Source organism: Manihot esculenta, chromosome 17 (assembly GCF_001659605.2).
Source record: "Manihot esculenta cultivar AM560-2 chromosome 17, M.esculenta_v8, whole genome shotgun sequence".
In the NCBI taxonomy this organism is placed as follows: Eukaryota; Viridiplantae; Streptophyta; class Magnoliopsida; order Malpighiales; family Euphorbiaceae; genus Manihot; species Manihot esculenta.
The window spans coordinates 19,911,305-20,055,483 of NC_035177.2; the positions used below are offsets into that span (position 1 = coordinate 19,911,305).

A 144,179-nucleotide genomic window follows, 5' to 3' on the forward strand; every position below is an offset into this window, starting at 1 on the left:
TCAGGCCCTGCCAAGGCCTTTTCTCCAACTTCTTCCCAGCAAACAGGTGACCTGCACTTCCTCCCGTACAAAGCTTCATATGGAGCCATCCCGATGCTAGCATGATGGCCGTTATTGTAGGCAAACTCCACCAAAGGTAGATGCTGCCTCCAAGAACCGCCAAAGTCCAGCACACACATTCTAAGCATATCCTCGATAGTCTGGATGGTCCTCTCCGACTGTCCGTCCGTCTGGGGGTGGAAGGCAGTGCTGAAATCCAACCTAGTACCCATGGCATTCTGCAGACTCCGCCAAAACCTGGAGGTGAACTGGGGCCCTCTATCTGACACTATAGAAACAGGAACCCCATGCAGTCTGACTATCTCATCTACATACACCTGCGCCAACTTGTCCACAGAGTAGCCACTCCTGACAGGGATGAAGTGAGCAGATTTGGTGAGTCTGTCCACAATCACCCATATGGAGTCCAATCTGTTGGACGCTGCCGGTAACCCCACTACGAAGTCCATAGCTATATTCTCCCATTTCCACTCTGGAATAGGTAGCGGGTTAAGCATTCCAGCCGGCTTCTGATGTTCCAGCTTCACCCTCTGACAAACTTCGCAGGCTGACACAAACTGTGCCACTTCTCTCTTCATAGCTGGCCACCAATAAACTTTCTTCAGATCCTGATACATTTTGGTGGCCCCGGGGTGAATGCTGTATCTTGCATTATGAGCCTCTTTCATAATGTCTCCTTTTAGCCCTATGTCATCTGGTACACACAATCGACTCCCATAGCGGAGGATCCCCTTATGGTCGAATCTGAACTCACTGTCCTTGCCTGACTGAACAGTCCTGGCAATCTTCACTAATTCTGGGTCCTCATGCTGTTTCTGAGCCACCTGCTCCAGAAACACGGGTGTCACTTTCATCTGAGCGACCAAGGCACCTGTACCAGACAACTCCAACTGTAGACCTTCCTCAATGAGCTTGTAAAACTCCTTCACCACTGGTCTCCTCTCTGCCGTGATGTGGGATAGACTGCCTAGTGACTTCCGGCTTAGGGCGTCTGCCACGACATTCGCCTTACCCGGATGATACTGAATCTTGCAATCATAGTCACTTAGCAGCTCCACCCATCTCCTCTGCCTCAAGTTCAAATCCCTCTGACTCAAGATGTACTGCAAGCTTTTATGATCTGTGAAGATCTCACATTTTACCCCATAGAGGTAGTGCCTCCACATCTTGAGTGCAAAAATCACTGCTGCCATCTCTAGGTCATGTGTGGGGTAATTCAACTCATGCTTCTTTAGCTGTCTAGAAGCATAAGCAATCACCCTCTCATTCTGCATCAGTACACAACCCAGTCCCACTCGGGACGCGTCACAAAAGACGGTAAAGTCCTCATCACTAGATGGCAGAGCTAAAACTGGTGCTGAAGTCAACCTCTTCTTAAGCTCTTCGAAACTCTCTTCGCACTAGTCGGTCCACACAAACTTCTGATTCTTCCTGGTCAGTCTGGTCAGAGGAGCTGCAATTTTCGAGAAGTCCTGAACGAACCTCCTGTAGTAACCTGCTAAACCCAAGAAACTCCTGATCTCCGTCACTGAAGTGGGTCTAGGCCAGTTAGCCACAGCTTCTACCTTCTTGGGGTCTACCTCTATTCCATTTTCTGACACCACATGCCCCAAGAATGAAATGCTCCTCAGCCAGAACTCACACTTAGAGAACTTGGCATACAAGCCATGTTCCCTCAAGGTCTGTAGAACCAACCTCAGATGATGGGCATGCTCCTCTGCATTCCTGGAATACACCAAGATATCATCTATAAAGACAATAACGAAGTGATCCAGGTACTGACTAAACACTCTGTTCATGAGGTCCATGAATGCTGCAGGGGCGTTGGTTAACCCGAACGGCATCACAAGGAACTCAAAATGCCCATATCTGGTCCTGAAAGCTGTCTTTGGCACATCTTCTTCTCTGATCCTCAGCTGATGGTACCCAGATCTCAGATCTATTTTGGAGAAACAACCCGCTCCTGCTAGCTGGTCGAACAGATCGTCGATCCTTGGCAATGGGTACTTGTTCTTGGTAGTGACTTTGTTCAACTGTCTGTAGTCGATACAAAGTCTAAGGGATCCATCCTTCTTTCTCACAAACAAAACGGGAGCACCCCAGGGTGAGGTACTCGGTCGAATGAAGCCCTTGTCTACCAGCTCCTGCAACTGCTCCTTCAACTCTTTCAATTCTGCTGGCGCCATCCTGTAGGGAGGGATAGAGATCGGTCGGGTTCCAGGCATCAGTTCTATCTCGAACTCTATCTCCCTAGCAGGTGGTAAACCTGGCAGTTCGTCTGGGAACACATCTAAGAACTCTCTCACCACTGGCACCGAGGCGGGCTCTCTAACCTGACTGCTAAGCTCTCTCACATGAGCCAAATACCCCTGACATCCCTTCCTAAGCAACCTACGAGCCTGAAGAGCTGATATCAGACCTCTAGGTGTACCCCTCCTGTCTCCTCTGAAGACAACCTCAGACCCATCCTGACCTCTGAACTTGACTACCTTGTCCCTGCAGTCCAAGGTAGCACCATGGGTAGATAACCAGTCCATCCCTAGAATGACGTCAAAATCTGTCAAATCTAGAACCACTAGGTCGGCGGACAAGCATCTTCCCTCAACAAACACAGGACTACACTGGCAGACTGACTCTGCCACTGATGGATCACACTTGGGTCCACTGACCCAGAGAGGACACTCTAACCCAGAAGTCATCAGACCTAACCTCCCCACGGCTCTCGGAGCAATAAAAGAATGAGATGCACCAGGGTCCATCAAGGCATACACATCTGAACAACCAATGATTAAGTTACCTGCCACCACGGTATTAGATGCATCTGCCTCCTGCTGAGTCATTGTGAAGATCCGTGCTGGAGCTGATGGACCTTCACCTCTGAAACCCGCTGAAGAAGAGGCTGCCCCTCTTCCTCTGCCTCTGCCACTGGCCTGAGTCATGGCTGGAGCTGCTGGTTGCGCTACACTGCCTGAAGCTGTCTGCTGGGACTGAGCCATCGGGACTGCTCTTGGACAATCTCGAGCCATATGCCCCTCTTGACCACATCTGAAACAGGTGTTCGTCCCAAACCGACATACTCCCCTGTGTGGCTTACCACACCTCGCACAAACTGCATTATCCGCACCAGAGCTTGAGCCACTCCCAAATCCCAGACTAGACTTGACTTTATTCCAGAACTTATTCTTCTTACCCTTGGGCTTACCCCATCTCTTACTGCCTGAAGCTGCTGCACTCAAGGTAGAGGGATCTAATCTTCCCCCACCCGGAGTTTTAGAACTGGAAGACTGTGCCACTGACTGCTTAACTGTCCCCTGAACAATGGCACTGGCCTCCATTTTCCTGGCCATATCTACTATGGCATGGAAGCTCTCCCTGTCCACTGACTGAATCAAGGAGGAATACCTGGAATGGAGTTTCATGACATACCTCCTTGACCTCTTTGAATCTGTGTCCAGAATCTGTCCAGAAAAAGGCAACAGCTCCATAAATCTGTCGGTGTACTCCTCTACACTCATTTCCTCCGTCTGCCTCAACTGCTCAAACTCTATCATCTTCAGCTCCCTTGAACTATCGGGAAAAGCCCATCCTGCAAACTCGTTTGCAAACTCTTCCCAAGTCATGCTGTCCACTCTCGGGTTCACATAATTCTTGAACCACTCTCGTGCCTTCTTGCACTTAAGCGTGAACCCAGCCATCTGAATGGCTCTACTGTCATCAGCCCCAATCTCCTCCGTGATCACTTTAACCCTTTCCAGATATACAAATGGGTCATCCCCTTTTTCATACTGGGGAGCACCCAATTTCATGTAGTCAGTCATCTTAACCTTGCTCCCACTGGCTGAGCTAGGTCTAGATGGCTGAGCAACTGGGGCTGCTGGTTCTGTAGGTGGTGGAGGTGGTGCAACATTTTCTGAGGTAGGGTTTGCTGGATTTGGATAGTAAGGTGGGGGTGGATACATTGGGTACTGTGAGTATGGTGGGTAGTATGGTGGGTATGGCATCTGTGTGGGATAAGGGGTAAAGCTAGGGTAATCCGATGTACCTCCCATCGAATACCCGGGGTGTTGTGAGAAGTGTGGGTAGTGAGGTGGCTGTACAAATCCCGAGGCCTGAGTGCCTCCTTGGGACTCTCCCATTCCCTCTTCTGACATGCCAACTCCCAGACTGCCATCCCTTCTCTGCTCTACATCCATATCATCCCCCATATCCTCTGACGCTCCTCCCTGAACTGTTCCTCTGACTGATCTACTTCTACCCAGATCCAGAGACCTTCTAGGGTCTCTTACTGTTCTTTCTCTGCTAGACCTACTAGACATTGCCCTCGGCAATGCTGGAGGACGGGCGCTCATGCCCTCATCCTCAGGTGGTACTCCAGTCAATCTTGCTGATCGACGAGTTCCCCTCATCCTGTTTTCTGAAAAACAGTACACATCACATCACAAGCAAACATTAGCATCATATGGTTCATGTGGGCACACATGAACCCGCATCACATACATCACATATCATAGCATATCATTAATGCACATGCATAAAATCATGGCATTTCACTTCATCATGCAAGACAGGACTCCACATCCTATCCTAGTGGACATGATCTTTCCTATTGTGCTTGACCTTCTATAACACCTATGAGCCCGACACTCTAGGTCCGACCATATGAACCTAGGGCTCTGATACCATTCTTAACGACCCGAAAATCGGACCGCTACCGGCGCTAGGATCCAGATCGGCTTAAGGCCGCCGGGACCCGTAGCAAGCCTGACATATAACCTGTAAACCTGTATAATCCCATACATGATCCACAACATACATAAAAAAATTAAAACTTTTCTTCCCATGAACACCAACCAAACTCAACCTGTGCATAAACATTAACATAACATTGATCCCTCTGTGGGATCTCATCAGTGCCCCCAAGGGGTGACATAACATACGTTGAGTTGGTTTACATAAACATCGTAAAAGTCTCTAAGATCATGTGTAAAAGGGATAACACAATCTATGGTCAAGCACACACTAACATCCATAAACCTTATTACATAACTATACTGTACATTTACATTACAATTTGATCATGTCCATAACTAGCTATTACATAAGCATGACTTCTTTACTTTATCCGGACTCCCGCACTATACCGTACCTGCAAGCCTGGGGGTAAAGGGAGAGGGGTGAGCTAAAAGCCCAGTGAGCTGAACTATAAAACATTTTAACACTATGCTTTAATGAAATGCATCATAACACAGACAATTCACATAAGGGTTGGGTGAACCTGTCACCAATTAGTCCAAGCTAACATTGTGCCAGGCCGTAGCATGGGGTCCTGGTCTTCCTGTCATAACATACATTACTTACCATTTGCCCCAGGGCCTCCTCTGGGCTCCTGGTCTTCGAGTCCCATAACCGTGCCAGGCCGTAGAATGGGGTCCTAGTCTTTCCTTACGTAGTGCCAGGCCGTAGAATGGGGTCCTGGTCTTCCTGTCATGGACTAATTGGGTCATCCAACATTCACCCACATCAACAACAATCGATGCAATGCGACATATTCGTGAAACTAATGCAATCATCCTATTGCATAATCATGATGCATGAAACATGATAAAACATTTAATTTAAAAGATTAAGTTTAGTTCCACTCACCTCTGGCTGACTCTGACAACACCGAAGCAGCTGACCTCACTGCTGGGGTCCTCGGTTCCTCGTGTCCGAACCTACACAGGTGGACTCAAATGAGGGACCAAACATACTAGAACATATCTCCAAACTACTCCCCAAAAACCCCCTAAAATATCATGAAAACATCACATAAAAACATGCAAGAAATGGCTGAACAGGGCACTTTCGGCGGCAGGTTCGGCGGCCGAAAGTCCCTCCAGAGCCGAAAGTCAGGCAGGTTCGGCGGCACCTTCGGCGGCCGAACCTCCCAGACAGATCCGAAAGTCTTCTTTCGGGGGCAAGCTTCGGCAGCCGAATGCTGCCTCCACAAGGGGGTTCGGCGGCCGAAACTCCCTTCGGCGGCCGAACCTGGTTTCTGCTAGAAGGGCAGAAACTTGGTTCACATGAACCCCTTGCCTCCCAAAACCTCAAATCATGCATAAACTTGTTCTAAAACATGCATACTTGTCATACATCACACCTAGGGGTCTCAAACTATCATATACCCCAACTACAACACTTCAAACACACACAATCAACACACATTGCTCAAAACATCAATATTAACCCATAACTCAACATATAACCTAACATGTCTTTCTACCCATAGATCTTGCATAAAACTTATTTAAAACACATAAGGAGCTTAAGATCGACTCTTACCTCTTGAAGATCGAGAGGGAGACGACCTAAACTTGGAGATCCACGAAAATGAGCTCCTGAGTTCCCAAAACTCCAAAACTTGGTTTAAATGCTCAAAACTTGCAATGTGAGTTTAAAACTCAAGAAAAATGGAAGAGATTTGGAGGAAGAACACAAGAGTTGCAAAGGGAAGGTCGGAAGCTTGCTGTGGCCGAAAATGGGAGAAAACTCGCCCATTTCGGCTAAGTGCCCCTTTTATAGGTGGCTGGCCAGGCCACGTTCGGGGGCCGAATGCGCTTCCGCATCCATGCAATGTTCGGCGGCCGAACTTGACTTTCGGCGGCCGAAACTGGACTTCCCTAACTCATGCTTTTGGGGGCCTAACGTGCCTCCAAAACGCATGCATGTTCGGCGGCCGAACTTGACTTTCGGCGGCCGAACCTGGGTTTTCCTCCAAGGACTTTTCATGCAAAAACTCATTTAATTTCATACTTAAAATCATAAAACACATTAAAACATTTTTATAAAACATGATTCTACCCTTCTAGAGGTCTCCGGCATCCGAGATTCCACCGGACGGTAGGAATTTCGATACCGGAGTCTAGCCGGGTATTACAAGTACCCTTTAAGTATCTCAGCACCCTCTTACCCACATCAAAATGCAATTGACTAGGAGAATGCATAAGTCTAGATAACAAGCTTGCTAAAGACATTAAGTTTAGTCTGGAAGCAGTCAAATATAGCAAACTACCAACCAAACTTCTGTACAGTGAAGCATCTGTTGGTTTAGCTCCATCATCCTTGCTAAGTTTCTCATTCACAACAAGAGGAACAACCATAGACTTGCAATGATCCAAAAACTTTTTCAGTATTTCAAGAGTATATTTCCTTTGACACAAAGATACTATCAGCACCTTGCTAAATTTTTAGCCTAAGAAAATAGCTCATAATTTCAAAATCTGACATTTCAAATTCAGATTGAATTCTCAACTTAAGATCATTCAATAACCGAGAATTTCCACCAGTCACTAACTTATCATCAACATAAAGTGACACAATCAGCTGAGATTCATCTCCAACACTATTCACATACAATGTTGGCTCATTTTCACTCCTCCTAAATCCATTTTTGATCAGATGTGAGTCAATCCTTGCATACTAAGCTTTTGGAGCTTGTTTTAGGCCATAAAGAGCCTTCTTAAACTTGTACACGTTGTCTTCTTGGCTCTCTACTTCAAACCCGTCAGGTTGCTGCACATAAATCTCCTCATTCAGCAAACTATTCAAGAATGCAGATTTGACATCCAAGTGAAACACTTACCATCTATTTTTGGTTGCTAAAGACAATAAAAATCTGATAGTGTCATACTTAGCAACTGGAGAAAAAGTATCTTCATAATCAACTCCTGGTTGCTGAGCATAACCCTTCACAACAAGCCTAGTTTTATACTTGAAGATATAGTTATCAGGATTTACTTTAACTCTGTAAATTCACTTCACACCAATTGCATTCCTTCCCTTTGGTTTGGAAGTCAATTCCCAAGTTCCATTCTTCTCAATATTCTTCTCAATTGCTGCAATTTCTTCTTTCATAGCATGCTGCCATTATTTAGCTTAATAAACTTCTTTATAGCATCTTGGTTCTGCTACTGCCACATTACACCTCTCATAAATCTTAGAAAAATACTTGAATTTAGGAGCAAGTGCTTCATTATCAAAATTAGACTCCTTTTAAGATTCTGAATCAGAATTAGAGTCGTTTCCAGATTCTGAATCAGAATTAGAGTCGTTTTCAGATTCTAAATCAGAATTAGACTCTTTTCCATATTCTAAATTTCCATTGCTAGAGCTTCCAAAAATAATTTTTGGCTACAGAGAGTTTGTTGCTCTAACAATTTGCTCTTTCTCAAAGTCCTAGTAGGCTCCTTCATCAAAATTCACATCTCTACTAACAACCACTTTCTTAGTCTTTATATTATAAATCTTATAGCCTTTTGATAAAGTTGCATAGCCTAGAAAAATACCCAAATCAGCTTTATCATCCAACTTCACCCTTCAAGCATGTAGCAAACTGATCCAAAAACCTTCAAGTGACTTGCAGAAGGCTTTGATCCAAACCATGCTTCAGCTAGAGTTTTTCCTTCCACTGCTCTAGTAGGAAGTCTATTCAACAAATACACAACTATATAAATAGCTTTAGCCCAAAACATCTTTGTTAGCTCTTTCTCTTTCAACATACATTTGGCCATCTCAACAACTATTCTATTCTTTCTCTAAAAAACGACAGGTGCACAAGAATCGAATTTCTCATATTATCCATTCTATTGAGATGAATAGGGGACTAAAAGTTGATGTTGAATACTAGCATCTTAACAAAACTTGTCAAATTCCTTTGAGGTATACTCTTTGTCATTATTAGACCTCAAAGTCTTAAGGACACATCCACTATGCTTTTCAACTAAAGTTGTAAATTTCTTAAACACATTGAAAACTTGACTCTTGTAGCTCAGAAAATACACCCAAGTCATTCTAGTCAAGTCATCTATAAATAAGATAAAATGTTTATTTTGGCTCAAGGATGGCACACTCATAGGCCCACACACATCAGTATGTACAATCTCCAATTTTTCATTAGCCCTCCTAACTTGATCTTTAGAAAATGAGTGTTTATGCAATTTACCAAATTGACAATTAGAACACACCTCATCACAAATAGAAACAGCAGGCATGTCTATAATCATATCATGAGATTGAATAAACTTCTAAGAATTCAAGTTATAATGCACATATCTTTTATGGCATAACTAAGACTCATCTACAGTAACTTTAAATGTAGATTCAACACCATTAGAAGACATTAGAGGAAAGCTATTATCAATCATTCTAACCTCTACTACTTCAGAATTATTTGAGTCATAAATATAGCATGAGGAGTCTTTGAAAGACAAGGAATATCCTTTTTTAATCATTTGAGTAACACTCATTAAATTCTGATCTAGATTAGGAATGTAGAGAACATTAGAAACATACTTGGTACTTTTCTTTGTTTGCACAGCAACAGTACCCTTGCCAACAACCTGAACTATCTCTCCATTTTTCATCTTCACAGTAGTTTTTACTAATTTGTCTATGTAGACAAATAAGCTTTCATCTCGAGCCATGTGATTTGTACAACCACTATCGACGAACCAAGTGAGTTTATCAGCAACTCTACATGACTGAGAAGCCATGAACAGATGATCTTCCTGGTATTTCGGTTGATCATCAATGAAATTAGCTTGCTGACTTTATTGCTAGTTTTGAGCTTTGATCTGTCTGATTCTGCAATCTTTGGAAATATGACCGTATTTCTTGCAGTAATAGCATTGCGCAGGTTTTACACCATTTTTCAGCTAGAAATCCTTCTCCAAGTGATTTATTTTTCTACAGGTTAGACAATGTAGAAATTTGCCGTTTTTTGCAGCACCACTTCTACTTTCGGGTTGCTTGCCCTGTTTTCCTTTCTTGGATTCCAACACTTGTTTTCATTTCTGTTTTGCAAAAAATGCCTCCTTAGAAGCATCTCCTTGTCTAAAAAATCTTCTTTGCTCAGTAGCTTGCAAAGAATTTATGAGCTCAGGTAGGGTGATCTTGCTAAGATCTTTAGAGTCCTCCAAAGATGAGATTTTAGACTCAAATCTCTCAGGCAGGCTCACAAGAACCTTCTCCATAACTCTTTTATCTGATAAATCTTCACCCAACAACCTTATTCTATTGTCCACAGACATCGATCTATCTGTGTACTCCTTCAAAGTTTCAGATTCTTTGACTTTTAGAACCTCAAACTCCCTTTTCAAGTTGAGAACAATCATCTGCCTCAAGCTTTCGCTTCCTTGGAACTCCTTCTTGAGTTTGTCCCAAGCTTCTTTTGCAGATTCACAAACCATTATTCTTGTGAAAATCACAATAGAGACAGAGGCATGAAGACATGACAGACCCTTGAATCTCTTAGTGCTCTTCACTATGAGCTTTAATCTGAGCAATAATAGGATTATCTCTCAAAGGAGCTGGTTCTCTACCAGTTTCGGTCACCTCCCATAGATCAAAAGCTTTGAGATAAACCTTCATCTTCACAGCTAGATCGCGTAGCTTTCTCTAGAAAATACAGGTGGTGAAGGAGCAGAATACTCACTAGAAGCCATCAATCTCCACTCTAGAGTTTAAAGGTTTTTTAGTGAAGGGGATTCTCAATTGTTTTCTCTCTTTTACAGGCCCTTAAAGAACATAAGGAGCTCTGTTGAGAGATGGAGCAGAGAATAGATAACTAAATACTAAAATTAGATATTTAGAACTGAAAATAGATATTTAAAATAAGTGACGAACTGAGAAAAAAAAAAAACAGAGTATCTCAGAACTTTTCTAACTCTCTCATTTTCTTACTGAGAGACGATGATTCATTGATTATATAGCCAAAATGAGGCTGATTACACATATTACAAGAAAGATTAGCAATTTTCAAAAATAAGAAAATATGGTTAAAATATGGTGAGTTATACTATAATCAACTACCTAGTCTTTATATCATTACATTTATAGCAAGTAAAAAATTAATTTTAAACAAAACATTAACTAAGATTTAAGTAACCTAAATATTTAGGAAAAATCTCATCAGTCAGTATGTTTATTCTTTGTTCTTGTTTATTCATATACATTATATGTATATATATATTTTCATAGCTGTTTGAAGCTGATTTGCGAAACCAGAGAATTTCTTCTCACATATATGCAGCTCAAGACAACAATCTACATTGAACTATGAAGAGAACGTACGTTACTGGCCTCCTTCTGTTTACTTCTTTTTCTTTTTCTTTTTCGCTTGGAACAAATGCCCCTTGAAGAAAATTACTGCTTTACCTCGTTAAAATTTAATAAATTCGGTTATTTATTATGGATTCTGCAATATGAAAAATTATATTTTTTTTATGTGCTATTGGATCCTTTCAATATAATATTATATAATCTTTTATATTATCAATAATAAATAATTGTATTTAATAAATCTTCACAAGTACATTAAAAAATTGTATGATTATATTTTTTAATAGTTGGCTTCAACCATTTGGGCTTCGGATTTGTTTCAAGATTGGGAAAAGGTAATCAAATTAATTAAGAATTTATCATTATTTTTTCATTGAATAAAATTATATACACAACAAAATTGAATATTTTTAATTCTAAAATATTTTATGATTTCAGAGAGGGATGTCAACTAGCTGAACATAAATGAAGTATTAAGCTGGTTGACTTAACTATATGTTATCAAATATATGTATGTGGACATAGTTGCTCGTGCAACCACGTTACTGCTTCTAGCACCGACGTCGTACTAATCAACTAAACTATAATAAGAAAATTTAGCCTCTAGATCGTGTATGCCACCTTCTTATGTTGTATATAATTTGTTGCTTGTTGCCCTCTTTCTTGTATCATCCACCAACATTAACCATGGCCTCCCTACCCTCTCTACACTTCCTTTCATATATTGTACTATGCTTGGCTTTATTCAGCTTTCAAGCTCATGCACTGGATTACAAACCCTTATCCATTTATCTTCCTAGCAAAACTAAGACGGTCTTAAACATCATAGATTCATGCTGGCGGACCAAATCCAACTGGGCCTCGAACCGCCGCGCCTTGGCTGATTGCGCGGTGGGTTTTGGCAATGGTGCGGTAGGAGGAAAATATGGGTCTATATACGTAGTTACCAGTTCATACGATGATCCTGTAAACCCCAAACCAGGAACACTTCGATATGGGGTTATCCAAACACAGCCTCTATGGATCATTTTTAGCAAGGACATGGTTATCACCCTTAAAAATGAGCTAATAATGAATAGTTTTAAGACTATAGATGGGAGAGGGAGCAAAGTAGAGATTGCATATGGAGCTTGCATAACAATTCAAGGTGTTAGTCATGTGATTATACATGGGATAAGTATTCATGACTGCAAGCCAGGGGGATCAGGCATGGTTAGGAGCAGTCCTACACATGTAGGGGAACGAAGAGGTTCTGATGGGGATGGAATTGCTATATTTGCTGCTTCAAATGTTTGGATTGACCATTGCTACGTTGCTCACTGCACAGATGGGCTAATTGATGTGATCCATGCTTCAACTGGAGTCACCATCTCAAATAATTACTTTGCCCAACATGACAAGGTGAAGTCTAGTGCTTTTCTTAATTACTAGTGAGAAAAATTCTGAATTTCAATTAAATTATGACTGCATTATCTAACAGGTGATGTTGCTTGGACACAATGATGGGTATTCTGCGGACAAAGTTATGAAAGTAACAATAGCCTTCAACCATTTTGGCACAGGACTAATTGAGAGGATGCCAAGGTAAAAGAAAAGCATGGATCTGTTGTTGATTTACAAATAGTTTTGAGCCTGAAATGCCATCGTCAATTTCAGGTTTTACACTTGAAATGGTAATTGATTCTGTATGTGTTAATTGTAGGGTGAGATTTGGGTATGCCCACGTTGCCAATAATAGATATGACGAATGGAGAATGTATGCAATTGGTGGTAGCGCTAATCCTACCATCTTTAGTGAAGGGAACTACTTTATAGCTCCTGATGATCCTTCTTCCAAGCAGGTATAAGTTTATTATATTATTACTATTGATACGATGAAGGTGGACCGAATTAAAATTGAAAAAAAAAAATCTAAAACTTATGCTCTGATGATTATGAACAACTTTTCCTTGAACTTTGGAATGGATTATTTTTCCTATATTAATTCTACAGAGGGGGTGTTTCTTGCGTGGCAGGTTACTAAGAGAGAGGGCAAAAGTGGTTGGAAGAATTGGAAATGGAGATCCTCCAAGGATGTATTCATGAATGGTGCTTACTTTGTGCAATCTGGATATGGAAGTATTGCTCCACCTTATTTTCGAACTCAGAGATTTCCAGTTGCTCCTGGATCCATGGTTCCTGCTTTAACATCCGATGCTGGTCCTTTACGTTGTTTCGTTGGTAAAGCATGCGGCTATAAATATTGAACATTATTAATATTTCTTTTTATTTTTCTCTTCTTCCGTTTTCCTGTGAAGTGCTACTTTCTGGAAAGCACATATCATCAAGATACCGATTCAGTGTTAGTTTTACTGAAATTAGCTTGTATAATATAAAAGTGAAGAATTTTGAAAAAATTTAGAGTATTTTTGTATTACACTCTTAAATTTTATAATTGGTCTACATAATTATTTATACACAAAGAAATAGGAAGTAAATAATCAAATAATAATTATAGAGATAATTAAGGATTCTAATTAAATCAAATCAAATCATATCCTTTGAATCCGCTAGATCAGCAAATAAGTCTACACTCCCCTCAAGTTGGTGCAAAAATGTCGCACATGCTGAACTAGCAAATTAGATTATGGTAAATCTTATTGTTGAACCTTTTAGTAAATACATCCGCAAGTTGTCCAGTAAAAATCACATGAACTAAGCTCAAGATACCGTCTGTTAATTTTTCTTTAATGAAGTATCAATCAATTTCAATGTACTTCGTCCGGTCATGTTGGACTGGATTTTGTGCTATAGTTATAGCAGTTTCATTGTCACAATACAAAATTATATTGTCTCTCTTGGTCAACCTCAACTTCTCCAATAACTTCTGCAACCATAAGAGTTCACACACACCTTGGGCTATTGCTCTGCATTCTTCTTTAGCACTTGACCGAGCAACAACACTTTGTTTTTTGCTCCTTCAAGTGAAAAGGTTCCCTCCCACAACTATACAGTAGCCGGAGATGGATCTCCTAGCATCGAGAGATCCTGTCCAATCTGCATCTGTAAAAGTTTCAACTCGGAGGTGACCATGTTTGGAGTAAAGAAGCCCTTTCCCTGGCATAGACTTTAGGTATCTTAAGATGCAAAGTACAGCCTGCATATGAGTTTCGCGAGGGTCATGCATAAATTGGCTGACTAAGCTAATAGCATAGGTATATTCGGTCGATTGTGCGAGAGATAAATCAACCTTCCTACCGATCTCTAATATCTTCCAATATCCACAGACTCACTAGTTCCTGCTTTCACCTTGTGATTACTTTCAATGGGAGATTCTGCTAGTTTACATCTGATCATATCAGTTTCTTCTAAAAGATCCAGAATGTACTTTATTTGGGAGATGAAAATTCCTTTTTCTAATCTAGCCACATCGATACCTAGGAAATATTGCAGTTTTTCTAGATCTTTGATTTCAAATTCCTTAGCCAACAATGTAACGACCCGGAAACCGGACCGCCACCGGCGCTAGGATCCAGATCGGCTTAAGGCCGCCGGGACCCGTAGCAAGCCAACATACATACTATTACCTGGTCAAATCCCATACATGATTAAAACTTAACCATAAAAACATGAAAAACTGAACATCTGTTGAACCCAAACCTGACCTGTGCATGTATCCTGACATGAAACATACATCATAAACTCATAAAACCTCCACTGGAGTCCTCATCATATACTCCAATGGGGTAACATTACATGCCTCAAGTTTGGTTCTCAACTCAACATATAACATAAACATAACCATGCATTAACAGGGATTAACCAATCTATAGGGCCAAGCACACTCTAACCCATAAACATTAACTCTACAATCAGTTACATACATTATCTCAATTTACATTACATCGACTTATATTACATGTCCACTTCTAAAACTACTAAACTGATACATAAACATAAACTATTACATAAAACACACGTCTCTTACTCTTTACCCTGCTGACTTCTGAGCTCTGACTTAAACCTGCAACACTGGGGTTAGGGGAGAGGGGTGAGCTAAAAAGCCCAGTGAGTAGAAACAGAGAAAACAGTTCATTTTAAACTAAAAACATTTGTTTTAATTCCTCCATTTTTAGGTATATTATTATTCATTTAACTTATTCTTATTCATGCTTTCATGAAATGCGTCACAACACAGAGAAATCACATAATCTTGTCCGTCTCGGGGGCTTATGCAAGATTTATTCCCCACGGACCCTGGTTTCTGAGAGTCTGACTTTTTGCATGCATCTTTCCTCTCAGAGGATGGACATGACATCAAAAATCCCTCTGTCGGTGCCCGGCTCCCCCATAGGAGCTCACAAAGGCCTGTAACATACCTGACATGGTGTCTGGTCCACAGAGAGCTCACATGGACTTTCCTACATGTACTTGTCCGGCTCTCAAAGGACTAAGACAAGACTCGTGACAGATATGGGCTATTGAAGTCGCCTCGGTCCACCCTACCTCAGCATCAACATGAAATAATGCAATGCAACATATTCGTGAACTAGTGCAATCAACCTACTATACATAATCATGATGCATGCTCATGCTTTAGGCATTAGATTTTGTGCATAAAAGATTAAGTTTAGTTCTACTCACCTCCTGGCAGACGCTGACTGACGCTGCAACTGCTAACACTGATGGCCTCCTCGGTCTCTCGGGTCCGATCCTACACAGGTGGACTCGAATGAGGTGCCAAACACATTCTAACAACTCATAAACAACTCCCCAAAAACCCCTCTAAGCATCACTTAAACATGCATGGAAAACACCCAAGAAACGGCTGGACAGGGCACTTTCGGCGGCACCTTCGGCGGCCGAAAGTCCCTTCCAGAGACGAAACTCGGGTAAGTTCGGCGGCAGGTTCGGCGGCCGAAACCCCTGGACAGAAACGAAAGTCCTTCCTTCGGGGGCACGTTCGGCAGCCTAAAGACTGCCTCCCATGCAGGTTCGGCGGCCGAAACTCCTTTCGGCGGCCGAACCTGGTCCCCTCTGGACGACAGGTCCGATTCTGCCAAGCCAAAAACCAAACTCAAAACACCCCAAATCCTCACATACTCTCTCCCAATCATGCATACTCACTCCCACAAGCATAAAGGAGCATAAACTACCATAAACTCCTCAACACAAACATCACATAACATACATTGGGTATAAAACCCACATAAACCTTAAACATGCATTTCTACCCAAACTCAACCATCAAACTTTATAAAACTTACTTAAAACTTCATTAAACATAAGGAAAAGCAAGGATCTACACTAACCTCTTGGAGATCGAGGGTTGGTGTGACCCGAACCTTGGAGATGTGGAGGAAACCAAGCTCCAAAAGCTCCAAGCTCCCAAAACTCCTTTTAAGCTTTAAATCTTCAAACACAAGGGTAGAAATCATGAAAAACTTGAGAGATGGGTAGAGAAAACACGTAAACGACCAAAGGAAGGCATAAACTCACCTGAGCTCGAGGATGGGGAGAAAACTCACCCATTTCCGATCTGAGGGCCCTTTATAGGTGGCCTGGTCGAAGACCTTCGGCAGCCTAACGTGCCCCCTAAACTCATGCATGTTCGGCGGCCGAACTTGACTTTCGGCGGCCGAACCTTGGCTCGTTTAAACAAGACTTTCGGAGGCCAAAGGCGCTCCCGAAGCCTTTCCATGTTCGGCGGCCGAACTTCACTTTCGGCGGCCGAACCTGGCAAACGCCTCCTTGGTCTTTTCTTTTCAAAACTCAATTCATTTTCATTTAAAACCATGAAATCATGTGAAAACATTTTAGAAAACACATTTTACCCCTTCTAGAGAGATCCAACACCCTAGATTCCGCCGGAAGGCAGGAATCCCGATGCCGGATTCTAGCCGGGTATTACAAACAACCTCTTTTTCTAGATCTTTGATTACTTTCAATGGGAGATTCTGCTAGTTTACATTCGATCATATCAGTTTCTTCTAAAAGATCCAGAATGTACTTTATTTGGGAGATGAAAATTCCTTTTTCTAATCTAGCCACATCGATACCTAGGAAATATTGCAGTTTTTCTAGATCTTTGATTTCAAATTCCTTAGCCAACAACCTCTTTAGTTGAACTATTTCCTCTTTGTCATCACTTATCACCACTATATCATCAACATACACAATAAGAAGGGTGATCTTACCCTTGTGATTTGGTAAATAGAGTGCGATCAGTATTACTTTGTTGGTAATCAAAGGACATCATAGCTCTGCTAAACCTGTCAAACTAAGCTCTAGGAGATTATTTTAGCCCATACAAAGCCTTTTTTAACCTGCACACCTTTTCTTGTATCTTCTCATCAGCGAACCTAAGAGGAATTTTCATGAACACTTCTTCCTCTAAATCTCCATGGAGGATGTAACAGCCCGGAAACCGAACTGCTACCGGCACTAGGATCCAGATCGACTTAAGGTCGTCGGGACCCGTAGTAAGCCTGCTATACTGTCTGTGTACCTGTGAAATCCCATACATGATCATACATTTTCTGTCACTCCCTTAAAACTTTTCTTTTCTCCAGGGCTTAACCTGTGCATGCACTATTTCTGATCTATCAACTCATAATGTTAAGCCTGGTTTTCTCATATTTATTAACAATAAAAGAAACATACATAAACTGATCATGTGTCTACAACAAGGGATTATAACTCTTATAAGTCAAGCACAACGCTATACACTATACATGATCTCGTTACATGTACATGTCCACACTAGCTATTACATAACTCTTCTTCTTGCAAACCCTGCTGGACTCCCTCTAAACTCTGAACCTGCAAACCTGGGGGATAGGGGAGAGGGATGAGCTACACAAGCCCAATGAGCAGAACTATATAAACCATAAGTTGAAAACATGATCTCATGGAATGCACTACATCACATCATCTCAGGGATAGACATGACCACCAACAATCCCACTCAAAGGATGCCTGGCCTAGCCAGGTCTTACAACCTCAATCTGCCTGGCCCGGCCAAGTCTTACCACTCTGCCTGCCTGGCCCAGCCAGGTCTTACTATCTCTGCTGCCTGATCTAGTCAGGTCTTACCTACAGATGGCTGCCTGGCCCGGCCAGGTCTTATAACAGAGTTTGGGCTATTAGAGTCGCCTTGGTCTATCCACAGCCTCATACACATCGTATTATGCAATGCGTCAACTTCGTGAAACTAATGCAAACACCCTACTATACGCTTATGATGCATGACATATGCTCAAAATAGTTTTTGTTCTGAAAAGAACCTTCCCACTCACCTCTGGCTGACTCGGCAGGTTCGGAAACAGTGCTCACTGCTGCTCTCTGGGGTTCCTCTGGTCCGTACCTACACAGCTGGACTCAAATGAGGGACCAAACGAACTCAAGAACATCTCTAAGAAACTCCCCAAAAACCCTCTAAACGATCCCCAAACAAGCACATAACACATGCAAAAGAAAGCTGGACAGGGCATTTTCGGCGGCAGGTTCGGCGGCCGAAACCCCTCTCCAGAGACGAAACGCATGCATGTTCGGCGGCACCTTCGGCGGCCGAAGGTCTCATCCAGAGACGAAACTCAACCTTCGGCGGCACTTTCGGCGGTCGAACCTTGCCTCCAGAGACGAAAGTTCCAAGTTTCGGGGGCAAGCTTTGGCAGCCGAAACTGCCTCCACAAGGGGTTCGGCGGCCGAACCTTCCTTCGGCGGCCGAACCTGGTTTTGCCCGCTGGGCAGAACCCTGCTCTGTTTCATGCAAAACTTTCCCCCAAACTTACTCAACATGCATATCAACTACTCCCAACTAGCACATACCATAAAACAGGCACAAAAGGGCCTATAACTCACTTATCACCCCAAGACACATACAAACAACACTTAAACAGGCTTCAACATAAAATCATGCAAAACCTCAACCAAAACCCTATGCATGTATACTATCCATACAACTCCCATAAAACCTTCAAAAATCAGTAAAAGAGGTTCTGGATCTTGACTTACATCTTCCAAACAAGAGATCAAGTGATCCTAACGTGGAGATATAAAGAAAACCTCTTCCAAAGCTCCAAACTTCCAAACTTGCTATTTTTGCTCAAAACCTTCAGAACACACCAAAACTCTTAAAACCCTTGAAAGATTTGGTGAAAAATATGAAAAACATGAAAGTCAACTTGGGAGAGGCTGGAACTCACCTCTGGCTGCAAGTAGAGGAGAAATATCCTCCTTCCACCGACCTTTGGCCCTTAAATAGGTGGTTGGCTAGACCACCTTCGGCAGCCGAACGTGAATCCGAAACCATGCAATGTTCGGCGGCCGAAAGTGACCTTCGGCGGCCGAACCTTTGCATTGTGCCCTTATTGCTTTTCTTTCAAAACTCATTTCCTTTCACACTTGAAAACATTCAAAACTCTTAAAACACACATGAAAACATATGTCTTACCCTTCTCGAGGGTTCCGACACCTGAGATTCCACCAGACAACAGGAATTCCGAGGCCGGACTCGAGCCGGGTATTACAGATGAAAGCATTCTTCACATCAAACTATTGCAAGTCCTAGTCCAAGTTGGTTGCGCAAGATAACAGAACCCTAATTGAGTTCATTTTTGCAATTGGGGCAAATGTCTCTTGGTAATCCACTCCATAGGTTTGGGTGAATCCTTTAGCAACCAATTTGGCCTTAAACTCTTCAATTGTGCCATTAGCTTTGTGTTTCACTCTGAACACTCACTTACATCCAACAAGTTTTTTCCCAGGTGGGAGAGCGACAAACTCCCAGGTCTCATTTTTAACCAATGATTTCATCTCTTTAATCATTGCTTCCTCTATTTAGGATCTGCAAGAGCTTTGTAATACCCGGTTAATCTCTAGCATCAGAATTCCAACATTCCAACGGAATTTTGGTCGAAATCTAGGATCTCAAAGCTGAAATATTTAGAAGGATAAAATAAGGTTTTCATAAAAAGAATTTGAAACTTTTATTGGTGTGTAAAAAAGAGAGAGAGAGAGAGAGAGTTAGAGAGTTTTAAGGTTCGGCCGTCGAAGGTGGCTTTTCCAGCCACCTATAAAAGGCATTTAGAGTGAAAACGTGAGAGCTCTTTCTCCATTTTCAAGCAGAGGTAAGTCCATACCCTTTTCTAGACATTTTTACTGAAATTACTTCAAATCTCTTGGAGAATTCATGAGTTTTTACTTCGTTTTGAATATTTGAGTTTGGATTTCAAGTTTTGACCTTTAGAGATCTCTAGAACTCGATTTTCCTCTTCTCCAAGTCTTGGTTGTTGTGTTTTTCATGTTCTTCAAGAGGTAAGTTCAATCCTTATTTTTCTTAAGTGTTCTGAAGGTTTTAGACAGTATTACAAGTCGTTAGGGCATACATGATTGAATATTCTAAAATTTTAAAGTTTGAGTTAGTTTTGATGATGGATGATTTTCTCTTGAGATTTTGTTGATACATGTTGAGTTTAGAACAAGTTTTTGAGGTCCCTTATGCGTGTTAAGTGTGTGCGGTAGTCTTTAGGCTATTGCATTTAAGTTTGGGTTTGTTTCTTGGCTGTGAGCATAGGGCAGACTCAGGTTCTGCCTTACTGGAGAATCCAGGTTCGGCCGTGAACCTGCCTGTGGAAGCAGCCATTTGGCCGCCTAACCTGTCCCCAAAGGTTTTAACTTTTGGATCTGTGAGGGACCTTTAGCCGCTGAACCTTCCGCCGAAAGTCCCATTATTCAGCCTTTTCTACTTGTTTCCTACGAGTGTTCTTGTGTGTTCTTAGGAGTTTCTTGGGGGGTTGTTTTAAGTATTTTAAAAGTTATATTTGGTCCCTCATTTAAGTCCATTTATGTAGGATCGGACTTGGGAGACTGTAGAGGCTTGCTGTAAGATAACTGTTTCAGTATTAAGCATGCGTTAGCCAGAGGTGAGAAGAACTAAACTGAATCATTATTTAAAGAAATTAAACTTTTTAAGCATGCTCATATATCACGAATGCCATGTATATGTAATTAGGTTATTTTGCATTACATTTCATGAATATGATGCATTGCATAATTTATTATTGTTGTGGATAGATGTTGGATGACTCACTAGCCCTCGAGTATGTTATGATGGATATGAAAGTCCAGGTCAAGACTCATTCTACACTCCTGGCAATATGTAAGAGAAAGTCCAGGTCGAGACCCATTCTATATCCCTAGCACTTTGGACATGTTATGCTATATTATGTTTAAGAGAATGTCCAGGTTGAGACTCATTCTATGCCCCTAGCAATATGGATATGTTATGTTATATTTAAGATGAAGTCCTGAGGAGCACCCGTCGTGGGTCGGACACTATTAGAATTTGTAGAGAGTTACTAGTGACAAGTCTATGGAGGAAGATCAGATCCTTAAGGGTAGAACTGGCAGTGGATGATGCAGGAGCATTGTTGAAAACTCTCAAAGTTTGACCAGTTTTGATAGAAAAAGTCAAAGAAGCCCAAAATCAAGATGAGCAGTTGAGTAAGATCAGTAATGAAGTAAGAGATGGCAACCGTGCCGACTTTTTCCTAAGGGAAGATAAGACTTTAATATTTGGTGATAAATTATGTGTACCCAAAGTGGAAAGCTTGAAGAGAGAGATTATGAAGGAAGCTGTAATACCCGGCTAGACTCCGGTATCGGAATTCCTACCGTCCGGTGGAATCTCGGATGTCGGAGACCTCTAGAAGGGTAAAATCATGTTTTCATGAAATGTTTTAATGTCTATTGATGATTATGTTTAACCAACTCAACTTATGATGTATCGCCCATTGGGGCATTGTTGAGATCCCACAGAGGGGTCGATGTATATAGTTATGTTTATGTTCAGTGCATGCACAGGTTGAGTTGGTGTATGAGAGAATGAATGAAAGAAAAGTTTTAATTTTTATGTATGATTGTTGATCATGTATGGGATTAAACAGGATGACAGGTTGCATGTCAGGCTTGCTACGGGTCCCGGCGGCCTTAAGCCGATCTGGATCCTAGCGCCGGTAGCGGTCCAATTTTCGGGTCGTTACAGAATGGTATCAGAGCCCTAGGTTCATATGATCGGACCTAGAGTGTCGGGCTCATAGATGTTATAGAAGGTCAAGCACAATAGGAAGGTCATGTCCACTAGGATAGGATGTGGAGTCCTGTCTTGCATGATGATGTGAAATGCCATGATTATATGCATGTGCATTAATGATATGATATGTATGTGATGAGGGTTCATGTGTGCCCACATGAACCATATGATGCTAATGTTTGCTTGTTATGTGCTGCCTTTCAGAAAACAGGATGAGGGGAACTCGTCGATCAGCAAGGTTGACTGGAGTACCACCTGAGGATGAGGGCACGAGCGCCCGTCCTCCTACATTGCCTAGGGCAATGTCTAGTAGGTCTAACAGAGAAAGAGCAGTAAGAGACCCTAGAAGGTCTCTGGATCTAGGTAGGAGCAGATCAGTGAGGGGAACAGTTCAGGGAGGAATGTCAGAAGACATGGGGGATGATATGGATGTAGAGCAGAGGAGGGATGGCAGTTTGGGAGTTAGCATATCAGAAGAGGGAATGGGAGAGTCCCAAGGAGGCACTCAGGCCTCGGGATTTGTTCAGCCACCCCACTACCCACACTTCTCACAAAATCCCGGGTATTCGATGGGAGGTACATCGGATTACCCTAGCTTCACCCCTTATCCCACACAGATGCCATACCCACCCTACTACCCACCATATTCACAATACCCAATGTATCCACCCCCACCTTACTATCCAAATCCAGCAAACCCTACCTCAGAAAATGTTGCACCACCTCCACCACCTACAGAACCAGCAGCCCCAGCTACCCAACCTTCTAGACCTAGCTCGGCCAGTGGGAGTAAGGTCAAGATGACCGACTACATGAAATTGGGTGCTCCTCAGTATGAAAAAGGGGATGACCCATTTGTGTATCTTGAAAGGGTTAAGGTGATCACAGATGAGATTGGGGCTGATGACAGTAGAGCCATTCAGATGGCTGGGTTCACTCTTAAGTGCAAGAAGGCACGAGAGTGGTTCAAGAATTATGTGAGCCCCAGAGTAGACAGCATGTCTTGGAAGGAGTTTGCAAACGAGTTTGCAGGATGGGCTTTCCTAGATAGTTCAAGGGAGCTGAAGATGATAGAGTTTGAGCAGTTGAGGCAGACCGATGATATGAGTGTAGAGGAGTTCACAGACAGATTCTTAGAACTGTTGCCATTTGCAGGGCAAAACCTTGACACGGACCAGAAAAGGTCAAGGAGGTATATCATGAAACTCCACTCCAGATATTCCTCCTTGATCCAGTCAGCAGATAGGGAGAGCTTCCATGCCATAGTGGATATGGCCCGGAAAATGGAGGCCAGTGCCATCGTTCAGGGGACAGTTAAGCAGTCAGTGGCACAGCCTTCTGGTTCCAAGACCCCAGGCTCTTCTTCTCTGAGTGCAGCAGCTTCAGGTAGCAAAAAGTGGAGTAACACCACTAGGAAGCCCAAGAAGAACAAGTTTTGGAACAAGGTCAAGTCCAGTCTGGGACTAGGGAGTGGCTCGAGCTCTGGTGCGGATAATGCAGTTTGTGCAAAGTGTGGTAGGCCACACAGGGGAGTTTGCCGGGCTGGGACAGCAGCCTGTTTCAAATGCGGGCAAGAGGGACACATGGCTCGGGAGTGTCCTAGGGCAGCTTTTGGAGCACAGTCTCAGCAGACGGCTTCAGGTAGTGTAGCGCAGCCAGCAGCTCCAGCCACGACTCAGGCCAGTGGCAGAGGCAGAGGGAGAGAGGCAACCTCTTCTTCAGCGGGTTTCAGAGGTGAAGGTCCATCAGCTCCAGCACGGATCTTCACAATGACTCAGCAGGAGGCAGATGCTTCTAACACCGTGGTGGCAGGTAATTTAGTCATTGGTTGTTCAGATGTGTATGCCTTGATGGACCCTGGTGCATCTCATTCTTTTATTGCTCTGAGAGCCGTCCAGAGGTTGGGGTTGATGATCTCTGAGTTAGAGTGTCCTCTCTGGGTCAGTGGACCCAAGTGTGATCCATCAGTGGCAGAGTCAGTCTGCCAGTGCAGTCCAGTCTTTGTTGAGGGAAGATGCATTTCCGTCGACCTTGTGGTTCTAGACTTGACAGATTTTGACGTCATTCTAGGGATGGACTGGTTATCTACCCATGGTGCTACCTTGGACTGCAGGGACAAGGTAGTCAGGTTCAGAGGTCAGGATGGATCAGAGGTCAGGATGGATCAGAGGTTGTCTTCAGGGGAGACAAGAGGGGTACACCTAGAGGTCTGATATCAGCTCTTCAGGCTCGTAGGTTGCTTAGGAAGGGATGTCAGGGGTATTTGGCTCATGTGAGAGAGCTTAGCAGTCAGGTTAGAGAGCCCGCCTCGGTGCCAGTGGTTAGAGAGTTTCTAGACGTCTTCCCAGACGAGCTGCCAGGTTTACCACCTGCTAGGGAGATAGAGTTCGAGATAGAACTGATGCCTGGAACCCGACCGATCTCTATCCCTCCCTACAGGATGGCTCCAGCCGAGTTGAAGGAATTGAAAGAGCAGTTGCAAGAGCTGGTAGAAAAGGACTTCATCCGACCGAGCACCTCACCTTGGGGTGCACCAGTCTTGTTTGTGAGAAAGAAGGATGGATCCCTTAGACTTTGTATCGACTACAGGCAGTTGAACAAAGTCACTACCAAGAATAAGTACCCGTTGCCTAGGATCGACGATCTATTTGACCAGCTAGCCGGAGCAGGTTGTTTCTCCAAAATAGATCTGAGATCGGGATACCATCAGCTAAGGATAAGGGAAGAAGATGTGCCAAAGACAGCCTTCAGGACCAGATATGAGTATTTTGAGTTCCTTGTAATGCCGTTCGGGTTAACCAACGCCCCTGCAGCATTCATGGATCTCATGAACAGAGTGTTTAGTCAATACCTGGATCACTTTGTTATTGTCTTCATAGATGATATCTTGGTGTATTCCAGGAATGCAGAGGAGCATGCCCATCATCTGCGGTTGGTTTTGCAGACCTTGAGGGAACATGGCTTGTATGCCAAGTTCTCTAAGTGTGAGTTCTGGCTGAAGAGCATTTCATTCTTGGGGCATGTGGTGTCAGAAAATGGGATAGAAGTGGACCCCAAGAAGACAGAAACTGTGGCTAACTGGCCTAGACCCACTTCAGTGACAGAAATCAGGAGTTTCTTGGGTTTGGCAGGTTACTACAGGAGGTTCGTCCAGGACTTCTCAAAAGTTGCAGCTCCTCTGACCAGGTTGACCAGGAAGAATCAGAAGTTTGTGTGGACCGACTAGTGCGAAGAGAGTTTTGAAGAGCTTAAGAAGAGGTTGACTTCAGCACCAGTTTTAGCTCTGCCATCTAGTGATGAGGAATTTACAGTCTTTTATGATGCGTCCCGTGTGGGACTGGGTTGTGTACTGATGCAGAATGAGAGGGTGATTGCTTATGCTTCTAGGCAGCTGAAGAAGCATGAGTTGAATTACCCCACACATGACCTTGAGATGGCAGCAGTAATCTTTGCACTCAAGATGTGGAGGCACTACCTCTATGGGGTAAAATGTGAGATCTTTACAGATCATAAGAGCCTGCAGTACATCCTGAGTCAAAGAGATTTGAATTTGAGACAGAGGAGATGGGTAGAGCTGCTGAGTGACTATGATTGCAAGATTCAGTATCATTTGGGTAAGGCGAATGTCGTGGCAGACGCCTTAAGCCGGAAGTCACTAGGCAGTCTGTCCCACATTACGGCAGAGAGGAGACCAGTGGTGAAGGAGATTTACAAGCTCATTGATGAAGGTCTACAGTTGGAGTTGTCTGGTACAGGTGCTTTAGTGGCCCAGATGAGAGTAACACCTGTGTTTCTGGAGCAGGTGGCTCAGAAACAGCATGAGGACCCAGAGTTAGTGAAGATTGCCAGGACTGTTCAGTCAGGCAAGGACAGTGAGTTCAGATTTGACAGTAAGGGGATCCTCCGCTATGGGAGCAGACTTTGTGTACCAGATGACATAGGGCTAAAAGGAGACATTATGAGGGAGGCTCATAATGCAAGGTACAACGTTCACCCCGGAGCCACCAAGATGTATCAAGATTTGAAGAAAGTTTATTGGTGGCCAGCGATGAAGAAAGAAGTGGCACAATTTGTGTCAGCCTGCGAAGTGTGTCAGAGGGTGAAGCTGGAACATCAGAAGCCGGCTGGAATGCTTAACCCGCTACCTATTCCAGAGTGGAAATGGGAGAATATAGCTATGGACTTCGTAGTGGGGTTACCGGTGACGTCCAACAGATTGGACTCCATATGGGTGATTGTGGACAGACTCACCAAATCTGCTCACTTCATCCCTGTCAGGAGTGGCTACTCTGTGGACAAGTTGGCGCAGGTGTATGTAGAAGAGATCGTCAGGCTGCATGGGGTTCCTGTTTCAATAGTGTCGGATAAAGGGCCCCAGTTCACCTCCAGGTTTTGGCGGAGTCTGCAGAATGCCATGGGTACTAGGTTGGATTTCAGTACTGCCTTCCACCCCCAGACGGACGGACAGTCCGAAAGGACCATCCAGACTATCGAGGATATGCTTAGAATGTGTGTGCTGGACTTTGGCGGTTCTTGGAGGCAGCATCTACCTTTGTTGGAGTTTGCCTACAATAACAGCCATCATGCTAGCATCGGGATGGCTCCATATGAAGCTTTGTACGGAAGGAAGTGCAGGTCACCTGTTTGCTGGGAGGAAGTTGGAGAGAAGGCCTTGGCAGGGCCTGAGCTAGTAGAGATTACCAGCAGGGTGGTACCCATAATCAGAGAGAGAATCAAGACTGCTGCAAGCAGACAGAAGAGTTATGCAGACGTCCGCAGAAGACAGGTAGAGTTTCAGGAGGGGGATCTGGTATTGCTCAAGGTGTCTCCAATGAAAGGAGTGGTTCGCTTTGGGAAGAAGGGTAAACTAGCCCCACGATACATCGGACCCTTTGAAGTCTTGCAGAAGATTGGGAATGTGTCGTACAAGCTAGATTTGCCTGCTTCAATGGAAAGAATCCATCCGGTTTTCCATGTTTCAATGTTGAGGAAATTCGTGTCAGATCCGGGCAAGGTTCTTAGTGAGCCTAATGTGGAGATCCAAGAGGATCTCACCTATGTTGAGCAGCCAGTGCGGATCATAGACACCTAGATCAGAAAGCTGAGAAACAAGGAAATCCCGATGGTGAAAGTCCTGTGGAACCACCACAATATGGAAGAGTGCACCTGGGAGACACGGGAGTCTATGCTCCGGCAATACCCTTATCTTTTCTAAGGTTAGTTCTTTGTGAGTTTTATGTGCTTTGTATGTATGATATGTGTATGCCATGCTATGTGCTAGTTGAGGAACATTCGGAGACGAATGTTCTTAAGGGGGGGAGAATATAATACCCGGCTAGACTCCGGTATCGGAATTCCTACCGTCCGATGGAATCTCGGATGTCGGAGACCTCTAGAAGGGTAAAATCATGTTTTCATGAAATGTTTTAATGTCTATTGATGATTATGTTTAACCAACTCAACTTATGATGTATCGCCCATTGGGGCATTGTTGAGATCCCACAGAGGGGTCGATGTATATAGTTATGTTTATGTTCAGTGCATGCACAGGTTGAGTTGGTGTATGAGAGAATGAATGAAAGAAAAGTTTTAATTTTTATGTATGATTGTTGATCATGTATGGGATTAAACAGGATGACAGGTTGCATGTCAGGGTTGCTACGGGTCCCGGCGGCCTTAAGCCGATCTGGATCCTAGCGCCGGTAGCGGTCCGGTTTTCGGGTCGTTACAGAATGGTATCAGAGCCCTAGTATGCCAACAGATTAAAGCAGAACATTAACATCCAACAGGAAAGTTACAACCGCTCTCATTCCAGAATGGAAGTGGGAACATATTACTATGGATTTTATTTCTAGGTTGCCTCGTACTTCGCATGGACATAATGCAGTATGGGTGATAGTTGATAGATTAACCAAGTCAGCACACTTTTTACCTGTTAGGATGGATTATTCTTTAAACAAATTAGCAGAGATCTATGTTAATGAGATTGTAAGACTTCATGGTGCTCTAGTTTCCATTGTTTCAGATAGAGATCCAAGATTCACTTCTCGATTTTGGCCTAGTTTGCAAAATTCTTTAGGCACCAAGTTGAAGTTTAGCACTTCCTTTCACCTTCAGATAGATGGTCAATCAGAAAGAACTATTCAAACCTTGGAGGATATGCTGAAGGCTTGTGTGATGGAGTTTAGAGGAAGTCGGGATAGGTATGTGCATTTAATGGAGTTTTCTTATAATAATAGTTATCATGTTAGTATCGGCATGAATCATTATGAAGTTTTATATAGGAGGAGATGCAAAACACCATTATGTTAGAATAAGGTAGGAGAAAGACAATTAGAAGGTCCAGAATTAGTGCAACACACTACAGATAAAATTCAGACAATCAGAAATAGATTAAAAGCAGTACAAGAGAGACAAAAGAGTTATGCAGATCTGAAGAGAATGGATATTGAATATAATGTTGGTGACAAGGTATTTCTAAAGATCTCTCCTTGAAAAGGGATTGTACGTTTTGGTAAACATGGAAAATTGAGTCCACGATTCATAGGACCACATGAAATTTTAGAGAGAATTGGACCAGTTGCTTATCGTTTAGCACTACCTCTAGAGCTATCACAGATTCATGATGTCTTTCATGTATCTATGTTAAGGAGATACAAAAGTGATGCTTCCCACATCCTCTAGAAACAACCTATCGAGTTGAGAGAAGATTTAACATATGAAGAAGAGCCGGTAGAGATCATTGCCAAAGAAGATAAGTTTCTAAGAAGCAAGATAATACCTCTAGTTAAAGTTGGATGGAATAACCACTCGACTAAAGAAGATACTTCGAAAAAAGAAGAAACTATGCGAATTCAATTCCCGCATTTATTCCCTTCACCAGGTATGTAAAATTTCGATGATGAAATTTCTCTTAGGAGGAGAGAATTATTATACCCAGCCCATAAAAAAATACATAAATTTATATATGTGAAAAAATTATTATTATTAAAATAAAATTAAAAATAATAATAATAATAAATAAATAAATAAAAATAAAAATAAAAAATAAAAAGCTCTGGTTTTGGGAAGGGTCCCGAAACCCAGAGCATGCACTTTCTTCAGAATGAAAAAAATAAACAAAGCAAGCTCTATTATTTTTTTAAAAAATTCCTTTTTTAATTCGAATATCCTACTTCTCAACCTAATCAATTCATAAATTTCCAAAATTCTCAGCTAGATCCTTATTTAAACTAATGTCCTGACTAGAAATTCAATAATTTCTTCCAAAGACTCCAATATTTAGATAGGCGAGTTTTATCCATTTTATTTAGATTATTATAATATAATTTATTTTTTCTACCATTAAATAGTGATTTTTGTAATTTAAGAATTAAAAGGGGATAAGTTTTAGTTAGACTCAATTAATGAGATTTTTTTTGTATTGCTAATTTTCATAGGTTGATCCAAATAATATTTGTAGTTTATTGTGTATTTTTGTTGAGTCTATGTAATTTTGGGATGTCTAGTTATGCCGAAATATTGCCGAATTTTTCTTAAAAATTTTATATATATATATATATATATATATATATATATTAAAAATTTGCATTTTGCATTTTATATTTTCATCCTATAATATTTGTTTATCACTTGATATATTATTTTTCTTCTTAATTTTACAGGAGGACCAGCTTCTAGTATAGATAATAGGGGTGCTACTGCGATCTAAGATTATTTTATCTCCAGTATTAATGAGTGGATAAATATATAATATTGATATTTTTCTTATACCATATATTTATATATATGCTATTTTATTTATTTAAAATGGGAATGGATAAAACGAATTCATATTTTTTAATTAATGAAAATTGAAATTTAAAGCACAGCTGAATAAATAGCCGAGTACATTTTGTATATGTACCGAACAGATAACACCCTGATTTATTTTCAACTTAGTATATATTTATACTGTCTTTGTCTTTGGGATAGCGCTGGATATACACACAGCCTTTGGGGCGTATGTCAGGTGGTCACCCTTTGGAGTAGCTCTGCACATGTATATGATCAGTATTTTATTAGCTCTTACGTCAATATTGTCATCATAGAGCCTAAAATGCCAGCATTGCTCTCAGACTGTCATTATTTTATTTTATCACACTTGAAATGCCAGCATTATCCACAGGGAGCATGTTACGAGTATGTGCGGATTTTATTTATCACATTTATAATTTTTAGATTCATTATCCAACAGTGATATCTTAGCAATTTATATTCAGCTTAATTTATATTAATTGAATTAAATTGTATTTATTCATCGGATCTATTTTAGTTAAATATTTGATACTATTAAGTACCTAAACTTTATCTTTTCCTCTTTATTATTTATTTATCCACTCATTGAGTAGATTTTACTCATCCTTTATACTTTTAATATTACAGATCTTTTTTGGTGATCCACTCCTAGCAGTCTACATCTTCTAGTTTTATCCTTTCTTCCACTTCGTCCGCTCAGAGTCTAGTGGAGATCGGGCCAATCCTAAGTCCTTTATAACTTTTTTATAATTTTGAAAGATAATATATAAATTGTATATTCAAGTGCTGGATGTATTTTGTTTAGTGCAAATATCGAAGAACTTGGATCATCCTCCAACATGTATAAGGCATCATGCAGCCTACCATTATCAATCCTCTTCCGTGTGTGAAGATCCTGAATAACACAATGATCAGGAAAAAATTTAATTTTACAGTTAAGGATATTGGTTATAGCACTGACAGATAAAAGGTTGATAGAAAACTGAGGAACATGAAGGACATATGCTAATTTAATGTTGGATGTGCAAATAACATAACCTGTTCCGGATATGGGAGTAAAAGAGCTATTAGCAATTCTGACACTATATTTTATTAGAGAAGGAAAATAATTGAGAAAGCTTTTAGAAGAGCCTGTCATGTGTCTATTCGCACCAGAATCGATAATCCATGGAACATTATTAAGAGAGAAAGCATTATCTAACTTTACAAAGTTGGATGTGGCACTAGAGGATGAAGAAGTGTCAATATGAAAGAGGAGGTGCTTGAGACTCTGAAGTTCATTAAGGGAAAGGAACTCAGTCGTTGTTGTCTCCTTAAAGGGCTTATCTAAAGTTTCTGCTAAATTAATTTAAGTTCTGGAGGTACCTCGTTTTCCTCCACGGCCTCTAGTGGGACGACCATGTAACCTCCAATAAGTCTCTTTTGGTATGCCTCGATTTCCAACAATAGTCACAGTGTAAGTGATCTTTCTCAGAAGTAGGAGGTTGTGGTGTGCTCAAACTAGTAGTCAACCCAGCTTTTTCAACTAGTGCAGTATAGAGCATAGCATGTCGATGACTTTCCTCTTGTTGAACATGGGCGTGGGCCTCTTCTAGAGAAGGAAAAAGATTTCTTCCCAATACTTGGACCCGAATTGGATCATATTTGTTATTCAACCCTGCAAGAAAATCATAGACCCGCTCCTTTTCAATCATTCTCTGAAATTTGACTGTATCTCCAGTGCAATCTGTCTGGAAGTCTTGATAGTAATCAAGTTCCTACCATAAGCCACATAACTCAAAATAAAATTGGGAGATAGTCATTTCTCCTTGCTTAGTACCATGAATCTTATTCCGAATATCATAAATTTACGCATCATTCCCAATCTTGGAATAAGTTAAGGACAAAACCTTCAATATTTTTGTAGTAGTATCAATTAACAAATAGGACATAGAAATATGAGTTTGCATAGAGTTAAGTAACCATATCATAACAAGACAATTATTGAGTCCCATTGAGGAAAATCTGGACCATTCTCATTCGATTGTTTTTTATTACCAGTGACATAGCCCTGCAGTCCTCTAACTTTGATAAACAATAAATAAGTCCTTGACCAAGCGAGATAATTCATTCCATCAAGTTTTATGGGACTAATTTGCAAGGAAGGATTATCAGAGTTAGGAATCGTGACTCTTTTACCTTCTGCCATGGTAAAGATTTATGAACCGTGAAAGAATAGGAGGTAACCAAGATTGTACACACAAGAGAGTCTAATCGATTCACCAAAAAAACCTGATAGCAGCATGGGAAGGCCGGAAAGATGGTCGGAAATCGTCGCCGGAATGATCAGAGCGGCGAAGCAGCATCAGGCGATGGGTCACGCGCCGGGAAGGGATGGGTCATGTGCCGGGAAGGGGAGGCGTGTGAGCCTCACACGCTGATTTTTTCAGCGTCGGAGCTGGGCAATCGGCTAGCAACAGTCTGACGATTCTCCTAGTGCTGGCAGTGAGAGGAGGAAAGGTTTCTAGATAGGTTAGTACTAAAAAAGGTAGATTTAGGTTTTAAAACCCTAAAAAAGAAAAAGGAAAAATTGAATTTGAACCCTGTATCATGAGAAATTTTGGAAAATTTTAAAGTATTCTCGTATTTCATTTTTAATTTTTACAATTGGTTTAATAAGTATTTATACACAAAATGTATTTAAATAGAAAGTAAATAATCAAATAATAATTACAAAAATAATTAAGAATTTTTATCAAATCAAATCTATGTTACTGAAATAAGTTGGTATTAGCGAATAAATAAGTAACCAAAAAGTCTTATGATTAATATATATATATATATATAGTAGATTATGCGAAACAAGGCGGAAATTGAGTACCATCAAAAAGCTGCTATTCCAATTAATGAAGAATAACTCCCATGGAGACTAATCTTGGGCTCTCCAATCAAGCATCGAATCAAGTTTAACGGAGGCTTGTTAAATTAACAGCAACAAAGCAATTCATAAAATGAGAAAGAAAAAGTATATGGTGTTTGCTTTAGTTATGGGTTTCATCAGAATAGCCTGTTCTCATTGCTCTGAACCCCACATGTTACTGGTGCTTTAGCTCTCACTTTTTTCCAAAACCATATGCCAGCCCCAACTCCCAAGGCCCCAGCAGCTGAAACTCCACTAACTGTCCCTGCAACAATAACACAACATCAAAGTTAAAGTTAAGCCTAAGACTTCAATCAATTACTACTAAAACGATGCCAAAAAAACTATCTGACCTGCAATAACTCCTGCCCTGCTATGCTGCCTAGAATTTTCATGATCTGCCAAGAAAATGTTCAAGATATTTAGTAGCATGGAAAGAAGTTCTCAAGACCATGTTGGTTTCTAAATGCCTTAAAATTAACATACCTTTACAATTAGTGGTAACATTTCTGTGGTTACATAGACACAAGAAACTCTGTGATTGTGTGTCAAATCCACAAATTCCTCCTCCTTTCATCATGTCTTGACACTCGAGGCAATGGGTAGTCATAGGTATATCAAAATCGATCCTAATCCCATACTCAGGGACTTGATCATAAGGAGAATTTCCACCATTTCTCCAATAAATGCTCGTGTAACCAGCACAATACTTGAGCATCATCCTCAAAGATTCGGTTGCTTTAGGGTAGTAAGCGCAGCAGGAACTGCTACCCAATGCAGAAGCACATCCAGGCAGGTGCCTGCAAAGATAACTTGCACTATCACATGTTGAATCACACTGATCAGGAAAGCGCTCGCAGAAGATAGGCTTGGGCTCAACAATCACATTCTCTTGGCTACAGTTGAAGAAAAGATAGTCATTTTGAGAGGAAAGTGTGAAACGTGTGCTTGTATCAAGGCTAAAAGGCCTAGTCGGTCTGAAGTGATTGCCGTCTTGACAATTCCACATGAATGGATCAGAGACTATGATATGGGGATCAGAGTAGCTGATGCTGTGTACTTGGTATCTCCCTGAAGGTGTTCGAAGCTGGAGGTTACCTGAATCGGAGCAAACAAGTATGTGTCTGTAATAAGGACTGCCACAGCCATCATCGATACCAAAAGGGTAGTTTATTGGAATAGCGCCACAGAAGTTTCTGCAATGGTTGGCGTGAACTGTTGTAAGGCTAAAATGTGGAAGAGTAAGCACAAGAATGAGAAAACAGAGGAAGTGAAGAAAACACGAACATGGGAAAAGCTTATGCTCAGATATGGATTTGAAGAGGTAAGCCATTAATTGTTGAGTTAGTGGGAGGTTTTGATGGAGAATTATTGCTTATTATTGTAGTGTGATGGTGGGTGGTTTAAGGATAGGAATAAGATGGAATGAATTGGAGAATACGCAAGTGAGTGAGGCAGAGAGAATCTCTAGGCTTTCTTTTTCCCCTTTTTGTGTTTTTATATTTAAACTTTAGTCTTCATGTTGCTTTTGCTTTATTTCTTTAGAAGGTTATAGGCAAGATAACATATTAAGCAGGTTGATCAATACAATACAATGATTAATGTCCATGTGAGTTCCATGATTATAATAACTGATCTGAATCTTGAAAATAAAGGTCAAGCCTGGAGTTTAATTAAAACCATTTGATATTGTAATGGCTCAAATTGATTGGAGAAGCGAGAACTGAAAGGGCCCGAAGTTAAGGCAATTTTGAAGGAAGGAATGGGCTCCACTCTTCAAACTATTCCAACAGAATTCAGACACAGCCAGTGCAGCTGCATGGAGAATTGGAAGCAAGCATAGTTGCAGTGTGGTCTCAATTTGTGAATAAAAGTCTTAATCCCATTAATACAACTTTGAAAAAGCATATCATATTCATATGGTTACATAAAAATTATAAACTAAGGGTCACCACCAATCACGTTTAACCCTTTAACTGCTACCTCCATGCCCCATCCCCATGAGGCCCAAGTGTGAAAGGTGAGTATTAAAGTCCATGGAAATTTGCCTTATTTCTTCTATGAATGATTTTGAATTCATCCAAATTTCAACTTTTTGCATGGCCGACGGAAGAGCCGTGCGCCTACTTAGGCACTTGAGTTAATGCCAGCTACTACTGAATTGATAGAAAGGACAAGCTAGCTAGCTAGGGCTGTTTGAGTTCAAAGTTCAAACCAGGAAAAATACTTGTTTGTTTTGTTTGACAATAATGAGTTCCTTTTCTAAATTAACGTTATTTTAATATCTGGCATACTACTAAAAAAATTATAATTTCATACTTTTAATGAGATAATTTGCATTTTCCATACAGTTGCTTAAAATAAGATAGAGATTATGTTTTTTTATTATTTTTTAATTAAAAAAATGAATGATGATTGGAAATTGATGTTTTAAGATTTAAAGAAAATAAAATTTATAAGGGTGTCATTAAATTTAGTTTTAGAAATTATGTATTATCTTGTTATTCTTTTTTTTATTATTTTTTAGTGATATATAATCGCCCCGTACTATAGTACTATTTATTTCTATCATGCAATTCTGTATGTATGGATGTATTTGTTAACCCATACTCGTCAACTAATTTCTTTTCGGCATGCATATTAGTATGGCTAGGGCGTAATCGAACATATTCTCCTTCAATCACTTCTCATTATATCATTAGTGTTAGAGTTTTTTTTGAGGGATTCAGACTTTGAGTCAGTTCGACCTGCTTCAATCATGAATTGAGTGACGTGCTGATGGATTAACCTATTTGGTGAGTTCTATCAGACTTTGAATCTGTTTTCCTTTTTTTGAATTCGACTTTCGTCCGAATGCTATAAGTCCGACTGTCATCAGAAATCAGAAATTAAAAAATAGTGGAAGAAGAAAAGTGAAGTATGGATGGGTGTGAAAGGCGATTCGGAGAGGGTGAGCACCAGCAGCCACCGTTATGGGTTTCCAATTTCTAAGATGGAAACCAAAATTTCTACGGCATGAAAGTAAGCCACGAGGAGTCCTGCCTATTTGGACAGTTGAAGAAGAATGCATGTGGTCTCGTTGATATTTTTCTACACGCTTTGTAATTTACATTATTACCAGCTGCATCAATTGTCCGCCCGCCCTCATTAATAATTTTTTTTTATTTTATTTTCATAGAGAAATTATTAGCCCTTCTGAAAAAGAAATTAAAATTTTGTATCAACATTTCAGAAATGAAAATTGAAAACTCATAAAAGAAAAGGTATTGATTCTTTTCTTTCACATTAATATTATGAAAAGAAATACTTTTTCCAAAAATGGTATGTCCAAAGAATGAAGAAGTAATTTGTTTATTTATTCAATTTTAATTAAAATTTAAAATTTAACAATTTTAGAGACGTGTTTAGGTATGAGACAAATCCATGGTAAGTTAAATAATTATTTACCTGCAGATAAGATTTTATTGCCTCACACATGCATTAAGAAAAGATGTATGCTAAAAAGTCAAAAGCAAGCGATTCGGTCACACGTCAACAAGGTTATCGGAGAGACTAAATCCAAAACGTGATGCTAGTGTATGTAGGCCCACCCATAGACTAGACTAGGCCAGGGCAGGCCAGGCCACTGCCCCACTCCCATCTCAAATTCACTGACTTGGCATGTTATTTTTAAATTATTTTAATCTTAAAAAACGGAGGAGGACAAAGGGCTCCTGGACCGCAACGGGTGATCCATTTGAGGACCCCTTTTTCACACACAAAAGAAAGAAACCTGCAAGTGTGGGACCAATTGCCAGCTGGAGAGCTGACGTACTGTCTGACGCGGCACTTGAAAATTCAGTAAATTTCTTCTACGTCCAAGATCCACGCCTTTTTATAGCCCACCCAATTGCACGGGTGAAACACTTCACAGATTTCTCTCTCCTTCTCTTTCTTCTTTATTTATGGACGGGATGGTGTCTCCCCTTCACTCTGATCCTCCTCCTATTTCCTTCTTTTCTAACGCCACCACCACCAAGCCTCCCTCTCTACCAGTAAGCCTCCACTCTTTCCTTGAGAATAAGAGAAACACCCCTGAATCTCTTCGGATGTTTCCCTTCCCTCTCAACCTTTCCCGCCGCGATGACCATGCAGAACTTTCTCCCGCTGATGACCACCGTGTGCTTGTTAGTGAAGTCGACTTCTTTTCGAAGAAGAAGATTAGAGCTGTTGCTCATAATTACAATGGCCATGATCATGATTCTAAAGCCACATGTATCGATGTTAAGAAGGAGATTTCTCCAAGGTCAAGCCTTGATGTAAACGTAAGAACAGTCTTTCATTTATATGATTTTAGTTTTTATACATCTTCAAGAAATAGGATTTGTTCATTTTTTGTTTTTCTTCTCCAAATTTAGACTGGGTTGCACCTCCTCACTGCTAATACTGCCAGTGATCAATCAACGGTGGATGATGGGGTATCATCGGACGTCGATGATAGACGATCCAAAAGTCAAGCTGTAAGCTTTAACTTAACGATGTTTAGAGTTATTTTTGAGTTTTTTGAAGACTTCCCTCTCAAGGATATGGCTTTGCCTTGTTTCAGCTAGTGCAACTACAATTAGAGCTCCAGATGATGAACGGAGAAAATCAAAGATTGAGAGAAGTGCTTAGTCAAGTAACCAAAAATTACAATGCTTTACAAATGCATCTTCTAGCTTTGATGCGACAGCAACAAAACCATGGAACTGAAGCTAACCAACAGCATGAGGTTTTCCAAGGGAAGCCCGAGGAAAAGAAACATGAGGTGGTGCCCAGACAATTTTTGGATCTTGGCTCTTCAGCTGAGACCGATGAAATGTCTCATTCATCGTCTGATGAAAGGACTCTTTCAGCCTCACCTCAGACTGATATGGAAACGGCATCCGTGAAAAATAATGGGAATCAGCAGGAGAATTCTATTGTCAAGGATGGCAAAAAAATTGGCAGAGAAAATTCAGAATCACAAGGTTGGAATTCTAGCAAGGTTCAACAATTGAATTCCCCCGGTAATAAGAGTCTTGATCAATCAACTGAGGCCACCATGAGAAAAACTCGTGTCTCAGTTCGAGCCCGATCAGAAGCTCCCATGGTGTGTAATTTATTTTATATATATCCTATTCTTGTTCAATTAATTAGATTGTGTTATATTACATCAAAAAGTTAAATAATATTTGATTTCATTGATTAATTGGCCAGATCACTGATGGATGCCAATGGAGAAAGTATGGACAAAAGATGGCTAAAGGAAACCCATGTCCTAGGGCTTACTATAGATGCACCATGGCAGTAGGTTGTCCAGTTCGTAAACAAGTACGCTATCTTCTTTATTTTTAAGATAAAAAAAAATTACAAATAATAATCAAAGTAAACTAATCATGCAATCACGTGTTCTGGTGAATTTCAGGTTCAACGTTGTGCAGATGATAGAACAATCTTGATTACAACTTATGAAGGTAACCACAATCACCCTTTGCCTCCAGCAGCCATGTCAATGGCTTCCACAACAACAGCGGCTGCAAGCATGCTACTGTCAGGATCAATGTCAAGTGGAGATGGGTTAATGAACCAAAATTTACTGACGAGAGCAATTCTTCCATGTTCATCAAGTGTGGCAACAATATCAGCTTCTGCTCCATTCCCAACCGTAACATTAGACCTTACCCACAACCCTAATCCATTACAAGTCCAAAGACCTCCCACCCTTTTCCAATTCCCCTTTCCAGGCCAATCCCAGCTTTTTGCCTCCGTCACCGCCCCACAATTGCCTCAGGTTTTTGGTCAAACACTTTATAATCAATCAAAATTCTCTGGCCTCCAGCTGTCTCATGAAATGGGGTCCTGGCATTTACACCAACAATTGCACCCAGAACAACAGCCCGCACTAGTTGACACTGTCAATGCTGCGACCACGGCCATCACCGCGGATCCCAACTTCACTGCAGCACTGGCAGCCGCCATCTCCTCCATTATCGGTGGTGCTAACGGCAACACCACCACTAGAAGTGGCAACAACACAAGCAACAGAAATTAGAAAAGGGTCTCAATTTTTATCCTTTTTTTGTTAGAGTTCCTCGATTGTTAATTCATTTTTTCTTTCTTCTTTTTTTTCTTGTTGGGGTAAAAGGGATTAGAACACAAAATTACATTCTTTGTGATTATTTCATAATGAGTAATTAACTTAGGTTATAATTGTTAGGAGAATTAATTCATTGAGCTGAATTATATGTGTTTGTGAACTAATTAAATACTACTCCTACGTTCAACCTTTGTTGCTTCCCATTTCCTAGTTTGAATATGAATCACGAAACTAGTAAGAAAAAGGAAAATAATAAAGGAAAGTTGACAAGAAAAGACAATGAATATGGTGTTCTTAGCAGTCAAGAAATCCGGCTAAAGCTATTTGACACGTAAATGGTTTGATTTGATTGTAGCCCTGACAACAACAAAAAAAACACTCCCATATCTTTTTCCTCAGAAAAGGGGGGAAAAAAGCACTGAATCATAACACAAACAGAAAATTTGATGGAGTTTGTTCCACTTTCTGAGCTATTAAGATGACGATGTTATAAATAAGATTAACTAAAATTCTATTGATTAAATTGATGTCAAATTAGATAAGAATTAGATTAAAAAAAAAACCAAAGAGGGGGGGAAGCAGGAAGAAGACTGAAGGAGGAGGGAGAGATCAAAGGTGGTACCGTACCACAAAGTACAATCATCCGTTTTCAGCATATGCTTTAATGTGATTGAGCATTGAGACAGTTTTGAACCTTTTCCTGGTTTTGTCCATTCATTTCCTTTAAAGATCTTGATTGTTAATATAGCACTAGATTTACTTGTCAATTTAGTATTGAAAATAAATAAAAAAATTATCAATTTAGAATCACTACTCAAATATTTATGAAAGTACAACTTGAGAAGCCAAGTCATTATTATTATGTTATTATTATTTTTTGAGAATGACATGCTGCACTGGTGCTGATTTAGTTTCTTTATTTTTTAATTATTAAAATATTATAATTATATTAATTAATTAATATATTATTTTTATATTATATTAATTTAATAATTTTATTTATATTATATTTTTATTATAATAAATTTTTTATAATATATTTTATTAATTTTAATATATTATAATAATATTATAATTAAATAATGCTAATCATAAATTTATTTACCAGTTATAAATTTATTGATATGTAATTATTATATTTTATATATTTTATTATTTTTAATATATAAAAATATTATAAAAATTAATAAAAAGAAAAATTGAAAAAATATGTAAAATTATAATATTATCCTATTATTAAATATATATAGAGGAGCCCTGAATTAAATAATTAATTAAAGAAAAATAGATTAATTAATTAATTAATTAATATGAATGTTTTTATGATACTGAAATTATATAAGATCAGTAATGTTTTTAATTTAAATATTAATAATAAAATATATTAAATATTAATATATAAAATATATTAATATTTAGAATTATAATTTTATAAATATTAATAATAAAATATATTAAATATTAATATATAAAATATATTAATATTTAAAATTATAAAATAAAATTATACTGTGATTAGATATTGTATACAATTATCCGATTGTATTTAATTTATCAAAAATAATTAATTTAATTAATTTATTCTATAATTAAACTAATTTATTTATTTATTTTTAATAAATTATAAATAATTTCATCTATAATATTTAATAGAAAGATAATATAATAATTTTAAATATTGTATGTAATTATTGGGTTGTTATAATTCATTAAAGAGAAAAAATAAATAATTTAAGTAATTAACTCAGAAGTCATCTTTTAAGGTTTAATAGCAAGATAATATTATAATTCTAAATATTTTTATGCATGGTTCTTTGTTTGCTTATATATTAAAAATATTTTTATAAAATATAATAATTATTTATAACTCGTCATAGTATTTTGTAGAATTATAAAATAATATTATTATGTGGTTAAACGTGCACAAGATTATTGATACTATTTAATTACAATATTAATATATTAATTTATTAAAATAATAAAAAATTTTATTACGGGATAAATATATACAATATGATGAAGTTATTTTCATACATCTAATTCAACTGATTTTTATACATTTGATGGCAATGTAATATTAATTTTATGACTTGAAATTATATAATACTAGTAATTTTTATTTAAATATTAATAATAAAATTTATTAAATATTAATATATTAAAATTATAAAAAATATTTATTATTATAAATAATATAATATAAATAATATTATTAAATTAATATAATATAATATATTATTATAATATATTATTAATAATAATAATGCCTTTTTATAAAGATGCCAAGGACCACTTTTATTGTCCGGACGGTCAAATTTTAAATTTATAAATATTTTATTTTTAACTTTAAATTCATAATTTAGATCGAAAATCCAAATTCACAAATATTTTATTTTTAACTCTAAATTGATAATTTTTTTATTTTTAACCTAAATTGACAAAAAAAAACCTAAATAATGCTAGAAGCTTGTTATTAGATTTGATACTTTGATGGCTGGTCTTCTCAAAAGTAAATACTATCCAACTATATTTTTTCTTTAATGCATTACAAAGCAATGGAGCTTCTTTGGAATGGTAGAGTCTGATGTGGAGTAAATAGATTGTGGAAACATGTTATAGGCGATACATTGGTAATGGTGAATTAGATATGTATAAAGAGAATAGAAGGATATCCACGTCTTTTTCTTGTCCTCCAGGAAAACTTCAGTATCATAGGTTACCGGTTTCACTTGTCTCTCATTTTATTGATAGCAATTCAAGAGCATGGAATGTACGAAAACTTAAAGAAAATTTCCTTTCAAAGAATGTTAACAACATTCATTCTATTCCGTTTTCTCTTTGTTTACACGAAGACATAATTGTTTGGTACTGTGGGAAAGGAGAGTATTTTGTCGAATCGAGATACTTTATGTAACGACCCGAAAACCGGACCGCTACCGGCGCTAGGATCCAGATCGACTTAAAGTCGTCGGGACCCGTAGCAAGCCTGCTCTACTCTCTGTGTACATGTAAAATCCCATACATGATCATACATTTACTGTAAAAACATAAAACTTTGCTCTGTACCAAGGCTCAACCTGTGCATGCACTATCTCTGTACTACAGAACCCCTTACTAGAGCTCTCATCATTACTCTAGACGGGTTAAAACTCTTACTATGTTAAGCCTGGTTTTCATACACAACAATAAAACATTGACATAAATAGACCATGTATACAAAAAAGGGATTTACAAACATATGGGTCAAGCACACTAAAACATCTCTTTACAATATTACATGTCCACACTATGCTATTACACAACTCTTTACTCTTCATGTACCCTGCTGAACTCCCCCTGTACTCTGATTCTGCAAGACTGGGGTTAAGGGAGAGGGGTGAGCTATACTAGCCCGGTGAGTAGAACAAAATAAACATGCTCACATGAAATGCATCACATCACAGGTAATCACATATCGGACGGACGGAAACAAAACTCTCTCAAACTGTGCCCGGCCCACGAAGGAGCTCCTCAGGTCATGATATGCCCGGCCCTCAATGGGGCTCCTCAGGTCTTGATATGCCCGGCCCTCGATGGGACTCCTCAGGACTTGATGGGAGGGCTAATGAATCCAAACTATGTCCGTCCGCAAGTACAATAAATAATGCAATGCACATATTAGTGAATTCTAATGCAATCAACCTATTGCATAATCATGATGCATGAAACATGCTTGATTTCTCAATTAAAAGGATTAAGTTTAGTTCCACTCACCTCTGGCTAACTCTGAACTGACTCTGAAAACTCTGAAGCAGTGCTCACTGCTGATCTCTTCGGTTTCTTTGGTCTGTTCCTACACAGGTGGACTCAAATGAGGGACCAAACTAACTCAAGAACAACTCTATAAAACTCCCCAAAAACCCCCCAAAAACATCCTAAAACAATCAAGGAAAACATGCAAAAGAAGGCTGGACAGGGCACTTTTGGTGGCAGGTTCGGCGGCCGAAAGTCCCTCCAGAGCTGAAACTCAGGCATTTTCGGCGGCACCTTTGGCTGCCGAAAGTCCTTTCTAGAGACAAAAGTCCCCAACCTTAGGCGGCACATTCGGCGGCCGAAACTCCCTCCAGAGCCGAAAGTCCAAACTTGTCTCTACAGTTCAAGGTAGCTCCATGTGTAGATAGCCAATCCATCCCTAGAATGACATCAAAATCCTTCAAATCTAGAATCACAAGGTCAGCTGGAAGGCATCTACCCTCTATGAACACTGGACTGAAACGACAGACTGACTCTGCCACTGATGGGTCACATTTGGGTCCACTGACCCAGAGAGGACACTCTAACTCAGAGACTATCAGACCCACTCTCTCCACGGCTCTCGAAGCAATAAAAGAGTGAGAAGCACCGGGGTCTATCAACGCATACACCTCAGAACACCCAATGATGAGATTACCTGACACCACTGTGTTCGACATGTCTGCCTCTTGCTGTGTCAGAGTGAAGATCCGTGCCGGAGCTGATGAACCTTCACCTCGGGAACCTACTCCTGAAGAAGAGGATGACCCTCTCCCTCTGCCTCTGCCACTGCTCTGAGTCATGGCTGGAGCTGCTAGCTGAGCCACACTACCTGAGGTCATCTGCTGGGATGGTGCTATAAAGGCTCCTCCAGGACATTCCCGTGCAAAATGTCCTTCTTGCCCACACTTAAAGCAGGCTGTAGATCCCAACCGACAAACTCCTCTGTGCTGCCTCCCACATCTCATACAAACTGAGTTGCCTGTGCCAGAGCTTGAGCCACTACCCATTCCCAGACCAGACTTGATCTTGTTCCAGAACTTGCCCTTCTTGGACTTAAACTTTTCTCCCTTTTTGCTGCCAGAAGCTGCTGCACTGGAGGTCTTAGAACCTGAAGACTGTGCCACTTGCTGTTTTACTGTTCCCTGAATGATGGCACTTGCCTCCATCTTTCTGGCCGCATCCACTATAGAATGGAAACTCTCTTTCTCTGCTGGAAGAATCAAGGAGGAATACCTGGGATGAAGTCTCATAGTATATCTCCTTGCCTTCTTCTGGTCAGTGTCAATAGCCTGACCCACATACTGTAGTAATTCCAAAAACTTATCAGTGTATTCATCAACACTCATCTCTTCAGTTTGTCTCAGCTGTTCAAATTCTATCACTTTCATCTCTCTGGAACTGTCAGGAAATGCCCACCCAGCAAATTCATTGGCGAACCCTTCCTATGACATGTTGTCCAACCTGGGATCCACATAATTCTTGAACCACTCTCAAGCTTTCTTGCATTTCAGTGTGAACCCGCCATCTCAATGGCTCTGCTATCATCAGCTCCTAACTCATCAGTTATCATCTTAACCGATCTGAGGTACTCAAAGGGATCATCTCCCGTTTTGAATTTGGGAGCATCCAACTTCAGATACTCTGTCATTTTCACTTTACTTCCCTCGGATGAGCTAGGTTGAGGTGCTTGGACAACAGGGGCTACTGGTTCTGGTGGTGGAGGAGGAGATGCTGTATCTCTGGGATCAGGGTGTGCTGTACTTGGATGGAAAGGTGAGGGTGGATACATGGGATATGGTGAGTAAAAAGGAGGATAAGGCATATAAGGCATGTAGGTAGGATATGGGGTAAAGCTAGAGTAATCTGACGTACTCCCTATCGGATATCTCGGGCCCTGTGGAAATGGTGGATAGTGGGGTGGATAACCAAACCCCGAGGTCTGAGCGCCTCCTTGAGACTCTCCCATACCCTCTTCAGACCTGTCCATACCCATGCTTTCCCCTCTTCTCTGATCAACATCCATAGCCTCCCTCACTTCATCTGACCGCCCTCCTCTATCTGTTCCTCTTCTGCTCTCGTCGAGAGACCTTCTAGGGTCCCTTGACGTACTGTAACAGCCCGGGAACCGGTACCCCTCTGTAACGGCTCCAAACTGCTCGGCGCTAGGATCCAGATCGGCTTAAGGCCGCCGGGACCCGTAGCAAGCCAAACATACATACTATTACCTGGTCAAATCCCATACATGATTAAAACTTAAACATAAAAACATGAAAACTGGAATCTGAACATACACCAAGCTTGACCTGTATGAAACATCATAACTGAAAACATAACTTTCCCATGCTAGAGCCCTCATCAAATGCTCTAGCTGGGTCAACATTACATACATCAAGCCTGGATCTCAACTTATCATTAAAGACATTACATAATCATGCAACAACAGGGATTATCCAGACTATAGGGCCAAGCACACTCTAATCCATAACACATGACTATACTTAACATTACAGTATCTCAAATTACAGTAATATACTTTACATTACATGTCCACTTCTAAAACTACTAAACTGCTACAAAACATAAACGATTACATACATAACTTAACTTAGCATTGACTTTACCCTGCCGCCTCTGAACTCTGACTCAACCTGCAACACTGGGGTTAGGGGAGAGGGGTGAGCTAAAAAAGCCCAGTGAGTAGAAACCGGAAAAACAGTTCATTAATTACATGCTTTCATGAAATGCGTCATAACACAAATAAATCACATAACTGGTCCGTCTCAGGGTTCATGCAAACCTCTATACCCTACGGACGTGTTTCTGAGAGTACCTTACTTTTTGCATGCATCCTTTTACTCTCAAGGATCGGACATGACCCCAAAAATACCCTCTGTCGGTGCCCGGCTCCCCCAAAGGAGCTCACATAGGCCTGAAACATACATGACCGGGTACCCAGTCCACAGAGAGCTCACATGGACGTTCCTACGTGTACTTGTCCGGCTCTCAAAGGACTTACCCAATACTCAATGACAGATATGGGCTAATGGAGTCGCCTTGGTCCAAACCTTCCTCAACATCAACATGAAATAATGCAATGCAACATATTCGTGAACTAGTGCAATCAACCTATTACATATAATCATGATGCATGCTCATGCTTTAGGCATTAGATTTCGTAACATAAAAGATTAAGTTTAGTTCTACTCACCTGAAGCCACTTGCTCAGCTAACTCTACTGGGTCAACTAGCACTGAAGCTAGATACCTCGATGTCTCGGGTCCGATCCTACATAGATGGACTCACATGAGGTATCAAACACAGTCTAACAACTCATAAACATACCCCCAAAAACCCCTCTAAACATCACTAAAACATGCATAGGAAACACCCAAGAAACGGCTGGACAGGGCACTTTCGGCGGCACCTTCGGCGGCCGAAAGTCCCTTCCAGAGACGAAACTCGGGTAAGTTCGGCGGCAGGTTCGGCGGCCGAAACCCTTGGACAGAAACGAAAGTCCCTCCTTCGGGGGCACGTTCGGCAGCCTAAAGACTGCCTCCCATGCAGGTTCGGCGGCCGAAACTCCTTTCGGCGGCCGAACCTGGTCCCCTCTGGACGACAGGTCCGATTCTGCCAAGCCAAAAACCAAACTCAAATATACCCAAATCCTCACATACTCTCTCCCAATCATGCATACTCACTCCCACAAGCATAAAGGAGCATGAACTAACCTAAACTCCTCAACACAAACATCACATAACGTACACTGGGTATAAAACCCACATAAACCTTAAACATGCATTTCTACCCAAACTTAACCATCAAACTCTATAAAACTTACTTAAAACTTCATTAAACATAAGGAAAAGCAAGGATCTACACTAACCTCTTGGAGATCGAGGGTTGGTGTGACCCGAACCTTGGAGATGTGGAGGAAACTAGCTCCGGGGTCTCCAAGCTCCAAATCCTTGATCCAAGCTTAAAACTCTTCAAAACCAAGAATGAAACTCATAAAAAAACCATAAAAGATTGAAGGAAAACGTGAAATCGACCAAGGGAGGACATGAACTTACCTGGGCACGAGAATGGGGAGAAAACTCGCCCATTTTCGGTCTGAGGCCTTTTATAGGCGACCGGCTGAGCCACATTCGGCGGCCAAACCAGCACCCTAAAGTCCCCCATGTTCGGCGGCCGAACTTGAGGTTCGGCAGCCGAACCTGGTTTCTGCCCAACTCAACTTTCGGAAGCCAAAAGTCCATCCGAAACCATCTCATGTTCGGCGGCCGAACATCACCTTCGGCGGCCGAACCTAGATTCTTCCTCCTTGGCCTTTTCTCTTCAAAACTCAATTCTCTTTCAATTAAAACCATTAAAATCATTTGAAAACATTTAGAAAACACATTTTACCCTTCTAGAGAGATCCAACACCCTAGATTCCGCCGGAAGGCAGGAATCCCGATGCCGGATTCTAGCCGGGTATTACACGTACCCTCCCTGCTTGATCTCTGAGACATTGCCCTTGACAACGTAGGAGGACGAGCATCTGAACCCTCACTCACTGGTGGGACTCCAGTCAATCGTGTAGATCGACGAGTTCCTCGCATTTTAACTCTGGAAAACAACACATAACATAACACATTAGCAGCATATGGTCCATGTGGAAATACATGAACCCTCAAGCATACATCACATATCAACAATGCACATGCATAAATCATGGCATTACACATCATCACAAGACGCCACATCCTATCCTAGTGGACATGATTTCCTATTGTGCTTGACCTACTATAACCTCTATGAGCCCGACACTCTCTAGGTCCGACCATATGAACCTAGAGCTCTGATACCAATCTGTAACGACCCGGAAACCCCGCTACCGGCGCTAGGATCCAGATCGACTTAAGGTCGCCGGGACCCGTAGCAAGCCTGCTCTACTCTCTGTGTACCTGTAAAATCCCATACATGATCATACATTTACTGTAAAAACATAAAACTTTGCTCTATACCAAGGCTCAACCTGTGCATGCACTATCTCTGTACTACAGAACCCCTTACTAGAGCTCTCATCATTGCTCTAGACGGGTTAAAACTCTTACTATGTTAAGCCTGGTTTTCATACACAACAATAAAACATTGACATAAATAGACCATGTATACAAAAAAGGGATTTACAAACATATGAGTCAAGCACACTAAAACATCTCTTTACAATATTACATGTCCACACTATGCTATTACACAACTCTTTACTCTTCATGTACCCTGCTGAACTCCCCCTGTACTCTGATCCTGCAAGACTGGGGTTAAGGGAGAGGGGTGAGCTATACTAGCCCGGTGAGTAGAACAAAATAAACATGCTCACATGAAATGCATCACATCACAGGTAATCACATATCGGACGGACGGAAACAAAACTCCCTCAAACTGTGCCCGGCCCACGAAGGAGCTCCTCAGGGCTTGATATGCCCGGCCCTCAATGCGGCTTCTCAGGTCTTGATGTGCCCGGCCCTCGATGGGGCTCCTCAGGACTTGATGGGAGGGCTAATGAATCCAAACTATGTCTGTCCGCAAGTACAATAAATAATGCAATGCACATATTAGTGAATTCTAATGCAATCAACCTATTGCATAATCATGATGCATGAAACATGCTTGATTTCTCAATTAAAAGGATTAAGTTTAGTTCCACTCACCTCTGGCTAACTCTGAACTGACTCTGAAAACTCTGAAGCAGTGCTCACTGCTGATCTCTTCGGTTCCTCTGGTCCGTTCCTACACAGGTGGACTCAAATGAGGGATCAAACTAACTCAAGAACAACTCTATAAAACTCCCCTAAAACATCCTAAAACAATCAAGGAAAACATGCAAAAGAAGGCTGGACAGGGCACTTTTGGTGGCAGGTTCGGCGGCCGAAAGTCCCTCCAGAGCCGAAACTCAGGCATTTTCGGCGGCACCTTTGGCTGCCGAAAGTCCTTTTCAGAGACGAAAGTCCCCAAACTTAGGCGGCACATTCAGCGGCCGAAACTCCCTCCAGGGCCGAAAGTCCAAACTTTCGGGGGCGAGCTTAGGCAGCCGAAACCACCTCCTTAGCATGTTCGACGGCCGAACCTTCCTTCGGCAGCCGAAACTTGATGCTCCAGTAGGCAGAATCCTGCTCTGCCTCATGCAAAAACTTCTCCAACCTTCCTCATACATGCAACCAACAACTCAACAATAAACATATACTCAAGTACATGCACAAAGGGGTCCAAAACTAACTTAAAAACCCCAACAAACATCACAACTCAACACATAAACATACTTTCACCAAAACAACCAAAAAATCCTACTTAACCTAATCATGCATCTCTACCCATAAAACTCCATAAAACTCCATAAAACCTTCATAAAACATGAAAAGAAGTTAGAGATCTACACTTACCTCTTAAGATCGAAAGGATAGGTGATCCTAACGTGGAGATATGAAGAAACTCGCTCTCAAAGTCTCCAAGCTTCAAAACTTTGGTTTTGAGCTCAAAAGCTTCAAAACAACATGAAAACTATCAAAACTTTGAAAGATTTTAAGAAAACATGAAGATCACCCAAGAAAGATCATGGTCTCACCTCTGTCCGTGGAAATGGAAAGAAAATCTTATCCATTCACTGACCTATGGCCTTTTATAGGTGGCTGGCCAGACCACCTTCGGCGGCCAAACGTGATTCCAAAGTCATGCATGTTCGGCGGCCGAACATCACTTTCGGCGGCCGAACCTGACAATTCTTCCTTGGTTCTTTTCTTTCAAAAAAACTCATTTTCTTTACACTTAACACAGTAAAACATACTAAAACACTTTAGAAAACATATCTATTATCCTTCTAGAAGGTTCCGATATCCGAGATTCCACCGGACTGTAGAATTCCGATGCCAGACTCTAGCCGGGTATTACACTTTAACCTTAGCCAATCAAGCCTTTTGAAAGAAAATTTAGAGTTTGAAACTTCCTTTAAAGCTGGCTATCTTCCTATGGATGTTACTAAGGATAGACTTCCCTTGAATGAAAGGTTTCACAAGAGGAATTCTCATGTTGCTCCAAATTGTTCCAGGTGTGGCGAGATAGAATCTGCATTGCACTTATTTCTTCACTATTCCAAGGCAATGGCAGTATGGATAAATTCAATGTTGAGAATTAGATGTGCTCTTATTGATAGTTATAGCATGATGGACTGTTGGAATAGCCTTGCAAGTATGGCTGTTTTCCTTTTATGCCATCTTTGGAAGGCAGGGAACTCCATCTTAAAAAATGAGGATATCTCCTACCAATAGATTATTGAATCTACCCTCTCTCGTCGAGAAGATTTTTTGGCCTCCCAAGATATGCAAATTCAAGCTTGGAGGGATTTTGTGCTTCACCTCTTAGCTGTTGATACCTTCAAAGTTAATTTTGATACAACATATTGTAATAAGGAATTGAAAGGAGCCTTTGCAGCTCTTACTAGAGATTCATATAATCAACCTCTTCACCTCTATTTTTTATCCTTTAATTGCATAAGTTTAGGCTTGTAGGGAAGTGATTTTACTAGCCAAATACAAGGGCTTCAACAGATTCATATTTGGGGACAATACTCTAAATGTTATACAAACAATTTAAGGGTCTTTTCGAGTGTTTTTAATGATTGCTAGTTTGATATCTGATATTCGACTTCTAAATTAAAGTTTTTTTTTTTTTTTTTATATCTCCTTCTCTTTTGTGAGTAGATTTTGTAATTTGACTGTACATAAATTGGCTTGTAAAATGTTGTATGGTATATCTTTTACTTGCAATCCTTGGATACAAGTTAACAGTATATCAAGCATTATACTTCTTTGATTTCAATAGAATTAATTTTTTCAAAAAAAAAAAAATTCCACATAAGCTATTATACGCACATAAACACTAATCTTTTAGTTATTAATTATATATATGGATATATAAGAAATTTTTTTACTTTTAAGTATATTCATCTCCGGGTATAATCAATAATTCAAAAATTAGTGAAATTTTCTTAATTTCACCCAACATAGACAATAAGCAGCGGGGCCGGGGAGAATGACAATGAAGCAAAAGTTGAACCTCTCGTATTTATGCATGTTTATCAACTTCAAAATAAAAACAGAGCGAGAAATGCAGTGCGAAATACAACTAAAAATGGGCTCACCCAAAATTGGAGTGAAGGAATCACAAATTAAGTTGAACCTCTCTTAATGTTTAGGCCTGCGTCAACTATGGATATATTTAACAATTTTCAAATATTAAAAAATTGTTATCTGACCTTGAAATCAACAATATATCAGTGAAAGAACCTTGTAACCTACAAAAATATGTTTTTGAATAGGGACTGATTAAACAGAAGACTTGCATATTAGCATAACCATAAATGTGTATATATAAAATATGTGGAGATATTAATTAATGTTTATAATTGAAGGTTTCGTCCTTAGGCAACCAAAAAACAATACTTCTTCCTTGCACTCAACAGTTACATATATAGAGGCAGAGAGAGCTGGCTTGACATCATTCCCATTGCTCAATTGCTTGCAGGCAACAAGGTTGCTTTAATTGCCTCCCTTTCTTTCATTATTCAATTTGTGGGGACCATTTTCTCTCATTATTGTATCATTTTTTTTACATACCCAAAAAACCATTAACAGATGGTTTATTTATTTTTTGGATTTAAAATTAAATTGAATTAAATAAATTAAAAATTAAAAATTTAATATTTATAAAAATTAAATCGAACGGATTTTAATTAAAAATTAAATAAAATTAAACTGATCTGATTCGATTTGATTCGATCAATTTGATCGGTTTTAATTTTTAATAAATTTTTTATTTTTTACGCTTTATTTTTAATATTCTAAAAATTAATTATAATATTTTAATTTTAATATAATCTAATTTCTCTATATTATTAAAAATAATATATTATTATCACTGATTGATTCAGTTTAATTTTTTTAATTTTTTCGATTAAAATTGAACCGAACTGAAATAATTAAAATTTTTAAAATTAAAAATCGAATCGAACCAAACTCGACTGAATAAAATATCAAATTAAAATTTTAAAATAATTTAATTTAATCAATATTTTTAATTTGCACCGAAGACGGTTGACCCGATTACCGTCACCATCACATCACCATCACATCACCATCTTTCTTTTTGGTAAACGAAAATATTGTTCTCTAATACAATTGATGCAAAATTTTCATCTTTTCTTTAAACAGCTTCACAATACATGATTTACAACAAAAATTTATAAAATAGAAAAAAAAAAACAAAATTTACCTAGAATACCCTCAACACTTTAATTAAATATAAAAATATTTCATCAAAAAAGTTAGAAAATTAAAAAAGAAAAGGGAGGAGAGGGATGAAAAAGAACCTCCCTTTTGCCTTATCAATTTTTATAATTATCCATTTTAAAGATTTTTCTTTTCAAATTAATTATCACCTTAAAATTTGTAAAATAATATTAATTTTTATTTTTCATATAATCTTTACTAATTTTTAAGGGCATTTAATAATAATATGCGAATAAATATAATTATTTAAAGGATAATTTAGATAAATTATTACAAATTTTTTAAAAATTAAAACTATTATTTAGTTTTATTAGTTTAGGAACCTTATATATGACAGGTATTACAGAATGGATATAGTAATTTTCAAGGGAAGATAGGAGAATATGCTTTGAAATATTTTTTATGAGTACATTATTTAATTTAAATAGTTTTATATATTATCAAAAACATTATAAAACTTATAATTTACGCTCAAATTTAAAATTATAGATCTTCAATTAAAATTAACAAATCTCAGTTTTCTTTTTATTTAAAGGATCGAAGTTTAACAAAGCTAAAAATTTGAATGTATTAAGTATTTGATAAGTTAGATTATAAAATTGTAATAATAATTTTATTACAGAATAAATAAATAAGAAATGAATTACATACCATATATTTTTTTAATATTTTAAACGTGGAATTAATGACAGCAATATTCTAAAAGCCCCAAATCAAATGCTTTGTAAATCAGAAAGTTGATCCTAAAGGCTAATCCAACAGCCATAACCAAATGAGACATATAAGCATTGGTAATTTGGTATATACCATAGGCTTTCACTTCACTCGTAAGACTTGGAAGAGGAGTCAAAAGAAGTCGCGTGCAAACGCAGACCCAAACCCAACTGCACTCTACCTTCACACGTTGGCTGTTCAGTTCAATTCCAGCGTCACGACTTCCATGCCTTTATCCTCCTCGCTCGCGTTAATCACCGTTGATCCCAATCTCTCCGCCCATTATGGCTCTCCTTTTAGCATCCCAATATCCTACGTCTGGGCCTATCCTGGATCAACGTTTCACATTAGACAGTTACGTTTAAATTACTCTCTTCCCCATCCCCTTGTGTCTCTGAACTCTCTATATATTCTCTTCCTCGTTTGCTGCTTTCTTCGTCATTCCCTCTCTCGTCTTCCATAACCGGTGAGTACTGCCTCTGCTTCTGATCATTGATGCTTTTTGTTTTTTTGTTTAAGATGTTTGCTTTTGTGATTGAAAGCTTAGCTGATTATTGTAAGGTTCTTTTTTTAAAGCTTCAGAAGTCTAGTCTATGAACTATCAGACGAAGAAATTGAGAAAAAAACCATTTGTATTCTGTGTGTATGGACTACATGGACGGAGTCATTGATAATGCTACTTGTCTTAATCTAAATTTCATGTAGTCTATATGCTAACACTGTGTATTCCATGAACATGAACTTCCTGAAGACACGTTCTTTAGTACTCAACTAACATAAACAGTTCGGCCTTTCTGTGTAGGTACAAAACGGCTGGTCGTCTGATCTTATAGTGACGACCTCATTATCGGGCTGTAGCTGGCGGTCGTCTTTTTGTGATTAGTACTGTTGTTATTATAGTGTTCAGCTGAACTTCTGGTAATTGAGGTGAGATCTTACAGAGGATTTCTTATTGCTATTTTTTATGTAATTTTATAAAGCATGCGAAGATTTCTACTATTTTACTTTGAAGTGTCTTTTTGCACCCAGTAAAAAAAATTGGAAAAACAAAGAAACAAAAACATAGCTGAAGCATTATATCATGCTATAGGAAAGCGGTTGGTCGCTGATTTTTATTTCAGCTTGTTAGATTATATTTTTTATTTCCATTTCTGTACTTGCTGAAGTTAAATTCTAATTTTGTAGGTGAACATGGTCAGACCAGTGATATTGTCACTGCTTCTTTCCTCTTTCCTGTTTTCCTTTGCGTCCCCTGCATTCAATGATGGGCTGGTTAGAATTGGACTGAAAAAGATGAAATTGGATCAAAGTAGCCAAATCGCTACCCAGCTTCAGTTGAAAAATGCCAAGGCCTTAAGAGCTTCTGCGAGTAAATATGGTCTCCATGGTAAACTGGCAGACTCTGCGGGTCCTGATATTGTAGCACTGAAGAATTACTTGGATGCTCAGTACTATGGTGAAATTAGCATTGGCACTCCTCCTCAGAAATTCACTGTAATCTTTGACACTGGTAGCTCCAATTTATGGGTGCCATCCTCCAAGTGCTTTCTCTCTGTGAGTTTTATTTCTTTATGATTTCTGTGAAAGCATATCAAATGAAATTTCTTGTTTGTGGCCAAGAGATTTATGGTTTTGTGTCTATGTGCAGGTTGCTTGTTACTTCCATTCCAAGTACAAGTCAAGCCAATCAAGTACCTACAGGAAGAATGGTACGTTTTCTCCTGCAACCAGTAACAATGCCTAAAATTCGTTCTCTGTCATTTATATTACATTTCTGCTTGTTGAGTAGAAATCCCTTAGTGATCTCGCCTTTGTTATTTCTCATGCTTATATGAGAGTAGTTTTATTTAGTCACGCTTACATAAGCGTAAGTAGTTCAAGTTCACCATAAAGTTCATGGTCCATCTGCGAGAACCATATTCTCAAGTTTTCTCTAAATTGATTATAAAGATGGCCTGGTTGCATAATGATCCATCATGTAATCCTAATTCCTAATCCATTTAGTCGAACCCATTAGATTATAGACATTTTATACCTGGATGATGGGTGTGGTAGAACAACTATCTTATGGGTGATTTATTCACTTAGAACTAAAGTTGTTTTGGTATGATTCATCATGTAGGGAAATCTGCTGAAATTCAATATGGTACTGGATCAATTTCTGGTTTCTTTAGTTATGATAATGTCAATGTTGGTGACCTACTTGTAAAAGATCAGGTAACCTTATGTTCCTACCTCTTACTTGCTCAGGCCTTTAAATCTTGAATTTTTAGACTGTACTCTGCTGTTTACTTTTTACCCGTCAGCTTTCATCTATTTTTTCGTGGATGAATCTTTCAGGAATTTATTGAAGCAACTTCAGAGCCTGGTACCACATTTTTGTCGGCCAAGTTTGATGGCATACTAGGGCTTGGATTTCAAGAAATTTCAGTTGGAAATGCTGTGCCAGTCTGGTATGTTTGTTATGCTTTACTTTATTAATTGTTTGAATTTTTCTCTATTTCTTGTTAGAGTTGAGGCACTTGCATGTCTTATAGGTACAACATGGTTAAACAAGGCCTTGTAAAGGAGCCCGTATTTTCTTTTTGGCTTAACCGCAATACAGAGGAAGAAGAAGGGGGTGAAATTGTATTTGGTGGAGTGGACCCAAATCATTTCAAGGGCAAGCACACATATGTTCCTGTAACACAGAAAGGCTATTGGCAGGTTGGCTGGTCATTACTCCTGTAACTAGAGTGTTTTAATTAGATTTGCTTGTGTATTTTTCAATTAGTTTTCTAATTTTTATTTTTGTTTTTGTTTTTGTTAGTTTGACATGGGTGATATTCTTATTGGTGATAAACCAACTGGTATGCCCTCTCTATATCTATAGTTTTTGAGAAGAAACTATGACTTTTGAAATTGGAAAACTTCTATGATTTGATGCAATATGATCTCTATATTGTACATTTTTCTAACAACTTAAGCTTACTGTTATATAGGGTATTGTGCTGGCAAATGCTCAGCAATTGCAGACTCTGGAACTTCCTTGTTGACAGGCCCAACTGTATGGACAAATGACTTAAAGTCTTAGGCTTTACATAACCTGTTGGATTCTCTCAAACTGATTTCTTATATAAAATGATTTTTCTAACGTATTATCTAGGGCCAAGCTCACTTTCTGCCTAATTTTGCTTGTGATAAAACTCGGAAGATTGATTAATTTGCCCCTTTGTATATAAACGTTTTGGTGGACTGGATGAATAAGGATTAAGAACCTAGTTTTTTTATGATAAACTCTTTTATTACAAGGGTATATTGATCTGTTCATTTCCTGTGTTTTGGCCCTTCCAAGATTTCTAAATCATTTGTCATTCAACTTGTAGCTTAATACTCTTCTAGACTAACCTTGGCACAGACTTTGAAATCAAAAGTTAAAAATTTTAGGACATATTGTTGTTTAGAACTGCTGTAGGTTCATTAGAAGATAAATTTCCTGCCCTTGAATCTTATTGTTGCTTAAATCCCTTTGTTTACAGACTGTGGTTACCATGATAAATCAAGCTATTGGAGCCACTGGAGTAGTTAACCAGGAATGCAAGGCTGTTGTTGCTCGGTATGGAGAAACCATAATGGATTTGCTTCTAGCTGAGGTGAGAAACCATAATTTATTGTCATTTGACTTTAGTGCTTTTACCCACCCCTAGCTTTCCATTGAAGAAAGGAAAGAAAAAAGAATAAGGAAAAGGCGAAATCAGCTTCAGCTATTGGTCAACTCATGGCTCTGCTTGTATTGACAGGCTCAACCAATGAAAATTTGCTCCCAAATTGGATTGTGCACATTCGATGGGATCCATGGTGTTAGGTCAGTATTTATGGATGTTGTGTTATTGTTATTAGCTCTTTATAATTCTTTTTAGGTGCCTTAATTTTATTCCTCTTAGTACCATATCAAACTTTTGCAGCAATCCATTAACCGTTTACATCTTTGCTATTGCTATTAGAAATAACTTACTTTGTGATTAATTTGTTTGTTTGTACTTTTATAAATAGCATGGGCATTCAGAGTGTAGTCGATGAGAACAACGATAAATCTTCCAGTGGAGATTCTATGTGCTCTGCATGTGAGATGGCAGTTGTTTGGATGCAGAACCAGCTAAAGCTGAATCGAACACAAAATTATATACTGAACTATGTCAATGAGGTGAAATAAACACACGATGCATCAATGAATACCTACAGGACGGAGTTGGTGATGAAAAATATGTGCGTAACACTTCATTTACTAATTTTTTGAGACATGCTATAATATTTTTCTACAGCTCTGTGATCGAATTCCGAACCCATTGGGACAATCAGCTGTTGATTGTGGAAGTCTCTCTTCAATGCCTACTGTTTCCTTCACTATAGGAGGAAGAATGTTTGAACTTACCCCACCGGAGGTTTGTGATAGAAACTTCTTTGTTATTTTGGATTTGAAAATTTTCTATATGTGGGGACTGCTAATGTCTAAAGAAGTAAAGAATGAAGAAAAGAAGTGCCTTTGATCTTGCTTCCTTGAGATCGCATACAAGAAATTGTTTGTATGGTGATTGGGTGTCATAGACGTTGAAACCAACATTTACCTCAGATGGGATATTGATGCTCGAGTACCAGAAGTTTTTCCCACCGTAAAAGGATATCTTTGATTTTAGAATATAGTCTGTGGAGCATGCAAGTGTGTTGTTACTTTCCATTGCTCTAATTTCTTCTTTTTTTTTTTTCCTTTTTGTGATCAGTACATCCTCAAGGTGGGCGAGGGTTCAGAAGCTCAGTGCATCAGTGGGTTTACTGCATTGGATGTGCCGCCTCCTCGTGGGCCTCTTTGGTAAATTTATCCTTTTTGGTTCTGAACTTGATTGAATTAACCTCCTTGTTATGGCATTCGTATTTATGTTGTGGTAGGAATTAGCTATGGTGTTGTATAGTTGGTTGAAACCAATTTGATTGTGTGAATTCAGGATCTTGGGAGATATTTTCATGGGTCGCTACCATACTGTTTTCGACTATGGCAATCAGCAAGTTGGATTTGCGGAGGCAGCATGAGTGATCTATTTTGGGGTCTCCTTCCTTCTATTAGATATCAAATCTATTTCTATCTGCTGTAAAATATGTAGGTTGAAAAGATGAATTGTTGGTGAATTAATGTAGAAGTATTGATGACTCCAATTTGTAAACCAATAGTCTGCATTGGGTGATGTTGATGAAATTGCGAGCTTCAAGTTTGAAGCTTGATTTGATTTTAAGGATGCATTGCACCTACAGTGTGTCCATTGGTTTAAAAGGGAAAGGGATGTTAAGGTGCATCGCTATATAATAAATTTTGGATATTTTGGTATTAAAGCATATTTTAAAAATGATTTATTATGTATTAGATAGATGCAAGGGTAGATTTTTAAAACCAAATGGAAGAATTTAACTAGAAAAAGTCATAATTCTAAGTTAAATGTGGTCACAAATAGCTAGTTTATGCATTTATGCTAACTTTTCTGGGTACTGAATGTAACTATTATTTCTGAAATCTTAATATTCAAAACAGAAGCAATTATACCAAAAACAAAAATATGAGGGAAATAACATTATTTTCCTTACCCAGGAAGGAAACCACCCTGAACCAGAAAGTATCCTCAATTATTTATTAGCGTCAACGTGAACCAACTTTCAATTCTTACAAGCAAAGCAAATCTCTGTATACTTTGATAATTATAATCTTATTATTAAATTTAAAATCAAATAAAAAAAATTAACAAAATTTTATTAAATTTTCGATAACTCGACCAGAAACAAGTGATTAATGTTTAAATTCAATTTAATTGAGAGTACTATTTTTTAATAAATTGATCTGATAAAAATCTATAATTATGACCAATAATACATAAGATAAGACAATACCATGGGAACTGAAAAAACCTACATTCACCCTTTATTTGAGTTTATATACCAATTACTGTTTGATCTTTGATGCCGAGAAACTGGCACAGAACATTTTAAAAGGAATAAAAACGTTAACGTGGGTCCTCAATCTTTTAGGCTGTTTTACCGAAAGCCGAAACCCGTGAGGTATGATTGTTGGCACATGAAGAAACCAACTCAAAATGATTGTGTGACATTACAAAGCACTGCACAAAGCAAACTGTCAAAAGGACGTCCAAGCTCATCTCAAAAGGCTGCTGGCTGCTGCAAAAACCAGTAAAGACCATGACCAACGTAAACAACAATCAACAGAAGAAAGTGGTGTTGTGAGTTGGAGTTTTTACAACTAATTCCAACCTTCTCTTTGTAGTTTAAACTTTATTCCTCTTCAACTCTCCACCCAACATTCATCCTATAAAATTATCTACTTTAATGGGTTTGTCACTTTCTAACCAATAAGCTCCTCTTTTAATGTATTGATCTTAAAGTTGTTCTTATCATACGTGACTCTAATTAATTAAAAACAATGAACTTTGTTAATTTTTAAAGTAGAAGTAGTAATAAATTAAGGGAATATCCCTTCACCTGTTGAAGGGAAGGAATGCTAAGCTGTTACAGGTTCAAGGAATCACATCATTATTGGGATTAACTTGCATAATTTTACATTATCTCTCTGTACTTAAAAGTCAAGCCATGTAAATTAACCAATAAAAACTAGACTTTAATAAACAAGATGTCACTAACCCACAAGCCCAAATAAAGTTTGGAATGTCCATATTCCAAAATCATCCATTCATTGTATTGAATATAGGATACCATCTCCATGAACGTCATCGCACTCATCTGCACTTTCTAACGTGGCCACATGTGGACAATATATTTCACAGCTAAGCTAAGCAACCGCCCCCCCATGTCTGGCCAAAAGCTTTCGACCCACCCTCTTTTTGCCACTTGGAACCTTCAAGTTTTGAGTGACAAAGAAACGGCGGCCGCCCATTGGCCCGAAAGCCACAAATAACCTTCAAAAGGTTCCATTTCTTGCATTAACGACAATTAATACCCAACCTCATACACAACCCGACATATATATATATATATAGCTCAATTACCTACCTTGCAGACTAACACGCCCAACCAAATTCAACCTTCTTTAAATCTTTCACCCTCTCCAAAATGGACTGGACCAGAGGCCAAACTATCGGCCGTGGCTCCACTGCCACCGTCTCAGTTGCCACCTTCGATCACTCCGGTCAGGTTTTTGCTGTCAAGTCAGCTGAGCTCTCCCAATCGGAGTTCGTGCAGAAGGAGCAAAGCTTTCTTTCTGCATTATCTTGCCCTCAAATTGTAGCATACAAAGGATTTGACATAAGGGAAGAAAATGGTAAGCTCTTATATAATATTTTCTTGGAATATGCACCTGGAGGCACCCTTGTGGATGCAATTCGCAAGCATGGAGGGCGGCTTCATGAGTCCGTGATCAGGTCATATACTCGACAGATTTTGCTTGGCCTTCACCACCTCCATTCTACTGGGATTGTACATCGTGACATTAAGGGACACAACATTTTGGTCACCGGTGATGGGGCAAAAATTGCTGATTTTGGCTGCGCTAGATGGGTCAATGAGGATTTGGCCACCAACGCTAAAATTGCAGGTACTCCTGTGTACATGGCACCTGAGGTGGCACGTGGTGAACACCAGGGCTTCCCTGCTGACGTCTGGGCTCTTGGGTGTACTATTCTTGAGATGGCTACTGGAATAGCTCCATGTGTCAATATTTCGGACCCTGTTTCTGCGCTTTACCAAGTTGGGTTTTCATGTTATACGCCAGAAATTCCGAGCTTTATGTCTGTGCAAGCTAAAGATTTTCTGAGCAAGTGCTTGAAGAGAGATCCAACAGAGAGGTGGTCAGCTAGCGAGCTACTTGAACATGCTTTTATAACAGAGGAAACCGTCTCTGTTTTGAAGGATACTGATGTGGATACTCCAACAAGTGTATTAGACCAAGGATTATGGGGTTGGAAAGAGGACTTAAAAGCAACATGGACATGGAAATCGACTCATGAAAGTGGTTGCCTTACTCCGAGAGAAAGACTTGGGCAATTGGCAAAAGGCAGTGAGAAAGTGCCTGACTGGGCATGGGAGGAGACTTGGGTCACTGTAAGAAGCAAATCTAGCGCAAGAGAAATTGTTGCTAGCTCCAATGACTGTGGCTTGGTACATGCCAAAGAAGCCACCGGTGAACTATTGCATAGTGGGGAATATAATTTGATTAATGTTATCGCTAACGACTCTGTAGGCATTGGTGGGATAAGCATATCTAACACTAGCAATAGCGTGGGCTGTAGAGATAATACTATCTATAAAATATTATCCATGTATTGCATATGTACAAAAGATTATTTACGTGGCAGTTCCAATTTCGAAAAGGGAATATCATTTTCTGTTTCTACGTTGCAATCCTTGCCTTCTTTTCTTTCTGAAGCTGATCCGTGCACCATGGGAGACTAGAGTTCAATTACCCAATAAACTAGTAGAGGTTAAGTACACAAGCAGTGGATTCTTTGAGGGAAAAGAAAGAAAAAAAAGGAACATGCTGGAAAAGTAGAGTTCAGCTTCACACCAGATAGTATTAGTTGAGGGAGAATAAAAGAGAAAAGAGGGTAATTTTGGTTGCTTCTAATGTCGATTCATGCCAAAACAGCCCATCAAAACTGGAGAGGTCGGATTTTAAGCTTTGTTCACTCTAGTAAAACTTGAAAGAGAAAGCATTAGCTTGGAGTTAGGAAAAGCAGATGAGGAGGAGCTAGACTCTTATCCAATCTTATCTCACAATTGCCACTACATTTATTTAAAACAATAGAATATTCATAAAGAAAAGAAAAGAAAATTCATAATCATATGGTTAGTATAAAAATGCTTGTAACATTATGTGAGATCTGCTCGTATTGTGCAACAAAGCAAAAAACATTGTTTCTTTTTAATATAATTAGGAAGAAAAATTTTATCTAGACTAAATTTATTATGGATATAATATATTATTAGTGACAGGTTTGCTCATATGCATTTTTCCTTGTGTCAACAAATATAAAAGGTGCCCACTGCCAATCCATATAGGATAACAGCAGAATTTGTGGTAATGGCAGAAGCAAATTCTAATAAACCACCAATTAAGATCATAATCGATACTTCACTTGCCAACAGCGTCAAGCCATCGCAATCTTCCATTTTAACTAGGTTCCATGCAGGCTATTTCCGAATAACCCTTTCTCTTGGCAGCCAAGCATTACTTTGGAAGATCCTGATGACTAAGCCTATTAACAATGACGATTCACGTGATGCATGGCTCATATTTCGCAAGTTTTCTTTCACTGCTTTTCTCTTGCTATGGTGGCTGACCCTTGTAACTCAATTTTCTCTCTCTATTCTATACCTCCTCAAGTGTTTCTTTCACTTCAACATGGTGAAGGCAGAGTTCTTGCATTATATAGGAGTGAACTTCTTCTACTCTCCTTGGATTTCTTGGCTTCTTTTGCTTCAATCATCACCCTTGGCTGTTTCCAACCCTATTCCCTATCTTGTTCTTTGTTGGGGTTTTAGTATTCCTATTCTGATGCTTGATGTAAAGCTGTATGGGCAGTGGTTTACCACAGAGAGGAGGTTTCTGTCCACCTCAGTTAATCCAACCAGCCAACTATCGGTGATAGGAAACCTAGTGGTTGCAACAGCAGCAGCACAGGGAGGGCATAGGGAAGGTGCAGTGTGCATGCTCTCACTAGGGATGGTGCATTATTTAGTGCTGTTTGTCACTCTTTATCAGCGTTTTCCAGGCAACAAAAGTTTTCCAGCAGTGTTGAGGCCTGCGTTCTTCCTGTTCTTTGCTGCACCAAGCATTGCGAGTTTTGCTTGGAAATCCATGTCAGGAGCTTTTGATACCCCGTCAAAGATGCTGTTCTTTCTCTCTTTGTTCCTTTTCTTGTCTTTGGTAAGTTAAAATTCACCTTTTATTTTGATACTTATAAAATATTTGAAAATTAATTTATCAAATATATATTTTATTATATTATCTTCACTTAGTTTCTAAACTCCTACTATGTATCTTATTCAATACTTTTTTAGTAATTTTAATAATAAATAAACTATTTGTTTACTAAACATCTTATTTATTCATTAGTCATTTATAAATATTTTAGTAAAAAAACTTTATGTTAATTGTAGATATTTGTAAGCTAATTTTTTTGTCTTTTTTAGAAATATCTAATGACAATTCTTTGTATGACAGGCTTGCAGGCCAACTCTTTTCAATAAATCTATTAGAAAATACAATGTTGCGCGGTGGAGTTACTCTTTCTCACTAACGTTCCTAGCTCTAGCCTCTTCTCAATATGCAAAAGAGGTCCAAGACCATGGAGCATTCATACTGATGTTAGTGTTATCTGCACTCTCCGTTATGGTTCTCCTCGGCCTAATACTACTCACTGTACTCAATACAGATTGTCTTCTCCAAGAAAATGATCCCATACTGAAACTTGTTAACAATTCAGGACTTAAACGATGCAGATAGTGGTATAAAATCAGCTACCTTTCAAAACCATTGATCCAAATAGAAAAATAAACAGGAATGGCCATTCCTGACTGCATTCTCTTAGAAGTTATAAGAAGTGGTCTTAAGTTGCCCTCACAACGTACCACATTTCTTCAAGACACTATTAACAATTCTACATCAGCATGAAGTCTACTTGAATTGAACAACGAAAATGAACACCTATTTCTCTTTCCTTCTCTCCTGTTGTATTTGTCCTTTTTTTTTTTACACACTTAACAACAATGCAGACCACAATAAACAAACGCACTTTGAAAATTTTCAGATACGTAGTATAAAATAGAAAAGGAGTTTGAAAACTATTTAATGGAGGTATTCAGTTCCTCAAGTATTCTTCTTACTACCTGAACGTGATAATCTCAAGTCCAAAAATTGCAGTTGGTTGCGTAGGGTTTGGTTCTCCTCAAGTAAGCGATCATACTCCAAAAGAAATCCTTCAGATTGCTTCCTCAGAGCTACTGCATTTGCTTCTGAAGCATGAGCCTCTTTTGTCTTCACCTCCAGTTCTGATTCTACCTGCTTAAGTTTTGCTTGCAGTGTGGTCACCTCTTTTTCTAGGGCTTTGCTCTCCTTAACTTTTCCATCCTCAAAAACTTGATTTTGTTTCTTTACAGCCTCCATGCTCTTCCGCCGTATGCGAAGTTCTCTGATATAATGATGCAGTCTGTCTATCATCAGTCCAAGGAAAAGAGAGGATCCTGCAAGTTGTAAAGTCTAGATTTATACAAGTCCAAGGGCCAATAGATCAATAGAAAACATGAAAACTTGAAATGGGAACAGTAACCTATAGTCACACAACTCAAAATGGCAGATTAGAGGATAGAGAGAACAAGAAGTTCAACATGTTAGGGAAACACAAAAACACTTCAACGCAGCATATGGTGTATTATGTGCAAAAAAATTCTTGAGAATAAGAAAGGGAGGGCAAGAAAAGTATCAGATCTTTTTAATAAATCTAACGATCATCTGTTTGACATTCCTTAGATATGTTAGTTAAGACTGCATTAAAAATTAGTTTAAGATCAAATTTTACACATCTAATCATAAAAACTCCAAAACATTACGGCTTCTTTTTCAACTGCATCTAAAATAGTAGTTTTCCAAAAAGCACTTTGTTGGCCCCTAAGCTTAATGAATATGACTAATAGTAAAGACGAAAAGGTTTCAAAAAAATAATAATAATAAAAATAGCAAAGAGGACAAAAAAAGGAGGAAACAGAGAAAACTTAGAACAGCATTCTGATGAAGATGCAAACAGAAATTAACATTCTCCCAATCACAATTAAATTAAGTAGTCCTAAGCCTTTGCCGCGATTTCAGATCATAATCAGACCACAATTGCTTCAGCACAATCGACTATGCAACTTAAACAATTATTCTATCCAAATCTTAAGTTTTTTGTTTGGTTCCTTCCAGGGAAATTACGTAAAGTGAAAGGAAATGAAGAACATATCCACACCTTATATTTAATCTAGCTACATTCATAAATTTCATTTCATTTCTTTTCTTTCCCCACTTTCCTTCTAAACAAACAAAGGATATAAAAGATAGATGGCAATAACACAAATAAATTTTTATGATCTTCCAATATAATGGATATAGATGGCGAAAAAGTAAACAAACGATTTTCCCCTTTACTTTTAGAATGCAGCGAGCAAATGAAAATGATCTTCAAGCAAACAACTCATTTATCATATACAATTAGGAAAGAACTTGAACGAAATGTCAATCCAAAAAAAAAAAACATCACCCACTTCACAAACAGCTATCACCCATACTAACACCCATAAAAAAAATTTCACGAAAGGAAAGAAAAAAAAGATATATAACTTAATCGTACATAAAAAGAAAAGAAAAAAAAAAGTTACACACACACAATTGGATCTATAACAAGCTCAAACATATATGGAAAATGATTGGTTACAAACCAATGACTTCACAGTAATCCCACAAAACTCACAAAATTCAAGATACAGAAGCGAAGCATAAAACTAACAATTACCCATGAGAGTGGCCTCAAGAAGATTCTTAGCCATGAGAACCTGGTCCGTTGGATTGACAGAACCCTCATCGATCGAACGCTTCTGGATTTTCATGATGCTATACACACTTGACATCAACACCACAAATACCGTTCCCGCCACCGTCTTTACCATGATTGGGCCGTGACCTCGCTTGACCCGATCCAGACCCATCAACACTAACTTCCTTAATGGGGACTTGAACAAAAGCACCATTATGAATGCCATCTCGGAGAATAACAGAGTATACAGTAGCTGAATCATTTGTTTGTCCCTTTGTGTATTCCGAGAGAGAGGGACAGTTAAGATTTCAAAGAAAAGGGATGTTGGAGAATGTAAGCTTGAATGAGGTTATAGTAATGAATGTGGCGCAGAGAACAATTGAAGAGATCAAACAAAGGAAATAAAATGAACAAATGAAAGAGGAGGCCTGCAGTTTCTTAGCATCAATTTGGCGACTCTGCTTCAAAAGTTTTTGTTTATTTCTAAAAGAATCCTTTGCTTTTTGTTCATTTGCAATAATGCCCTCCAGTGAAAGCTTTAGTAGATTTAGTTTTGGCTGGGCATTATAATGATTGGGTAGTCTGGTGCTGTGGGGGCCAATAATTACTAACAATGGGTGTTGCTGTAATTTGAAGACAATGCTAAGCAACTAATTAATACAAGTGATTAACTTGATGAAAATTAGGGATTGGAATTTCAAAGTGGCTAATGCAGCAACTCTAATAATCAAAGTGTTCACTTGTCAAAACTCAAAAGGTATTGGGCCAGATTTCCCATTTCATTTTTAATAGTGAGATTAACCATATCCAATCTTTTATTTTTCTTTTTTTTTTTTGGCTTTTTCATATATTATATAGAAAATATATGAAAAAAGAAAGACTCGTCTTTAAGGAGTGGATTTTCACGTGTTGGGTGTTGAAAAAGTTGTATCATTTTATTTATATTTATTATGAAAAATAAGAATGTGTCCAACATTGAGATACAGGTGAAGCTCAATCGTGCGTATCAAGTTCAGGAATTCATTTCAACTCAGCAAAGTTCAATTATTTTTTAAAAACATTATAATAATATTATTAATTGAATTATTTTATAATTTGTTTATTTCCTTGAATTTCTTTTCAATTCATACATAATTAAAAAATTATTTTTCATGCAAAATCCGAAAATATTTTTAAATTTTGTATTTCAAAATAGCATGTTCGACAGTATTATTCGACACCGTCGGTGTTAGTGTCGAACAATTAGTTGTTTAACATTAATGGTGTCGAACTACCACTGTAGCAGCTTGTTCGACACCATAACATAGAAGCATTCTGAAATGCTCCTGTGGCAGCATAGGCGACAACTAAGATGCCGAACATGTCTGTTAAGTGCTGGAGGAGCCTTCTCTTCGTCAAGGGTGCAGAGAATCGATCAATCACCTGGAAAAAGTATTCGGCACTTATAGTGTAGGACACTTTTTATGCATGCAGGCATCACGACCCGCGTAGCACCTGCATGCACACCCCTTACCGCACCATGCACAGCCCCTTACTCTGCCGCGGCAGAGTAAGGGTGGAAACTTTGGCTTTAAAGCCAATGTCTCCTTCCCATTTCTCTCTCCCCATTTTTCTCACCCCATTTTTCTTTCTTTCTCTCCCCATTTCCCACTACTCCCCACTGCATTTTTCTTTCTTTCTCTCTACCTCCCTCAGCATACTTCTTCCCATTTCTCTCTCCCCATTTTTCTCACCCCATTTTTCTTTCTTTCTCTCCCCATTTCCCACTACTCCCCACTGCATTTTTCTTTCTTCCTCTCTATCATTTCCTTCTCCACCATTTTACATTATCTTATTCAATCTCCCTCAGCACTTCTCTCTCTCTTTAACAGGTTTATCTATGACTTAATTTTTTTTAAATGTGCATGTATATTTTTTACTTCATAAATAAAAATAAAATTATGAGTTGTAATTTTATATGTAATTATAAGTTTTATTAGTATATATATTAAAAATTTTTACGATTATAATTTAGTTGAAAAAATTAGTTTAGTAATAATTATGGTAATTTTAGGATAAAATGAATTAATAATATTTGTTGTGATTTTTGAATAGAATAATTTTAGTAAATGTATATTATTGCACTGTTAAATTTTTTATTGTTATTTAGTGAAAAATTTAATATTGATAATTAATTTAGGTTTAAAATATATAATATGATTTAGTTATAATGAATTAATAATTTATTTTAGTTTGGTAAAAAAATTAAATGTGATTAAGTGTATTAGAAATTTATAATTGATAATATAATATGGTAATTGAATATATATTGTGGTTTTGGATAGAAAAAATTTAATAAATATATATTAGTATAGTAATAAATAGTTTTTATTGTGATTTAGTAAAAAAATAAATATTGATAATTAATTTAGTTTTAAAATCTATAATGTGATATAATGAATTAATAATTTGTATTTAGTTTAATTTAAAAATTAAGTGTGATCAAGTGTAGTAAAAATTTATAGTTGATAATATATGGTGATTGAATATTTATTTTGGTTTTTGGATAGAATTAAATTTTTTATTATGATTTAACGAGGTAAAATAATTGGAATTAAGTTTGATAAGAATTTATAAATGATAATTTAATATGATTATTGAATATTTTTTGTGATTTTGAATATAATAAATTTAGTAAATGTGTATTAGTATAACATTTTATTGTGATGTGATATTATATATTATTCTGTATAATTAGATATGGAGGAAAGATGCAATCGTCGTGATCATTGTGATTATATTTTACCAGGTCTCAATGATCCATTGTTGCTATATGCACAAGCAGAACATCGGTCTGAAACTATGACAACAAACTATAGAAACTGGAGCTGTAACGACCCGAAAATCGGCCCGCTACCGGCGCTAGGATCTAGATCGGCTTAAGGCCGTCGGGACCCGTAGCAAGCCTGACATATAACCTGTAAACCTGTTTAATCCCATACATGATCAACAACATGCATAAAAATTAAAACTTTTCTTTCATTCATTCTCTCATACACCAAACTCAACCTGTGCATGCACTGAACATAGTCATAATCATAAACTTGACCCCTCTGTGGGATCTCATCAATGCCCCCAATGGGTGGCATAACATGTGTTGAGTTGGTTTACATCTACATCATAAAACATCTAAGATCATGTAATAAAAGGGATAACAATATCCATAGGGTCAAGCACAACTTCTAATCCTCAATATCATTATACATAACATGACTATTCAAACTTTACATCATTTTACAATTTATCATGTCCACTTTCTAGCTATTACAAAACACATGACTTTACTCTTCTTGACTTCTCTGTCTAGCCCGTACCTGCAATCCTGGGGGATTAGGGGAAAAGGGGTGAGCTACTAGAGCCCAGTGAGCAGAATAATAGAAAACAACATTTAAAAATCTCATGCTATCATGTAATGCAACACATCACAACAAATCACATCTCGGATGGTATTGTCACCAATAGTCCTCTACATTCCAAAGTGCCGGGACGTAGAATGGGTACAACCGGTCTTTCTCTTAACATAACATATCATAACATTCCAATGTGCCAGGGACGTAGAATGGGTACAACCTGGACTTCCATATCGTATCATGCCGTAACATCATCATATCATATGAGGACTAAAGGATCATCCAACAACCAATCCACATCAACATCATAAATGCAATGCAACATATTCGTGAATTCTAATGCAAACAACCTAATTCATCACATGGCATTCATGATGCATGAACATGCTAAAAACTTTATAATTTATTTGCTTTAAATCGTAAAAGTTTATTCTACTCACCTCTTGGCTAGCTCTGACACTGACTGATGCAGCTAACTCACTGCTGGGGTCCTCGGTTCCTCGGGTCCGAACCTACACAGGTGGACTCAAATGAGGGACCAAACAACTAGAACATAACTCTAAAAACATCCCCCAAAAACCCCCTAAAACACCTCAAAACAATCATGCAAAATCATGCAAAGGAAGGCTGAACAGGGCAGGTTCGGCGGCACCTTCGGCGGCCGAAAGTCCCTCCAGAGCCGAAACCCAGGCAGGTTCGGCGGCACCTTCGGCGGCAGAAAGTCCTAGACAGAGACGAAAGTCTCTTTTCGGGGACAGGCTTCGGCAGCCGAAAGGCTTGCCTCCCCAGCCATGTTCGACGGTCGAAAGTCCTTTGGCTGCCGAACCTGGTTTCTGCCAAAGGGCAGAAACTTGGCTCCTCTATGCACATTTGCCTCCAAAACCTCCAATCATGCATAAACCTATTCTACAACACACATACTCAAGCATACAAGCTCCTAGGGGCTTCAAACCATCTAAAACCCCATGTACAACACATCAAACAACACAAATCCAACATACATTTCCCATAATCCAACAAAAACCCAAAAACTCATAAAACCCTACACATGCATTTCTACTTCAAGAATCAACTTAAAACTTGTTAAAAACATATAGTGAGCTCAAGATCGGCCCTTACCTCTTGAAGATCGAGAGGAAAACGACCCTAGCTCGAAGATGGGAGAGATTTGAGTTCTTGAACCTCAGAGCTCCAAAATTTGCTTTAAACTCGAAAATCTTCAAAACAAGATGAAAACTCATAAGAAAAACATGAAATCTCGAAGGGAGAAGCTCAAAATAGAGGAGGAGCAGTGGAGAACTCACCTTGGCCGAAAACGGGAAGAAAAGCTTGCCCGTTTCGGCCATGGGGTCCTTTTATAGGGCTGTCCTTACCACCTTTCGGCGGCCTAACGTGCCCCCACAGTGCATGCAAGTTAGGCGGCCGAACATGAGGTTCAAGCCTTGGCTGATTTAAACAATGCTTTCGGAGGCCTAAAGCGCTCCCAAAACCTCCCCACGTTCGGCGGCCGAACATGACTTTCGGCGGCCGAACCTGGCAAAGTCTCCAAGGCCTTCTCCACTCAAAATTTGGATTTATTTTCATTAAAAACCATAGATTACATCAAAACATTTTAAGAAAACATGGTTTTACCCTTCTAGAGTTTTCCGACATCCGAGATTCCACCGAACGGTAGGAATTCCGATACCGGAGTCTAGCCGGGTATTACATTCTCCCCCCCTTAAGAACATTCGTCCCCGAATGTTCTTCAACTAGCACATAGCATGGCATACACATATCATACATACAAAGCACATAAAACTCACAAGGAACAAACCTCAGAAAAGATAAGGGTATTGCTGGAGCATGGACTCCCGTGTCTCCCAAGTGCATTCTTCCATATTGTGGTGGTTCCACAGGACTTGCACCATCGGGATTTCCTTGTTTCTCAGCTTTCTGATCTGGGTGTCTATAATCCGCACTGGCTGCTCAACATAGGTGAGATCCTCTTAGATCTCCACATCAGGCTCACTAAGAACCTTGCCCGGATCTGACATAAACTTTCTCAACATGGAAACATGGAAAACCGGATGGATTCTTTCCATTGAAGTAGGCAAATCTAACTTGTACGACACATTCCCAATCTTCTGCAAGATTTCAAAGGGTCCGATGTATCGTGGGGCTAGTTTACCTTTCTTCCCAAAACGAACCACTCCTTTCATAGGAGACACCTTGAGCAATACCATATCCCCCTCCTGAAACTCTACTTGCCGTCTGCGGATGTCTGCATAACTCTTCTGTCTGCTTGCAACAGTCTTGATCCTTTCTCTGATTATGGGTACCACCCTGCTGGTAAACTCTACTAGCTTAGGCCCTGCCAAGGCCTTCTCTCCAACTTCCTCCCAGCAAACAGGGGACCTGCACTTCCTTCCATATAAAGCTTCATATGGAGCCATCCCGATGCTAGCATGATGGCTGTTATTGTAGGCAAACTCCACCAAAGGTAGATGCTGCCTCCAAGAACCGCCAAAGTCCAGCACACACATTCTGAGCATATCCTCTATTGTCTGGATGGTCCTCTCTGATTGTCCGTCAGTCTGGGGGTGGAAGGCAGTACTGAAATCCAACCTGGTACCCATGGCATTCTGCAGACTCCACCAAAACCTGGAGGTGAACTGGGGCCCTCTATCAGATACTATTGAAACAGGAACCCCATGCAGCCTGACGATCTCATCTACATACACCTGCGCCAACTTGTCCATAGAATAGCCACTCCTGACAGGGATGAAGTGAGCAGATTTGGTGAGTCTGTCCACAATCACCCATATGGAGTCCAATCTGTTGGACGCCGCCGGTAACCCCACTACGAAGTCTATAGCTATATTCTCCCATTTCCACTCTGGAATAGGTAGCGGGTTAAGCATTCCAGCCGGCTTCTGATGTTCCAGCTTCACCCTCTGACATACTTCGCAGGCTGACACAAACTGTGCCACTTCTTTCTTCATCGCTGGCCACCAATAAACTTTCTTCAGATCTTGATACATCTTGGTGGCTCCGGGGTGAACGCTGTATCTTGCATTATGAGCCTCCCCCATAATGTCTCCTTTTAGCCCTATTGTAATACGCGGCTAGACTCCGGTATCGAAATTCCTACCGTCCGGTGGAATCTCGGATGTCGGAGGCCTCTAGAAGGGTAGAACCATGTTTTATAAAATGTTTTCATGTTTTTAATGGTTTTAAAGTATGAAACTAAATGAGTTTTTGCATGAAAATAGCAATGGAGGAAAACCCAGGTTCGGCCGCCGAAAGTCAAGTTTGGCCGCCGAACATGCATGCGTTTTGGAGGCACGTTAGGCCCCCGAAAGCATGAGTTAGGGAAGTTCAGGTTCGGCCGCCGAAAGTCAAGTTCGGCCGCCGAACATTGCATGGATGCGGAGGCACATTCGGCCCCCGAACGTGGTCTGGCCAGCCACCTATAAAAGGGTCCCTTAGACGAAAATGGGCGAGCTTTTTCTCCCCATTTCGGCCAAGGTGAGCATTCCGCCATCCTTCCCCAATCTTGAGTTTTTCCTTCCTTTTTCCATGATCTTTACAAGTTTATAACTTTGGTTTTGAAGATCTTTGAGCTTAGAACGAGTTTTGGAGCTTGGAGACCAAAAGTTGGAACTTCTCCCATCTCCAAGTTTAGATCTCCTCAACCCTCGATCTTCAAGAGGTAAGGGTCGATCTTGAAGTCTTTTTATGTTTTAAACAAGTTTTATGAAGTTTTAAGGGGTAGAATGCATGTTAGGGTATATGTTGAACCTATGGGTTTTTGATGACTTTTTGAACAATGTAGCTTGATTGTGTGTGATTGAAGTGTTGTAGATGGGGTATATGCATGTTTGAGGCCCCTAGGAACTTGTATGCATGCTTTGGTTGAAAAATATGCATGTTTGAAAGGTTTGGAGGCGAAATGTGCAAAGGGAGCCAAGTTTCTGCCCTTTGGCAGAAACCAGGTTCGGCAGCCGAAGGTACTTTCGGCCGCCGAACATGGCTGGGGAGGCAGGCCTTTCGGCTGCCGAAGTTGCCCCCGAAAAGAGACTTTCGTCTCTGTCTGGCACTTTCGGCCGCCGAAGGTGCCGCCGAACCTAGCTGAGTTTCGTCTCTGTCCAGGACTTTCGGCCGCCGAAGGTGCCGCCGAAAGTGCCCTGTTCAGCCATTTCATGCATATTTTCTGTGATATTTTCATGATGTTTTAGGGGGTTTTTGGGGGATATATTAGGGTCATGTTTATGTGTGTTTGGTCCCTCATTGGAGTCCACCTGTGTAGGTTCAGACCCGAGGAACCAAGGACCCCAGCAGTGAGCCAGCTGCTACAGAGTTTGTCAGAGTCAACCAGAGGTGAGTGGAACTAAACTTAACCTTTGAAACTATGAAATGAAATGCTTTTATCATGCTTCATGCATCATGATCATATTATAGGTTGTTTGCATTAGAATTCACGACTATGCCGCATTGTATTGTTGTGATAGATGATAGTGGATGGACATTAGGATGATTCATTAGCCTTCTATATACGAAGACCTGTGGTGCCCATAATAGAGCCGGGCAATACGAAGTCCTGTGGTGCCCATAATAGGGCCGGGCAATAACTCCGAGTACGAAGTCCTGTGGTGCCCATAATAGGGCCGGGCAATACGAAGTCCTGTGGTGCCCATAATAGGGCCGGGCATGGAGTTGAGGGATTTTTGAATCAGTCCATCCGTGGTGTGATTTGTTTGTGCAGTGACGCATTCCATGATAGCATGTTTTAAATATTCTTTTTATAGTTCTACTCACTGGGCATCTAGCTCACCCCTCTCCCCTAACCCCCAGGCTTGCAGGTGCGGGATAGATAGAGAAGACAAGAAGAGAAAGAGTCATATGTATGTAATAGTTAGTTTGTGGACATGACAAATGTATTATGATGTAATGTAAAAATATTCAGTATGTTATGTAATGAGGTTATTGAGGATAGAGTTGTGCTTGACCATAGTATATTGTTAATCCCTTTTGTATATACATGATCTTATGTTATGATGTTTATGTAAACTAACTCAACACAGGATGTTTTGCCTTTGAGGCTTGATGAGATCCCACAGAGGGACTATGTTATGTATATGATCAGAGTATGCACAGGTTGAGTTAGTTGATGACAGTATGTATGAGGAAAAGTTTTAATTTTTATGCATGTTGTTGATCATGTATGGGATTATACAGGTTTACAGGTTATATGTCAGGCTTGCTACGGGTCCCGGCGGCCTTAAGTCGACCCGGATCCTAGCGCCGGTAACGGTCCGGATTTCTGGGGCGTTACAGAATGGTATCAAAGCCCTAGGTTCATATGGTCGGACCTAGAGTGTTGGGCTCATAGATGTTATAGAAGGTCAAGCACAATAGGAAAGGTCATGTCCACTAGGATAGGATGTGGAGTCCTGTCTTACATGATGATGTGAAATGCCATGATTATATACATGTGCATTAATGATATGATATGCTATGTGATGTATGTGATGAGGGTTCATGTGTGCCCACATGAACCATATGATGCTAATGTTGCTTGTTATGGGCTGTTTTTCAGAGAATAGGATGAGAGGAACTCGTCGATCTGCGCGATTGACTGGAGTGCCACCTGAGGATGAGGGCACGAGCGCCCGACCTCCTACATTGCCTAGGGCAATGTCTTGTAGAGCCAACAGAGAAAGGGTGTCAAGGGACCCTAGAAGGTCTTTTGATGCTAGCAGAAGGGGGACAGATAGAGGTGGAAGTTCTTCAGATGTGAGGGAGGTTATGGAAGAGGATCAGAGGAGGGATGGGAACCTGGATGTGAGCATGCAGGAAGAAGGGACAGGGGAGTCACAAGGAGGCGTTCAGGCCTCGGGGTATGGTTTTCCACCCCATTATCCACCCTTCCCACAGGGTTCAGGGTATCCGATGGGAGGCACATCGGACTACTCCAGCTTTAACCCCTACCCTACCTACATGCCTTATCCACCTTTCTATCCACCTTACGCACAGTACCCAGCTTATCCACCCTCACCTTTCTATCCAAACCCGGCAAACCTCGCCTCGGGGAATGCTGCACCTCCACCACCACCACCTACAGAACCAGCAGCCCCAGTTACCCAACCACCTAGACCTAGCTCAGTTGATGGGAGCAAGGTAAAGATGACAGATTACCTCAAGCTAGATGCTCCCAAATACAAGTCAGGGGATGATCCCTTTGAGTATCTGAGAGTGGTGAAGACTATAACTGATGAGCTAGGGGCAAGTGATAGTAGGGCCATTCAAATGGCAGGGTTCACTTTAAAGTACAAGAAGGCACGGGAATGGTTCAAGTGTTATGTGGACCCGAGACTAGACGGTATGACATGGGAAGAATTTGCGAATGAGTTCGCTGGATGGGCTTTTCCAGACAGTTCTAGAGAACTGAAGATGATTGAGTTTGAGCAACTGAGGCAGTCAGAGCACATGAGTGTAGAGGAGTTCACGGATAAATTCTTGGAGCTATTGCCTTTTTCAGGGCAAGCTCTAGATTCAGATACGAAGAAAGCCAAGAAATATGTTATGAAGCTGCATTCCAGGTACTCCTCGTTGGTTCAGTCAGCTGAGAGAGAAAGTTTCCACACTGTGGTGGATATGGCTCGAAGAATGGAGGCAAGTGCTATAGTTGAGGGGTCAGTGAAGCAGTCAGTGACCCAGTCTTCAGGGGTTAAGACCCCAAGCAGAGGAGGACCAGGTTTCTCTTCTCAAAGCTCAGGAAAGAAGAGGTGGGATAGCACCACCAAGAAGCCGAAGAAGAATAAGTTTTGGAACAAGTTGAAATCCGGTCTGGGATTTGGCGGTGGCTCGAGCTCAGGCTCAGATGGTACAGAATGCCAGAGATGTGGAAGGCCGCACAGGGGAGTGTGTCGAGTTGGGACTAATGCATGTTTCAGATGTGGACAGGAGGGACACATAGCTCGGGATTGTCCTAGAGCACCTTTTATGGGCCAGCCCCAGCAGACAGCTTCTGGTAGTGTGGCACAACCAGCAGTTCCAGCCACAACTCAGGGCAGTGGCAGAGGTAGAGGGAGAGGGGCAGCCTCTTCTTCTGGTTCCCGAGGTGAAGGTCCATCAGCTCCAGCCAGGATCTTCACCATGACTCAGCAGGAGGCTAACACATCCAACACCGTGGTGTCAGGTAATCTCATCATTGGGTGTTCTGATGTGTATGCATTAATGGACCCGGGTGCATCTCATTCATTTATTGCTCCGAGAGCCGTTGAGAGGTTAGGTCTGATAGTCTCTGGGTTAGAGTGTCCCCTATGGGTCAGTGGACCCAAGTGTGACCCGTCAGTGGCAGTGTCAGTCTGCCAGTACAGTCCAGTTTTTATTGAGGGAAGATGCCTCTCCGCCGACCTTGTGGTTCTAGATTTGACAGACTTTGACGTCATTCTAGGGATGGATTGGCTATCTACCCATGGTGCTACCTTGGACTGCAGGGACAAGGTAGTCAGGTTCAGAGATCAGAGCGGGTCAGAGGTCGTCTTCAGAGGAGACAAGAGGGGCACACCTAGAGGTCTGATATCAGCTCTTCAGGCTCGTAGGTTGCTTAGGAAGGGATGTCAGGGGTACTTAGCTCATGTGAGAGAGCTAGACAGTCAGGTCAGGGAGCCGGCCTCGGTGCCAGTTGTCAGAGAGTTTCAGGATGTCTTTCCTGATGAGCTTCCAGGTTTACCACCTGCTAGGGAGATAGAGTTCGAGATAGAGTTGATGCCTGGAACTAGACCGATCTCTATCCCTCCCTACAGGATGGCTCCAGCCGAGTTAAAGGAGTTGAAAGAACAGTTGCAAGAGCTGGTAGAAAAGGGTTTCATCCGACAGAGTACCTCACCTTGGGGTGCTCCGGTCTTGTTCGTGAGAAAGAAGGATGGATCCCTTAGACTTTGTATCGACTACAGGCAGTTGAACAAAGTCATTACCAAGAATAGGTACCCTCTGCCAAGGATCGATGATCTATTCGACCAGCTAGCAGGAGCGGGTTGTTTCTCCAAAATAGATCTAAGATCGGGGTACCATCAGTTAAGGATAAGGGATGAGGATGTGCCAAAGACGGCTTTCAGGACCAGATATGGGCATTTTGAGTTCCTTGTGATGCCGTTCGGGTTAACTAACGCCCCTGCAGCATTCATGGATCTCATGAACAGAGTGTTCAGCCAGTACCTGGATCACTTTGTTATTGTCTTCATAGATGATATCTTAGTGTATTCCAGGAATGCAGAGGAGCATGTCCATCATCTGCGGTTGGTCTTGCAGACTTTGAGGGAACATGGCTTGTATGCCAAGTTCTCTAAATGTGAGTTCTGGCTGAGGAGCATTTCATTCTTGGGGCATGTAGTGTCAGAAAATGGGATTGAGGTAGACCCCAAGAAGACAGAAACTGTGGCTAACTGGCCTAGACCCACTTCAGTGACAGAGATTCGAAGTTTCTTGGGTTTGGCAGGTTACTACAGGAGGTTCGTTCAGGACTTCTCGAAGATAGCAGCTCCTCTGACCAGACTAACCAGGAAGAATCAGAAATTTCTGTGGACCGACCAGTGCGAAGAGAGTTTTGAAGAGCTCAAGAAGAGGTTGACTTCAGCACCAGTGTTAGCTCTGCCATCTAGTGGAGAGGACTTTACAGTCTTTTGTGATGCGTCCCGTGTGGGACTGGGTTGTGTGCTTATGCAGAATGAGAAGGTAATTGCTTATGCTTCTAGGCAGCTAAAGAAGCATGAGTTGAATTACCCCACACATGACCTTGAGATGGCAGCAGTAATCTTTGCACTCAAGATGTGGAGGCATTACCTCTATGGGGTAAAATGTGAGATCTTCACAGATCATAAAAGCCTGCAGTACATCTTGAGTCAGAGGGATCTGAATTTGAGACAGAGGAGATGGGTAGAGTTGCTGAGTGACTATGATTGCAAGATTCAGTATCATCCGGGTAAGGCGAATGTTGTGGCAGACGCCCTAAGCCGGAAGTCACTAGGCAGTCTATCCCACATCACGGCAGAGAGGAGACCAGTGGTGAAGGAGTTCTACAAGCTTATTGAGGAAGGTCTACAGTTGGAGTTGTCTGGTACAGGTGCCTTAGTGGCCCAGATGAGAGTAGCACCCGTGTTTCTGGAGCAGGTGGCTCAGAAACAGCATGAGGACCCGGAGTTAGTGAAGATTGCCAGGACTGTTCAGTCAGGCAATGATAGTGAGTTCAGATTCGACAGTAAGGGGATCCTCCGCTATGGGAGCAGACTATGTGTACCAGATGACATTGGGCTAAAAGGAGACATTATGAGAGAAGCTCATAGTGCAAGATACAGCATTCACCCCGGAGCCACCAAGATGTATCAAGATTTAAAGAAGGTTTATTGGTGGCCAACTATGAAGAAAGAAGTGGCACAGTTCGTGTCAGCCTGCGAAGTGTGTCAGAGGGTGAAGCTGGAACATCAGAAGCCGGCTGGAATGCTTAACCCGCTACCTATTCCAGAGTGGAAATGGGAGAATATAGCTATGGACTTCGTAGTGGGGTTACCGGCGACGTCCAACAGAGTGGACTCCATATGGGTGATTGTGGACAGACTCACCAAATCTGCTCACTTCATTCCTGTCAGGAGTGGCTACTCTGTGGACAAGTTGGCGCAGGTATACGTGGATGAGATCGTCAAGTTGCATGGGGTTCCTGTTTCGATAGTGTCAGATAGAGGGCCCCAGTTCACCTCCAGATTTTGGCGGAGTCTGCAGAATGCCATGGGTACTAGGTTGGACTTCAGTACTGCCTTCCACCCCCAGACTGATGGACAGTCAGAAAGGACCATCCAGACTATCGAGGATATGCTCAGAATGTGTGTGCTGGACTTTGGCGGTTCTTGGAGGCAGCATCTACCTTTGGTGGAGTTTGCCTACAACAACAGCCATCATGCTAGCATCGGGATGGCTCCATATGAAGCTTTGTACGGGAGGAAGTGTAGATCACCTGTTTGCTGGGAGGAAGTTGGAGAAAAGGCCTTAGCAGGGCCTGAGCTAGTAGAGATCACCAGCAGGGTGATACCCATAATCAGAGAGAGAATCAAGACTGCTGCCAGCAGACAGAAAAGCTATGCAGACGTCCGCAGGAGACAGTTAGAGTTTCAGGAGGGGGATCTGGTATTGCTCAAGGTGTCTCCAATGAAGGGAGTGGTTCGCTTCGGGAAGAAAGGTAAACTAGCCCCACGATACATCGGACCCTTTGAAATCTTGCAAAGGATTGGGAATGTGTCGTACAAGCTGGATTTACCTGCTTCGATGGAGAGAATCCATCCGGTTTTCCATGTTTCAATGTTGAGGAAGTTTGTGTCAGATCCGAGCAAGGTTCTTAGTGAGCCTGGTGTAGAGGTCCAAGAGGATCTCACCTATGTTGAACAGCCAGTGCGGATCATAGACACCCAGATCAGAAAGTTAAGAAACAAGGAAATCCCGATGGTGAAAGTCCTGTGGAACCACCACAATATAGAAGAATGTACCTGGGAGACACGGGAGTCCATGCTCCAACAGTATCCCCATCTCTTTTAGAGGTTAGTATCTATGTGTTTAGTATGTATGTTATGCATGTGCTAGTTGAGGAACATTCGGGGACGAATGTTCTTAAGGGGGGGAGAATGTAATACCCGGTTAGACTCCGGTATCGGAATTCCTACCGTCCGGTGGAATCTCGGATGTCGGAGGCCTCTAGAAGGGTAGAACCATGTTTTATAAAATGTTTTCATGTTTTTAATGGTTTTAAAGTATGAAACTAAATGAGTTTTTGCATGAAAATAGCAATGGAGGAAAACCCAGGTTCGGCCGCCGAAAGTCAAGTTCGGCCGCCGAACATGCATGCGTTTTGGAGGCACGTTAGGCCCCCGAAAGCATGAGTTAGGGAAGTTCAGGTTCGGCCGCCGAAAGTCAAGTTCGGCCGCCGAACATTGCATGGATGCGGAGGCACATTCGGCCCCCGAACGTGGTCTGGCCAGCCACCTATAAAAGGGTCCCTTAGACGAAAATGGGCGAGCTTTTTCTCCCCATTTCGGCCAAGGTGAGCATTCCGCCATCCTTCCCCAATCTTGAGTTTTTCCTTCCTTTTTCCATGATCTTTACAAGTTTATAACTTTGGTTTTGAAGATCTTTGAGCTTAGAACGAGTTTTGGAGCTTGGAGACCAAAAGTTGGAACTTCTCCCATCTCCAAGTTTAGATCTCCTCAACCCTCGATCTTCAAGAGGTAAGGGTCGATCTTGAAGTCTTTTTATGTTTTAAACAAGTTTTATGAAGTTTTAAGGGGTAGAATGCATGTTAGGGTATATGTTGAACCTATGGGTTTTTGATGACTTTTTGAACAATGTAGCTTGATTGTGTGTGATTGAAGTGTTGTAGATGGGGTATATGCATGTTTGAGGCCCCTAGGAACTTGTATGCATGCTTTGGTTGAAAAATATGCATGTTTGAAAGGTTTGGAGGCGAAATGTGCAAAGGGAGCCAAGTTTCTGCCCTTTGGCAGAAACCAGGTTCGGCAGCCGAAGGTACTTTCGGCCGCCGAACATGGCTGGGGAGGCAGGCCTTTCGGCTGCCGAAGTTGCCCCCGAAAAGAGACTTTCGTCTCTGTCTGGCACTTTCGGCCGCCGAAGGTGCCGCCGAACCTAGCTGAGTTTCGTCTCTGTCCAGGACTTTCGGCCGCCGAAGGTGCCGCCGAAAGTGCCCTGTTCAGCCATTTCATGCATATTTTCTGTGATATTTTCATGATGTTTTAGGGGGGTTTTTGGGGGATATATTAGGGTCATGTTTATGTGTGTTTGGTCCCTCATTGGAGTCCACCTGTGTAGGTTCGGACCCGAGGAACCAAGGACCCCAGCAGTGAGCCAGCTGCTACAGAGTTTGTCAGAGTCAACCAGAGGTGAGTGGAACTAAACTTAACCTTTTAAACTATGAAATGAAATGCTTTTATCATGCTTCATGCATCATGATCATATTATAGGTTGTTTGCATTAGAATTCACGACTATGCCGCATTGTATTGTTGTGATAGATGATAGTGGATGGACATTAGGATGATTCATTAGCCTTCTATATACGAAGACCTGTGGTGCCCATAATAGGGCCGGGTAATACGAAGTCCTGTGGTGCCCATAATAGGGCCGGGCAATAACTCCGAGTACGAAGTCCTGTGGTGCCCATAATAGGGCCGGGCAATACGAAGTCCTGTGGTGCCCATAATAGGGCCGGGCATGGAGTTGAGGGATTTTTGAATCAGTCCATCCGTGGTGTGATTTGTTTGTGCAGTGACGCATTCCATGATAGCATGTTTTAAATATTCTTTTTATAGTTCTACTCACTGGGCATCTAGCTCACCCCTCTCCCCTAACCCCCAGGCTTGCAGGTGCGGGATAGATAGAGAAGACAAGAAGAGAAAGAGTCATATGTATGTAATAGTTAGTTTGTGGACATGACAAATGTATTATGATGTAATGTAAAAATATTCAGTATGTTATGTAATGAGGTTATTGAGGATAGAGTTGTGCTTGACCATAGTATATTGTTAATCCCTTTTGTATATACATGATCTTATGTTATGATGTTTATGTAAACTAACTCAACACAGGATGTTTTGCCTTTGAGGCTTGATGAGATCCCACAGAGGGACTATGTTATGTATATGATCAGAGTATGCACAGGTTGAGTTAGTTGATGACAATATGTATGAGGAAAAGTTTTAATTTTTATGCATGTTGTTGATCATGTATGGGATTATACAGGTTTACAGGTTATATGTCAGGCTTGCTACGGGTCCCGGCGGCCTTAAGTCGACCCGGATCCTAGCGCCGGTAACGGTCCGGATTTCCGGGGCGTTACACCTATGTCATCTGGTACACACAATCGACTCCCATAGCAGAGGATCCCCTTGCTGTCAAATCTGAACTCACTGTCCTTGCCTGACTGAATAGTCCTGGCAATCTTCACTAACTCTGGGTCCTCATGCTGTTTCTAAGCCACTTGCTCCAGAAACACAGGTGTCACTCTCATCTGGGCCACTAAAGCACCTATACCAGACAACTCCAACTGTAGACCTTCATCAATGAGCTTGTAAAACTCCTTCACCACTGGTCTCCTCTCTGCCGTAATGTGGGATAGACTGCCTAGTGACTTCCGGCTTAGGGCGTCTGCCACGACATTCGCCTTACCCGGATGATACTGAATCTTGCAATCATAGTCACTCAGCAGCTCTACCCATCTCCTCTGTCTCAAATTCAAATCTCTTTGACTCAGGATGTACTGCAGGCTCTTATGATCTGTAAAGATCTCACATTTTACCCCATAGAGGTAGTGCCTCCACATCTTGAGTGCAAAGATTACTGCTGCCATCTCTAGGTCATGGGTGGGGTAATTTAACTCGTGCTTCTTCAGCTGTCTAGAAGCATAAGCAATCACCCTCTCATTCTGCATTAGTACACAACCCAGTCCCACACGGGACGCATCACAAAAGACTGTAAAGTCCTCATCACTAGATGGCAGAGCTAACACTGGTGCTGAAGTCAACCTCTTCTTAAGCTCTTCAAAACTCTCTTCGCACTGGTCGGTCCACATAAACTTCTGATTCTTCCTGGTTAACCTGGTCAGAGGAGCTGCTATTTTCGAGAAGTCCTGAACGAACCTCCTGTAGTAACCTGCCAAACCCAAGAAACTCCTGATTTCTATCACTGAAGTGGGTCTAGGCCAGTTAGCCACAGCTTCTACCTTCTTGGGGTCCACCTCTATCCCATTTTCTGACACCACATGCCCCAAGAATGAAATGCTCCTCAGCCAGAACTCGCACTTGGAGCACTTGGCATACAAGCCATGTTCCCTCAAGGTCTGCAGAACCAACCTCAGATGATGGGCATGCTCCTCTGCATTCCTGGAATACACTAAGATATCATCTATGAAGACAATAACAAAGTGATCCAGGTATTGGCTAAACACTCTGTTCATGAGATCCATGAATGCTGCAGGGGCGTTGGTTAACCCGAACGGCATTACAAGGAACTCAAAATGCCCATATCTGGTCCTGAAAGCTGTCTTCGGCACATCTTCTTCCCTTATCCTTAGCTGATGGTACCCCGATCTCAGATCTATTTTGGAGAAACAACCTGCTCCGGCTAGCTGGTCAAATAGATCGTCGATCCTAGGCAACGGGTACTTATTCTTGGTAGTGACTTTGTTCAACTGCCTGTAGTCGATACAAAGTCTAAGGAATCCATCCTTCTTTCTAACAAACAAGACTGGTGCACCCCAAGGTGAGGTGCTCGGTCGGATGAAGCCCTTTTCTACCAGCTCTTGCAACTGTTCCTTCAATTCTTTCAATTCTGCTGGTACCATCCTGTAGGGAGGGATAGAGATCGGTCGGGTTCCAGGCATCAGTTCTATCTCGAACTCTATCTCCCTAGCAGGTGGTAAACCTGGCAGCTTGTCTGGGAAGACGTCTAGAAACTCTCTAACCACTGGCACCGAGGCGGGCTCTCTAACCTGACTGCTAAGCTCTCTCACATGAGCCAAATACCCCTGACATCCCTTCCTAAGCAACCTACAAGCCTGAAGAGCTGATATCAGACCTCTATGTGTACCCCTCCTGTCTCCCCTGAAGACAACCTTTGACCCATCCTGACCTCTGAACCTGACTACCTTGTCCCTGCAGTCCAAGGTAGCACCATGGGTAGATAACCAGTCCATCCCTAGAATGACGTCAAAATCTGTCAAGTCTAGAACCACAAGGTCGGCGGAAAGGCATCTTCCCTCAACAAAGACTGGACTGCACTGGCAGACTGACTCTGCCACTGATGGATCACACTTGGGTCCACTGACCCAGAGAGGACACTCTAACTCAGAGATCATCAACCCCAACCTCTGGACGGCTCTCGGAGCAATAAAAGAATGAGATGCACCAGGGTCCATCAAGGCATACACATCTGAACAACCAATGACTAAGTTACCTGCCAACACGGTGTTAGATGCATCTGCCTCCTGTTGAGTCATCGTGAAGATCCGTGCTGGAGCTGATGGACCTTCACCTCTGAAACCTGCTGAAGAAGAGGCTGCCCCTCTCCCTCTGCCTCTGCCACTGGCCTGAGTCACGGCTAGAGCTGCTGGCTGAGCCACACTACCAGAAGCTGTCTGCTGAGACTGTGCTCCAAAAGCTGCCCTAGGACACTCCCGAGCCATGTGTCCCTCTTGCCCGCATCTGAAACAGGCTGCTGTCCCAGCTCGGCAAACTCCCCTGTGTGGCCTACTACACTTTGCACAAACTGTATTATCCGCGCCAGAGCTTGAGCCACTCCCTAGTCCCAGACTAGACTTGACCTTGTTCCAAAACTTGTTCTTCTTGGGCTTCCTAGTGGTGTTACTCCACTTTTTGCTACCTGAAGCTGCTGCACTCAGAGAAGAAGAGCCTGGGGTCTTGGAACCGGAAGACTGTGCCACTGACTGTCTGACTGTTCCCTGAACGATGGCACTGGCCTCCATTTTCCTGGCCATATCCACTATGGCATGGAAGCTCTTCCTATCTGCTGACTGGATCAAGGAGGAATATCTAGAGTGGAGTTTCATGATATACCTCCTTGACCTTTTCTGGTCTGTGTCAAGGTTTTGCCCTGCAAATGGCAACAGCTCCAAGAATCTGTCTGTGAACTCCTCTACACCCATCTCATCAGTCTGCCTCAACTGCTCAAACTCTATCATCTTCAGCTCCCTTGAACTATCTGGGAAAGCCCATCCTGCAAAATCGTTTGCAAACTCCTCCCAAGACATGCTGTCTACTCTCGGGTTCACATAATTCTTGAACCACTCTCGTGCCTTCTTGCACTTAAGCGTGAACCCAGCCATCTGAATGGCTCTACTGTCATCAGCCCCAATCTCCTCTGTGATCACCTTAACCCTTTCAAGATACACAAATGGGTCATCCCCTTTTTCATACTGAGGAGCACCCAGTTTCATGTAGTCGGTCATCTTGACCTTGCTCCCACTGGCTGAGCTAGGTCTAGGAGGTTGAGTAGCTGGGGCTGCTGGTTCTGTAGGTGGTGGAGGTGGTGCAACATTTTCTGAGGTAGGGTTTGCTGGGTTTGGATAGTAAGGTGGGGGTGGATACATTGGGTATTGTGAATATGGTGGGTAGTAGGGTGGGTATGGCATCTATGTGGGATAAGGGGTGAAGCTAGGGTAATCCGATGTACCTCCCATCGAATACCCGGGATTTTGTGAGAAGTGTGGGTAGTGGGGTGGCTGAATAAATCCCGAGGCCTGAGTGCCTCCTTGGGACTCTCTCATTCCCTCTTCTGACATGCTAACTCCCAGACTGCCATCCCTCCTCTGCTCTACATCCATATCATCCCCCATGTCTTCTGACATTCCTCCCTGAATTGTTCCCCTCACTGATCTACTCCTACCCAGATCCAGAGACCTTCTAGGGTCTCGTACTGCTCTTTCTCTGTTAGACCTACTAGACATTGCCCTAGGCAATGTAGGAGGACGGGCGCTCATGCCCTCATCCTCAGGTGGCACTCCAGTCAATCGTGCAGATCGACGAGTTTCTCTCATCCTGTTTTCTGAAAGGCAGCACATAACAAGCAAACATTAGCATCATATGGTTCATGTGGGCACACATGAACCCTCATCACATACATCACATATCATTAATGCACATGCATATAATCATGGCATTTAACATCATCATGCAAGACAGGACTCCACATCCTATCCTAGTGGACATGACCTTCCTATTGTGCTTGACCTTCTATAACATCTATGAGCCCAACACTCTAGGTCCGACCATATGAACCTAGGGCTCTGATACCATTCTGTAACGACCCGAAAATCGGCCCGCTACCGGCGCTAGGATCCAGATCGGCTTAAGGCCGCCGGGACCCATAGCAAGCCTGACATGTAACCTGTAAACCTGTTTAATCCCATACATGATCAACAACATGCATAAAAATTAAAACTTTTCTTTCATTCATTCTCTCATACACCAAACTCAACCTGTGCATGCACTGAACATAGTCATAATCATAAACTTGACCCCTGTGTGGGATCTCATCAATGCCCCCAATGGGTGGCATAACATGTGTTGAGTTGGTTTACATCTACATCATAAAACATCTAAGATCATGTAATAAAAGGGATAACAACATCCATAGGGTCAAGCACAACTTCTAATCCTCAATATCATTATGCATAACATGACTATTCAAACTTTACATCATTTTACAATTTATCATGTCCACTTTCTAGCTATTACAAAACACATGACGTTACTCTTCTTGACTTCTCTGTCTAGCCCGTACCTGCAATCCTGGGGGATTAGGGGAAAAGGGGTGAGCTACTAGAGCCCAGTGAGCAGAATAATAGAAAACAACATTTAAAAATCTCATGCCATCATGTAGTGCAACACATCACAACAAATCACATCTCGGATGGTATTGTCACCAATAGTCCTCTACATTCCAAAGTGCCGGGATGTAGAATGGGTACAACCGGTCTTTCTCTTAACATAACATATCATAACATTCCAATGTGCCAGGGACGTAGAATGGGTACAACCTGGACTTTCTCTTACATCGTGCCAGGGACGTAGAATGGGTACAACCTGGACTTCCATATCGTATCATGCCGTAACATCATCATATCATATGAGGACTAAAGGATCATCCAACAACCAATCCACATCAACATCATAAATGCAATGCAACATATTTGTAAATTCTAATGCAAACAACCTAATTCATCACATGGCATTCATGATGCATGAACATGCTAAAAACTTTATAATTTATTTGCTTTAAATCGTAAAAGTTTATTCTACTCACCTCTTGGCTAGCTCTGACATTGACTGATGTAGCTAACTCACTGCTGGGGTCCTCGGTTCTTCGGATCCGAACCTGCACAGGTGGACTCAAATGAGGGACCAAACAACTAGAACATAACTCTAAAAACATCCCCCAAAAACCCCCTAAAACACCTCAAAACAATCATGCAAAATCATGCAAAGGAAGGCTGAACAGGGCAGGTTCGGCGGCACCTTCGGCGGCCGAAAGTCCCTCCAGAGCCGAAACCCAGGCAGGTTCGGCGGCACCTTCGGCGGCCGAAAGTCCCAGACAGAGACGAAAGTCTCTTTTCGGGGGCAGGCTTCGGCAGCCGAAAGGCTTGCCTCCCCAGCCATGTTCGGCGGCCGAAAGTCCTTCGGCTGCCGAACCTGGTTTCTGCCAAAGGGCAGAAACTTGGCTCCTCTATGCACATTTGCCTCCAAAACCTCCAATCATGCATAAACCTATTCTACAACACACATACTCAAGCATACAAGCTCCTAGGGGCTTCAAACCATCTAAAACCCCATGTACAACACATCAAACAACACAAATCCAACATACATTTCCCATAATCCAAAAAAAACCCAAAAACTCATAAAACCCTACACATGCATTTCTACTTCAAGAATCAACTTAAAACTTGTTAAAAACATATAGTGAGCTCAAGATCGGCCCTTACCTCTTGAAGATCGAGAGGAAAACGACCCTAGCTCGAAGATGGGAGAGATTTGAGTTCTTGAACCTCAAAGCTCCAAAATTTGCTTTAAACTCGAAAATCTTCAAAACAAGATGAAAACTCATAAGAAAAACATGAAATCTCGAAGGGAGAAGCTCAAAACAGAGGAGGAGCAGTGGAGAACTCACCTTGGCCGAAAACGGGAAGAAAAGCTTGCCCGTTTCGGCCATGGGGTCCTTTTATAGGGCTGTCCTTACCACATTTCGGCAGCCTAACGTGCCCCCACAGCGCATGCAAGTTCGGCGGCCGAACATGAGGTTCGGCGGCCGAACCTTGGCTGATTTAAACAAGGCTTTCGGAGGCCTAAAGCACTCCCAAAACCTCCCCACGTTCGGCGGCCGAATATGACTTTCGGCGGCCGAACCTGGCAAAGTCTCCAAGGCCTTCTCCACTCAAAATTTGGATTTATTTTCATTCAAAACCATAGATTACATCAAAACATTTTAAGAAAACATGGTTTTACCCTTCTAGAGGTTTCCGACATCCGAGATTCCACCGAACGGTAGGAATTCCGATACCGGAGTCTAGCCGTGTAACGACCCGAAAATCGGATCGCTACCGGCACTAGGATCCAGATCGACTTAAGGCCGCCGGGACCCGTAGCAAGCCTGACATGTAACCTGTAAACCTGTTTAATCCCATACATGATCAACAACATATAGAAAAATTAAAACTTTTCTTTCATACATTCTATCATACGCCAAACCCAACCTGTGCATGCACTAACATAACCATAATCATAAACTTGACCCCTCTGTGGGATTTCATAAATGCCCCAATGGGCGATATACATGTGTTGAGTTGGCTAAGCGTCTATATCATAAAACATCTAAGATCATGTATTTAAAAGGGATAACACATCCATAGGGTCAAGCACAACCTCTAATCCTCAATATCCATATACATAACATGACTATTCAACTTTACATTTATCTTACAATTTATCATGTCCACTATCTATCTATTACAAATAAAAGACTTTACTCTTCTTGACTTCTCTGTCTAGCCCGTACCTGCAATCCTGGGGGATTAGGGAAAAAGGGTGAGCTACTAGAGCCCAGTGAGCAGAATAATAGAAAACAACATTTAAATCTCATGCCATCATGTAATGTGATCAAGCATAATTTAACCATGTTTTTAATATATTATTTACTGTTTATTTACACATTTTTCTAGCTTAAATTGTGTTTTTGTTATGGTTTTGTAGAAAAGGAAGAAATTGAAAAGTTGGAGAAAAAGTGCAGAAAATGACAGCAAAAGTGATTGGACCAGTGATTTGCCCAAATCACTCGCAGAAACTGCCAAGATCACTAGCAGAGATAGCACAGACTTGCAGAAAGTGATTGGACCAGTGATTTGCCCAAATCACTGCCCCGATCACAATGACAGCAGAAAATACAGCAGAGCGGGAAATTGTTCAGGAAACCGAATTTTGAGTTTTCAGAAGTCCAAATCCAACTCAATCACTACCAAAACAATTCCAAGAGCCACGAAAGAGTTTCTCACTTAAGGAATTCCAGTTACAATTAAATTCAACATCAAAAGAGGAATCACAAGCCAAATTAAAAAGGGATTTCAAAACCCTAGAAGGATGGAATTCTTCGGCTATAAAAGAGCAACCTCCAAACCAGCAAGGGGCATCTTCTGATCAGCTACTCAGCATCTTCTCCTCTCACCAGAAACTCTGCAGCTTCTTTCTTTCTCCTTTCTTTTCATCTTTTGTGTATTTAGTCCACCATGAGTGGCTAAATTCATTCTTTTCTAGTTGAAGTTGAGAATATTCAGATTTGTGATGAATTGGGAGGTTTAATACTCCATTGTTGAACTCTTGTTTGTTTCAATATTTATGCAATCTGATCTTTTCCATAATTATTACTTTGCTTTTAGAATCAATAAGGGCCCATTGCTTTTAAATTGCTTAAGTGATAAATTGTTTGAATGATTTAGGTCCGTAATTGCTTAAATTGTTTGAACATAAATATAATCAGTTGCATAACCTAGCCTTGACCACGCGGTTGGCAAGGATAGAATTGGGTTTCTCTAAGTCTTAATGCGATCAACGGTTGTTCGTTGCTAAATGCCCCAAGGACGTTCCTTGGCAACTTGTTGATCAGTGTTTGATTAGCGAACGTTTTCTAATCAAACTAGAACTAAGGAGGAATTTGGATTGTGAGAAGCGTCTTCCACAACCAAAACTGATTTATTGAAATCAAATAGGAGTCTTTAATAATCAATGATCAATTCTGAACAAACTGAATTAGGCTCACACTTCAGCTAGAATCTCTTTCCCATTGATATTCTCACTTATTTAAATTGTTGTTCTCTTTTGCTTTTAGATTTTAACTCATCAAAACAAACCCCCCTCTTTTACTTATTTGTTATTACTTGCCTTAGTCATTATAAGGAAGATACTTGGTGTCAATTCCCTGTGGTTCGACCCTATTGCCACTATCTGCAAATTTATTTGTTGATTGATAATAGGTTTATTTTTGACGGCTTCGACAACCGCTTATCATAATGCAACACATCACAACAAATCACATCTCGGATGGTATTGTCACCAATAGTCCTCTACATTCCAAAGTGCTGGGACGTAGAATGGGTACAACCGGTCTTTCTCTTAATCATAACATATCATGCATACCAATGTGCCAGGGACGTAGAATGGGTACAACCTGGACTTCCATACCATATCATGCCGTAACATCATCATACCATATGAGGACTAAAGGATCATCCAATAACCAATCCATATCAACATCATAAATGCAATGCAACATATTCGTGATTTCTAATGCAAACCTAATTCATCACATGGCATTCATGATGCATGAACATGCTCAACTGTATAATTCATTTGCTTTAAAACATAAGAGTTTATTCTACTCACATTTTGCTGAAGCTCTACTGACTCAGAAGCAGCTGAACTCACTGCTGGGGTCCTCGGTTCCTCGGGTCCGAACCTACACAGGTGGACTCAAGTGAGGGACCAAACAACTAGAACATAACTCTAAAAACATCCCCCAAAAACCCCCTAAAACACCTCAAACAATCATGCAAAAACATGCAAAGGAAGGCTGAACAGGGCAGGTTCGGCGGCACCTTCGGCGGCCGAAAGTCCCTCCAGAGCCGAAACCCAGGCAGGTTCGGCGGCACCTTCGGCGGCCGAAAGTCCCAGACAGAGACGAAAGTCTCTTTTCGGGGGCAACTTCGGCAGCCGAAAGGCCTGCCTCCCAAGCCATGTTTGGCGGCCGAAAGTCCTTCGGCTGCCGAACCTGGTTTCTGCCAAAGGGCAGAAACTTGGCTCCCTTTGCACAAAAACTTCTCCTTTCCATTCCAACATGCATATAACTCATCCAAATCATGCAAATATACATACATTGGCTCCTAGGGACTTCAAACTAACTTAAACCCCAACTACAACACACAACAACAACACATTGCTCAAAAACACAACATAAACTCAAAAACCTAACTATGAGCTAAACATGCATTCTACCCCATAGATCTTGCATAAAACTTACTTTAAACATGAAATGAGCTTAAGATCAGCTCTTACCTCTTGAAGATCGAGGGAGAGACGTCCTAAACTCAGAGGTGGGAGATTTTGAGTTCTTGAACCTCAAAGCTCCAAAACTTGCTTTAAACTCGAAAATCTTCAAAACAAAGCAAAAACTTGTGAAAATCTTGAAAGATTTGAAGGAAAGAACTCAAGGATGGTGAGGAACGGTGGAAGGGCTCACCTTGGCCGAAAATGGGGAGAAAGCTCGCCCATTTCGGCTAAGGGGCTTTTTTATAGTGGCTGGCCAGGCCACATTCGGGAGCCGAACGTGCCCCCGCATGCATGCCATGTTCGGCGGCCGAACTTGAGGTTCGGCGGCCGAACCTGGGCTTCCCTCACTTATGCCTTCGAGGGCCTAAGGCTCACCCGAAAAGCATGCATGTTCGGCGGCCGAACTTTGAGTTTCGGCGGCCGAACCTGAGTTTCCTCCAAGGGTGTTTTTATTCCAAAAACTCATTTCCTCTTTACTTAAAATCATCAAAAACATTAAAACATTTCATGAAAACATGGTTTTTCCCTTCTAGAGGTCTCCGACATTCGAGATTCCACCGGACGGTAGGAATTCCAATACCGGAGTCTAGCCGGGTATTACATTCTCCCCCCCTTAAGAACATTCGTCCCCGAATGTTCCTCAACTAGCACATGCAAAGAGTCATCACAACATACACATAACACATATGAAACATACAAGAACTAACCTTAGAAAAGATAAGGGTATTGCTGGAGCATGGACTCCCGTGTCTCCCAAGTGCATTCTTCCAAATTGTGGTGGTTCCACAGGACTTTCACCATCGGGATTTCCTTGTTTCTTAGCTTTCTGATCTGGGTGTCTATGATCCGCACTGGCTGCTCATCATAGGTGAGATCCTCTTGGACCTCCACATCAGGCTCACTAAGAACCTTGCTCGGATTTGACACAAACTTCCTCAACATTGAAACATGGAAAACCGGATGGATTCTCGTCATTGAAGCAGGCAAATCTAGCTTGTACGACACATTCCCAATCTTCTGCAAGATCTCAAAGGGTCCGATGTATCGTGGGGCTAGTTTACCTTTCTTCCCAAAACGAACCACTCCTTTCATTGGAGACACCTTGAGCAATACCAGATCTCCCTCTTGAAACTCTACTTGTCTTTTGCGAATGTCTGCATAACTCTTCTGTCTGCTTGCAGCAGTCTTGATTCTCTCTCTGATTATGGGTACCACCCTGTTGGTGATCTCTACTAGCTCAGGCCCTGCCAAGGCCTTCTCTCCAACTTCCTCCCAGCAAACAGGTGACCTGCACTTCCTTCCGTACAAAGCTTCATATGGAGCCATCCCGATGCTAGCATGATGGCTGTTATTGTAGGCAAACTCCACCAAAAGTAGATGCTGCCTCCAAGAACCGCCAAAGTCCAGCACACACATTCTAAGCATATCCTCGATAGTCTGGATGGTCCTTTCGGACTGTCCGTCCGTCTGGGGGTGGAAGACAGTACTGAAATCCAACCTGGTACCCATGGCATTCTGCAGACTCCGCCAAAACCTGGAGGTGAACTGGGGCCCTCTATCAGACACTATTGAAACAGGAACCCCATGCAACCTGACGATCTCATCCACATATACCTGCGCCAACTTGTCCACAGAGTAGCCACTCCTGACAGGGATGAAGTGAGCAGATTTGGTGAGTCTGTCCACAATCACCCATATGGAGTCCAATCTGTTGGACGCCGCCGGTAACCCCACTACAAAGTCCATAGCTATGTTCTCCCATTTCCAATCTGGAATAGGTAGCGGGTTAAGCATTCCAGCCGGCTTCTGATGTTCTAGCTTCACCCTCTGACACACTTCGCAGGCTGACACAAACTGTGCCACTTCTTTCTTCATAGCTGGCCACCAATAAACCTTCTTCAAATCTTGATATATCTTGGTGGCTCCAGGGTGAACGCTGTATCTTGCATTATGAGCCTCTCTCATAATGTCTCCTTTTAGCCCTATGTCATCTGGTACACATAGTCGACTCCCATAGCGGAGGATCCCCTTACTGTCAAATTTGAACTCACTATCTTTGCCTGACTGAACAGTCCTGGCAATCTTCACTAACTCTGGGTCCTCATGCTATTTCTGAGCCACCTGCTCCAGAAACACGGGTGCCACTCTCATCAGGGCCACTAAAGCACCTGTACCAGACAACTCCAACTGTAGACCTTCATCAATGAGCTTGTAAAACTCCTTCACCACTGGTCTCCTCTCTGCCGTGATGTGGGATAGACTGCCTAGTGACTTCCGGCTTAGGGCGTCTGCCACGACATTCGCCTTTCCCGGATGATACTGAATCTTGCAATCATAGTCACTCAGCAGCTCTACCCATCTCCTCTGTCTCAAGTTCAAATCTCTTTGACTCAGGATGTACTGCAGGCTCTTATGATCTGTAAAGATCTCACATTTTACCCCATAGAGGTAGTGCCTCCACATCTTGAGTGCAAAGATTACTGCTGCCATCTCTAGGTCATGCGTGGGGTAATTCAACTCATGCTTCTTCAGCTGCCTAGAAGCATAAGCAATCACCCTCTCATTCTGCATCAGCACACAACCCAGTCCCACACGGGACGCATCACAAAAGACTGTAAAGTCCTCATCACTAGATGGCAGAGCTAACACTGGTGCTGAAGTCAATCTCTTCTTAAGCTCTTCAAAACTCTCTTCGCACTGGTTGGTCCACAGAAACTTCTGATTCTTCCTGGTTAGTCTGGTCAGAGGAGCTGCTATTTTCGAGAACTCCTGAACGAACCTCCTGTAGTAACCTGCCAAACCCAAGAAACTCCTGATCTCCGTCACTGAAGTGGGTCTAGGCCAGTTAGCCACAGTTTCTGTCTTCTTGGGGTCCACCTCTATCCCATTCTCTGACACTACATGCCCCAAGAACGAAATGCTCCTCAGTCAGAACTCACACTTAGAGAACTTGGCATACAAGCCATGTTCCCTCAAGGTCTGCAAAACCAACCGCAGATGATGGGCATGCTCCTCTGCATTCCTGGAATACACTAAGATATCATCTATGAAGACAATAACGAAGTGATCTAAGTATTGGCTAAACACTCTATTCATGAGATCCATGAATGCTGCAGGGGCGTTGGTTAACCCGAACGGCATTACAAGGAACTAAAAATGCCCATATCTGGTCCTGAAAGCCGTCTTTGGCACATCCTCATCTCTGATCCTCAGCTGATGGTACCCAGATCTCAGATCTATTTTGGAGAAACAACCCGCTCCTGCTAGCTGGTCGAATAGATCGTCGATCCTTGGCAAAGGGTACTTGTTCTTGGTAGTGACTTTGTTCAACTGCCTGTAGTCGATACAAAGTCGAAGGGATCCATCCTTCTTTCTGACAAACAAGACTGGTGCACCCCAAGGTGAGGTGCTCGGTCGGATGAAGCCCTTTTCTACCAGCTCTTGCAACTGTTCTTTCAATTCCTTCAACTCGGCTGGAGCCATCCTGTAGGGAGGAATAGAGATCGGTCGGGTTCCAGGCATCAATTCTATCTCGAACTCTATCTCCCTAGCAGGTGGTAAACCTGGCAATTCGTCTGGGAAGACGTCTAGAAACTCTCTAACCACTGGCACCGAGACGGGCTCTCTAACCTGACTGCTAAGCTCTCTCACATGAGCCAAATACCCCTGACATCCCTTCCTAAGCAACCTACGAGCCTGAAGAGCTGATATCAGACCTCTAGGTGTACCCCTCATGTCTCCCCTGAAGACAACCTCTGACCCATCCTGACCTCTGAACCTGACTACCTTGTCCCTGCAGTCCAAGGTAGCACCATGGGTAGATAACCAGTCCTTCCCTAGAATGACGTCAAAATCTGTCAAATCTAGAACCACCAGGTCGGCGGACAAGCATCTTCCCTCAACAAACACAGGACTACACTAGCAGACTGACTCTGCCATCGATGGATCACACTTGGGTCCACTGACCCAGAGAGGACACTCTAACTCAGAGATCATCAACCCCAACCTCTGGACGGCTCTCGGAGCAATAAAAGAATGAGATGCACCAGGGTCCATCAAGGCCTACACATCTGAACAACCAATGACTAAATTACCTGCCACCACGGTGTTAGATGCATCTGCCTCCTGCTGAGTCATTGTGAAGATCCGTGCTGGAGCTGATGGACCTTCACCTCGGAATCCCGCTGAAGAAGAGGCTGCCCCTCTCCCTCTGCCTCTACCACTGACCTGAGTCATGGCTGGAGCTGCTGGCTGAGCTACACTACCTGAAGCTGTCTGCTGAGACTGTGCTCCAAAAGCTGCCCTAGGACACTCCCGAGCCATGTGTCCCTCTTGCCCGCATCTGAAGCAGGCTGCTGTCCCAGCCCGGCAAACTCCCTTGTGTAGCCTACCACACTTTGCACAAACTGCATTATCCGCGCCAGAGCTTGAGCCACTCCCTAGTCCCAGACTAGACTTGACTTTGTTCCAAAACTTGTTCTTCTTGGGCTTCCTAGTGGTGTTACTCCACTTTTTACTACCTGAAGCTGCTGCACTAAAAGAAGAAGAGCCTGGGGTCTTAGAACTAGAAGGCTGTGCCACTGACTGTTTAATTGTCCCCTGAACGATGGCACTGGCCTCCATTTTTCGGGCCATATCCACTATGGCATGGAAGCTCTCCCTATCTGCTGACTGGATCAAGGAGGAATATCTGGAGTGGAGTTTCATGATATACCTCCTTGACCTTTTTTGGTCTGAGTCAAGATTCTGCCCTGCAAATGGCAACAGCTCCAAGAATCTGTCTGTGAACTCCTCTACACCCATCTCATCAGTCTGCCTCAACTGCTCAAACTCTATCATCTTCAGCTCCCTTGAACTATCTGGGAAAGCCCATCCTGCAAACTCGTTTGCAAACTCCTCCCAAGACATGCTGTCTACTCTGGGGTTCACATAATTCTTGAACCACTCTCGCGCCTTCTTACACTTAAGAGTGAACCCAGCCATCTGAATGGCCCTACTGTCATCAGCCCCAATCTCATCTGTGATCATCTTAACCCTTTCAAGATACCCAAATGGGTCATCCCCTTTTTCATACTGGGGAGCACCCAACTTCATGTAGTCTGTCATCTTGACCTTGCTCCTACTGGCTGAGCTAGGTCTAGGAGGTTAAGTAGCTGGGGCTGCTGGTTCTGCTGGAGGAGGAGGTGGTGCAACATTTTCTGAGGTAGGGTTTGCTGGATTTGGATAGTAAGGTGGAGGTGGATACATTGGGTATTGTGAATATGGTGGGTAGTAGGGTGGGTATGGCATCTGTGTGGGATAAGGGGTGAAGCTAGGGTAATCCGATGTACCTCCCATCGAATACCTGGGATTTTGTGAGAAGTGTGGGTAGTGGGGTGGCTGAAAAATCCCGAGGCCTGAGTGCCTCCTTGGGACTCTCCCATTCCCTCTTCTGACATGCTAACTCCCAAACTGCCATCCCTCCTCTGCTCTACATCCATATCATCCCCCATGCCTTCTGACATTCCTCCCTGAACTCTTCCTCTGACTGATCTGCTTCTACCCAGATCCAAAGACCTTCTAGAGTCTCTTACTGCTCTTTCTCTATTAGACCTACTAGACATTGCCCTAGGCAATGTAGGAGGATGGGCGCTCATGCCCTCATCCTCAGGTGGCACTCCAGTCAATCGTGCAGATCGACGAGTTCCTCTCATCCTGTTTTCTGAAAGGCAGCACATAACAAGCAAACATTAGCATCATATGGTTCATGTGGGCACACATGAACCCTCATCACATACATCACATATCATTAATGCACATGTATATAATCATGGCATTTCACATCATCATGCAAGATAGGACTCCACATCCTATCCTAGTGGACATGATCTTCCTATTGTGCTTGACCTTCTATAACCTCTATGAGACCGACACTCTAGGTCCGACCATATGAACCTAGGGCTCTGATACCATTCTGTAACGACTCGAAAATCGGACCGCTACCGGCGCTAGGATCCAGATCGGCTTAAGGCCGCCGGGACCCGTAGCAAGCCTGACATGTAACCTGTAAACCTGTTTAATCCCATACATGATCAACAACATACATAAAAATTAAAATTTTTCTTTCATACATTCTGTCATACGCCAAACCCAACCTGTGCATGCACTAACATAACCATAATCATAAACTTGACCCCTCTGTGGGATCTCATAAATGCCCCAATGGGCGATATACATGTGTTGAGTTGGCTAAGCGTCTATATCATAAAACATCTAAGATCATGTATTTAAAAGGGATGACACATCCATATGGTCAAGCACAACCTCTAATCCTCAATATCCATGTACATAACATGACTATTCAACTTTACATTTATCTTACAATTTATCATGTCCACTATCTATCTATTACAAATAAAAGACTTTACTCTTCTTGACTTCTCTGTCTAGCCCGTACCTGCAATCCTGGGGGATTAGGGAAAAAGGGTGAGCTACTAGAGCCCAGTGAGCAGAATAATAGAAAACAACATTGAAATCTCATGCCATCATGTAATGCAACACATCACAACAAATCACATCTCGGATGGTATTGTCACCAATAGTCCTCTACATTCCAAAGTGCCGGGACGTAGAATGGGTACAACCTGGACTTTCTCTTACATAGTGCCAGGGACGTAGAATGGGTACAACCTGGACTTCCATACCATATCATGCCGTAACATCATCATACCATATGAGGACTAAAGGATCATCCAATAACCAATCCACATCAACATCATAAATGCAATGCAACATATTCGTGATTTCTAATGCAAACAACCTAATTCATCACATGGCATTCATGATGCATGAACATGCTCAACTGTATAATTCATTTGCTTTAAAACATAAGAGTTTATTCTACTCACATTTTGCTGAAGCTCTACTGACTCAGAAGCAGCTGAACTCACTGCTGGGGTCCTCGGTACCTCGGGTCCGAACCTACACAGGTGGACTCAAGTGAGGGACCAAAGAACTAGAACATAACTCTAAAAACATCCCCCAAAAACCCCCTAAAACACCTCAAACAATCATGCAAAAACATGCAAAGGAAGGCTGAACAGGGCAGGTTCGGCGGCACCTTCGGCGGCCGAAAGTCCCTCCAGAGCCGAAACCCAGGCAGGTTCGGCGGCCGAAAGTCCCAGACAGAGACGAAAGTCTCTTTTCGGGGGCAACTTCGGCAGCCGAAAGGCCTGCCTCCTAAGCCATGTTTGGCGGCCGAAAGTCCTTCGGCTGCCGAACCTGGTTTCTGCCAAAGGGCAGAAACTTGGCTCCCTTTGCATAAAAACTTCTCCTTTCCATTCCAACATGCATATAACTCATCCAAATCATGCAAATATACATACATTGGCTCCTATGGGCTTCAAACTAACTTAAACCCCAACTACAACACACAATAACAACACATTGCTCAAAAACACAACATAAACTCAAAAACCTAACTATGAGCTAAACATGCATTCTACCCCATAGATCTTGCATAAAACTTATTTTAAACATGAAATGAGCTTAAGATCGGCTCTTACCTCTTGAAGATCGAGGGAGAGACGTCCTAAACTCGGAGGTGGGAGATTTTGAGTTCTTGAACCTCAAAGCTCCAAAACTTGCTTTAAACTCGAAAATCTTCAAAACAAAGAAAAAACTTGTGAAAATCTTGAAAGATTTGAAGGAAAGAACTCAAGGATGGTGAGGAACGGCGGAAGGGCTCACCTTGGCCGAAAATGGGGAGAAAGCTCGCCCATTTCGGCTAAGGGGCTCTTTTATAGTGGCTGGCCAGGCCACATTCGGGAGCCGAACGTGCCCCCGCATGCATGCCATGTTCGGCGGCCGAACCTAGGCTTCCCTCACTTATGCCTTCGGGGGCCTAAGGCTCACCCGAAAAGCATGCATGTTCGGCGGCCGAACTTTGAGTTTCGGCGGCCGAACCTGAGTTTCCTCCAAGGGTGTTTTTATTCCAAAAACTCATTTCCTCTTTACTTAAAATCATAAAAAACATTAAAACATTTCATGAAAACATGGTTTTTCCCTTCTAAAGGTCTCCGACATCCGAGATTCGACCGGACGGTAGGAATTGTGATACCGGAGTCTAGCCGGGTATTACAAGCCGGGTATTACAGGAGCGATAGACTACAAAAGAATATGTACGATTTTGCATTTGGACAATATTTCAGAGCAAATTATACCTCACCTACGGTGTATGAGTTTTTATGGGGTGATATGTCTAGGTTTTTTTGCTTTGGATTGGCACTTAATTATTGCCCTTATTGAGCGGTGGCGACTAGAGACCCATACATTTATGTTTTCAGGAAATGACCATTACCCTTCAGGATGTGGGGCTAATTACTGGGTTGCTAGTTAATGGTGCAGCTCTTACAGGCCGATCACGTCACCATTAGCCAACAATATGTGAGGCATTATTAGGTATCGTTCTACCTAATAACGCCATAAGAGGGTACTATTTGAAAATGATCTGGCTAGCTGAGAAGTTTAGTCAACTTCCAGATGATGCTGATGAGGAAGTTACACAAAGGTTCGCACGAGCATATATTATGAGGGTCATTGAATCTATTTTCAGTGATACATCTGCTTCTCGTATGAATCTAATATTTTTACCGTTACTGGCCGATCTAGAAGAAGCCGACAATTATAGTAGGGGCGGGGCATGTCTGGCATGGTTATACAGATAATTGTGTAAGGCGACAAATCCTGACATTATGCAAATGGCTGGTCCATTGTTCATACTTCAAATATGGGCATGGGATCGTATCACAGCAGTATCGCCGACACTAGCTAACCGAGTACCACATCATGATGCTCCCTTAGGCAGTAGGTATATGATATTATAATATTGTTAACTTAGTTTTTTAAAATTTAATATTTAAAGAAAAATTTGATAATATAATGTATTCTACAAGTGGAGTAATACCAGGCGGATAACTGAGATTGTCACCCACGTACTAGTAAAGCTACGTTATCAGTTAGATCGATTATTACCCGAACAGATAATACTGTAAAATAAAATTAATATTTTAATGCTACATTAATTTATATATAACACTTAAATGTTAATTTCAAGTAATTTGGGAGCTATACATTGAAGCCCTGATTGAGTCGCTTCCCGGATACTGTCGCGAAGGACGAGGAATTTGGAGAGCCGTTATCCCACTAGTATGCTTTCCCATTATAGAGTGGCATCAGCTAGATCGTATCAAGTGACAGTTTAGTATGCAGCAGTATATTCCAGCTAAACCTCAATAATCTGTTGTACTCCATGATTTTGATTTTTGAAAAGGCAACACAAATTGAGCAGAAGTGCATTCACATTGGATCGCGCATTAGAACACCCGAGATCGAAGAATAATTACTGGACTGCCAGCAACAGAGCCACTCCATTTTCATTCAGAGTATATGGAGTGGTACCGTAGGGTGTCCAGACACTGGATTTCTATTAAGGAAGCAGCAATGAGATCAGGGATAAAAAATTTATAATTTTTATGTCATTTTCAATAATATCAGCCTATTTTAAATAATATAATTTAATATATCTATTGCAGGAGTATGGTCTCGAGTATATATATGCTATTGCTACCAACCCGACCATTAGGAGCATGACAGTTATTTGAGACTTAATACAGTCCTTTTCTTTTTGTATAATGGAATAGAGACGGCAGACACAGTTGCCAGCTCCACATCCAACACCTGCTGCACCGACTCAGATGACCCACCTATTCCAGAGTCAGTTTCACGTGGTACTAGGGGTAGGAGTCGTGGTCATGCTAGGGGCCGTAGAAGTGATTAGGCATAAGCAGCACGAGTTGAGAGGGATGTGCATCCAATGCCTCCCCCGATATAGTATCATCAGTCCACGCATGATTAAGATGCACCAAGTTCATCTCATGTGCCACCCAATTCATCTCATGTAAAATCCATGCTTTATCCTTCTCAAAGATGGATGTCGGGACCTTCGATACCGACTACATCGCCTTCATTTATGACCAGTGCTTATGGTGTACTATATACACCAATAAGATCGATGTTTCCTGCATTTGCATCAGAGCCTGTGCATGAGACTTCTACTTCTAGGCAGTATTACATGTAAGGCGGTACTACAGAGCATATGTTTGCAAGGTATAATGCTGGATTGGGATATGAGCATACTGGTGTCGATCTGGTCAGTCCGATCCATCTGCGGCTGAGGTGTGCACTCCAGATCTCAATGCACCGATGACAAAGGATGATATGGATCCTCAATAATTTCTAGCACCGGGACCATGACAAGATCGTTTACGGGCTCCACATGGGAGGAGACATCGAGACTGTGTGACTGGTGATCATAATTGACATGTTAACTGAATATGTATGTAAAAATGTGTTTCAATTAAAATTTTTTCATTATGTTTATTTTTTTTTATATTTATTTGAGCCTGTTCCCAGATATTGAATAACTCTTATGATTCACTATTCATTTTAGGTAATGAAGGGGTAATTAGACAAAACATCTTGACCGAGTACTTTAGTAAGCTGCTGCTGAGTTCTATCCATATGTAAAATTTGTGCGTGTAAGTTTTATCTTTTGAATAATTTTGCTTTATGATGGGATCTTGTTTGTATTTTTGGGAATTACCATGTTTGTAATGGAGGTATAACTGTTTAAAGCCATTTATGTATTTGTCTATTATAGAATACATGCCATTTTGATATTTGATGTTGGGAATCTCTCTCCTCAGGTTTGATGATTATTTGATATTTCTTGTGTTATTACTTATCAATGCTTTTTGTTAATGCCTTAAAAAAATGCTAGCATTTTCTTTTTCTTATTATTGTAGGCTGATGAGAATTTTCTTCTGCGGACTTTTGGAAGATTTGGGCCTATTGCTAGTGTCAAGATAATGTGGCCTAGAACAGAAGAAGAGCGAAGACGGCAAAGAAATTGTGGATTTGTAGCATTTATGAATAGAGCTGATGGACAGGCTGCAAAAGATGAAATGCAAGGTTTTTCTAATTTAATTTTTAAATGTACACTAATACTACTAATATTTTTATTGAAGTTTTGGATTGCTAACTCTCTGTTACATGTACTTGACACTTTGCCCCAAAATACCTGTGCCATTTCATGGGTATGGTTATGGAGTCTGAGTCATTGTACAGCTAATATTTTAGACATGGTTTTATTTGCCCAACCTTTCATTTTTTTTTGTTTTTTAAAAAGGCTGGAAACTGGAATGGCAAAATGAGATCGGATGAAAAGGATGAGTTGTTTATTCCTTGGAAAGTTCATGGTAGGAAAAATATGGTCCTTGAAAAATTAGGAGCAATGCCTATTTTGTAATTGAACAGCTAGTTGTTGTGTTTCAATGTGCTGCATTTTCAAGTATTCCGATTTACTATTGACATGTTTTGCCATTTTTGGGTGTTATCTTTATATAAATAAATATGTCCGTTATAATTTTTTGGAAGTAAAAAGTGATATGCTGAACTAAACTTATACTTCATCTAATTTTTTCTTGTCACTATTTCTGTTCTTGTGTGGCACTTCCTGGTTCATCTATGGCCTACTCGGCTGCGACCATTTTGTTGCAGTAAGTTAATGTTATCAACTCTAATTTACCCATTAATTATATGCATATCTTAATTTAAAATTTAATGGAAAACAAAATTATTTTCAGGTTCCAAATAGGTTCGGCTGTGGTCTAGGTACACTACAGCTGATCTTATACTTCATCTATTGCAAAAACAAGGGTGAAGATAAAGATGCAGTAGCCACAAAGCAATATGTGGATATGGGTTCATCAGAAAAGCCACAGCAAGAGAAGAAAATGGTGGCAAATGGATCAGCGGACGAGCAAGTTTAAGAAGGCTGCATAACTTTTGCTACTGCTTATACGGCTGATATTCTTGCTTTTTAATTTTGTGGAACTGAGATCCAATGAAAATGCCAATTTAGGTGATGAAGAATTTGTGTAGATACAAAGAAGTAAGTGGTAGTGTAGCTGTAATTTCCAATTTAAAATATGGACGAGTATGATTAAAATTCAAGATTTTTATTGTGAATTACTCAAAATCACACTTCCTCTCTCGTTGATCAAAATTTAATTGACTATCGTTTATTAATAAAGTTATATTTATTTAATTTATTAATAAATGATTTATTAGCTGTATTTCTTTTTATGAATTATTTTTTCTTTTAATTGAAAGTTTATTAAATGAAAGGATGCAAATTGATATTAAATAAAAATTAATTTTTAGTTTAGTTTGGACTTTTATTCTTCAGGTAGAGTAATATTCAAGTAGAGTAATCTCACATAGTAAAGTCACAAGGATAACAAAAAAAAAAAAAGGAATAAGAATAAGAATAAAAATAGATGGACACTTAAAAATACATTACATTTATAATAATAAAAAAATTAATATTTATGTAATTGTTTCCCGACCCACACAGGTTTTCTTATTGTGCCTCACCTTGCCACATATGGAACAATGGACTCTAGACATTTCTTTTATTTTGTTCGACCTCTAGTCCATCTCATTACGAATCCTAAAAGACCTCGGGCGTCCCTTCTTCCTTGTTCTAGAAATGTCAGGCACAAGAGAAAGTACATCTGCCGCAGGCCAATAGTCAGGAAGGCCAAGAGGATAGAATGTGTATGCATAATATTGGATGATACGCTCCAATTTATAATAATCAGATACAAATTGTTCGTAGTCAATTGAATGTGACATGCATGCGGCAATAGCATGTGAACATGATATCATTGTCTTTGAAATTTGCCACATGTGCATGTTTGATCTATGAGTTTCACCCTTTGCTTTTGCCTACCTTGAGCAATAAGTATTTCACAAACCATTGTCTCACTGTTGAGCTGTCTAACTCTATGTTCATTCACTTTAATTGCATTAGTACGCAGTGTTTCACTGTAAGCCTGAGTGAAAATATATCCCTTACTTTGTCGATCTAAAAATATTATCCTCCGCATATCAAAATAATGAACAACACATTGGAAGAGTATTTTCTCAACCATTGTCGTTATAGGCAACGCCTGAAATCCTTTCGCCATGCCATTTAGGGTTTCAGACATGTTTGTTGTCATCACGTCATACCTTTGTCTACCATCGTGTGATCTTTTCCATTTCTCTAAATTTATTTTAACTGCCTAATCATATGATTCAGGGTGCACCTCCCGAATATTGTTTATTATCTCGTAAAACTTTCTCTTCTGATTTTTATTTGCTGATATAAGTGACAAGTTCATCAAAGTAAAATTAGCATTAGCCACAAGTGACATTAAATTAAATAAATAAAGAAAACTTCATATAAAAACATGACACATACTTGCCCTGCACAATGGTTCCTCTATTGCAGCATTCTCGAATGTCTTGTTATAATTACTCAAAACATATCTTATGCAATAACGATGATGACCTGTTGGACGCTGCCACCAATCTTTCTGCATCGCCTTAAGAATTCCCGCATGACGATTTGAAATTACACACAAATATTCTCGATTGGTCACAAAGATCCTTATGCAATCCATAAACCACGACCAATTGTCATCGTCCTCCTTATCAATAATGGCAAAAGCTAATGGAAAGAGTTGATTATTTCCATCGAGTATGGTTGTACACAGTATACACTCGGTGTATTTTCTATATAGGAATGTCCCATCGATTGAGATTACAGGTCAACAATATTTAAATTCCTCAATTGATTGCTTAAAAGCCCAAAACATATAGTAAAATACTCGACACATCAGACTTAATCATTCATTTATCCAATGTGGATTATCCTCAATCATGTATGTTGTTTTTGGATTGAAATGATAAAGAGCAGTCACGAATCTACGCAACCGACTGTATGATTCATCCCAACCACCATAAATCCTTGTAATTGCCTTCTGCTTTACTTTCCATATTTTTTAATAAGACGGCTCGTACTCAAATTTATTTCTCACTTCGGCTTATAGGGCAGCAATTTTTATATCAGGTTATTGTTCAATTAATGCAAAGATGAATAAATAAATAAAATTTTCATCCAATTAGCTATGGTTTTTCATCAACTGAGAATTTGTACATGTGTGCGGTCCACTCTATCTTGTAATTTTCCATATATCCTATCCTTCTTTTTTGGATGCTCGAAACCTCTATGCACACCCATTGTCTTTGTCTTTACATTCTCTCTTATTTCATGGTAGCAAAATTGATGATGATGTCTTATGTGATATTCTTTTGCAGCTGCAGCCACTGCATCTCTGGAAGAAAATATCATCCCGACTGAAAACTCTTTAGATATATCCCAAAAGAAACGACCTTCTGGCTTATCATAAGGATTCACCCTAAGTAAATCGAAGTCTATTTCTGAGTATGGGAGAGAATGAATAACAAGCACAATAGGATTAGGAAATTGAGTGTTGTAATATCGACACTTACTCCCACTATCCTCCTCACCATTATCATTATCATCATCCTCAGTAGACATCCATGAATCATCATCATCGTCATCCTCTACTCTATCAGATAAATTATTTGACCGCTCTCCAAGACTATCAAATAAATCATAATCATTTTGCTCTTCACATTATTCAACATTTGATTCCACAGCAATTCCAGATGGACCTATATCAGCATCCTCATTCGTCTCATCAACACAACGAAGTATCTTAACATATATTTCTATACCAGGTATACCACTAATTTGATATAAGTAATTAAACATACTAGATATATCATATTCACCTCATATCTCCATGTATTCAAATTTTAAGGATTCATCCATAATTGTAGGTTTTCTAAAACGAATTGTGTCTATATATTCATTCTTCTCAGATAATCCAATTGCACGAGCAATTTTTCCAATCAATTGATTAAAACTTATCATTTTACCCATTTGAACAACCTTTGAAAAACCTCCATCATAATCATATCCATGAGAACTATTTATAATATTTCTGTCCCAATGAATATTAGCATATGCAGGAACTGTCATTTTTCTCATAATAAATAAAAAAAATATGTAAATTCAATATTTCTATAATTGATAATTAAACCTTTTTATTTTTTAAAATTACAATAAATTAAAATTAGACACAATAAATATGATATATTTATTTAAAATTATAATTTTTTTTATGTACTTACCTTTTAAGTATGAATCACTGTATCACGTTTTCACCAGGTCGATTAATGAAATCAAATATTTCAATTCCTGCAAACAAAATAATTTATATTAAGAATTTATTTTTCTTTACTCAATTTACTATAAAAATAAAAAATAATTTAAATTTAAAATAAAAAATATTTAAAACTTATCGGCGTTTTTTTTTTGTAGTCAAATCGAAATAAGTAGATACAGTAATTTTATGAAATTTGTAAAGAAAAGAACTAATTTTTATCAAAAATTAAGTAAAAAAATAATCAAGATTATAGAAGCGAAATGAAAAAGAAGCAAATAAACAATGAGAAAGTCTAATAGATGGGATATTGTTTTTAATTTAATAAGCAGTTTGTAGAGGGCAATTTATAGAGGTGTGGGTATAGCCGTTGGTGTGGGTGTAGCCGTTGGTGTGTAGGGAGAGTGTAATTCGACAGTGAGAGTGTCAAACTAGCCGTTGCATATTTGAGCCGTTGGCTAGTTCATCACTCAAAGTGCCGAACTAGGGCATTTGAACCTGTCCAGCACTTAGACAGACATGTTCGGTTAAGGTGCCGAGCATGACATAGGGATGCAAAGCGTGCTACAGGGATGCAAAGCGTGCTACAGGGGTGCAAAGCATGCCATCATGCTACAAGGGTGCAAAGAATCTCTACACCTTTGAGGTGATAGCTCGTCTAGCACTTTAAACACTGGGCAGACATGTTCGGCACACTACATCTGCTGCCATGGGAGCATTTCAGAATGCTCCCGTAGCAAATAGCGTCAAACAATGTGGTTACATGGCAGTTCGACACTATTGGTGTCAAACAACCCATTGTTCGATACTAATGGTGTCGAACATACTTCTTTAACACTCAGAATTCGAAAATATTTTTAAATTCTGCCAAATTTGATAAATTATTTTTTAATTATACATGAATTGAAAAAAATCTTGAATCCTTCCTACCAATTTGGCTGCATTTGGATTCCTTCTCTGAGTTTCAACACAAAAACAACGAGTTATCAAGAGCTTTAATAGAAAAAAGGACAAGCCAACTACCACTACATGCAGCCTGTAGCTGTAAGAACAAACTGTTGTCTTTGACCCTTTTGTGCAGGCTGTACGTTCTAAGCTAATCCATGCAACTCTGTTTTTTGAAATTAATTTTGTACTAACACTCTGCTTTTTTAATTTGCAACTTAAAATAATGATATTTTAGATTAATGAAGTATAACATAATTTAATATCTTATAAAAATGAACACATGGTAAGATATTGACAAGTTGATGAATACATTTTCTCTCATATTCTTTATTGGATATTCAGATGAGTGCATGATTTTATTCGATCCCATCTTCTCCAACGCAGTTATTTGATTTTTCTTTTTTATATTTTCACGATAACAATAAATAATTATTTGTTGATTTATGGGCCAGGAAAAAAAAAAAAAGAAGAAGGAAAACGGAGAGCTCAACAAAAATTTTCTGAAGAAAATTAGTTAGTATACATGAATAAACTTTATGTTAATCAACGTAAATATCATATCAAGATATGGATAATTAAGCTACTAATAACTAGAAAAGCTTGCTAGCAAACTCTTCTGTTTCCTCCCCATTTCTTTGAGAAGAAGATGATGCAAGATTCTTTAGCTCTGAGAGGCTCCTGCCTAACTGTAGTGCCAATTTGATTTCAAGCATTTCTCCATTTTCTCTTGTTCTCGCATCTCTTTCGTTGATATTTGATTCTATAGTCTTCCATAAGCTTGAAGAAACCAGCATTGCCCCTATACATCTCAAATACCATCCCGACTTGCCCTCCATGCTCAATTGAATTCACAATGCTTGCCAAAGCTCCACCAACAACTCCTACAATTACTGCCCATGGATTTGTTCCCACAAAAGCTGACCCCATAGCCGCAAGGCCGGTTAATAAAGGACCAGAAATCGCTAATATCTTGTTTAGTTTTAAGGCTACTTCACCTAACTTTAAGTAGTCTTCCTTGTCCTTCCTCTTCAAAGCCCCAGTAATCTCTTTCATTTCATCTTCCATCTTCCTATTCCAACCATTTCGGCCAGTATTCTTAGTTCTTCCCAGCCCTTTGGCTTTTTTCTGCTTTTTCTGTGGCCACCAAACTGCAGGCTTCACGGTTGACGGGAATTTTTCAAGCATAGCACCTAGTAAAGGAAGTGGGTATGCCCTATCTAAAGCCAAAACATTCTCCATTGCTTCATTCACATCACTACTGGTAGGATTCCCAATGTCCAACGTTGTTTGAATCTGAGCTTGAAGCTGCTTAAACAACCTGGAAGCGTTTCTCTGTTCTTCCGCCAGTTGAGAAGGTTGGATGGTGTTCATTATAGCCAGCATAGCTGTAGCAGCAAGATAGAGTACTGTTGAGGAGATCTTGAAGGCTGCATGGGGTGCATCAGTTGCACTCATGGCAGCAAGTCCACACATGGTAGAAGCAGTAAGAGTAATTCCATTAATGGAAGTCAAAAGAAGATTGTTCCAGTTATCTCGCTGCTCCCCAATATTCTTATGCATCTCCACCCTATCTGCCACGGCTTCCATTATTGCATAGAGCTTAGCAATCACCATAAGATCAGAAGCATCAGTTCTTTGCCTTACACCACTGTTAGTATTGATCCAAGAAGTGGAAATGGAATCTTTTTCCAGTGGGTTGGCAGCGGTAGTTTTTGCGATTTCATAACAACATATCCTGTCTAATTCTTCCACCAAGCCTCCAGTAGAGAACTTAGCAAATGAGAGAGTAGTCCGAATTTTAGGTAAGTTTATATTAAATTTAACGCTTCCTCTGCGAGAACATGTTGAAGGGGAAGATGAAGTCGTCGTGAAGGAAAACAACTTGTTTGGAGCCTGAATGGTTGCCATGTCTGTTTCTTTGACCTCTTTAGCTATGAAATCCTTGTGGTGACGCAGGCGTTGAGGTGTTGATGAAACTGGGTATCGTATAAATGATTTGAGAGCTAAGAGGAAAGCGAATTGGGTATGAGCTGCGAGTGCCACATTGTAACTAATTTATAGAGGTGGAGTGAGTAGAAAAGGTGTAATGTAATAGGAATTAAGAAAGAGCAAATTAGAGTATTTGGGGAGTCTCGCATTCATTGGGATATATAATTTTTCTTGAATGGCTCATTGACCTTTGAAACTGTTGTGATTAGGATCCTGATTTTGACTTTGAAGATTTTTAACGAGTGACGAGGCCTTAAAAATTGAAACTATGAAACAGACAACACAACTGGAGAAGAAAAAAAAAAATTCATTTGGCTTAGTCCTCTGTCTGTATAGTCAGAGTCAGACATATGTGTCGTAGACGGTCAGTACACGTAGGTAGATCTGACCGGGGGCTGTTTGGAAATTAAAATAATAGTATCAAAATTGGGTTGTTTGATTTCAAAATTAATTAAAAAAGAAGAAGTGAATATTAAAATAAATCAAGCAGAATGAAGTTCTTGCTCCTTTTAATTCCACTATATTAGATGTCACAAAGCTATTTTTTGAAAAAGATCCATGTATTAAAATTCATAATTTCACATAAGTTTGAATAATAAATTACTCTTGCTACTTGCTGGAACAGGGCTTCAACCTTTTGTCAATGTCATAGACCTCGCTCGCAAATTCAGAAATATTCCCCTAATGAAATGATATCAAGAACCAAGTTTAAAAAACTATAATAATAATAACTGAAATCTGAGTCTGTACACAGGAAACAAGTGTTTATACCAGCAACAAGCTACAACGCTGTGGAAAATGACACGAAACTGCAGTGGCACATACTGGTGATTCACCCATCCCACAACCGGCCAGAACTGCATTTTCCATGTTTTATGAGAGTGATTAGTTTAATTAATAGTTCATGTAATAACATCACCATAATCGTATCAGTAACAAAGCAATACCGTCCATGATGTGAACTGCACTGTTGGGTATTCTTTTCTTATTTTAGTTTTCACATGCATCCAGGGCCTTCCTGCATTTCACATTGCAGTTATATGACAAACAGCAGTAACATTCTTATTTTTCACATTCCATTCTTAGATAATGGCTATGCTCACACCTAGCCTGTAACTCCGTTTGAAAATTTGACGACAGAATCTCACGTGGAAACTTATTAAAGGACCAAACTTAATTGTACAAGGAACCAACTTATGCACCATTTGACAATGAGTTTCATGGATCAAAAAGTGTTTTTCAAAAAATTTTGCTATTTTTGTACTCATAGTATTGAAACATGTCAATTTACTTTTAAATCAACTTTTGACAATCTCTTAACATAATTAGGTAGGTGTTTTCCTTAATAAAAGCCTCAACAACAATGCCAAACAAATTCTATATCTTTGATTCGTTTGCTATTGCTAAAGTACTTTGTTTATTTATACCCATTATTTCCAAGTGTTTTCCCATGGTAGATAAATGCTGAGAATCAAACCCCATGTTAGATGAATCAAGGGTTGATATGACTTGAGTTGAGCTGCTATGAACTTACTTTCAACGACCACACCATAGTAAATCATGAAAAGCATGTTGTTCCAAGGAGAAGATGTCAATTGCTCCAGTGCTACCTGGAAATTTTCATTCATCATTCGCAACAATTTCATTAGATGCAGGCAGAATAATGATGTAATTTATTAATCAATATTCATACAAAAGATTTTGAGTCGAGTGTAACTGACAACAAAATTCATCATTTGATTTGTAATTTAAGCAGATTACTAATCACTATGGTTGTCAATGTGGAATAGGAGAACTGATAACATGGAATTTCAGTTGAGTTTGAGTTACAAAAGTATTAGCATACCTTCTTGGCAACTGTATTTGTATCTTTCTTCCCTTTGAACATTTTATCCAGTATTGTATGTAGGAAATGTCCAAATGGTCCGAGATATGCAAACCCAAACAGCTGCATTTAGCCATGTTAGAGAAGATTTTTGATATAAATTGCACAACAAATACACACATAAAAATCAGCATATTGGGATTTGCATCTAAACAACTTGGCGTTAATAGGAGAAATTGGCTACCATACACACTGCTATAATAGTAACATGTGAAGATCCAACTGTAATGCAAATTCCACAAGCAGCAAAGGTACTTATGGTAAACTCCATACAAAAATAAGCCCTTGCTGAGGCTTGCAATAGGGATTGGACATGTGACACGGAGCAACTAGCCTTGGATTTTACGATAGACTTGGACCGGGGCTAACTTTTGCATTTTAATTTTTTTTTTTTTTTTGTGGATATTTTGGGTATTTTCATAATTTTGCATATTAGGGTTTTATTTTTATTATAAATAGCCTCACTTTGCTATTAGAAACTTACTTTTCAATCTTTGAGAAATTTCAATAAGACTTTTAGTCTTTCAGCCTATCTTTTCTCTTATTTCGTCTTAACCAAACGATATTGGTTAAAACTCCTGACGGAGTCTAAATAGTCCTGTATCAACATGTCAACCACTCTGTTGAAGAAGAGATGGAGTTCCCAACAAGGCTATACCTTAGCTTGAACCAGATCCCTTATGCAATGCTAAATCAATAAAAACTCTCACTAATCCGGGTGAAGTTATGGTAAATTCCATAAAACGTTGAAATGATAGTCTTAGTTTCTGTAAGATGATGTACAATAATTGTACTCCACTACACGTAGTACGAGTGGATAAATTGTGGTGAACAGCCAGAAAATATCATAAATTCTAGCATTGCTGAAGGATTCCAGACTTGCAGTTACAATTTCTATTCCCTCCTTTCTTGCAACACCTTCACCATGTAATATGTTACATGTACAAGGAAAAGGTATAGGAATAGAATTGAGGCAGGAGTAGTTGATTCGAGAAGTTGAAGAGGGAGATTAGTAGTTAAACGAATTGGAGGGGAAGAATGTTATTCTGTTGTAGAGTTTAGGAGGGAAACTGTTAAGTAGTTGTAACGGTTGAGCTGAGTTTGTTAGGGTATCTGTTAAGAGGAAAGGGGTCCTGCATTGGTATGCAATTTTTCTAATCAGCAAAATAAAATTTATGTCTCAATTATTCTCTACTTCTCTGTCTATTCTATCTCTGATTTCTGTGCTATCTTCTTTCTTCTCTAATTTCTAATTCTTTTCTCTCAGAGATCCACTGTTAGGGGTCCTTCCTTAACATAATATTTGACGTTCAACAGAAATTCACAGGTTTGTTACATCAAATTAGTCTACAACTAAGTAAACTAAATTAACACAAAGGAATCTCATTGAGCTGCAGAAAACACACGCTTGCCACCAAATCTCAGCCTAGTAATGAATTAATTAATTGATAGATCGATTGTTAAAGATGGGAGAGAAACTATTACCACTTTGAGAAGAAGCCGTCTGAGTTGAAGTTTCTGAATACCAGAGAGTTTCTGTGCTACAATGTCACTGATAGCTGACAGCACCCCGGCTGTAATTGCCTGCATTATTTACGAAATCGATGAATCAAAGACCACAAATTTCACGAATAAACTCCATAGTAACCCCCTATCCGAGTAGTCGAGTTCAATCTTCCATTCTTTTGGGATATTGAAAAGGTTGAAACTTTAATTGCTTCCTAGTCTCAATCAAGGCCACCCATAAAAAAATATTGCTGAAATAATTAAAGAGAAAACACATAACAGAGGGTAAAGAGGTGGAGGGACCTTAGTTCTTAAGGGATGGTGCTGAAGCTGTAACAAATACTGTTGGAGTCCTTTCTTTGCCACTGATCCCATATTGGTTTTGAAAGAAAGAGTTACTTGTTACTGCTTCTAAGGCTTTCTACTCGATTTTTCTTGGCAGTCTATAATCTTCTTCTTCAGTTTATATAAGTGGCTGTAAAATATCTATGGGAGTGGGTCTGTCTGTCCGCGTGTGTCCCACGTCGCCATTGTCTGGGGGCGGAAGAGTCAATGGTTAGCAAGAGCATCTTTGGGCTTTAACCGCCGGTCATATAATATATTACAGAGTGGGATATTCTCATATGCTCCTCTTGGCTTTGGAATTGTATAGGCTGCCTCATATTTTCCTCTGTGTCTACTAGGGGAGAGCACTTTTCGGTCTAAACCGAAAAACCGAACCGAACCGATTAATTTCAGTTTTTCGGTTCGGTTAGTCAGAATGATCGGTTTGGTTCGATTAGTATATTTAAAATTATTCGGTTTTCGGTTCGGTTCGGTTTAAACATGTTAAATAACCGATCAAACCGAAAAAACCGATTTAGTTGCCCAACCCAACCCAGCACCCCAACCCAGCACTCTGTGAGACCTATTATTATACCCAACCCAACCCAGCACTCTCTGAGTCCATCCCTTTCGCCGAACCCCTCAATCCCATTCTCCAATCTCTCGATCCCCCCCGAACCCCTATTCTCCTCAATCCCGATTCCTCCCCGATCGTCAATCTTTTTCTCGTCGACCGCCGATCGTCGACCATCAATCTCTTTCCCGTCGACTTGCTGAGTTTCGCCGCCGACCGTGGACTGATTTCTTGAGAGCAGAGGTACTACCACTTTTGGCAATTTGTGTTACTTTTAATATTTGTGTTGTCTTGGGTTGAATATGAGTTTCTGGTATGGGTTTACCCAAAAGTCAAAAGGAATCTGGTTCGAAGGAACAAGCTAGAGTCACTTCAATCGCTACAAGCAAGAGGATCACCTTTGGTGAAAGAAAGAGAGGTCCTGCCGACGGAAGACCTTGGTGTGATTGCTGCAACTTTGCTATTCTGGTTCTTATTGAGCGTAGCCATGCCCGAAAGATGCGAAGAAGAGAAGAGAACAAGACCCATTTCAGATTCCAGCCGAGAAGAGAACAAGAGCCATTTCAGATTCCAGCCCTCGTTTGTATAGATAATACTAATTTTAATTGTTTATTAATTTTATTTTTTAATTGTTTATTAATTTTATTTCTTGAGATGGGCATCTTAAATTTCGACAGATTTCGATTTATTAAATTATTTTGTTGAAATTAGAAATAAAAAATTAAAAAAAAAATACAGATTTCGGTTTAAACCGAACCGAACCGAACCGAATTTTATCGGTTCGATTCGGTTCGGTTATACTTTCATAATCGATTTTTTTGGTTTTATAAATTTTAACAAATCGGTTTTCGATTTTATAGGTTCAGTTCGATTCGGAACCGAACCGACCGATTGCACAGCCCTAGTGTCTACGGCTTGATTTGTCTTTTTTTATTTATTGAAAGAAAATGGGAAAGGGATATTCTCTCTCTAACTCAAACCAGAGAGAGAAAATATTTTTTACTATTCTTATCAAATGTTTAATGAAGACTTGTGAGCTTTACATAAAATAAAATACACTTATCATTAGTATTGAAGTCTTTTTAAACAATTTAATTTCAACTCCATGGCCCATGACTGTTTCTCTTCGCCTGTATGTATAAATAGCTTTAGTGGCGTCTTTCCATTTTCATCCACTCCAACATCAAACAATCAAACCATACACAAAAATAAAGGAAACCAAAATTTTCATATGCTTCATATATGTATGGCTTCCTTGCAGGCTTCAACTCTCCTTTCATCCTCCTCCTCAAGGGTTTCTTCATCAAAAAGAATAAATGCTGACATTCTCAGGCTTTTTGCCAATTTAAGAGTAAAAAAATTTTAATTTGTGAATTAAAAGTTAGGGAGAAATATTTATAGATTTGGAGCAGGGACATCAGGTGGCAGCTGAAGAGGAGTGCTTCGCACCTGTCAAGCAGGCGCTAGGATGTGGCGCCTCTTTGGGAGGCGCTAGAATGCTCTTACCGCCAATTTAAAAAAAATATATATATATTATATATAATTATTATTTAAATATATTTAAATTTTATTGAATATAAAATTTATTAAAATATTATAAATTTTAATATATTATTAGTAATAAATTAATATTATGAGTCATTTATATATATTAAAAATTTAAATTTATCAAAAATTTCATAATTTTTTATTGCTATTTAGGTGAAATTAATAATTTATAATGAATAAATAATAGTGAAAATAATGATATGAATAAATTTAATTTAAAAAATAAAATTGATATTAATAACAATTAAATTCAATTATATAAAATTCGTAATAATATTCTCAATGATGTTTAACGATGACCATGTAGATGATCGTCCGTACCACAATATCGTGGTCTCCTCTTATCAGGGCGCCTTGTGTTGTACCGACGCCCGTCAAATGATGGCTCCTGTTGAGTCTCTTGAGAATTTCCAACATCATCGTCTGCATAGATAGATTTAAATCAGGAGGTTGAGATTGAGGTCTTGAACTCTCCCCAACAACTGGATCTTGAGTTGCAAAGTCGAAATCCCTTGAATAAGGGGTCGTAGAAAATAACTCAGGAAAATCTGAAGAAAACAAGCTAAGTCGGCTTAAGGGATCATCCAGTGATTGTCAGGGGAATGCAGGAAAAACAGACTATGATGGAGTATGTGGTTGCACAGGGTAGAAGAAGTCGAACGACGTGCTAACCATGCCTTCCCCTCCAGTCTGATCATAATTGCAAGGAGTTGGAGTAAATGACTAAAAAGGCATAGAAGAAAGCCCTGGTACCCATCCTGTATACTGACTCTGATAATCATCTTCATAAGTGGGCATGTATGAAGATTGGCCCAATTCTGTATATGAGCCGTATAGATAGAATGCAACCGGTGATGGTATCTGCATTATACCAGGGTCTGGCGTAGGCTGTGGAATCTCTATCTCCCTTGATGGCCTAGTAGTGTGGCGATGATATCGTGGGGGTTCCTCGAGGAGGAGGACGCGTCATGTACATCATCTGAAAGTGGTTGGGAAGGTAGCGCCAGCTGTGGAGGTGGTATTTGAAAAATGCGATCAAACATACGAAGTGCATAAAACATCGAATTGACTGCATTTTCAATCTTGTCCATTGTTGGGTGATGAACTTGACTCGCCCATAAGTGGCAGTTCTCCACACCATCCTCTTGTAAAATGTATTTATTAAGATATCAATCCCAAAAGTTAAGTATTGTAATTATTTTTATAATTAATAAAGAAATACAATATTACCACAATGCTGATTGATGCACCCTTTTGAGACACCCACCGACGTGCAATCATTCTGTACCATTCCATGTATTGTGAATGGTAATATAAAGGTTGAATCAGAATATTACTGTTGACAATTTGTCGGTCCCTTGATTCCTATAGCACTATCCAATGTTGGTTTTCGGTCATTCAGTTTGTGGCCGACGATGTTAATTTTATAGCATGCATATCATCTGTTTGACGTTGGTGGTTGTGGAATGGGTTGAGATAATCTAAACTGTCGCAGTACTTTGTCAGGTTGATGCCACTCTATAACATGAAAATAAATAAGTGGCACAACCGATTGCCATATTTGTCTACCCTGTAGACAGTAATCTGGCATAGCGTCCACCACATCATTAGAGTATGGCTCCCATATAAACTGTAAAGATAAGATAATATAAAAGTTTAAAATTGTATATTTTGAATTGACATGTAATTAAAAGTTTAAGAATGATGACCTCTTCAGCTTCCATGCGGTCAAGTTGATACCAAAGTTGCACTAGCACAAGCGTTGTAACTTCGGTAATAGTTTTAGCATTACTCCACCTATACGATGTATAGTTTAGAATTAGTAACAAGATGTTGGATTTGATGCTATAGTTGTAAAATAAAACTATACGACATTAGGGTATAACACATACCGACTGCCTATCAGTGTCTCTGGAAGTGGATTTATTTGGGAGATGGTCGGTGTAATTATTTTTATTCTGTCCCATGTCTAAATCTGCAAAATGTGCAGTGCGCCGCCCATTTGCTGCACCTGTGGTGATGTAGCTCTGCATAACTCTTTATAAAGCCAAGCAAGGCAGGCTGCACCCCAGCTATATTAACCACAGGTGTTGAAATTAGCTAGTAGTAGCAAAAACATTAGATTGACCCTGTGAGCAAACCTATCTACGAATAGCGATCCACCTATTAGCCGTAATAGGAAAGCCCTAGCACGCCTTTGAATAATAACATCATCGGCGTAATCTAGAATGTGGTCAAAGTTATCCCTCAACCAAGTCAGTGCAACTGTATTTCACTTTATAACATCGCGATCCGGGACCAACCTTAGCAAAGCTTGACATAATAATTTTCAGATTGTCCTGTAGTCCCAGTAACAGCATTGCCATCAATAGGCAATCTAGATATCAGTGCCATATCTTGAAGTGTAATAGTACACTCTCCATGTGGTAACATAAAAGTATGTGTCTCTGGTCTCCATCTCTCAACCAAAGCTGTAATGAGGTGGTGATCCAAGTGGAAAAAGCCTAGTCAAACAGCTCTATAAAATCCACTAGCACGGAGATACGGGATGAGTCTGTCATTGATATCGTGACCATGTAATACGCCAAAGGATCGTCAACATGTGATTACATTAGCCTTTTGTGGATCATCCCACTCGACTTGGGACTTATGAGATGGCTAAAAATGTAGCACTGAAATATCACATGGTCCTGAGTTGATGAAAAATCTACTGTCATGTGGGCCCTCCATTCCTACAAAGAGTTATTAGAACTGTCAATTCACGTAGCAATTATTTTCTTTGCTGCACATGACAAAGACATAACAGAAATGAAAAAATAATGTGAATTCACATGGAAATTATTGCTTTTGGTGTAAGTGATAAAGACAGAAAATGGGAGTGAACTACTTAGTCGTATGGCAATTATTTATTTTGATGCAAGTGATAAAGAAAGTATATGTAAGTGAAATGGTAAGTGACATGGCAAATATTACTTTTACTGCAAGTGACAAAGACAGTAGATGGAAGTGAAATATTAATTCACAAGACAATTATTTCTTTTGGTGCAGATGATAAAGACAAAAGAATAAAGTGAACTAGTAAGTCACATGGCAAACATTACTTTTAGCACAGGTGACAAAAACAATAGATGGAAGTGAACTGTTAAGTCAAATGGTAAATGTTACTTTTAGTGCAAGTGAAATTTTTTTCTATATATACCAAATTATGCAGTTGTTGAGGATAGATGCACAAATACTATGGATGGTAGTTCTTCATATCGTAGGAATGATCGTCTATGGATGCTGCCTATATTTAATGACGACTATGTTAGGGTGGACAAACTGATAGGCGAGAGTATTACACTGGACTATATCGTGAATGAGCTTATCACATTGAGGAGCCTAACAATCTTGTCATTGATTACCGTCAGCTTAATGATGCGGAACCCTATGGCACAAGCCTCAAACCCACACACACAAGTAGATATGGAATCCAAAGATTTGATAAACTCTCCTCCTATGGCACCCCACACTTAGAGAAGCTGAAACACCAATGATCGAAGGATTTAGATGAGAATCTGAAAAACACCACAATGAATAGTTGATAAGTAAGCCAAGATTCCTGGTGCAATTGATGAAAGCAAATCCTCACTCTCACTCAAAGCAATACACGCCAAAGGCATGAGAAGAATTCTAAAATTTTGATTAAAAGCTCCTCTTACAATTGTTTCTTATTCTTATATAGTAAGGAGAAAAACAAATAAAACCCTAAGACACTCTTCTTGGACCTGACTTAAACACATAAGGCCCAAGCCCAATCACACACTAAAATAACACATAAGTATTAAAACATAAGCCCAAAACATGGCCCAACACTCTAAAACTTAAAAGATAAAGTATGGCCAGAATACAAACCCAAACAAAGCTAAAATAAAACAAACATTAAATAATAAAAATATAACAAGCCCATCATAACAAAGCTGAATCTTCACAAAAGCCTTACTTGATCTTCACTTTTGTAATACCCGGCTAGACTCCGGTATCGGAATTCCTACCGTCCGGTGGAATCTCGGATGTCGGAAGCCTCTAGTAGGGTAGAATCATGTTTTCATAAAATGTTTTAAGGTATTTCATGGTTTTAAGTAAAATGGAAATGAGTTTTTGCATGAAAACAACCTTGAAGGAAAACTCAGGTTCGGCCGCCGAACATGCATGCCTTCGGGAGCACCTTTAGGCCCCTGAAAGCATAAGTGAGGAAAGTCCAGGTTCGGCCGCCGAACCTCAAGTTCGGCCGCCGAACATGGCATGCATGCGGAGGCACGTTCGGCCCCCGAACGTGGCCTGGCCAGCCACTATAAAAGGGTTCCTTAGCCGAAAACGGACGAGCTTTTTCCCCATTTCCGGCCAAGGTGAGCTCTCCGCCGCCCCTCACCGATCTTGAGTCTTTTCCTTCAGATCTTTCAAGTTTTTCATTAGTTTTCATCTTGTTTTGAAGATTTCCGAATTTTGAGCAAGTTTTGGAGCTTTGAGGTTCAAGAACTCAAATCTCTTCCAACTCCAAGTTAGATCGCCTCCACCCTCGATCTTCAAGAGGTAAGAGTCGATCTCTAGCTTACTTTATGTTTTAAGCAAGTTTTATGCAAGTTCATGGGGTAGAAAATGCATGTGTAGCTTATGTTGAGCTTATGGGTTTTTGATGTGATTTTGAACAGTGGCTTGCAAATGTATGTTTGATGTGTTTTAGATGGGGTTTTAGTTAGTTGATGCCCCTAGGAACTTGCATGCTTGTGTATGAGTGTTGTAAAATAGGATTATGCATGTTTGGATGAGATTGGAGGCATAAATGCATAAGGGAGCTGAGTTTCTGCCATTCTGGGAGAAACCAGGTTCGGCAGCCGAAGGAACTTTCAGCCGCCGAACGTGCTTATGGAGGCAGCCTTCGGCTGCCAAAGCTTGCCCCCGAAAGGAGACTTTCGTCTCTGTCTGGGAGTTTCGGCCGCCGAAAGTGCCACCGAACATGCATGAGTTTCGCCTCTGTCTGGGAGTTTCGGCCGCCGAAGGTGCCGCCGAACCTGCCTGACTTTCGTCTCTGGAGGGACTTTCGGCCGCCGAACCTGCCGCCGAAAGTGCCCTGTCGAGCCCTTTCTTGCATGTTTTTCTATGATTATTCCATGATGTTTTAGGGGGTTTTTGGGGAATAGTTTAGAGTTATGTTCATGTATGTTTGGTCCCTCATTTGAGTCCACCTGTGTAGGTTCGGACCCGAGGAACCGAGGACCCCAGCAGTGAGTCTGTTGCCCCAGTGTCTGGTCAGAGCTATCCAGAGGTGAGTGGAATAAACCTTTACGTTTTAAAGTAAATCAATTGCAAGGTTTGAGCATGATCATGCATCATGAATGCCATGTGATGAATTAGGTTGTTTGCATTAGAATTCACGAATATGTTGCATTGCATATTTTAAATGTTGATGTGGATGAATGTTGGATGATCCATAGCCCTCGATCTACGATATGACGATGTGATATGTACGGTACGGAATGTAAGATCAGTGGGACCCATTCTACGTTCGCTGGCACTATGTAAGGGAAAGACCAGGACCCATTCTACGTTCTGGCACAGTTGGACACTGTTATGTTATGATATGTAAGGGTGATCAAGCACAATTTAGCCACATTTTTATCATAATTATTATTGTTTATTTACACATTTTTTTGGTTAATTTATGATTTTTATCTTGTTTTTACAGAAAAGGAAGAATTTAGAAAATTGGAGAAAAAGTGCAGAAAATTGACAGAAAAGTGATTGGGTCAGTGATTTGCCCAGTGATCTGCCCAGATCAAGCTGAAGCAGAAACCTGGAGGCAACAGACAGAAGTGATATGGGCAGTGATTTGCCCAAGACACTCGAAGAAACTGGGCAAATCACTCGCAGAGGCAGAGAGGACTGACTCACAGAAAAGTGATTGGGTCAGTGATTTGCCCAAAACACTCAAATCACCAGGCAAATCACTTTGACAGCAGAAACTGACAGAAGAGCGGGAAATTGGGCAGAAAAACAGAAATCCGAATTTTCAAAAGTCCAAATCCAACCCAATCACTACCAACATAAAACCAGGAGCCACGAAAGAGCTTCTCATCTAAGGAATTCCAATTGCAATTAAATTCAAACATCATAAGAGGAGTCAAACACCAAATCAAAAAGGGATTTTGAAACCCTAGATGGATGAAATTCTGCAGCTATAAAAGGAGAGCCTCCAAACCAGCAAAGGCATCTTCTGATCAGCTATTGAGCCTCCTCTTCCTCTCGCCAGAAACTCTGCAGCTCTTCCCTTTTCTTTTCTTTTTCATCTTTTGTGTATTTAGTCTACCATGTGTGGCTAATTTTCATCTTTTCTAGTTGAAGTTGAGAATATTCAGATTTGTGATGAATTGGGAGGTTTAATACTCCATTGTTGAACTCTTGTTTATTTCAATATTTATCCAATCTGATCTTTTCCATAATTATTACTTTGCTTTTAGAATCAATAAGGGCCCATTGCTTTTAAATTGCTTAAGTGATAAATTGTTTGAATGATTTAGGTCCGTAATTGCTTAAATTGTTTGAACATAAATATAATCAATTGCATAACCTAGCCTTGACCACGCGGTTGGCAAGGATAGAATTGGGTTTCTCTAAGTCTTAATGCGATCAACGGTTGTTCGATGCTAAATGCCCCAAGGACGTTCCTTGGCAACTTGTTGATCAGTGTTTGATTAGCGAACGTTTCCTAATCAAACTAGAACTAAGGAGGAATTTGGATTGTGAGAAGCGTCTTCCACAACCAAAACTGATTTATTGAAATCAAATAGGAGTCTTTAATAATCAATGATCAATTCTGAACAAACTGAATCAGACTCACACTTCAGCTAGAATCTCTTTCTCATTGAAATTCCTTTTCAATTAAATTATTGTTCTCTTTTGCTTTTAGATTTTAACTCATCAAAACAAACCCCCCTCTTTTACTTACTTGTTATTACTTGCCTTAGTCATTATTAGGAAGATACTTGGTGTCAATTCCCTGTGGTTCGACCCTATTGCCACTATTTACAAATTTATTTGTGATTGATAATAGGTTATTTTTGACGGCTTCGACAACCGCCTATCAAAAATTGGCGCCGTTGCCGGGGAATTGATTTAAACTAACGTATTTTCCCTTTATGACCAGGTCTGGCCGTAAAGACACTATTCTTTACGATCCGGAGATTGAAAAAACTGCCAAGAGCTTAAGGAAGCAAGCAAATTTGAGGAACCAAGCCTCAAAACCATCTTCATCAACAACTCCACCTCACAGACCACCTACTGCCCCTGCTGAAGAAATTTCTGCACCAGCAGAAACTTCCATCACCGCACCTACTACTACTGAAGTTGCACCAGAAATTGAACTTCTGGTTATGGCAGAAAATCCAGCAATGGCAGCACCACCTGCTGCACATGCAGAAGCTGAAATACAAGCTGGAAATGCGCCCATCCAAGCACCTCAGCCACGGGAAAGAACTATCGGAGAGTTAGCTGAACCAGTAGGAGATCAAGCACCCTTATGCATTGAATATCCCCTATTGACAGCACCATTCGAGCTAAGGACAGGTCTGATTCATCTCCTTCCTAAATTCAGAGGCCTAGAAAATGAAGATCCTCACAAGCATTTGAAGGCATTCCACGTTGTGTGCTCAACCATGAGACCCCAGGGCATTCCAGAAGATGATATCAAGCTTAGAGCCTTCCCTTTTTCCCTTGAAGACTATGCCAAAGAATGGCTATTCTACTTGCCACCCGGATCCATCACATCATGGGCTGATATGGTAAGAGCATTCTTGAGAAAATTCTTTCCAACCTCAAAAGCCATAGGCATCCGTCGAGAAATAAGTGGCATAAAGCAAAAGCACTCTGAAGGCTTGTATGAGTACTGGGAGAGGTTCAAAAAGTTGTGCACAAGCTGCCCTCGGCATGATATTTCTGACCAATCTCTCATTGAGTACTTCTATGGAGGTTTGCTACCCTCAGAGAGAAAATTTATTGACGCAGCCTGTGGAGGAACAATTGAAAAAAAATCACCTCGAGAGATGAGGGACTTAATTTCCTCCATGGCTGCAGCTTCTCAACAATTTGGAGACCAAGAGCTGCCATCAAGGAATGTAAATGAGGTGAGTACTTCCATTTTAGCATCCCAAATTTCTGAACTCACCAATGCTGTCCGTAGCCTTGTTGTGGGTCAAACCCAACAAGTCCAGCAGATTCAGCAGCCCAAGACATGTGGAATATGTGCCAACAACCACCCAACTGATCTATGTCCTTCCCTTCAAGAGGAGGACCAGCAAGTCAATGCTATTGGAGGTTTCAATGGGCAAATAAGGTATGATCCCTATGCAAATACTTATAATCCAGGCTGGAGGGACCATCCGAATTTCAGTTATGCAAGGGGAAACCAATACCCAAACTATCAGCAAAGGAACCAAGCTCAAGCTGCACCTCAAAACTCCAATGAATCTCTTAAAGAGATTGTGAAGAATTTAGCAAGTACTGTGCAAAATCTTGAGAAACAAGTGAGCCAAATGGCCACTTCAATGAGCAAATATGAATCTCAAGGGAAGCTACCCTCCCAAACTGAGATAAATCCAAGGCAAAATGCTAGTGCCATCACATTGAGGAGTGGAAAGGAGTTGCAAGACAATAGGGTTGAAAAATTGCAAAAACAGGGCATGGAAGAAATTCTGCTAGAAAGTGATCAGGGCAGTGATTTGCCCAATTCACTAGTAGAAACTGACCCGATCGCTGGTCAAACTGAGCTGTTCAGCAGTGATCTGCCCAAATCACCAGAGAAGGCAGAATCCAGTCAAAGGCAGAAACAGCAACCAGCAGAGAAATTCAAGGTACCTCCTCCCTTCCCAAAGAGATTTGCAAGGTCCCAAAAGGAGAAAGAAGAAAAAGAGATACTTGAGACACTCCGCAAGGTGGAAATCAACATTCCCCTACTTGATGCTGTGAAGCAAATTCCAAGGTATGCCAAGTTTCTCAAAGAGCTATGCACCAACCGAAGGAAACTTGCTGAACGTGAAAAGGTAAGTGTGGGGGAGTGTGTTTCAGCTGTCATCCAAAGGAAACTTCCAACCAAATGCAAGGATAGAGGAATGTTCGCGGTTTCATGCAAAATAGGCAATGTGGGAATAAAGAAGGCCATGTGCGACCTTGGAGCTTCAATAAATGTCATGCCTCTTTCCATTTTTAACTTGTTGAATGCAGGTACACTCAAGGGCACCAGCATTATGATCCAACTAGCTGACCGATCCGTTGTCTACCCCAAGGGAGTGCTAGAAGATGTGTTGGTGCAAGTGGACCAATTAGTCTTTCCAGCAGATTTTTATGTTATTGACATGGAGGAAGACAAGAGCAACACCACCTCTAATATCCTACTTGGAAGACCATTCTTGAGTACAGCAAGAACAAAAATTGATGTGCATGATGGCACATTGACTATGGAGTTTGAAGGGGAAGTTATCAAATTTAATGTTTATGATGCCATGAAATTCCCCAATGATGTTTCTCCTGTTTATGGCCTTGATGTTATTGATGATCTAAGTCAAGAATTTTTTGATTTTGAACAAGAAAATTTACTTTATGATGGCCTTTGTAGGAAAGGAGAAGTGGACAGCAACATCACTGAAGCAGAAAAAACAGCAGACTGCTATAACTTGCTGGATATGGGTGATTTGCCCAGTGATTTGCCCACAACACCACATAATCTGCTCAAATCACAGACCAAATCACTGGAGCAGACAGACTTGACAGAGAGTGATTTGCCCACAACACCAGATAATCTGCTCAAATCACAGCCCAAATCAGACAGTAAGCAGACAGAAAACCAGCAGACAGAGGAAGCACCAGATCTGAAACCCTTGCCTAGCCACCTCAAATATGCCTACTTGGGAGCTGGAAATACACTTCCAGTAATTATTTCCAACCATCTCAGCCAAGAAGAAGAGGAAAAGCTCTTAGATGTGTTGAGGAGGCACAAGAAGGCAATTGGGTGGACCTTGGAGGACATAAAGGGTATCTCACCATCAACATGCATGCATCGGATACTTATGGAGGATGAGTGCAAACCTGTTCGTGAGGCACAAAGAAGGCTGAATCCACCAATGATGGAGGTTGTGAAGAAGGAGATAGTGAAACTCCTAGATATTGGGGTCATCTACCCCATTTCTGACAGTAAATGGGTGAGTCCCATTCATGTGGTACCAAAGAAGACTGGGATTACCATTATACCTAATTCTGAAGGAGAGCTAGTACCCACTCGTGTGCAAAATGGGTGGAGAGTTTGCATGGACTACAGGAAGCTCAACACAGCCACAAGGAAGGACCACTTTCCCTTGCCATTTATGGATCAAATGCTTGAAAGACTTGCTGGAAAAAGTCATTACTGCCTCCTAGATGGATATTCGGGATTTTATCAAATTCCCGTTGCACCTGAAGATCAAGAGAAGACCACTTTCACATGCCCATTTGGCACCTTCGCATTTAGGAGGATACCCTTCGGTCTTTGCAATGCACCAGCCACTTTCCAAAGGTGCATGATGAGCATTTTTTCTGACTATGTGGAGAAGATCATTGAAGTCTTCATGGATGACTTTACGGTGTATGGAAACTCATTCCATGAATGCCTAGCCAACTTGGAGAAGATACTTCAAAGGTGTTTGGAGACAAACTTGGTTCTCAATTATGAGAAGTGCCACTTCATGGTCAGCCATAGCTTAATCTTGGGCCATATTGTTTCAGCAAAAGGGATTGAGGTAGACAAAGCCAAAATTGACACCATCAAAAATCTGCCATATCCAACCAGCATTAGGGAGATTAAATCATTCCTTGGACATGCTGGTTTTTATAGGAGGTTCATCAAGGATTTTTCCAAGATAACTCAGCCTTTGTGCAGGTTATTACAGCAGGATATCCCATTTGAATTTGATGACAGCTGCAAAACAGCCTTTGATTTGATCAAATCACTGCTAATTTCTGCCCCAGTCATCCAGCCACCTGATTGGACCCTTCCATTTGAGATCATGTGTGATGCCAGCAACTTTGCTGTAGGAGCGGTATTGGGACAGCGTAAAGGTAACTCTCCTCATGTCATTCACTATGCCTCACGCACCCTAGATGCTGCACAATGCAATTATTCAACCACGGAAAAAGAGTTGCTGGCTGTTGTCTTTGCATTGGAGAAGTTTCGGTCCTATCTACTTGGGACCAAGGTGATCATATACTCAGACCATGCTGCATTGAGGTATTTAATCAAGAAAAAAGAGTCCAAACCAAGGCTAGTACGTTGGATATTGTTGCTACAAGAGTTTGACTTGGAGATTCGTGACAAGAAGGGAAAAGAGAATCTTGTGGCTGATCACCTCAGCAGAATTCTGACCGAGATGGAGACATGCCCCATCAATGAGACCTTCTCTGATGAACACCTCTTTGCTGTCCAAGAAGAGGAACCATGGTATGCTGATATTGTTAATTTCCTTGCCATAGGTGATTTGCCCACTGATTTGCCCAAACACATAAGAGACAAGATCAAGAAAGAGGCAAGGTATTATGTGTGGGATGAGCCTTACCTATGGAAGCATTGTGCAGACCAAGTCATAAGGAGATGCATCCCAAACCATGAGATCACTTCGGTCTTAACTTTCTGCCACTCTTACAGCTATGGAGGTCACTTTGGGCCACGCAAGACAGCCTTGAAAGTTCTTGAAAGTGGGTTATTTTGGCCTAACATATTTAGAGATGCTTATTTATTTTGTAGGTCATGTGCAAGATGCCAACAAACAGGAAACCTTGGCAATAGAGGTGAAATGCCACAAGCACCCATCATGGTGTGTGAAATCTTTGACATATGGGGCATTGACTTCATGGGACCATTCCCACCTTCCTTTGGCAACACCTACATACTTCTTGCTATGGATTATGTGTCCAAATGGATTGGAGCCAAAGCAACAAGGGCTGATGATGCAAAAACAGTGTGTGAATTTGTAAAATCCCACATTTTCTCAAGATTTGGTCTGCCCAAAGCCATTATCAGTGACCGAGGCACTCATTTTTGCAACAAGGTAGTAGGAACTCTCCTCAAGAAGCACCATGTCATCCATAGAAACTCTACTGCCTATCACCCTCAAACAAATGGGCTGGCTGAAGTGTCAAATAGGGAGATCAAGTCCATCTTGGAGAAAACAGTCTGCCCAAGTCGCAAGGACTGGAGTACACGCCTCAATGATGCCTTATGGGCATATAGAACAGCATATAAAACTCCAATTGGGATGTCTCCGTATAGGCTGATTTATGGGAAAGCATGCCATCTACCTGTGGAACTTGAACACAAAGCCTATTGGGCTGTGAAGAGCTGCAATCTTGATGAAAAAGAGGCTGGAGTTCACAGAAAATTGCAAATCCAAGAGCTTGAGGAGATTCGGCGTGATGCATATGAAGCTTCATGGGATTATAAAGCAAGAACCAAAGCCTTCCATGACAAAAACATCTCCAGAAAACACTTCCAGGTTGGTGATAAGGTTTTGCTTTTTGATTCCAGGTTCAAATTATTCCCTGGAAAACTTCGGTCAAGGTGGATTGGACCATTCTTGGTTGAACATGTCTTTCCACATGGAGCTGTTGACATACGAAGTCCACAAACAAGCAAAGTTTTTAAAGTTAATGGGCATCGTTTGAAGAGATTCTATGAAGGTTTTACTGTCCATGTTGTGGAGGAGGTTCCCTTGGATCCCCCTTCCCAAGACTGCTGAGCAAGACACTGAAGTCCAGCCCACGACAGAAAACAGGGCGCTACTGGGAGGCAGCCCAGAGGCAGTGATTTGCCCAGTGATTTGCCCACTGCTTGCCCAAATCGCCGGGCAAATCGACTGAATGTACCATAGTCACAAGTGATCGGGGCAGTGATTTGCCCAATTGCCCAGATAATTTGCTCAAATCACCGGGCCAATCGCAAAATCAAGCACATCATCAGAAGAGGGCGTGAACAGTACCAGCCCAGCAATTGCAACGGAGAAGCGATCTGGCCAAGTGATTTGACCAAATCACCCTGTCAAGAATCCAGAGGGCCAACATTAAATGATCAGGACAGTTCACATACCCAAATCACTTTAAGTAGTTCTTTTCTTTTATTCTTTTACTTTTACGCTATCTACTGTTTTTTTCTCTTCTTCAAGATTATCTTCTCCAAACCACCAACTCACCCACTGGCAGACTCAAGACCACCATGGTCCAAATTAAGATGAAGGCCACCGGCGGACCGTTCATGTGGAAGAAACTAGGGTTGCCGAAACCCATCCCCTATGACAGTGACGATGAAACGTGGGACACCACTCCACCAGCCACCACCAGCACCGAAACGCCACCGGCTACTGAACCAGCGACCGGACGCACCGACTCACCGGCCGTCCAGACATATCGCCGGCAAAGAACGCCGCCACCACCATCCACAATAGCCCCAACGGCAAACCCTTCCGGCGCAATGCTATCTGAAGCAACCACTTCCTCCGGCCACGGCCAGAAACGGCCAAGAACACAGTCGCCACCTCCACCGCCGAGATCAGAGCCAGAGCCAGAACCCACCATTGCCATACATTCCGCAGGACACAAAGAAAGTGGTACGCCCAGAAATTTCACCACCAATATGCCTTGCGATGTGCCCACTGATGCGCCCACGGACTTCACAAGTGATATGCCCAGCGATGTGCCCACTGATACACTCAGTGATATGCCCAGTAATCTGCCCAGCGATTTGCCCAAGCCAGCATACCCAGATCACATCGTTCAGGCCCTAACATTCAACAAAATTTCTGAGCGCACCAGGCTGATTAAAATTTCATCTCTACCTTATCACCCAGGTAAGTCGATCCACCATGGCACCCTTGGAGCACTGAGACTCCATTCCCAGGTACGTTCCCTCATTTCTGCTATTGGCTGGGACACCTTCTTCTTCCTACGTATGCCCTCTTTCCTTGAACTCACACATGAGTTCTTCACCACATTTTATTTTGATAAACCTGCCATGCACAACCTACACACACCAGGCACTATTGGATTTAGGTTATTGGGGAAGCGATTTCGCTTATCCCTGCAGGAATTCGGCATTGCCATGGGCTGTGAATGCCCTCAGTCCACCTGGGACTTCCCTGCTGAGTTTGATCCAAGCTCTGTGTACTTGGAATTAAGCGATAATCCACCAAACTCATACTCACCCACCAGGTCCAAGGACCTATACCTCAGAAACCCCAGCCTGAAATACCTCCACAGATTCCTAGCTTATACATTTTCTGGGAGGAAGGATGCTTCCAACATCCTGACCAGGACTGAGTTATACATCCTTTGGTGCATGAACACACACAGGAAAATACATATTGGATACTGGGTTGCCACCCAACTATCCAGCATCATTCAGTATAACAGGCCACTGATTTTTGGCCCCTTGATCACTGCCATTGCAGTGAATCTCAAATTATTGCACCCAGCACATACTGACCTTTCCCCCACTTCCAAAACAACCCCCTTGGACCTACGCACATTAGATGACATGGGGTTGCTTTGCAAAGTGGGGGACATTTTTTCAATTTCACCTGCAGGTCTAGTAACACCACGCCATAAGCGCATTTTCAGGAGGAAGAAAGCCAACAGCATCAGCACCCAGCACCCAGCCTCCACAGCAGAACCAATAGATGGGTCAACACAGGCAATAGGGCAGGAACCAGCAAACGAGCCACCTCCAGCAGCCCCCCAGCAGGATGCTCCTCAGCCACCTGAAGACGAAGCCCCCAACCAGACAGTAGAGGCTCGTCTCAGTAGGATTGAGGACCGAATGCAAAGGATGGAGCACTTGTTGAACCTGCTGGTGGACCATTTTCTGCCCCAGCACCATGACAGATAGCGATTTGCCCAGTGCTTGCCCAAGTCACTGGTCCAATCACCCACAGGCCAGGAAGTCCCTTTCCCTTTTCTCCTTCATTTCTCTATACATATATTCAAACATTGAGGACAATATTTGAGATAGGTGTGGGGGTACTGGAGAGTATTTATTCACTGATCACACCATCTTTTGATTTCTTTTTGTTTCTTTTTGTTTCTTTTTCTTTTTGCATTATTCTTACCCCTTTTTGCACACACACATAATTTTGTCTTAGCTTTTGCTCTACTCAACATAGATAACAAGGTTAAAAGAGTTTCCTTATCTCATTACCCCATTGATCTGCCACCCCTTTAAGCCTAAATTGAATCATTTACAGTATGTTACCTTCACTTAGGGAGTTTTTCTCTTGAATTGAATCTTCAAATTTGCTAAGGTCAAGGGAAATAAAAATACAAATACATGCAAACACAAAGTTAGTGTAACTCCCTAAGAGCTGATTTGCCCAAACTATCATGAAAAACCAGCATAAAGCACAAATCGTAAACCTGTTCCAATGGTCTAAGACTATGAACTGAGCCTAATAGCCACTTGGAGAAGTGACTGACTGAGTAACCGGGGGTGTATCACCCATGTACACAATCGCGTAAAAAGGTCAGTAACTTTTTCAAGCAAATAAGTTTCGATGGTCTAGACTATGAACAGAGCTAGTAGCCACTTGAACAAGTGACTAACTGAGTAACCGGGGGTGTATCACCCATGTACACAATCGCGTAAAAAAGTTAGTGACTTTTTCAAGCAAGGATAAGAATAAGTGCTGCTGAAAATAAAAATAAAAATTAAATAAAAAGGAGAAAGAGAGAAGGTGGCAAGTCACTCCTAGGGGTTGCATTAAACCTAACATAAAGGAATAAGCATGATTGAGTAAAAAACCTTTCTCTTGACCATGGTAGGTGAAAGGAAACAAGGAAAGGAGAGGATGACCTTAGTGCATGTACTCTATACTGTGATAATTCAGATTAGGAGTCTAGGGGGGGCTGATTAAGTGGTACTTAAGGAAAAAGGGCTTGATTGGCTAAGTTATTTGTTGCTTGAGGACAAGCAAAAAGCTAGGTGTGGGGGTATTTGATCAAGCACAATTTAGCCACATTTTTATCATAATTATTATTGTTTATTTACACATTTTTTTGGTTAATTTATGGTTTTTATCTTGTTTTTACAGAAAAGGAAGAATTTGGAAAATTGGAGAAAAAGTGCAGAAAATTGACAGAAAAGTGATTGGGTCAGTGATTTGCCCAGTGATCTGCCCAGACCAAGCTGAAGCAGAAACCTGGAGGCAACAGGCAGAAGTGATATGGGCAGTGATTTGCCCAAGACACTCGAAGAAACTGGGCAAATCACTCGCAGAGGCAGAGAGGATTGACTCACAGAAAAGTGATTGGGTCAGTGATTTGCCCAAAACACTCAAATCACCAGGCAAATCACTTTGATAGCAGAAACTGACAGAAGAGCGGGAAATTGGGCAGAAAAACAGAAATCCGAATTTTCAGAAGTCCAAATCCAACCCAATCACTACCAACATAAAACCAAGAGCCACGAAAGAGCTTCTCATCCAAGGAATTCCAATTGCAATTAAATTCAAACATCATAAGAGGAGTCAAACACCAAATCAAAAAGGGATTTTGAAACCCTAGATGGATGAAATTCTGCAGCTATAAAAGGAGAGCCTCCAAACCAGCAAAGGCATCTTCTGATCAGCTATTGAGCCTCCTCTTCCTCTCGCCAGAAACTCTGCAGCTCTTCCCTTTTCTTTTCTTTTTCATCTTTTGTGTATTTAGTCTACCATATGTGGCTAATTTTCATCTTTTCTAGTTGAAGTTGAGAATATTCAGATTTGTGATGAATTGGGAGGTTTAATACTCCATTGTTGAACTCTTGTTTATTTCAATATTTATGCAATCTGATCTTTTCCATAATTATTACTTTGCTTTTAGAATCAATAAGGGCCCATTGCTTTTAAATTGCTTAAGTGATAAATTGTTTGAATGATTTAGGTCCGTAATTGCTTAAATTGTTTGAACATAAATATAATCAATTGCATAACCTAGCCTTGACCACGCGGTTGGCAAGGATAGAATTGGGTTTCTCTAAGTCTTAATGCGATCAACGGTTGTTCGATGCTAAATGCCCCAAGGACGTTCGTTGGCAACTTGTTGATCAGTGTTTGATTAGCGAACGTTTCCTAATCAAACTAGAACTAAGGAGGAATTTGGATAGTGAGAAGCGTCTTCCACAACCAAAACTGATTTATTGAAATCAAATAGGAGTTTTTAATAATCAATGATCAATTCTGAACAAACTGAATCAGACTCACACTTCAGCTAGAATCTCTTTCTCATTGAAATTCCTTTTCAATTAAATTATTGTTCTCTTTTGCTTTTAGATTTTAACTCATCAAAACAAACCCCCCTCTTTTACTTACTTGTTATTACTTGCCTTAGTCATTATTAGGAAGATACTTGGTGTCAATTCCCTGTGGTTCGACCCTATTGCCACTATTTACAAATTTATTTGTGATTGATAATAGGTTATTTTTTACGGCTTCGACAACCGCCTATCAAAGGGAAAGACCAGGACCCATTCTACGTTCTGGCACAGTTGGACCATGTAGAGGGCTATTAGTGACAAGTTCATCCTTGATGTGATTAGCTGTGATGTGATGCATTCCATGTTATCATATGTTTTAAATGTTTTATTATTCTGCTCACTGGGCTCTAGTAGCTCACCCCTCTCCCAATTTCCCCAGGATTGCAGGTACAGGGTAGACCAGGAGGTTTACAAGAGTAATGAAGTCTTGTGTATATAATAGATAGTGTGGACATGATAAATGTATTAATGTTATGTAAAAGTACAGTTTCAGTCATGTAATGATATTGAGGATTAGAGATTGTGCTTGATTTTATGTATGAGGTATCCCTTTTAATACATGATCTTAAATCTTTTTATGATGTTTATGTAGACCAACTCAACATATGATGTTTTGCCCATTGGGGCATTGAGGAGATCCCACTGAGGGATCATGTTTATGATTTTGAGTATGTTCAGTGCATGCACAGGTTGAGTTTGGCTTATGAATGAAAGAAAAGTTTTCAATTTTTATGTATGTTGTTGATCATGTATGGGATTAAACAAGTTTTCAGGTTGCATGTCAGGCTTGCTACGGGTCTTGGCGGCCTTAAGCCGATCCGGATCCTAGCGCTGGTAGCGGTCTGATTTTCGGGTCGTTACAGAATGGTATCAGAGCCCTAGGTTCATAGGATCGGACCTAGAGCGTCGGGCTCATAGATGTTCTAGAAGGTCAAGCACAATAGGAAAGATCATGTCCACTAGGATAGGATGTGGAGTCCTGTCTTGTATGATGATGTGTAATGCCATGATTATATACATGTGCATTGATGCTATGATATGAATGATGTATATGTGATGAGGGTTCATGTGTGCCCACATGAACCATATGATGCTAATGTTTGCTTGTTATGTGTTGCCTTTCAGAAAACAGGATGAGAGGAACCCGTCGATCTGCAAGATTGACTGGAGTACCACCTGAGGATGAGGGCACGAGCGCCCATCCTCCTACATTGCCTAGGGCAATGTCTTGCAGAGCCAACAGAGAAAGAGTGTCAAGGGACCCTAGAAGGTCTTTTGACGCTAGCAGAAGAGGGACAGATAGAGGAGGAAGTTCTTCAGATGTGAGGGAGGTTACGGAAGAGGATCAGAGGAGGGATGGGAACCTGGATGTGAGCATGGAGGAAGAGGGGACAGGGGAGTCTCAGGGAGGCGTTCAGGCCTCGGGGTATGGTTTTCCACCCCATTATCCACCCTTTCCGCAGGATTCAGGGTATCCGATGGGAGGTACGTCGGATTATTCCAGCTTTAACCCCTATCCTACCTACATGCCTTATCCACCTTTCTATCCACCTTTTACACAGTACCCAGCTTATCCACCCTCACCCTTCTATCCAAACCCGGCAAACCCCACCTCGGGGAATGCTGCACCCCCACCTCCACCACCTACAGAACCAGCAGCCCCAGTTACTCAACCTCCCAGACCTAGCTCAGCTGGTGGGAGCAAAGTAAAGATGATAGATTACCTTAAGCTGGATGCTCCCAAATACAAGTCAGGGGATGACCCCTTTGAGTATCTGAGAGTAGTGAAGACAATAACTGATGAGCTAGGGGCGGATGATAGCAGGGCCATTCAGATGGCAGGGTTCACCTTAAAGTGCAAGAAGGCACGGGAATGGTTCAAGTGTTATGTGGACCCGAGACTAGACAGCATGACATGGGAGGAAATTTGCGAATGAGTTCGCTGGATGGGCTTTTCCAGACAGTTCCAGAGAACTGAAAATGATTGAGTTTGAGCAACTGAGGCAGACAGATCACATGAGTGTAGAGGAGTTCACGAATAAATTCTTAGAGCTATTGCCTTTTTCAGGGCAGACTCTAGATACCGATTCGAAGAAAGCCAAGAGATATGTTATAAACCTGCATTCCAGGTACTCCTCGTTGATTCAATCAGTTGAGAGGGAAAGTTTCCACACTGTGGTGGATATGGCTCGAAGGATGGAGGCGAGTGCTATAGTTGAGGGGTCAGTGAAGCAGTCAGTGACCCAGTCTTCAGGGGTTAAGACCCCAGGCAGAGGAGGGCCAGGTCTCTCTTCTCTAAGCTCAAGTAAGAAGAGGTGGGATAACACCACCAAGAAGCCGAAGAAGAATAAGTTTTGGAATAAGTTGAAATCCGGTCTGGGAATTGGCGGTGGCTCGAGCTCAGGCTCAGATGGTACAGAATGCCAGAGATGTGGAAGGCCGCACAGGGGAGTGTGTCGAGCTGGGACTAATACATGTTTCAGATGTGGACAGGAGGGACACATGGCTCGGGAGTGTCCTAGAGCACCTTTTATGGGCCAGCCCCAGCAGGCAGCTTCTGGTAGTGTGGCACAGCCAGCAGCTCCAGCCACAACTCAGGGCAGTGGCAGAGGTAGAGGGAGAGGGGCAGCCTCTTCTTCTGGTTCCCGAGGTGAAGGTCCATCAGCTCCAGCCAGGATCTTCACCATGACTCAGCAGGAGGCTAACACATCCAACACCGTGGTGTCAGGTAATCTCGTCATTGGGTGTTCTGATGTGTATGCTTTAATGGACCCGGGTGCATCTCATTCATTTATTGCTCCGAGAGCCGTTGAGAGGTTGGGTCTGATAGTCTCTGGGTTAGAGTGTCCCCTATGGGTCAGTGGACCCAAGTGTGACCCGTCAGTGGCAGAGTCAGTCTGCCAGTACAGTCTAGTTTTTGTTGAGGGAAGATGCCTCTCCGCCGACCTTGTGGTTCTAGATTTGACAGACTTTGACGTCATTCTAGGGATGGATTGGCTATCTACCCATGGTGCTACCTTGGACTGCAGGGACAAGGTAGTCAGGTTCAGAGATCAGAACGGGTCAGAGGTCGTCTTCAGAGGAGACAAGAGGGGCACACCTAGAGGTCTGATATCAGCTCTTCAGGCTCGTAGGTTGCTTAGGAAGGGATGTCAGGGGTATTTGGCTCATGTGAGAGAGCTTAGCAGTCAGGTTAGGGAGCCAACCTCGGTGCCAGTTGTCAGAGAGTTTCAGGATGTCTTTCCAGACGAGCTTCCAGGTTTACCACCTGCTAGGGAGATAGAGTTCGAGATAGAGTTGGTGCCCGGAACTAGACCGATCTCTATCCCTCCCTACAGGATGGCCCCAGCCGAGTTGAAGGAATTGAAAGAGCAGTTGCAAGAGTTGGTAGAAAAGGGCTTCATCCAACAGAGTACCTCACCTTGGGGTGCTCCGGTCTTGTTTGTGAGAAAGAAGGATGGGTCCCTCAGACTTTGTATCGACTACAGGCAGTTGAACAAAGTCACTACCAAAAATAGGTACCCTCTGCCAAGGATCGATGATCTATTCGACCAGCTAGCAGGAGCGGGTTGTTTCTCCAAAATAGATCTAAGATCCGGGTACCATCAGCTAAGGATAAGGGATGAAGATGTGCCAAAGACAGCTTTCAGGACCAGATATGGGCATTTTGAGTTCCTTGTGATGCCGTTCGGGTTAACCAACGCCCCTGCAGCATTCATGGATCTCATGAACAGAGTATTTAGCCAATACCTGGATCACTTTGTTATTGTCTTCATAGACGATATCTTAGTGTATTCCAGGAACGCAGAGGAGCATGCCCATCATCTGCGGTTGGTTCTGCAGACTTTGAGGGAACATGGCTTGTATGCCAAGTTCTCTAAGTGTGAGTTCTGGCTGAGGAGCATTTCATTCTTGGGGCATGTTGTGTCAGAAAATGGAATAGAGGTAGACCCCAAGAAGACAGAAACTGTGGCTAACTGGCCTAGACCCACTTCAGTGACAGAGATTAGAAGTTTCTTAGGTTTGGCAGGTTACTACAGGAGGTTCGTTCAGGACTTCTCAAAGATTGCAGCTCTTCTGACCAGACTAACCAGGAAGAATCAGAAGTTTGTGTGGACCGACCAGTGCGAAGAGAGTTTTGAAGAGCTTAAGAAGAGGTTGACTTCAGCACCAGTTTTAGCTCTGCCATCTAGTGATGAGGACTTTACAGTCTTTTGTGATGCGTCCCGTGTGGGACTGGGTTATGTACTAATGCAGAATGAGAGGGTGATCGCTTATGCTTCTAGGCAGCTGAAGAAGCATGAGTTGAATTACCCCACACATGACCTGGAGATGGCAGCAGTAATCTTTGCACTCAAGATGTGGAGGCACTACCTCTATGGGGTTAAATGTGAAATCTTTATAGATCATAAAAGCCTGCAATACATCCTGAGTCAAAGAGATTTGAATTTGAGACAGAGGAGATGGGTGGAGCTGCTGAGTGACTATGATTGCAAGATTCAGTACCATCCGGGTAAGGCGAATGTTGTGGCGGACGCTTTAAGCCGGAAATCACTCGGCAGTTTATCCCACATATCGGCAGAGAGGAGGCCAGTGGTGAAGGAGTTTTACAAGCTCATTGAGGAAGGTCTACAGATGGAGTTGTCTGGTACAGGTGCCTTGGTGGCCCAGATGAGAGTGGTACCCGTGTTTCTGGAGCAGGTGGCTCAGAAACAGCATGAGGACCCGGAGTTAGTGAAGATTGCCAGGACTGTTCAGTCAGGCAATGATAGTGAGTTCAGATTCGACAGTAAGGGGATCCTCCGCTATGGGAGCAGACTATGTGTACCAGATGACATAGGGCTAAAAGGAGACATTATGAGAGAGGCTCATAATGCAAGATACAGCGTTCACCCCGGAGCCACCAAGATGTATCAAGATCTGAAGAAGGTTTATTGGTGGCCAGCCATGAAGAAGGAAGTGGCACAGTTTGTGTCAGCCTGCGAAGTGTGTCAAAGGGTGAAGTTGGAACATCAGAAGCCGGCTGGAATGCTTAACCCGCTACCTATTCCAGAATGGAAATGGGAAAATATAGCTATGGACTTCATAGTGGGGTTACCGGCGACGTCCAACAGATTAGACTCCATATGGGTGATTGTGGACAGACTCACCAAATCTGCTCACTTCATTCCTGTCAGGAGTGGCTATTCAATGGACAAGTTGGCGCAGGTGTATGTTGATGAGATCGTCAGGCTGCATGGGGTTCCTGTTTCGATAGTGTCAGATAGAGGGCCCCAGTTCACCTCCAGATTTTGGTGGAGTCTACAGAGTGCCATGGGTACCAGGTTGGATTTCAGTACTGCCTTCCACCCACAGACGGACGGACAATCAGAAAGGACCATCCAGACCATAGAGGATATGCTCAGGATGTGTGTGCTGGACTTTGGCGGTTCTTGGAGGCAGCATCTACCTTTGGTGGAGTTTGCCTACAATAACAGCCATCATGCTAGCATCGGGATGGCTCCATATGAAGCTTTATATGGAAGGAAGTGCAGATCACCTATTTGCTGGGAAGAGGTTGGAGAAAAGGCCTTGGCAGGGCCTGAGCTAGTAGAGATTACCAGCAGGGTAGTACCCATAATCAGAGAAAGGATCAAGACTGCTGCAAGCAGACAGAAGAGTTATGCAGACATCCGCAGAAGGCAGTTAGAGTTTCAGGAGGGGGATCTGGTATTGCTCAAGGTGTCTCCTATGAAAGGAGTGGTTCGCTTTGGGAAGAAAGGTAAACTAGCCCCACGATACATCGGACCCTTTGAAATCTTGCAAAAGATTGGGAATGTGTCGTACAAGCTGGATTTACCTGCTTCAATGGAAAGAATCCATCCGGTTTTCCATGTTTCAATGTTGAGGAAGTTTGTGTCAGATCCGAGCAAGGTTCTTAGTGAGCCTGATGTGGAGGTCCAAGAGGATCTCACCTATGTTGAACAACCAGTACGGATCATAGACACCCAGATCAGAAAGTTAAGGAACAAGGAAATCCCGATGGTGAAAGTCCTGTGGAACCACCATAATTTGGAGGAATGCACTTGGGAGACACGGGAGTCTATGCTCCAGCAGTACCCTCATCTCTTTTAAGGTTAGATCTCTATGTGTTTATGTGCTATGTATGTATGTATGTTATGTTTTATGCCATGCTATGTGCTAGTTGAGGAACATTCGGGGACGAATGTTCTTAAGGGGGGGAGAATGTGATACCCGGCTAGACTCCGGTATCGAAATTCCTACCGTCCGATGGAATCTCGGATGTCGGAAGCCTCTAGTAGGGTAGAATCATGTTTTCATAAAATGTTTTAAGGTATTTCATGGTTTTAAGTAAAATGGAAATGAGTTTTTGCATGAAAACAACCTTGAAGGAAAACTCAGGTTCGGCCGCCGAACATGCATGCCTTCGGGAGCGCCTTTAGGCCCCCGAAAGCATAAGTGAGGAAAGTCCAGGTTCGGCCGCCGAACATGGCATGCATGCAGAGGCACGTTCGGCCCCCGAAAGCATAAGTGAGGAAAGTCCAGGTTCGGCCGCCGAACCTCAAGTTCGGCCGCCGAACATGGCATGCATGCGGAGGCACGTTCGGCCCCCGAACGTGGCCTGGCCAGCCACTATAAAAGGGTTCCTTAGCCGAAAACTGGCGAGCTTTTTCCCCATTTCCGGCCAAGGTGAGCTCTCCGCCGCCCCTCACCGATCTTGAGTCTTTTCTTTCAGATCTTTCAAGTTTTTCATTAGTTTACATCTTGTTTTGAAGATTTCCGAGTTTTGAGCAAGTTTTGGAGCTTTGAGGTTCAAGAACTCAAATCTCTTCCAACTCCAAGTTAGATCGCCTCCACCCTCGATCTTCAAGAGGTAAGAGTCGATCTCTAGCTTACTTTATGTTTTAAGCAAGTTTTATGCAAGTTCATGGGGTAGAAAATGCATGTGTAGCTTATGTTGAGCTTATGGGTTTTTGATGTGATTTTGAACAATATGGCTTGCAAATTTATGTTTGATGTGTTTTAGATGGAGTTTTAGTTAGTTGATGCCCCTAGGAACTTGCATGCTTGTGTATGAGTGTTGTAAAATAGGATTATGCATGTTTGGATGAGATTGGAGGCATAAATGCATAAGGGAGCTGAGTTTCTGCCATTCTGGGAGAAACCAGGTTCGGCAGCCGAAGAAACTTTCGGCCGCCGAACGTGCTTGTGGAGGCAGCCTTCGGCTGCCGAAGCTTGCCCCCGAAAGGAGACTTTCGTCTCTGTCTGGGAGTTTCGGCTGCCGAAAGTGCCGCCGAACATGCATGAGTTTCGCCTCTGTCTGGGAGTTTCAGCCGCCGAAGGTGCCGCCGAACCTGCCTGACTTTCGGCTCTGGAGGGACTTTCAGCCGCTGAATCTGCCGCCGAAAGTGCCCTGTCCAGCCCTTTCTTGCATGTTTTTCTATGATTATTTCATGATGTTTTAGGGGGTTTTTGGGGAATAGTTTAGAGTTATATTCATGTATGTTTGGTCCCTCATTTGAGTCCACCTGTGTAGGTTCGGACCCAAGGAACCGAGGACCCCAGCAGTGAGTCTGTTGCCCCAGTGTCTGGTCAGAGCTATCCAGAGGTGAGTGGAATAAACCTTTACGTTTTAAAGTAAATCAATTGCAAGGTTTGAGAATGATCATGCATCATGAATGCCGTGTGATGAATTAGGTTGTTTGCATTAGAATTCACGAATATGTTGCATTGCATATTTTAAATGTTGATGTGGATGAATGTTGGATGATCCATAGCCCTCGATCTACGATATGACGATGTGATATGTACGGTACGGAATGTAAGACCAGTGGGACCCATTCTACGTTTTGGCACAGTTGGACACTGTTATGTTATGATATGTAAGGGAAAGACCAGGACCCATTCTACGTTCTGGCACAGTTGGACCATGTAGAGGGCTATTGGTGACAAGTTCATCCTTGATGTGATTAGCTGTGATGTGATGCATTCCATGTTATCATATGTTTTAAATATTTTATTATTCTGCTCACTGGGCTCTAGTAGCTCACCCCTCTCCCAATTTCCCCAGGATTGCAGGTACAGGGTAGACCAGGAGGTTTACAAGAGTAATGAAGTCTTGTGTATATAATAGATAGTGTGGACATGATAAATGTATTAATGTTATGTAAAAGTACAGTTTCAGTCATGTAATGATATTGAGGATTAGAGATTGTGCTTGACTTTATGTATGAGGTATCCCTTTTAATACATGATCTTAAATCTTTTTATGATGTTTATGTAGACTAACTCAACATATGATGTTTTGCCCATTGGGACATTGAGGAGATCCCACTGAGGGATCATGTTTATGATTTTGAGTATGTTCAGTGCATGCACAGGTTGAGTTTGGCTTATGAATGAAAGAAAAGTTTTCAATTTTTATGTATGTTGTTGATCATGTATGGGATTAAACAGGTTTTCAGGTTGCATGTCAGGCTTGCTACGGGTCTTGGCGGCCTTAAGCCGACCCGGATCCTAGCGCTGGTAGCGGTCCGATTTTCGGGTCGTTACAACTTTAGACTTCCCTTTGTGTAGTTTTAGCCCATAGGTTTGATTAGGCTCCCTAAGCCTATGATTGCAAGTGTTGCACCAAATCTTTCCCATATGAGTTGAAGCATGCCCCAAATATATATGGATCATATGAATATGATTTTGAACTCCTTTTAGATCCATTTGAATGATATAAGTTTGTTCCACATCATTGTTAGAAATTTGCCCTATTGGATCCGTATCATTCTCTCCTTCTTTAGAAAAGATTCGTCGTCGAATCTTGCTGATATTTATGTCAAAAAGGGAAGTTTTAGGAACCCATGTATCTTTAAAGACCTCCTTTTGAATAGGTGGAAATAGGATAAAACTTTCGTCATGAATGTTTTCATCAACAACCTGCACATCAAGAACAAATGAACTAGGCATAAAAATATTAGTCATCGAAAGATCATGTGAATGTGACCCATTCTCCTCTACAACTTCCAAAACAGTCTCATTCGCCTCCTCCACCTCATCAATCACGTGCTCTCCATGTCCCTCATCATTCACAACCTCTTCTATAAGTTCATTGATGGAATTCTCAACAACAACTACATTAGATTCATGCATTACAACTTCCTCTTCAATTTCAATCTCTATGGAAGTTGAGATTGGAACTTTAGCCTCTTCTTTCTCCTTTTCTTTCTCCACCTTCCCTCCTTGAACTAGTCTTGATTCTTTTCCAGTCTCTTTACCTTCAAACTCACTCTTTTCTCTCATCTTTTCCGCAGAATTGAAGCTCTCACTCCCCTTTGTGGCCAAGGCCGAAGCCTCCCTCTCCCTCTCCAGCATCTTTATTTGATCAACATATACCTCTTGAGGTGATAAAGGAGCGAGTATAAGCTTCTGTCCTTCATGAGTGAAGGAGTACTTGTTATTGAACCCATCATGTTGCACCTTTCTATCATGTTGCTACGGTCTACCCAACAACATATGGCTTGCCTGCATAGGTACCACATCACACAAGATCTCATCCTTGTACCTACCAATAGAAAATGGTATAACCACCTGGCGTGTAACCCTAACCTCACCACAATCATTCAACCATTGCAATCTATATGGCTTAGGGTGTTTAATAGAAGTCAAGCCCAATTTTTTCACCATATACACACTAGCCACATTTGTGCAACTACCTCCATCAATAATGAGAGTACACACTTTTCCATTAACCAAACACCTAGTGTGAAATATATTTTCCCGTTGTTCTAGGCGTTCTTCCATAACCTGCATATTCAGAGCACGCCTAGCAACAAGCATCTCACAATGTGCAGCAAGCAACACATTATTAACCAACACATCCGAATCATCACAATCATTATTGCAATTAGGAGTTTTTTGAGGTATTCTTGTAGAAGTGGATGCTTGTGAGACATTCAAACTCTCCATAGTTTCAGTCAACCTCTCAAGAGTCTTATTGAGCCTTTGTAACTCACCACTGACTGACTTCTTAAAGAGCTTATAATCGTTACCCATATTCGATTCACTTCCATCAGTACGATCCACCATATTCTTGTCTTTACTCATCCTACCTTAAATCAACAAAGAACAAAAAGAACTAGCAAATATTGTGTTAAAAGAAATACTCAAGTGTTTGCACTCTTACCATTCTTTTGCTGATTCTTCAATTGCACTTCAGAAACTAAGAAGAAAACCTAAAGAAAAAAGGAAGCACGCAAAAAAAACTAGAAAGAAAACACTGACAATTTGGAAAGTAACACACGAACTAGGCTTTGTGCTACTTGAAAAATATCACCTAGAGTATAGATCCAAGCAAACAATACTCCAGTAATGTCAAGGAAGCAAAAGCAAGCTTAAACAAAAAAAAGAAACTTAGAATTCAAATAAAAAAAAATGAACCTGAATAAAAGTTTGAATTTAATTCACTTCAAAGCAAATTAAATATGGATTTATATAAATCTACCCAAAAAGGAAAGTATCAAAACCTCACAAATAGAATTAGAAAAGAAAAATGTAAATTTCACTCAGATCAGAAACATGGACGAAAATTCTGGTTTTAAAAGAAGGATTTGACATCAAATCGATTTAGATGCAGTTGCGTTAAATGTGCACCTTAAGGAATAGGCATATTTCTTTTGTCTCCTAATCTGGATTCAACCCAATTCAAAATTCAAACTTGATTCCCATAAACTACAGCAATCAATTGAGATAGGTAAGGAAATATAGATGAAAAAGGAAGCATATTACAATTTCGGCCAGATCAAGATAAATATGGCAAAGGCGATTTTTTTTTCTTTTTTTTTTTTTTTCGGATTTCGAATTTTTTTTCCAAAAGAGATTATGTGATAATTTATTAAGAAGGTGCAGCCATGAATACAAAGCTTTCACCGAAATCAACAATAAAGAAAAGGAAAACTCAAAAACCCTAGATCCTAAGATAAATCAAAATTTACCTCACTTTGGCTCTGATACCAACTGACGCAGAACCCTATGGCACAAGCCTCAAATCCACACGCACAAGTAGATATGGAATCCAAAGATTTGATAAACCCACCTCCTATGGCACCCCACACTTAGAGAAGCTGAAACGCCAATGATCGAAGGATTTAGATGAGAATCTGACAAACGCCACAACGAATAGTTGATAAGTAAGCCAAGATTCCTGGTGCAATTGATGAAAGCAAATCCTCACTCTCACTCAAAGCAATACACGCCAAAGGCATGAGAAAAATTCTGAAATTTTGATTAAAAGCTCCTCTTACAATTGTTTCTTATCCTTATATAGTAAGGAGAAAAACAAATAAAACCCTAAGACACTCTTCTTGGACCTGACTTAAACACATAGGCCCAATCCCAATCACACACTAAAATAACACATAAGTATTAAAACATAAGCCCAAAACATGGCCCAACACTCTAAAACTTAAAAGATAAAGTATGGCCAGAATACAAGCCCAAACAAAAGCTAAAATAAAACAAATGTTAAATAATAAAAATATAGCAAGCCCATCATAACAAAGCTGAATCTTCACAAAAGCCTTACTTGATCTTCACTTTAGGCTTCCCTTTGTGTAGTTTTAGCCCATAGGTTTGATTAGGCTCCCTAAGCCTATGGTTGCAAGTGTTGCACCAAATCTGTCCCATATCAGTTGAAGCACGCCCCAAATATATATGGATCTTATGAATATGATTTTGAACTCCTTTTAGATCCATTTGAATGACATAAGTTTGCTCCACATCATTATTAGAAATTTACCCTATTGGATCCATATCACTTAATGCCCCAATTGTCAAGCGTCGTTCTATAACAATATCAAGGAAAAATATTCACACATATGAGATTGCATTAAAAAGGATCCGTGAAGAGAATAATCGGCTCATGATACGTAGAAGTAGGTATTATATGCTACGTCTTGCTAATAAGC

General features: G+C 40.9%; 9 protein-coding genes and 1 pseudogene across 11 annotated transcripts; 6 read left to right on the plus strand and 4 right to left on the minus strand.

The window, feature by feature from the left end:
- The first annotated feature begins 11,844 nt into the window (after nt 1-11,844).
- On the plus strand, nt 11,845-13,403 carry LOC110605612 (putative pectate lyase 2). Its single transcript, XM_021744245.1, has 4 exons — nt 11,845-12,558; nt 12,638-12,741; nt 12,860-12,998; nt 13,173-13,403. Exons 1-4 carry the CDS (start codon nt 11,845-11,847, stop codon nt 13,401-13,403), a joined length of 1,188 nt encoding a protein of 395 aa, XP_021599937.1.
- Nucleotides 13,404-32,880: 19,477 nt separating this feature from the next.
- Nucleotides 32,881-34,409, minus strand: LOC110605428. Its single transcript, XM_021744016.2, has 3 exons — nt 33,414-34,409; nt 33,281-33,325; nt 32,881-33,192 (listed from the first exon to the last, which is right to left on the minus strand). The coding sequence occupies exons 1-3, from the start codon at nt 34,258-34,260 to the stop codon at nt 33,065-33,067; spliced, it is 1,020 nt and encodes a 339-aa protein (XP_021599708.1). The 5' UTR covers nt 34,261-34,409; the 3' UTR covers nt 32,881-33,064.
- A 2,420-nt stretch (nt 34,410-36,829) lies between these two features.
- On the plus strand, nt 36,830-39,197 carry LOC110604559 (probable WRKY transcription factor 31). Its single transcript, XM_021742789.2, has 5 exons — nt 36,830-37,231; nt 37,325-37,426; nt 37,513-38,037; nt 38,145-38,258; nt 38,353-39,197. The coding sequence occupies exons 1-5, from the start codon at nt 36,872-36,874 to the stop codon at nt 38,977-38,979; spliced, it is 1,728 nt and encodes a 575-aa protein (XP_021598481.1). The 5' UTR covers nt 36,830-36,871; the 3' UTR covers nt 38,980-39,197.
- Nucleotides 39,198-52,977: 13,780 nt separating this feature from the next.
- LOC110626623 (aspartic proteinase) lies at nt 52,978-58,099 on the plus strand. Of its 2 annotated transcripts, XM_021772647.2 has the most exons (15): nt 52,982-53,301; nt 53,638-53,762; nt 54,021-54,389; nt 54,484-54,544; nt 54,958-55,052; nt 55,176-55,288; nt 55,373-55,541; nt 55,645-55,684; nt 55,817-55,881; nt 56,354-56,467; nt 56,615-56,679; nt 56,868-57,018; nt 57,137-57,256; nt 57,593-57,681; nt 57,815-58,099. In XM_021772647.2, the coding sequence occupies exons 3-15, from the start codon at nt 54,027-54,029 to the stop codon at nt 57,897-57,899; spliced, it is 1,530 nt and encodes a 509-aa protein (XP_021628339.1). In that variant the 5' UTR covers nt 52,982-53,301; nt 53,638-53,762; nt 54,021-54,026; the 3' UTR covers nt 57,900-58,099. The 2 variants fall into 2 exon arrangements, 1 of the variants encoding a protein (XP_021628339.1); XR_006349225.1 differs by lacking the exons at nt 57,137-57,256; nt 57,815-58,099 and having other exon boundaries at nt 52,978-53,301; nt 56,868-57,080.
- Nucleotides 58,100-59,880: 1,781 nt separating this feature from the next.
- On the plus strand, nt 59,881-61,642 carry LOC110626624 (mitogen-activated protein kinase kinase kinase 18). The gene has a single exon (XM_021772648.2). The coding sequence runs from the start codon at nt 59,940-59,942 to the stop codon at nt 61,275-61,277; it is 1,338 nt and encodes a 445-aa protein (XP_021628340.1). The 5' UTR covers nt 59,881-59,939; the 3' UTR covers nt 61,278-61,642.
- Nucleotides 61,643-61,682: 40 nt separating this feature from the next.
- On the plus strand, nt 61,683-63,330 carry LOC110625685 (S-type anion channel SLAH4). The gene is made up of 3 exons (XM_021771322.2): nt 61,683-61,688; nt 61,861-62,751; nt 63,049-63,330. Exons 1-3 carry the CDS (start codon nt 61,683-61,685, stop codon nt 63,328-63,330), a joined length of 1,179 nt encoding a protein of 392 aa, XP_021627014.1.
- Nucleotides 63,331-63,374: 44 nt separating this feature from the next.
- LOC110626625 (B-cell receptor-associated protein 31) lies at nt 63,375-65,858 on the minus strand. Its single transcript, XM_021772650.2, has 2 exons — nt 65,372-65,858; nt 63,375-64,067 (listed from the first exon to the last, which is right to left on the minus strand). The coding sequence occupies exons 1-2, from the start codon at nt 65,652-65,654 to the stop codon at nt 63,694-63,696; spliced, it is 657 nt and encodes a 218-aa protein (XP_021628342.1). The 5' UTR covers nt 65,655-65,858; the 3' UTR covers nt 63,375-63,693.
- Nucleotides 65,859-107,561: 41,703 nt separating this feature from the next.
- On the minus strand, nt 107,562-109,383 carry LOC110604573 (annotated as a pseudogene).
- A 145-nt stretch (nt 109,384-109,528) lies between these two features.
- Nucleotides 109,529-113,030, minus strand: LOC110604574 (peroxisomal membrane protein PMP22). Of its 2 annotated transcripts, XM_021742803.2 has the most exons (7): nt 112,745-113,020; nt 112,421-112,519; nt 110,897-110,998; nt 110,585-110,660; nt 109,998-110,068; nt 109,822-109,907; nt 109,529-109,731 (listed from the first exon to the last, which is right to left on the minus strand). In XM_021742803.2, exons 1-7 carry the CDS (start codon nt 112,814-112,816, stop codon nt 109,680-109,682), a joined length of 558 nt encoding a protein of 185 aa, XP_021598495.1. In that variant the 5' UTR covers nt 112,817-113,020; the 3' UTR covers nt 109,529-109,679. The 2 variants fall into 2 exon arrangements, with proteins under 2 accessions (XP_021598495.1, XP_021598496.1); XM_021742804.2 differs by lacking the exon at nt 109,998-110,068 and having other exon boundaries at nt 112,745-113,030.
- A 15,124-nt stretch (nt 113,031-128,154) lies between these two features.
- Nucleotides 128,155-129,542, plus strand: LOC122722232 (classical arabinogalactan protein 9-like). The gene is made up of 3 exons (XM_043952417.1): nt 128,155-128,835; nt 129,022-129,146; nt 129,521-129,542. The coding sequence occupies exons 1-3, from the start codon at nt 128,155-128,157 to the stop codon at nt 129,540-129,542; spliced, it is 828 nt and encodes a 275-aa protein (XP_043808352.1).
- Nucleotides 129,543-144,179: the final 14,637 nt, after the last annotated feature.

What these genes read in the sequence shown, in the direction of transcription:
- LOC110605428 (XM_021744016.2), bottom strand. Translation starts at nt 34,260, where the DNA reads ATGGCTTACCTCTTCAAATCCATATCTGAGCATAAGCTTTTCCCATGT. An exon ending in TGTTACCACTAATTGTAAAG is followed by an intron (nt 33,326 to 33,413) that starts GTATGTTAATTT and finishes TTTTCTTGGCAG; the next exon opens with ATCATGAAAATTCTAGGCAG. An exon ending in CAGGGCAGGAGTTATTGCAG is followed by an intron (nt 33,193 to 33,280) that starts GTCAGATAGTTT and finishes TTATTGTTGCAG; the next exon opens with GGACAGTTAGTGGAGTTTCA.
- LOC110605612 (XM_021744245.1), top strand. Translation starts at nt 11,845, where the DNA reads ATGGCCTCCCTACCCTCTCTACACTTCCTTTCATATATTGTACTATGC. An exon ending in CTAATTGAGAGGATGCCAAG is followed by an intron (nt 12,742 to 12,859) that starts GTAAAAGAAAAG and finishes TGTTAATTGTAG; the next exon opens with GGTGAGATTTGGGTATGCCC. An exon ending in ATGATCCTTCTTCCAAGCAG is followed by an intron (nt 12,999 to 13,172) that starts GTATAAGTTTAT and finishes CTTGCGTGGCAG; the next exon opens with GTTACTAAGAGAGAGGGCAA.
- LOC122722232 (XM_043952417.1), top strand. Translation starts at nt 128,155, where the DNA reads ATGGTCCAAATTAAGATGAAGGCCACCGGCGGACCGTTCATGTGGAAG. An exon ending in CACTGAGACTCCATTCCCAG is followed by an intron (nt 128,836 to 129,021) that starts GTACGTTCCCTC and finishes TTATCCCTGCAG; the next exon opens with GAATTCGGCATTGCCATGGG. An exon ending in AACTCATACTCACCCACCAG is followed by an intron (nt 129,147 to 129,520) that starts GTCCAAGGACCT and finishes TTTCACCTGCAG; the next exon opens with GTCTAGTAACACCACGCCAT.
- LOC110604574 (XM_021742803.2), bottom strand. Translation starts at nt 112,816, where the DNA reads ATGGGATCAGTGGCAAAGAAAGGACTCCAACAGTATTTGTTACAGCTT. An exon ending in ACCATCCCTTAAGAACTAAG is followed by an intron (nt 112,520 to 112,744) that starts GTCCCTCCACCT and finishes TAAATAATGCAG; the next exon opens with GCAATTACAGCCGGGGTGCT. An exon ending in CAAATACAGTTGCCAAGAAG is followed by an intron (nt 110,661 to 110,896) that starts GTATGCTAATAC and finishes GAAAATTTCCAG; the next exon opens with GTAGCACTGGAGCAATTGAC.
- LOC110604559 (XM_021742789.2), top strand. Translation starts at nt 36,872, where the DNA reads ATGGACGGGATGGTGTCTCCCCTTCACTCTGATCCTCCTCCTATTTCC. An exon ending in GGTCAAGCCTTGATGTAAAC is followed by an intron (nt 37,232 to 37,324) that starts GTAAGAACAGTC and finishes CTCCAAATTTAG; the next exon opens with ACTGGGTTGCACCTCCTCAC. An exon ending in CCCGATCAGAAGCTCCCATG is followed by an intron (nt 38,038 to 38,144) that starts GTGTGTAATTTA and finishes TTAATTGGCCAG; the next exon opens with ATCACTGATGGATGCCAATG.
- LOC110625685 (XM_021771322.2), top strand. An exon ending in TGTTCCTTTTCTTGTCTTTG is followed by an intron (nt 62,752 to 63,048) that starts GTAAGTTAAAAT and finishes TTTGTATGACAG; the next exon opens with GCTTGCAGGCCAACTCTTTT.
- LOC110626625 (XM_021772650.2), bottom strand. Translation starts at nt 65,654, where the DNA reads ATGATTCAGCTACTGTATACTCTGTTATTCTCCGAGATGGCATTCATA. An exon ending in TCTTGAGGCCACTCTCATGG is followed by an intron (nt 64,068 to 65,371) that starts GTAATTGTTAGT and finishes TACAACTTGCAG; the next exon opens with GATCCTCTCTTTTCCTTGGA.
- LOC110626624 (XM_021772648.2), top strand. Translation starts at nt 59,940, where the DNA reads ATGGACTGGACCAGAGGCCAAACTATCGGCCGTGGCTCCACTGCCACC.
- LOC110626623 (XM_021772647.2), top strand. Translation starts at nt 54,027, where the DNA reads ATGGTCAGACCAGTGATATTGTCACTGCTTCTTTCCTCTTTCCTGTTT. An exon ending in CACAGAAAGGCTATTGGCAG is followed by an intron (nt 55,542 to 55,644) that starts GTTGGCTGGTCA and finishes TGTTTTTGTTAG; the next exon opens with TTTGACATGGGTGATATTCT. An exon ending in TTGAACTTACCCCACCGGAG is followed by an intron (nt 57,257 to 57,592) that starts GTTTGTGATAGA and finishes TTTTGTGATCAG; the next exon opens with TACATCCTCAAGGTGGGCGA.